Consider the following 144,179-nt stretch of genomic DNA (forward strand, 5'->3'; position numbering starts at 1 on the left):
ATTCACAAACTCATATACATAGGCATAGTAATGGTAGAGTTTATTTGTAATATGTCAACAAACAGCATGAAAGACGAGCTCATGCCTGTAATTGCACTAATTTGCACAACAGGGAAAAACAGCTGAAAGTAATGATGAGACAGCTGTTTGGGAGACATGGGTGAAGTTTTTATTTTCTAATAAGTTTTTGTCTACTTCTTCCCAATGTCTTTCACTCCTCTTGCGCTCTCCATTTCATTGGCTGTTGTTTACTGCCGATCTTGCTTGTTGACATGAGTGCGCACACCTGACGTCTTGTCAGACATATTTCAAGCAGGTGATACTTATACTAGCAGAGTAAACAGATGGACCAGCGCATACCAGATGCTTGATAGCAGGGTTGCTGCAGAGTTTTTAAAATCAAATTTAAAACTTTAAGACCTTTTTCAAGTCCTGAACAAATACAGTTGATACTGTATCCCCATCCCAAAACAAACCCACACAATCTCAAAATAAATCATGTATCACAGACTCTTACTTAAACAGGCAGGGGCACACATTCAACATGGCCTTAACATTGCTTATCAGTAAAACAGGGTAGGCTGAATGCAAGTTTAAAATACTCAAGACATGTTTTCCTCATTTATATCACATTAAAATTGGTTTATGTACCATTATATAAATAAATACTAATTAGAGGTGGACAAAATATTTTTCTAATACGATAACGTGTTGAAAGGCAATTAATCTGCAAATCGTTTTTAAAATTAGTAGCCTATATAAAATGTTCTTCGTCTTTCCTTCCTGTGATGAGGAGGGCCATAGAGGCTACAAGAGTCCAAATTGAATTAAATTACAGAAGCATTTTATGGTGCAACCAAAATACCAATAACTAGGGATAAAAAATAAATAAAGATTTGATTTATAGTGCAGAACTTTTCACTTTAAAGGCTGAAATACACCGGGACTTATTTTGAAATGTTTGCACTTCACTGCTTCCAGCTGCTCATTCAAACAGATAAGGGAAATAAAATGTGCACTCCTCAAATGAGCTACAGCATATTACAATATAAACAATTAAAAGTAAACATTGTTATATTTCATCAACATTATATCATCATCAACAGTTGATCATTAGTGATCGCTTGTCATAAATTTCCGATATGGCCTAATGATTGCGAACTGCTCTGCAACAGCTGGAAACACTCACAAGCCCCCGCATGCTTGGAGAAATACAACAGAGCCGTGTTGAAGGATGCAGCGAATGCTCTTATATAACAAATCATATTCTTTTGAAGTTTGATACTCACATAAGGTCATATCACGATTCCAGTCTTTCCGCCTCCAAATTTAAGACCTCTTTAAATGATGATTAAGACTTTTGTTGTATCTATTTAAGAGTTTTTCTGACCTTAAATTTGGGAAAACTTCATTTAAGACATTTTAAGACTTTTTAAGGATCGGCAGGAACCATGGATAGATCTTTTACATTTACATTTATTCATTTGGCAGACGCTTTTATCCAAAGTGACTTACAAAAGTGGAAAACATAAGCGAATCATCTTAAGGAGACAGTGGTACGAAAAAGTGCCATATTACAAAGTTTCACTAGCATCAGAATAGTATTCAAAACAGATTAAAGTGCAACAAGAATTTATTTTTTTATTTTTTATTAGTGACTGGTTAAGTGCTCATGGAAAAGATGTGTTTTTAGTCATTTTTTGAAGACAGAAAGTGAGTCAGCTTCACGGATGGAGTTGGGAAGGTCATTCCACCGACGTGGTATGATGAAGCCAAAAATTCGGGAAAGTGTTTTGGTGCCTCTTTGTGTTGGTACAACAAGGCGATGTTCCTTAGCTGACCGCAGATCTGCAGAAATGATTTTAGGTGTGCTGGAGCAGATCCAGTGTTCTGTATGCCAGCATAAGAGCCTTGAATTTTGATTCGTGCATTAACCGGCAGCCAGTGGAGTGAGACAAGGAGTGGTGTAACATGCGCTCTCTTTGGTTGATTAAAGACTAGACGTGCTTCTGCATTCTGGGTCATTTGCAGGGGTCTAACTGCACATGCAGGGAGGCCTTTAATGAGAGTGTTACAGTAGTCCAGTCTAGTTATGACAAGTGACTGAACAAGAAATTGTGTGGCATGTTCAGAGAGGAAGGGTCTTATCTTCTTGAAATTGTAGAGTGTAAATCTACATGATCTTGCAGTCTTTGAGATGTGGTCTGTGAAATTTAGTTTGTTATCGATGGTTACCCCTAGATTTCTGACCGTTTTGGAAGGCATTACTCTAGTTGCACCCAGCTGCACGGTGATGTTGTGTTCAACAGCAGGGTTGGCTGGAAAGACAAGGAGTTCGGTCTTGGCTGGGTTGAGTTGCAGGTGGTGTTCCTTCATCCAGGCCGAGATGTCTGCCAGGCAGGCAGAGATTCAAGCAGTCACTGTGGTGTCATTGGGCTGGAAAGACAAGTAGAGCTGTGTGTCATCAGCGTAGCAGTGGTAAGAGAAACCGTGTGCCTGAATGATGGGTCCCAGTGATGTTGTGTATATAGAGAAGAGAAGTGGCCCAAGCACTGATCCCTGAGGTACCCCAGTAAGTAGCTGATGTGGCTTGGATACCTCACCTCTCCAGGATACTTTGAAGGACCTACCTGAGAGATAGGAATTAAACCAGTCAAGTACAGTTCCTGTGATGCCCAGCGAAGAAAGGGTGGAGAGTAAGATCTGATGGTTGACTGTGTCAAAGGCTGTATAAAGGTCCAACAGAATCAGGACAGATGATCTGGATTCAGCTTTTGCCTGTCTCAGCGACTCAGTGACAGACAGCAGGGCAGTCTCGGTGGAGTGTCCACTTTTGAAGCCTGACTGATTGTCATCCAGCAACTTGTTCTGTGAGAGATAGGCAGAGATTTGATTGAAAACTGCCCTTTCAAATGTTTTTGCCATGAATGGGATGAGAGAGACTGGTCTGTATTGTTCTATTTGTATGGGGTTAAGTATGGGTTTCTTCAGCAGCGGGGTTACTCGAGCCTGCTTAAATGTAGTGGGAAAAGTGCCTGTAAGTAGAGTTGTGTTAATTATGTGTGTGAGTGCAGGTTGGATATATGGAGAGATGGCCTGGAGACCTCAGTGTCAGTTCGAGACTAATAATCCTGCTATTTGTGCCGCTTTACTATCACCTGTGGTGAAGATAGGAGATGCTGCCCTGATAGCACGTATACCACCCAGACATTTATTTGATGTGTGTGTTTACATCTGGAAGACATATTTTTAGGTTGTTTGCTCATCAACAATACATCTATAAGATGCATGTCAATAAGTGTGTCTCGGATGTCAATAAGACATTAAGCAGATGTCTTTGAGACATTTATGATTTAGAATGTTTGTAAATCTGATCTTTTTAAGATGTTTAGCAGATGTTAATTAGATTGTGATTGTGGAGGCGGGGGTGTGATCGAGCGCCGATCTGTGGAGAGTGAGGTCCAGGAAAGCTGAGTGGTTAAGGATTTACACCTGTGCTAACACCTGTTTGTATTCCCAGTGAGCTGTGACATGGAGATAAAAGGGGAGGAGATGGCGGCAGACGAGAGAGAGAGCCGAGCCTCAAGCAGTGTGTGTGTGCATTTGGGAGTGTTCCGCTGGACTGTATTATTGTAACTAAGTACGCCGTCTCCCGCTTTCTCATTCCCTGGTACTATGGGATTTGCTACAGTGGTGCCGAAACCCAGGAACGAGGAAGATCGCCATCATGGAGTCCTCGCCGCTGGCCGAGATAGTCAAACCCCTCGCTGGCATCCACCAGATGCAACATCAGGCCCTCCTGGAGCTGCGGTTGGAACAGGAACAACGGTTCCATGCCCTGATGCAAGACTAGGTGGAGGACTGACAGGTGATCTGGAGCTTGCTGCCACAAGGGGGTACTCCAGCGGCGACCCTGACCATGCCTGCTGTGCCTCAGATCACACTGACGAAAATGGGATCACAGGATGACCCCGAAGCCTTCATAGAACTGTGAGCATACCGCGGAGGGGGTCGGGGTGGTCCCGCTCACAGTGGGCGGTCCGTCTGTTGCCGCTGTTGTCAGGGGAGACTCAGCTTACAACACATCTTCTACCTGTCGTGAGCCTGCTGGAGTACTCAGACCTGAAACGAGCCATCCTGCAACGGGTTGGCAGTAACCCTGAACAGCACTGTCATCGCTTCCGGGAACTGACATTCTGTGAGTTCAGCCACCTGTTTGCCTTCGCCCAACAGCTCCGTGATGCCTGTCAGGTTGGTTAATCTGGGGCTGCAGGTGTGGAGGTACAGTCTGGGCCGGTGTGCTGGCGCTGTGGAGAACACCAATGGGGTACATACCAAGCCTTGGTGGATTTGAGTTGTAATCAGACTTTGATTCACCAAAGCTTGGTTCAAGGTGAGGCTTTGGGTACAGCACGCCAGGTGAAGGTGTGGTGTGTGTATGGAGATATACACAAATACCATTTAGTGCCTGTTACTGTTCAATTCCAGGGACAAAAACATAGAGGCAGCGGTTAGACCCTGCCTCACCCATCTGCTGATTTTACGTACGAATTGGCCAGTGACTTAGACTTTATTAAGGGGAATGTGTGTGGATGGATTCTTCAAGATTGTAATTCAGTGTGGGATTTGTGCAGCGCTGGCTGGGGAGGCGTTCCCAGAGCTGTCAACGTAAGCTCCACGTCAAGGAAACCCGGAGGAAAGTGAGGGCTCCACCCCTCCAGTTCTCTGGGAAAACCCCATGGGGGATTTCCCTCTGGAGCAGACAAGAGACGAGTCTCACAGGCACACCTTGAGAGTAATTGATGGTCAAAAGCTTCAGCCTGGTGTTGCGCTCTCCTATCCCCATTTTTAATTATTAAAAATAGGTTGTATCGAGTGACGCAGGACGCTCGATCAAAAGCAGATACAACCCAGTTGTTAATTCCGAAAAGCCACCAGGAAATGGTCTTCCAGGGGGCTCATTATAATCCGATGGCGGGACATTTAGTGCAAGTTAAGACACTGAACAGTCTCGTGGCCCGTTTTTAGTGTCCGGGCATTCGCGAGGATGTATGCAAGTAGTGTGCTGCATGTTGCAATTGTCAGTTGGTGAATCCACCAGCCACTCCAAAAGCGCCATTGTGCTCTATTCTGTTGATCGAGGTCCCCTTCGAAAGAATTGGCATGGACCTCGTCGGGCCACTAGAATGGACCCATCACCAAGGTTGAAGGGTCTGGGGCTCAATGAAAATTGAGTGTCCAATACGTCACACATAAATCTCTGAACCCTCAACCAAAATTCTTGGATCTTAACACATCCCCAAAAAACATGGATTGTGTCCCCATCTTCTGATTGGCACCGCCAGCAGGTGGGTGTGTCTGTAAGACCAAGCCTATACAATCTAGAGGGGGTCCAGTAGAATCTATGCAAAATCTTAAATTGCATCAGATGCACCCTTGAATCTCTAGATGTAGACTTGACATTTTTTAGAATCCTAGCCCACACTCCCTCCTCCAATACTAAGTTTAAATCTTTCTCCCATAATCTCTTGAGAGAAGTTGAAGCTCCATCCCCCAGACTCTGAATTAGCAGGGAGTAATACACTGATGCCTCATGACCTTATACAAAAGCAGTAATCACCACTAACAGAGTATCTGCCGCTTTAGGGAGTGTATGCTACTCCCAAAAATAGTACAGAGCAGGTGGCTCAGCTGTAAATACCTAAAAAACTGAGATCTGGGAATCCTGAAATGTTGAAACACATTTTCAAAAGATTTCAACACTCCACTCTCATATAGGTCACCGAGCTTATTAACCTCCCCCACAATCCACTCTGACCAGCAGAAAGGGGACTTATTAATACGTAACTTTGGGTTCAGCCATATGCTCGAGGCAACATTTAAATAAATGTACAAATTAAACAATCTGGACACTTTTGTCCATACTGCGTGCATATGCGGTGTGACATCATCTCCAGTTAATTTAATAGAAAGGCTTTGCAATGGCAAAGTAGGGGCAAGAACTTCTGGTTCAATACAAAACTAGGGAGGGGCTCCCTCAGGTGGAAGCGACCAATGAACCAAATGTCAGACCAAATGCATAATAATAAAACAAAAACTTGGGTAGGCCTAGCCCACCTTTGTCAATCAGCCTATGTAACTTGAAATGTAATCTGGTACGCTTACCATTCCAAATGAAGGACTTTGCTATGCTATCAAAATGCTTGAGAGACTGTAGCATGTAATTGAATTTTGGAATACAATTCATTTTAATAACATTAACCTTCCCAATCATAGATAAATGTAAAGAAGCCCACCTGCCTACATCGCTCGAAAACCTTTTTATTAAGGGGTCAAATTTAACTAACTAAATCAGACAAATTTGCTGGGAGTAAAAAGCCCAAATATATAATGCCCTGTTTGGGCCACTGGAAAGCACCTGGCTGAAAAGCCATTACTGGGCAGTATGCTGTCAGAGCCAAAGCTTCGGATTTAGGCCAATTGACTCTGTATCCTGAGAACTTCATCTTCCTTTCTTATCGCGGCTGCTAATGGTTCCAGGGCAAGACAGAACAATAATGGGGAAAGAGGGCAACCCTGCCGGGTGCCGCTGCCCAGAGTAAAATAATCTGAAATTAATCAATTTGTTTGTACCGCCGCTACCGGGTGTCTATAAATTAACTTAATCCATCCAATAAAAGTATTCCCAAACACATATACAGTTGTGCTCAAAAGTTTGCATACCCTTGGAGAATTGGTAATATATGTACCATTTTTAAAGAAAACATGAGTGAGCAGGCAAAACACATTTCTTTTTTTTCTTATGGGATTCATATTCAACTGTAGATTATAACAGAATGGCATAATCACAAAACAAAACATGGCAACAAAGAAAAAAATGAAATGACCCCTGTTCAAAGGTCTGCATACCCTTAGTTCTTAATACTGTGTATTGCCCCCTTTAGCATCAATGACAGCATGCAGTCTTTTATAATAGTTGTCTATGAGGCCCCAAATTCTTGCAGGTGGTATGGCTGCCCATTTGTCTTGGCAAAATGCCTCCGGGTCACGCAAAGTCTTTGGTCGTCTTGCATGAACCACACATTTGAGATCTCCCCAGAGTGGCTCAATGATATTAAGGTCAGGAGAATGTGATGGTCACTCCAGAACCTTCACCTTTTTCTGCTGTAACCACTGGAGAGTCAACTTGGCCTTGTGCTTAGGGTCATTGTCGTGCTGGAAAGTCCAAGAGCGTCCCATGCACAGCTTTCGTGCAGAAGAATGCAAATTGTCTGCCAGTATTTTCTGATAACATGCTGCATTCATCTTGCCATCAATTTTCACAAGATTCCCCATGCCTTTAGAGCTCACACACCCCCAAAACATCAGTGAGCCACCACCATGCTTCACAGTGGGGATGGTATTCTTTTCACTATAGGCCTTGTTGACCCCTCTCCAAACATAGCGCTTATGGTTGTGACCATAAAGCTCTATTTTGGTCTCGTCACTCCAAATTACAGTGTGCCAGAAGCTGCAAGGCGTGTCAAGGTGTTGTCGGGCATATTGTAACCGGGCTTTTTTGTGGCACTGGTGCAGTAAAGGCTTCTTTCTGGCAACTCGACCATGCAGCTCATATTTGTTCAAGTATCGTCATATTGTGCTCCTTGAAACAACCACACCATCTTTTTCCAGAGCAGCCTGTATTTATCCTGAGGTTACCTGTGGGTTTTTCTTTGTATCCCGAATAATTCTTCTGGCAGTGGTGGCTGAAATCTTTCTTGGTCTACCTGACCTTGGCTTGGTATCAAGAAATCCCCGAATTTTCCACTTCTTAATAAGTGATTGAACAGTACTGACTGGCATTTTCAAGGCTTTGGATATCTTTTTATATTCTTTTCCATCTTTATAAAGTTCCATTACCTTGTTACGCAGGTCTTTTGACAGTTCTTTTCTGCTCCCCATGGCTCAGTATCTAGCTTGCTCAGTGCATCCATGTGAGAGCTAACAAACTTATTGACTATTTATATACAGACACTAATTGTAATTTAAAAAGCCACAGGTGTGGGAAATTAAACTTTAATTGCCATTTAAACCTGTGTGTGTCTGTTACAAGGCCAAACATTCAAGGGTATGTAAACTTTTGATCAGGGCCATTTGGGTGATTTCTGTTACCATTATGATTTAAAAAGGAGCCAAACAACTATGTGATAATAAATGGCTTCATATGATCACAATCCTTAAATAAAAGACAGTTTTTTTGCATGATCAGTCATATTTTCAAAATCAATGCCAAAATTTCGCAATTTCTGCCAGGGTATGCAAACTTTTGAGCACAACTGTATTTCCAAAATCTTAAAAAGATAATCCCATTGCGGTACGTGATGCCATGCAAGAAGCAGACGTGTGAACGACGAGCTCTGCGCACTTTGCTAAATTTTTTATTATTCTCATGTTATAATTTGGTGAAATTCGATACACCCAGTTACACATTTGCTCTTTGAGGTAAAACATGGCAAAGAAGTCAAAATCATCGGGCTCTGGAGACATTAAAAGACACTTACGTGTTCAGGATGAAAGCCCTGACAGACCTACAGACCGGGGACTCGATTTTGATGGCGCGGTGGGAGAGGAGATCCAGCATCAGTTGTCCAACATGTCGGTGATGTTGACGAAGGTTCTTGCGGACTTGGAGGATCTTGCTGTAATACGTTGATCGATTACGGCGATGGAAATTAAATTCTCCGAGTTAGTCACAAGAGTGTCAGATGCTGAGAAACCTAATCCGCCCGCGACCAAAGTTGATCTGGAACGTATTCTTGAAAAGCTTGAAGATCTTGAGAATAGAAACCGCAGGAATAACGTCAGAATTGTTGGAATTCCTGAGCATGAGGAGGGCAGAGATATGGTGAAATTCCTAGATGAGCTCTTCCCGAGTCTGCTCGACATAACAGGCCACAAGCTGAAATCAAGCGAGCTCACAGAGTCCCAGCACACATATCTGCTGAGGGAGACAGGCCCTGATCGATTCTGGCCAAATTTCTGAGGTTATCCGATAAAGATCTCGTGTTGCGCCAGGCGAGGAGCAAAGGGAAGCTTTCTTGGAGGAACCATAATATTTTCTTGTTCCCGGAATTTGCGAGTTCAATAAGAGAGAAATGCGATCAGTTCAAGGAATGCAAGAAACACTTACATCGGCGAAAGATCTCGTTTGCTCTAATGTTTCTGGCCAAAACTGAGAACAGAAACGAAGAACGGTCGCAAAGTATTTACATGCCCCAATCAGGCAATGTCTTCACTCAATGGGTGAGTAAACCATTGGATGTTTCTCATGTGAGTGGGTCGACTCGCTGCACTTACTCTGGCTTTTGAGGAAGCTGGGCGTCATTTTTGTTTCTTATTACGTTGGCTCCGCCGAGCGGCTGGAGCTTGTTTTGTGAATAACACTTTCCTTAAAGAAGATTTTGCATTGATGAAAGATTACTTTTGCATTGAAGTTCCCGGCCAGTTTGAGAGTGGACACTACGGATGACCGCAAAATATCTACATGCTCACACAAAGGATGTCTTTTATATAGTTGACGGATTGAGTAAGTCATGGTATATACTTTTATGCGGCCTCCGAGTGAACTGACTTGACCATTCGGGGAACCGGGATGTCGGTTTTGTTTCTTTTTGTGTTGGCTCCACCTAGCGGCTGTAACTTGTACCGTTTACAGGACACTGGAATGATTACGTCATCCGCTGAACTCAACAGCTGGCTCACTGAACATTTGTTTTTGTAATTAACATTTTTTATTGATTCAAAAAGAAAGCACAACAGAGAAAAACACAACATATACACACCGAATCAACATTTAACTTTTAAAACTCATTAACATCCCTCCCCAAACACCAACCCCACCTTACCCCAAAGAACACCCCTGTGGTCACATAAAAGACCAATTAACTTTGTATCCTGAGAACTTGGAAAAGGAATTAATAATTCTGTGAAGGCAAGGCATAGATCTAGTAGGTTCAGAGACAAATAATAAAATGCCATCTGCGTAAAGCAGAAGCTTATGCGCCACACCTCCTGCAATCACCCCTGGAAAATCATCCTCCTTTCTTATCGCAGCTGCTAATGGTTCCAGGGCAAGACAGAACAATAATGGGGAAAGAGGGCAGCCCTGCCGAGTTCCCCTATCCAGAGTAAAATAATCTGAAATTAATCCATTTGTTTGTACCGCTGCTACAGGGTGTTTATAAAGTAACTTAATCCAACCAATAAACGTATTCCTGAACCCCTACATTTCCAAAATCTTAAAAAGATAATCCCATTCTACCATATCAAACGCCTTTTCGGCGTCAAGTGAGATGGCAGCGACCGGAGACTGATCATTCGCCACTGACCACATAATATTGATGAGACACCTGATGTTATCTGAAGAGCTACGGCCCTGAATAAACCCCACCTGATTTATATGTATAAGAGGTGTCATAACTTTACTTAATCGGTTAGCCAAAATTTTGGACAATATTTTTACATCTAGTTGGATCAGGGAGATTGGACGGAAACTTTTACACTCACTTGGATCTTTGTCCTTTTTAAGAATCAGATTGATCCGGGCTTGTGTCATGGTTGGAGGAAGCTTTCCATTCTTTAATGATTCAGTATAAACTTCTAACAAAAGTGGAGCCAGTTCTGTAGCATAGGATCTAAAAAATTCTGCGGCAAAACCATCTGGCCCCGGAGCCTTGCCAGTAGGTAGGGACTTAATTACCTCGTCAAGCTCCTCCAAGGTTATCTCAGAATCAAGAGAGTTTTTTTGCTGAATCGTCAGTTTAGGAAGTTCTAATGTTTCTAATATCTTCATCAGTAGACGAAGACGTGGAATTATAAAGATCAAGATAGAAATCTTTAAAGGCATTATTAATATCAATGGCTGAGGTAAAAATTTCACCACCAGCAGATTTCACTGAGGGAATGATAGAAAGAGACTCTCTCTGCTTTATATATCTAGCCAAAAGCTTCCCTGCTTTGTCACCTGACTCAAAGTATGACTGTCTTGCCCTGAATAACCAAAACTCCACTTTCTGTGACAAAATAGTATTATATCTATATTTCAGTTGGTTCAATCAGCTGACATACGGTGCTTCAGCTCTGCCTCTGCACTTTTAATATTCTCTTCGAACTCCACAAGTTCTCGTGTATTGGATTTTTTGATGAACGAGGCATACTGTATGATCCGACCCCTAAGAACCGCCTTAAGTGCCTCCCAAGCCACGCCCACAGAGGATACCGAGGACCAGTTGGTCTCCATATAAACATTGATTTCAGTCTTTAACATTTGTTGGAAATCAGGATTTTGCAAAAGGGACACATTAAGGCGCCAACTATATGATTTCTTTTTCTCTATATGTGGCATCACCTCTAAACTCACCAGGGCGTGATCTGAGACTAAAATGTTTCCAATTGAGCAATCAACAACAGATGAAATGAGGGATTTGGATATTTTAAAAAAAATCTATTCTAGAATAAATCTTATGGACTGATGAAAAAAATGTCAATTCACTCGGAGGCCGCATAAACGAATATACCATGACTTACACAATCCGTCAACTTTATAAAAGACATCCTTTGTGTGAGCATGTAGATATTTTGCGGTCATCCGTAGTGTCCACTCTCAATCTGTCCGGGAACTTCAATGCAAAAGTAATCTTTCATCAATGCAAAATCTTCTTTAAGGAAAGTGTTATTCACAAAACAAGCTCCAGCCGCTCGGCGGAGCCAACGCAATAAGAAACAAAAATGACGCCCAGCTTCCTCAAAAGCCAGAGTAAGTACAGCGAGTCGACCCACTCACATGAGAAACATCCTATGGTTTACTCACCCACTGAGTGAAGACATTGCCTGATTGGGGCATGTAAATACTTTGCGACCGTTCTTCGTTTCTATTTTCAGTTTGGCCAGAAACATTAGAGCAAACGAGATCTTTCGCCGATGTAAGTGTTTCTTGCATTCCTTGAACTGATCGCATTTCTCTCGTCGAACTCGCAAAGTCTGGGAACAAGAAAATATTATGGTTCCTCCAAGAAAGCTTCCCTTTGCTCCTCGCCTGGCGCAACACCAGATCTTTATCAGATGATCTCAGAAATCCAGAATCGGTCGGGGCCTGTCTCCCTTAGCAGATCTGCGAGCCGGGACTCTGTGAGCTCGCTCGATTTCCAGCTTGTGGCCTGTTATGTCAAGCAGACTCGGGAAAAACTCGTCTAGGAATTTCACCATATCTCTGCCCTCCTCATGCTCAGGAATTCCAACTATTCGAACGTTATTCCTGTGGCTTCTCTTCTCAAGATCTTCAAGCTTTTCAAGGAGATGTTCCAAATCATCTTTGGTCGCGGGCGGATTAGCGGTTAATTCCCTCTCCGAAGATTCCAGAAAATCGATTCATTTTTCAACATCAGACACTCTTGTACCTAAGTCAGAGAATTTTATTTCCATCGCCGTAATTGATCGACTTACTACAGCGAGATCCTCCAAGTCAGCAAGAATCTTCGTCAACATCACTGACATGTTGGATAACTGACGCTGGATCTCCTCTCCCGCCGCGCCATCCAAATCGAGTCCCCGGTCTGTAGGCCTGTCGGGGCTTTCATCCTGAACACGTAAGTGTCTTTTAATGTCTTCAGAGCCCGATGATTTTGACTTTTTTGCCATGTTTTGCAACAAAGGACAAATGTGTAACTGGGTGTTTCAAATTTCACCAGATTATAACATGAAAATAATCCAAAATTCAGCAAAGTGCGCAGAGCTCGTCGCTCACACGTCTGCTCCTTGCATGATGTCACGTGACCTCCTCACTGAACATTTGTTTGTCTATCTGTGAAACTGAACGGTTTTATATCAGCTGAAATTTGTTTTGTGGAAGACCACACCTTTAAAACAATTCTGTGAATTAATCTACATGTTCTGTGTTCATTCTTCCTTTTGGCTGGGGGTTATTTTACAAAGTATTTTCTGTTATGTAATTTTGTTTCACAAATTTGTGAGGCAAAATTGAGCAATCCGATGGCAAAGTTGTCGCTGGGGCTCTCGTAGGCGTTCATGGACCTTTTGAGTTTAGAGGGTTTGTCGCCAGTTGGCGCTCTCGTGCGCAGGGTTAATGCGCACGTTTTTCTTTTTTCTGTATGTTTTGTTCGGGGGGAAGCTCGGGGTTTGATTGTTTCACTAATGGGGAATGTGGTCTGTATAATTTTGTTTTTGACACAGTTTTTTTTTTTTATTATATCAATATGTCAGTTGTTAATATGAGTGGATTGTCTCTCTCCACATGGAAGGTAAATGGGTTGGGGCACCCCATAAAAAGAAGGAAGGTTATTACTTTTCTTAAACGTAAGAAATATGATATAGTGTTTCTTCAAGAAATGCATCTTTCCCCGCAGGAAGCTGAAAAATTTGGGAAGATATGGGGTGGACATGTTTTCTTTAGTGTTGGTTCAAGTAAGAGCAAGGGAGTCATTATATTGGTAAATAAACATTTACAATTCAAATTTCTCAAATTAAAGATAATTTAGGAAGAGTCATTATTGTTTTAGCTGAAATTCAAGGGCAAAGGTTGATTTTGGCTAATATTTACACACCTAACGCTGATGATCAGGGCTTTTTTATAGATCTTGAAGGGATGTTGCACACCGCTGGCACCCCTCATGATATAATATTGGGAGGAGACTTTAATCTTTTGATGGATTCAGTCCTTGATCACAGTGAAGCAAAAGTGCGTAAGCCCCCTAGAGCAACTTTGACACTTCACAGGATGTGTAAAAATCTTGGTCTTACAGATATTTGGAGACTTTTGAACCCATCTGGTAGGGACTATAAATTTTTTTCATCAGCCCATAAAATGTATTCTAGAATAGATTTTTTTTTATATCCAAGTCCCACATTTCATCTGTTGTTGATTGCTCAATTGGAAACATCTTAGTCTCAGATCACGCCCTGGTGAGTTTAGAGGTGGTGCCACATACGGAGAAAAAGAAATCATATAGTTGGCGCCTCAATGTGTCCCTTTTGCAAAATCCTGATTTCCAACAAATGCTAAAGGCAGAAATCAGTGTTTATATGGAGACCAATTGGTCCTCAGTATCCACTGTGGGCGTGGCTTGGGAGGCACTTAAGGCGGTTCTTAGGGGTCGGATCATACAGTATGCCTCATTCATCAAAAAATTCAAAGCACGAGAACTCGTGGAGCTGGAAGGAAATATTAAAAATGGCGAAGCAGAGCTGAAGCACCGTTTGTCATCCGATGGCCTCAGAGAATTGACTCGATTGAAATACTGATATAATACTATTTGTCGCGGAAAGTGGAGTTTTGGTTATTCAGGGCAAGACAGTCATACTTTGAGTCGGGGGACAAAGCAGGAAAACTTTTGGCTAGATATATAAAGCAGAGAGCGTCTTTTTCTACCATTCCCTCAGTGAATTCTGCTGGTGGTGAAATATTTACCTCGGCCATTTATATTAATAATGTTTTTAAAGAATTCTACTTTGATCTTTTGAAGATATTAGAAACTTTGTGGAACCATTAGATCTCCCTAAACTGACGACTGAGCATGATTCTGAGATAAAATTGTAGGAGTTTGGCGAGGTTATTAAGGCCTTACCTACAGGCTAGGCTCCGGGGCCTGATGAACTACAGAAGTGGCTCTACTTTTGTCAGAAGTTTATACTGAATCATTAAAGAATGGAAAGCTTCTGCCAACCATGACACAAGCCCGGATCAGTCTGATTCTTAAAAAGGACAAAGATCCAAGCGAGTGTAAAAATTACCATCCAATTTCCCTGATCCAGTTAGATGTAAAAATTTTGTCAAAAATTCTGGCTAATCGATTAATGAAAGTTATGACATCACTTATACATATAGATCAGGTGGGGTTTATTCGGGGCTGTAGCTCTTCTGATAACATTAGGCGTCTCATCAATATCATGTGGTCAGTAGCGAATAAGCAATCTCCAGTCGCTGCCATCTCACTTGATGCTGAAAAGGCATTTGATATGGTAGAATGGGATTATCTTTTTAAGGTTTTGGAAATATATGGGTTCGGGCGTACATTTATTGGATGGATTAAGTTACTTTATAGACACCCAGTAGCGGCGGTACAAACAAATTGACTAATTTCAAATTATTTTACTTTGGATAGGGGCACCTGGCAGGGTTGCCCTCTTTCCCCATTATTGTTCTGTCTTGCCCTGGAACCATTGGTAACCGCGATAAGACAGGAGGATGATTTTCCAGGGGTGGTTGTGGGAGGTATGGCGCATAAACTCTTGCTTTACGCAGATGATATTTTATTATTTGTCTCTGACCCCAGTATATCTATGCCTTGCCTCCACAGAATTATTCATTCCTTTTCAAAGTTTTCAGGATATAGAGTCAATTGGTCTAAATCTGAAGCTTTGGCTCTGACAGCGTACTGCCCAGCGTACTGCACTGGTGATTTCCAGTGGCCCAAACAGGGCATTAAGTATTTGCGTATTTTATTTCCAGCAAATTTGTGTGATTTAGTTAGAGTTAATTTTGACCCCTTAATAAAATGGTTTTCGAGCGATGTGGGCAGGTGTGCTTCATTACATTTATCTATGAATTTAGAATGGTAGAAAAAAAATCTCTCTGCTTTATATATCTAGCCAAAAGCTTCCTTGCTTTGTCCCCTGACTCAAAATATGACTGTCCTGCCCTGAATAGCCAAAACTCCACCTAAACTTACCAGGGTGTGATCTGAGACTAAAATGTTTCCAATTGAACAATCAACAACAGATGAAATGAGGGACTTATAAATAATAATAAAGAAAATCTATTCTAGAATAAATCTTATGGACTGATGAAAAAAATTTATAGTCTCTACCGGATGGGTTCAAAAGTCTCCAAATATCTGTAAGACCAAGATTTGTACACATCCTGTGAAGCGTCAATGTTGCTCTAGGGGGCTTACACACTTTTGCTTCACTATGATCAAGGACTGAGTCCATCAAAAGATTAAAGTCTCCTCCCAATATTATACCATGAGAGGTGCCAGTGGCTTGCAACATCCCTTCAAGATCTATAAAAAAGCCCTGATCATCAGCGTTAGATGCGTAAATATTAGCCAAAATCAACCTTTGCCCTTGAATTTCAACTAACACAATAATGACTCTTCCTAATTTATCTTTATTCTGTTTGAGACATTTGAATTGTAGATGTTTATTTACCAATATAATAACTCCCTTGCTCTTACTTGAGCCAGCACTAAAGTAAACATGTCCACCCCATATCTTCCCAAATTTTTCAGCTTACTGCAGGTAAAGATGTGTTTCTTGAAGAAACACTATATCATATTTCTTACGTTTAAAAAAATAAATAACCTTCCTTCTTTTTATGGGGTGCCCCAACCCATTGACATTCCACGTGGAGAGTGACAATCCACTCATATTAACATTTGACATTTTGACATATTAGAAAAAATAGACTGTGTATCAAAAATAAAATTATAGTGACCACATTCCAAAATTAGTGCAACAATCAAACCCCAAACGTCCCCTGAACAAAAAACAGAAAAAAGAAAAACATGCGCATTAACCCCGCACATGACAGCGCCAACCAGCGTCCATCCCTCTAAACTCAAACAGTCCATGTATGCCTATGAGAGCCCCCGCAACAACTTTGCCATCGGATTGCTCAAGTCCAGTGCTTCTATATGAATTTTGAGAGACAGAATTACACAACAGAAAATAATCTATAAAACAAACTCCAGCCAATAGGAGGCATAAGCACAAAGAATGTGTAGATTCATCCACATAACTGCTCTGAAGGCATGTTCCTCCACAAAAAAACTCCAGCCGCTAGGCAGTACCAACACAAATGAAACAAAAAAATTTCCCAGTTTCCTCGGACAGTCAAGTGAATGTTCAGTGAGTCAGGCCCACTCGGCTGTTACGTGAGTGCATCAGATGCCCTAATCACTCCAATGTTTTGCAAGAAATATTCCATAGAACGAACTCCAACCAACAGGAGGTGTAAGCACAAAGAACATGCAGATTCATCCACAAACTGTCCCGAAGGAATGCTATCCCACATAACAAACTCCAGATGCTAGGCGGAACCAGCACAAAAAAAACAAAGTAGGCGCTCAGTTTTCTGAATGTTCAGTGAGTCAGTCCCACTCGGCAGCATAGAAAGTATCACACAATGACCTACTTACTCCATTGACTTTATGAAGGACATCGCTTGCTGTGGGTATGTAAATATTTCGCGGCCATCCTTAATATCTATTCTCAATTTGGCCAGGAACATCAGTGTTAAAGCGACCTTCCGTTGATTTAAGAGTTTCTTGCATTCCTTGAATCAATCACGTTTCTCTCATCGAATTCGCAAAGTCTGGGAACAAGAAAATGTTGTGGTTCTTCCAAGAAAGCCTTCCTTTTACTCCTCGCCTCACGTAACATGAGATCTTTATCGGATGACCTCAGAAATTTGGCCAGAATTGATCAGGGCCTGTTTCCCTCAGCGGATCTCCGAGCCGGAACTCTGTGTGCTCGCTCGATTTCCAGCTTAAATTTCCCATCCAGAAATTTCACCATATCTCGACTTTATCGTCTTCAGGAATTCCAACAATTCGGACGTTGTTTCGCCGGCTACAATTCTCTAAGTCTTCCAATTTTTCCCCGACACGCTCCAAGTCTATCTTGGTCGCAAACAGATTAGCAGCTAATTCCCTCTCTGATGACTCCAGATAATCAACCCATTTCTCAACCAACACACTTGTAACCATCTCAGTGAATTTCGTCTCCATGGCAGTGATCAATCGACATATTACAGCAAGATCCTCCAAGTCAGCAATGACCTTCGCCAGCACTGCCGACATGCTCAACAGTTGACGCTGAATCTCTTTCACCGCACTGTCCAAATTGAGTCCCGGGCTTGCGGCCTCCTCAGGGGCTTCAGCTTGAGCATGTGTCTTTTAATGTATCCAGAGCCCGAGGATTTTGTACTCTTTGACATATTTTCTTCATAGAACAGTCAAGAATCTGAGTGTATCGAATCTCACAAGATCTTTATGACATAAAAAATATAAAAACTAGCAGAGTGCGCAGAGCTCACCGTTCACACGTCCGACCCTCGCATGGCGCCACATGACTCCCTCGCGGAGGCACCCTTTAAAATTTTCTCCCAAGATGGGGTCCCAAAAGAGATCCTAACTGATCAGGGCACCTCGTTTATGTCATGTACACTCCATGAACTTTACAAACTACTGGGGATTTATTCAATCCACACCCATGTTTACCATCCTCAGACGGATGGGCTGGTCAAGCAATTTAATCGGACCCTTAAAAATATGGTTCGGAAGTTCGTACACGAAGTGCGCGAAATTGGGATAAGTGGGTAAAACCCCTGTTATTTGCAGTATGAGAGGTCCCACAAGCCTCCATGGGGTTTTCCCCCTTTTAATTACTTTACGGCTGCAAGCCTCGGGGCATCCTAGATGGGAGGAGGGGCCTTCAGAGAGTAAGAACAAAATTCAATGAATTCTGGACCTGAGAGCAAAACTCCACGCATCGGGGCAACAAACAGGAGAATTTGCTCCAAACCCAGAAATGGTAGTCCCAGCTGTATAAAAGGGGCACTCAGCTATGGGAATTTTCACAAGGAGATAAGGTCCTCATGTTATTACCCACATCGAGCTCTAAATTGTTAACCAAGTGGCAAGGTCCTTTTGAGGTCACACAGTGAGTTGGGGAAGTTGACTATGAGGTAAACTGAACAGATAGAGGCAGTGCACGGCAAATTTACCACATGAATCTCCTAAAGCCGTGGAGAGAGGTGGTACCCGTGGCTTTGGCGACAGTCGTCCCAGAGAGGGTGGAGTTTTGTCCGGAGGTGGAATCAAAAACCGGCCGTCAAACCACCCCATTTCCCTGTGGAGACCACCTCTCACCATCCCAATTCAATGAGGTTGTCAGGTTGCAAAAAACGTTTTCCGACATGTTTTCATATCTACCTCATAGAACACCACACTGAGACAACTCCAGGAGTGGTGGTACGTTCCCACTCCTATCGGTTACTGGAACACAAGAAAAAAGTGGTCTGGGAGGAACTCACAGCCATGCTCAATATGTGTGTGATCGAGGAGTCCCTCAGTGACTGGGCCGGTGGTTTTGGTACCGAAGTCTGACGGGATGGTCCAGTTTTGTGTGGGCTATAGAAAAGTTCACGTGGTGTCTAAACTCAACGCGTACCCAATGCCTCGCTTTGACGAACTGCTCGATCGGTTAGGTGCGGCTCGCTTTTATTTGACACTGGATTTAACGAAGGGATATTGGCAGATCCCCTTGATTCCCATGTCCCAAGAAAAACTGCTTTTTCCACTCCGTTTGGCTCACACCAATTTGTTACCCTTCCGTTCTGTTTGTTTGGGACCCTGGTGACATTTCAGCGACTCACGGACAAAATTCTTCACCCGCACCCTGCATATGCTGCTACCTAACAGGATGGTTCCCTGGCCTGAGTCGGGCTGTGGAGGTATGTGGAGGTGGGGGTGTGATTGAGCACTGATCTGTGGAGAGTGAGGTCCAGGAAAGCTGAGTAGTTAAGGATTTACACCTGTGCTAACACCTGTTTGTATTCCCAGTGAGCTGACACGGAGATAAAAGGGGAGGAGACGGCGGCAGACGAGAGAGAGAGTCAAGCTTCAAGCAGTGTGTGTGTGTGTGTGTGTGCATGTTTGGGAGTGTTCCGTTGGAAAAAGAAGATTTGTGTTGAATAAAGATTGTATTATTGTAATGAAGTACGCTGTCTCCCGCTTCCTCATTCCCTGGAACTAAGGGATTTGCTACAGTGATGCTTTCCAGATGAAAATATCTAAAACAGACATCTCTGAGATGTACGTGTGCTATCTGGGTGACATCTGCACTCTCAAAGAAGCAGATATCTCGTGGATCAGCAACTTTAGTTACAGTTAAAATAAACTGAAAAGGCAGATAGATTTATTCTAATTAATAATGTAATACTATTAAAATAAAATGATTAAAAATGCTTTAAACATATAAAAATAATTCAATATTATCAGGTGAATTATTTAATTTAATAGTATTGAGTGTTTTGATAGAGAACTAATGCTTATTTTCTGTCATTTATTTTATTGTGCTTTAAAGAGGTCAGTGTTTAGCACTTTTTATGATGACAATACTGCCATACTGGGTCCCACAGTAATATTTTAGTATTATGCAATGTTCTACTGGGTTCCAAAAATTAAGTCGTGAACCTTGTTCATTGGCAAAAAATGTTTAATAAAAATATATGAAGGTAAATAATGCCTTTTATTAGGCTACTATGTATCATTGTACATAAAACATAAACATAAATGTGCATAGAAGTGAAAATGATTCAATCTCTTAGGGCCTATAAAGGTCTTAGATCACATCTAATAATCACAACATGTGCTTTGAGGAGTTTGTTGTCTAGTGATTTATTTATTAATATAATTTTTTTTTAAAGAATCTTTTTTCAATGTTTTGTCCACAAAATGATCCAAAATACTTTAAACAACAGCACAACTCATTGAAGAAAATGTTAGTTTGTCCCTCACACTCTCATTTTCATCCCATCAAAAACCAAATATGGCACTACTGTGAGTAAGGTCCATGTGTTCTTAGCCCCCAATGATTGTCACTATATTATATAATATTATGACCATCTTGCAATGAAATGCCTTTATGATCAAACATCGAAGATTTCAAGTAGAAATATCCACATCCATGTTGCATTAAACACAACATAATGACCAGACTTTCATTCTGATAACAGTTACATCATGGGAACCAAAAAATAAAATTCTTGCATTCTTGCAATCTCTAAAACATCACATTCTGTGACAATACCAGTCTGTTATCATGACATACAGGGAGCTTTGTACAACAGTACTTGCCTATTGTTAACCAGTTGTTAATTTTTGCATTTCATGTGCATTTAAAGGCCCTAAGCGGCTTGATCCCTGATAATTGCTGCTTGCAGCTATATTTATTATTATTCTGCTCCCCTAAAACTGATCATGCAGACTGGGCTGTAAGGCCTAGAGCCATGAAACTTTGGGGAATGGTAGTACTCATATAACATAGACATACGCAAGTTCTCACCCCGATCGGCCTAAAGGTGGCGCTATAACAAAGGCAAATGTGTTTTGGGCCATAACTACACAACCGTAAGGGCTAGAATCAAAATTCTCAAATTCCTCTGAATCTTTGAGTCAAATCCTATAAAACATCTCTGATTGCATTTCAGTCTATAATTTTTTCCACCATTTTGAATTTTTTGAAAAACCTACTTTTCCAAACTCCTCCTAGACCGTTAGTCCAATCGGCACAAAATTGGTTATACATCATCTACAGACACCTCTGACAAAAATGTATCAAAATAATTTCGATACATTAAATTGTTCCGAAGATATTAACGATCCAATTCCTTCGGTTTAACATGATTTGTGTAATTGATCAATATCTACTCAATGCAAACTCCAAATGTAACCAAACCTGGTATACATAGTCAACAGGACGTTTAGAATATGTCAGCAAAGTTCAGTACAATTCTGCCCCTACGGGGTGCAATAACTACAAAACTGTCATAACTTCACAGCCGTATGAGTGACAAAACTCAAATTAAATATACATCTTCATTCAAACACATTCTTAAAAAATAAATTTGACAAATTAACAAAAATGGTCGCCAACGACCAATCAAATTTCAGCACCTTACAACTCGTATTGGGAATGGCCGTGAATCCATTTCTGTGAATCCATCAGTGCCTTCAAATCATTTGGTTACATGAATTTCCATTTCCACAAAAAACTTAAAATTTTGATTTAACTGAAAAACCTACTTTTTCAAACTCATCCTAAGCTGTTCGCCCGATTTACATGAAACTTCATACACATTATCTAGACATTCCTGACAAAATCTATCAAAAGAATTCTGATATGTCAAATCGTTCAGAAGATATTAGCCGATAGGTTTTTGCATGTGGCCTGTTATGACTAATTGACCCACATCTTGTGAACTTAATATTCATGCACAAAAGAACATTTTGAGGTAACATGCAAAATTTAATCAATTTGGCAGTGCTATAAAAGAAGAAATAGCTATTTTTACAACTGCATTTTTAAGCAGTTAGAAATATGGAGATAGTTTTACTGTTTGTCCACCAGAGGGAGCCACAAGACAAAATATTGTAAATGTCTGATTTCACAGAAATTCTAACATACTGTATTTTGCCACAGCCCCTGTAAATCAGAAAATCTTTTGAAGTCCATTATGCACCGCTGTCAGACTGTCATTAAATTGTTGCAGGGATTGCATAAAGGTTAAATATTCCATGCACCTTAATTCAGCTCATTTGTAACATGCTCAGTCAATTAACACTTATTTAACATTTAAATCTCAGTTATGGTTTAACTTAAAACTTGCAGCTGAGGTCACATAAATATTAATTTGACCTACAATTAAACATGAATAACTTTGTAAGAGAACAGTGAATATGCCGTCAGTCCTCTGAGAAACATTTATCATATTATTTATATTTTTATGCCCCGAAATATTTGGCCATCAGCCGCAATGTATGCTTTCAAATCCAGGGTGCGAGTGCGATGGCTCATCTTGGTTTCGTCATGATTACCGCTTCCCTGTATGCGGGGACACGGGACAAAGACGGTTCTCTCGAAAAGAAATTAGAAAACCGCGTTAATTCGGCACTTAATGAGAGCAGGTGATTGTTGCTTGTAATAGCTCTTAAGTATGTTTCTTAACTAAGTCTCACGTACCACAAGTGCACATACTTATCTCTGTTCATTTCAAGTTAGACATCTTAGGAAAGGAATGATAACATGAATTATTATTTTTTTTTTTTTTAAGACAGAGTCAGACCATGTTGAAGACCACTCTGTGGATTCAGTTAAGAAATTTGCTAGAATGACTTTCTGAACAGTCCATTAAATGAACTGAATATTAATACATTTGTAAACCGTACTGATGTGTTTATCATTGCGAGCACAGCAGTTGCGGATTGCACCAACGGAGTGGGTGAGTAAATGATGAGTGAATTTTCATTGTTGGGTGAACTATTCTTTTAAAAGGCTCCAATACCATAAACATAAGGTACAATGTTTCTAACTCCCTGAACCCCCATAATGTATATTTTTTTGTTTTGTCACCAGGCCTGCTATGCCCCTTAGGTATCTAAAAACATTCAAACACAAATACTGGACTACTGTCATTCAGCTTCAAAACAGTTGATTTTTATCTTTTAATATTCAAATCAAAGTGCACACGGTCGATTAACTTATTGAAATATTGTAATCTTTTGGTAGAATATTTCCCAAACCCCTCTACTTTGGCTTTGACTCTGGGGCCACAATGTCATAATCCTTGCCTAATTTTGAAGAGACTGTTTTGATTTTTATTCTTTACAAAGTAATATTACTGCCAACTTGTACATTTATAATAACTATTTCATAAAATTGATTAAGCATTTCTTACATCATTTCATAGCTACAGTATGCTGACACCATTTAAGTTATTGTCCTGACCTTTTTTGGGATGGAAATGTAGAGAACGGACCTCTTGGAACCCCTGTGAAAAGCTCCTGGCTCCGCCCCCGATTGAATACCCCTGGTTTATATCAAATATTGGTTAATATTTATTACACCAATAGATGAAATATCGTGTGCATGCTAAAAGATCCATGTTTAAAAAGAGCACGGTCATAGAATGACAAACAATCTTTTAGTAGTGTGTATAGGCGGTTATACACAGGATGTAGTATTCAGAGGCACCTCTGCTAGACATGCTCGTTCACGACAACTATTCTGCATATTGCATTGTCATGCAGGACTGTTTGTGGAACACAACGCAAGAGTTAAAATATTTTATATTTTCACGTATGTCATTGGCTAAGTTCTGTTCATGGTTAAATTGTTTTATGGAGAAATAATGGTCATACAAAAGCAACATTACACACTCAATGGATTTCCCATTTATTTATCATCAAAGGTGTTTCTTGTCTTCTCAAGTTTATTATTTGTTTTAGATCTGCATAGGAAAAGGTTAATTAGTGTTTGACAAAGAAGCACTTGGTGCAGATGTAACCTGACACTTGCTCACACTGCAAAGCGTAATGCACAGATCCTATCAGATCATGTCCATTTTTTTTTTGCCCCACCTATTTTCACATAAGACATATTTGACTGTTTACACACTTTTTAGAGTTTAAAAAAAAAAACTGCCCTGTAATTAACTTTATTTTTATTCATGCATACCAAACTATCATAAATATCATAATAATAGATCATTAATAAAAATAAAATAATTCCACCTTCCTACTAGGAAAAGTGCAATGGCACACCACATGATGTTAGACTTCCAACTTGGACATTTTTATAAAATATTACGCTCCACTTTTGCCAAGATGCAGAGGCCTGTCGTCACACAAACATTCCAAAACCAGAAAGAGGCACAAACTTGGTGCTACACCTTGACTTTTATTAAAAAAATATCACTCAGTGAGGCAAAGGTTCTGCATTACATGATGATAACACTTGTTTAACAAACATTTGCAAAGGCACGTGTTCTAATCATGCTACATTGTACTCTTTCTATAAGTACCTGTAATGCAAATGAGAGCATTGCAGCATCATTTATAATACGGTTGCTCTGACATCTCTAGTAACAGTCTAGCACCTGCTAGGCTAACAGAATTGTTCCAATTTTGTTTTCTTATAAATAATATTATGATAATCATGCAATGAAATGTCATTTTGATCAAACATCAAAGATATCAAGAAGAAATATCCCACATCCAAGTTTCATGCAACACAACATAATGACTAGACTTTCATTCTGATAACGGTTACATCATGGCAACCAAAAAAAAATAAAAAATAAAATAAATAAATAAATAAATAAAAAAACACCCTGCATTCAGCCCTAAAACATCAAATTGTGACAATACCAGTCAGTTATCATGACATACAGGGAACTTTGTACAACAGTACTTATCTATTGTTAACCAGCTGTTAATTTTTGCATTTCATGATTATTCGTATGCACTTAAAAGCCCTAAGCGGTTGCTGCTTGCAGCTATATTTATTGATTTTAATTGTATATTTCATACACAGAATATCCAGGGTTCGGAGGGTTACTTTTGAAATGTATTCCACTACAGATTACAGAATACATGCTGTAAAATGTAATTTGTAACGTATTCCGTTAGATTACTCAAGGTCAGTAATGTATTCTAAATAATTTGGATTACTTCAGCAGTGGTAGATTTTTTCACTTGTTTTTACAATAAAAACTCTGCCAGTACAGTAAGACAAAATACACGTTAAAAATACATTCTCTGAAAAATCTAAATATCTTATGCAGTGTTGTTTCTAAAACGAGATAAATCAAACTGATCTTGTTTTAAGGATTTAGATATTTTTACAGGAAAATACAAAAATTATCAAGAATAAACTTTTTGCCCAAATATCAAAGGTCTTGCTAGAAAAAAAGAAATGATCTAACGTGAATTTTCTTGATAAAAAAATATGATCGTGCCTGGTAACATGCATGTAAAATAGCTAGAAACAGCATTTTAGCTTAGCATAAAGCTGACAATTTACACAAGGTTTCTTTCTATTTCTTCTGCTCCAAACTTCTCTGTCTGCTCGTACGAATGAAACACATCAGAAAGTGTTTCACCGCTGTTCAAATGCACTTTGGATCGCATAATTTATATGTATAAATGTTTTCCATCTGAAAGGACTAAACATAATGAAACAAATGACAATAAAATGCAAAGTAATCTCTTCAGTAATAAAAATAATTTGAATGTAATTGTATTTTAAATACCAATGATTTGGAGTGGAATACAGTTACTTACATTTTGTATTTTAAATACGTAATCCCGTTACATGTATTTTGTTACTCCCCAACCCTGAGAATATCCATACATACCTCCAAGTGCTTAAACGATTAGATGTGGAGTCTTTTTTAACGGATAGGGAACACCGGGGCTAAAGGCACACCTTAAGAAAAATGTGCTTTTTTCTGGTCACAAAGTTTAAAGATTGAAAAAAATACTTTTTTTTTTAATTATAAACAGAGCAACAAAATTTGATTAAAAACAAAAAATAACGGATGCTTCACTGTGGGTATGGTGGTGTTTGGGTCTTTTTTTTTTTGACCAAACATACATTCTAAATTTATGGCAAAAAAGTTATATTTTGGTTTCATCGGACCAAAAAACATTTTGCCATATGGTTTGGTTGATTGGATATGTTTTTGGCAAAAATTTAGATGGACTTGGATTTTTTTTTTTTTTTTTGTAATGTTTACCGTCATGCCACCCTTCCCATATCCCAGACAAACGAAGAATACAGGATATTGCTGTCACATGCAGCGAGTTACCAATACTTGTCAGATATTCTTGCAGCTTCTTTAATGTTGCTGTAGGCCTCTTGACAGCCTCCCCGATAAGTGTTTCTTCTTGTTTTTTCATAAATTCTTCTTTGTGATGCGCCATTTTCTCCACTTGTTGATGATGGCCTTCAGTGTTCCATGGCACATCTAATGTCATGGAAATTATTTTGTACCCCTCTCCTGATTGGTACCTCTCACAATGAGAACCCACACTTTGCAAGCTCTTTGCAGACCATGGCTTCAGCAGTAAGATGCAACCAAAAAGAAGCCAAGAAAATCCTACAGAAACAGCTGATTTTTATTCAGTGTTAGTCAACATCACTTAATTGATGACCTGAAGATTATAATTTTTTTGGAAAGTGATACCACTGTTCCTTGTGTGTATTTCTGTTGTCACTAACTTAATGTATCCCAGCTCTCTTCCATCTGACTTATAATATGAGGTTATCTATAACATAAATATGACCTCAATTTCAATGATCAGCATAGTGTAACAAAGTACACTAGAGATATACTGAGTATACTGAATATATTATATCATACTGAATATAATATAGTATACTGTATATATTTATACATAGTATACTGTGTATAAAATAATATATTTTCAACAAAATCTTTAATATTTAAACATTAAAAATATGCATAAACAGGCCATTTAATTTATACTTAAAACTGGGCAACTGGCTAACATAGATTAATAAACCATGCATGTACACACTGATGACGCATCATTTGGGTAGTTGAGAAGCTGGGACAGACTGATTGAATGTAGGCGAATACTGGAGAAACATTAAAAATCATTAACAATGACATCTTAAAGCAGGGGTGTCAAACTCATTTTATGCATGCCAGAACAATCTACCTGAAACTGAGCATCATCATAAAAAATAGCCTATTTGGTAAACTGATCATTTTAATTACTTTTCTTCTTCCGCTATTGAAGTCTATGGCTGCCCACAGAACCGTTGGCAGGAAAGTTATGAAGAGGACAGACTGAATTTATACCACAGCAAATTTTGGGTGTCTATCTTAAACCTAGCGCTAGCAACAGTTTAAAGTTTCACTTTTGTATAATGCTTATAACTTTTAAATTGTAAAGCCTACAAACAGTTTCCCCTCTGATTCCTTACCTCATGCTAAGTCAAATGGACACCATGGTTACAATTTCCACCCAACTAGATTTTCTGCCATTTTGAATTTTCTGAAAAACTACTACTAGGCCATACGCCCGATTCTCATAAAATTTGGCATGTATCACCTAGGGACACTTATGACAAAAGTTATAAAAAGCTTTTTGATAGACCAAACCGCTCTTTGACGAAGATTATTGCGAAGTCGTGAAGCTAAATCTTGGCAACATTTGCCATTTTGAACGCAACTTATGTCATAGCTATCATGCCCTGAGGGTACCTCAGCAGTGTCTGCACAGCACCACCTAATGGTCAAAAAATAAGAAATTGTTATTTTGTTTAAAAATTCTGAAAAGTTTGGCCTAAAATCATAAGACTTTAGATGTCTTGAGTGATGCAGAGTACAAGGATACCAATTTTGCCATGGTCGGTCATACTTTGTTCAACATTTTAAATTTCCTTGAAAACTTACTTTTTCGAACCCCTCCTACAGCTTTTATCAGATCTTCCCCAAATTGATGACACATGGTCCGGTTCTAGTCTGCTTGGGAGCAAAGTGTTCCGGATCCAGTACTTAAAAAAAAATACAGAGGCTAAGAATGGTAGAAACCAACCCAACAAACAAGCTGCCATTTTTTTAAATTTGTTTTTATCAAAAGTGCCGTAATGCAGTTACAGACCGTTCCGGACCAATTTTAGCCCTGATTTGGACACTCTTCCTCAAAAGTATAATTTTTTGTGTCTGTCTAAACATATCCACTGTTTGGGTTTAGAAATAACTCCCCTCAAGGTAAATCAAGGTGTTGACATCTGTATAAAATTTAGGGTGGTCATCCTTTCACAAGGGCTTGTAGCACTCCCTGCACAATCATCTGTACATCCTCTTTTCTGCATGTGAGAGTTGAATGAAATTAGAGTACATTATTGGAGTTTTTTTTTTTTTTTTTTATAAGAGAAGTGCAGTTAGTTTTTGTAGTTGCCTGCCAGGATGGCTATAAAACAGGTTTGATCTTGCAATTGAATACCATTGTTAATGCAATTCCTTCATGTATCAAGGTCCACACCACTCCTACAGTCTGGCATAGTACAGCCAGTGTCCTAAATGTTTTTATTAGATTCCAAACTATGCAATTCATCAATGAAGGAAACAAAAGAAAGATGACATAAGCTACTAAAGAAATGGGGTATATTTAATGTAAACAGCATTGAAATAACATAACCATAGCATTACAGCGATTAAAGCATACTGCAAGATAAGCCTAAAAAAACCCTTTAATATTAAAAAGTACAAAAAGGGTCAGATCCATTTTTATACATTGCCAAACCGCTCGGCACGTTTACGCTTCTTTGCCTGAAAGAGAAAGAGTGGGGGAAAACAAACAGAAGGGTTGCGCAATGAAAAACAAGAAGGTAACAGGCTGATGCAGCCCCAGAGTGACATGAATGAACCTTATCATGGCAAATTCTTAGTGCATTTTTTATAGACTGTCCATGGCCTGTCTTTCTGCACTAAAAGCAATCAAAAATCATCCATATAAACCTGCAAGCCACATCAATAATAAAGAAAGCCTACGAGACCAAAACTGGAGCTGAATGATGAAAAGAAATCTAGTCTAAAGGCCTATTCAAGCCTGTATTTTCTACCAAGCCTGTATTTTCTGTACAAATGTTCATTGCAAATGAGCTGTCAAATAGGAACAATGGATTCCAATGGTGCTATTCAGACTGGGTCAGACAAATCATCCGTCGACAATGTTAAGTTTTTTGTTTGTTTTTTTTTTTTGTTTTTGTTTTTGTTTTACAGAGGGGAGTCACATTTTTTTCTTCAGAGTGCGAAGAAAACTGACTGACCAATGAGACATGAGCTTTTTGTAAATTTTTCCCAGAGTCTCTACTGCTCTACAATACAGCGCATTGGTGGCACTGATCAACTAGCAAACACTTGCATTGGATATGCGGCTGATATGCACCACTGAAAATTATATAGGCCTTCTATTCTCACGCACAAAAACACTGAACTCAATGCAAATATGCAGTAAAGTATTAATATAGAAGCCGTAAACACATTATTTTAATAATATTTATGTAATGTGCTGATACCTCATATTTTATAATAGTAATAAGTATATCACTGTGCCTGTTATATAAAAAAGCAGTGAGGTTCAGCAATTTGTTAGCAAAAAATATTACATATAAATTCTTGTGATATTTTACTACGAGCTTAGTGCCAGGATAAGCATTCATGTAAAAGTGCTTTTGCTCATTACGCACAAGAAACCCAGAATGCAATACAAATATGCAATAATTAAAGACCCTGTGAATTCGTGTTTTCTTTTATATTATTTTGTAATGTTCTGATGCATCATATTTGATAATATATCCGTTTTTACTTAATGTTATGACACGTGTATTTATATAATTGTATCTTGTGTTGTATTATCCAGGCATTAAATGAAAGAGAAGCTGGATTCAGGAGTTTGTTTGGAATATACTATACATGTATAGTACATGTATAGCAAAACGCATGCATAAAAATAAAAGACAAGTGTCGTATGCAACAGCGCTCTTTACTCATCTCACTTGCACAAACCCCCCCACAGAACTTTTCTGTAACCTTGATTTCATTCTCTAAATGGATGAAGTACGACATTGGTAAGCAGTGAGTTTTCAAAGAGAATAGCACTTCAGTTTAAAAAATCTGAAAAATTCCATAGAAACTCACAAATATAAACAATGTCTGAAGAGTCTGAAGTTATACCTCTGAATCATCCACTCCAGCAGAGGCTGCACTTGTGAGAATGCCAAATCTCTCCTTTCTCTTCTTCAGCTTTTCATCATCCTCAAACTAAAAAAAAATTTGCCAACAAAACAGCAAAAGCAAGAGCACAGTTTAACAAGGCAATGGTTTAATGCATGTCCTTGTATCCATTTCAGATGTACAATGCAAATCAACAGTAAAATGGCTGTGGAAGAGAAAGATTATTTGGCTTAGGGGTGGTTAAATATATATATGAAGTGGAAATCTCTCAACCCGTAGAAATTTGAATATTGTTTCCATCCAGATTCTGCAAAATGCCACCGCATGGTAGGGAATGCACATTCCAATCAAAGGTTGTTCTACAAATAATAACTGTATTATTTTTATGTGCCGTCTTGTATTTTCAGTTTTTTTTATTTTTATTCAAAGGTGCCTTTTCTCAGGGTCTTGGAATCTCCCTCGTGAGAGAATAAACAAACAAATATGGTTAAAAAGAAAACTGATGGGCTAGTTTTATTTCATGCCTCCTAAATTGTTTTCTTAGTTTTTTTAATCTGTCAAAATGACAGATGAGGATAAATTACCTCAGAGATTCTCAAATAACGTTTGATTGAGGGGTTTGCTTCAAACGCTTACATATTATTCAACTAAAAGGAGAGAAGCTTTTTTTTTTTTTGCTTAAAAAAAAGGATAAAATATTTTTAGTGCTGTCAGTCTATTAAAATATTGAATCGTAATTAATCACATGATTTTAATTAGATAATAGCGATTAAGAGATTTTGAAAGTGCTGAAATTTCATTCTATATATACACTTCCTGTCAAAATGAATTTATTTCCATTTTAGGAAAACAAAATAAAACCATATGTAACAATAATGCTTAATTAACATTTTTCAAAAGAGACTTCCAAATGCAAAAAAAAAAAAAAAAAAAGCACCAATTCACATGACATTACAAGTTTCCCCAAAGTCTACGTGGTGACAAATTGAAAGAATGTGTCCCGAAAGGTTGCATATTCATTTCAATGTGCAATAAATCTCCGAAACCTCATCCTCCACAATATTAATCAGCTGGCAGGCTGTGGCCATCCACTTTGAATGTGGAATTCACATGATTCGTGTCAGGGCGTCAAGTGCCACTTTGAACTCCACATGAAAAGCACTGCAGAGAACGTCAGAGTTTGTAATGGCATAGTAACCATACTCTTACTGCTTCTGACATATCTATGTATGGCAGAAATAGTAAGAGTATTATGGTAGTATGCCATTCCGAACACAACCAACGTCTTGTTCTGCTCTTTGTGCTAGCACTGCCCACCTAAGGATACCTCCATCTGAATCCGGTAATCATTAGCTGATGCTTCAAAAGGTCAGTGGCAACTGGTTCAAAGTAGAAATTATTGGAACTCTGAGGTGCGTCGGCAGACATTCAAGCTGTGCAGCTGTCTCTCATCATTGCCATGTCATGTGTTAAGATTTAGGTGACAGAACTTGTTTTTTGTCACAAGTCCCATCTGGGTAAGTTTTATAAGACTTGATCACTGACACAGAATCGCAGTTGTGAGTGTTTGTGGTGTGTATGTCTGTGTAACTGACTCCAAATTGCAAAGGTTCCACCCTATTTCAACCAGTGTTTAGAACTCACATGGAGCTAAATAAAATGTGTTTTGTGAAAATTGGTAAATGCGTTAATCCCATTAAAGAAAAATGATCATGTTAAACATTTTCAATTAATTGCACACAGGCTGTGAAAAAGTATTTGCCCCCATCCTGATTTCTTCTGTTTTGGTGTATATCTCATATTAAATTGTCTCAAAATTCATACAAAATCTAACAAAGCAAAATGCAATCTGAGTAAACAAAACACAGTTTTTAAATGATAATGTTATTTACTGAAGCAAAAATGTATTGTAACGGGGTAAAATGGAAAGGAGGTGGCGAGAACCGGAAGAAGAATCAAAGTAATATTTAATTAAACAAAAACACACACATACAGGGCAGCTGCCTGTAGCTTTCTCTCTCCCGAACCTCCGCCTCCAGCGGCCTTTGTCCCGCTCGTCAGCTCGATTAGCCTGATTAGGGTCCGGGTGTGCGTCAACACGGCCCGGCCCTCCTCCTTGCCACAGTTATCCAATACCAACTGGGCCTGTGTGAAAAAGTATTTGCCCATCCCCAAATCTATGAAACTGCATTCATAGATCCATCTAAGAGCGAAAACCACTAACCCAGAAGAACATTAATGCTCATAACGCAGAATGTTCTGTGGACTGATGAGTCGAAAGTGGAACTGTTTGGAAGACAGGGGTTCCGTTAAATCTGGCGAAAATCAAACACAGAATTCCACAAAAAGATCATCATACCTATGGTCAAGCATGATGTGGTAATGTGATGGTGTGAGGATGCTTTGCTACTTCAGGGCCAGGGCGACTTGCAATAATTGAGGGCAACATGAATTCTGCTCTCTACCTGAAAATCCTAAAGGAGAACGACCGGTCATCTGTCCGTGAGTTGAAGCTCAAGCACAACTGGATTATGCAGCATGACAATGATCCAAAGCATAGGAGTAAGTCCACCTCTGAATGGCTCAAAAGAAGCAAAAAAAAAAGCTTGAGTGGCCTAGTCAAAGTCCTGACTTGAACCCGATTGAGATGCTGTGGCAGGACCTTAAACGGGCAGTTCATACTCGAAAACCCTCCAATGTGGCTTTACTAAAGCAGTTCTGCAAAGAAGAGCGGGCAAAAATTCCACCACGTTGTGAAAGACTGATCTCCAGTTATTGGAAGTGTTAGGTTCCAGTTGTTGCTGCTAAAGGGGGCACAACCAGCTATTAAGTTTAAAGGAGCAGTTCGTTTTTCACATGGGTGATATACACTGGCAGCCAAAAGACTGGAATAATGTAGAGATTTTAATGTTTCAGAAGGAAATTGGTACTATAATTCACCAAAGTGGCATTCAACTGATCACATAGTCAGGACATTACTGATGTAAAAAACCATCACTATTTGAAAAAAGTCATTTTTGATCAAATCTAGACAGGCCCCATTTCCAGCAGCCATCACTCCAACACCTTATCCTTGAGTAATCATGCTAAATTGCTAATTTGGTACTAGAAATACACTTGCCATTATATCAAACACAGTTGAAAGCTATTTGGATTGTTACATGGAGTTTAACATCGTCTTTGTGTTTGTTTTTGAGTTGCCACATTATGCAATAGACTGGCAGGTCTTAAGGTCAATATTAGGTCAAAAATGTCAAAAAAGAAACAGCTTTCTCTAGAAACTCAGTCAATCATTGTTTTGAGGAATGAAGGCTATACAACGCTTGAAATTGCCAAAAACTGAAGATTTCATACAAAAGGTGTACACTACAGTCTTCAAAGACAAAAAGGACAACTGGCTCTAACAAGGACAGAGAGAGATGTGGAAGGCCCAGATACAACTATACAAGAGGGTAAGTACATCAGAGTCTCTAGTTTGAGAAGTAGATGCCTCATGTCCTCAGCTGACAGCTTCTTTGAATTCTACCCGCTCAACACCAGTTTCAAATACAACAATAAAGAGAAGACTCAGGGGTGCAGGCCTAATGGGAAGAATTGCAATGAAAAAGCCACTTTTGAAACAGAAAAAAAAAAACAAGAAAAAGGTTAGAGAGGGTAAAGAAACAGACATTGGACAACAGATAATGGGAAGAGTGTGTTATGGATTTTAACCCCATTGTGCTTTTGTGGGATCAGCTAGACATGTGAAGTGCCCGACAAGACCGCCACATCTATGGCAAGTGCTACAGGAAGCGTGGGGGGGAAATGTCACCTGAGTATCTGGACAAACTGAATGCCAAGGATCTGCAAAGCTGTCATTGCTGCACATGGAGGATTGTTTTGATGAGAACTCTTTGAAGTAGTTTTTTTCAAATTGTAATAGTAATTTTTCACGTTATTAATGTCTTGACTATACGCTGATCAGTTGAATGCCACTTTGGTGAATAAAAGTATCAATTTCTTACCATAAGAGCAAAATCTGTACATTACTCCAAACTTTTGGCCACCAGTGTAGGTGTTGGCTAACTTTGCTTCAATTAAAATAAATAAATTTGAAAACTGTATTTTGTGTTTACTCAGGTTGCCTTTATTTTATGTTACATCTCATTTGAAGATGTAAAACAATTTTTTTAACTTTTGTTATGAAAGTGAAATGCGCAAATCTTAAATTACTTTTGAGCGCATATTTCATTAATCAACCAAAAATTTCTACATAAATATTTTCTTACATCACCCACCCCAATTGGGCCTTTGAATGAAACACGAGCAGAACAGATTTTTTTTGGTCACTGGCGCTTTCTCCGAAGCAAGGGAGGCAGTGCCTCCTCAAATTCGGATGAGAAAAACAATTGACTGTACATAAAACAATTTTTTTTTTTTTTTTTTTACTAAATGTGAGATTAAATACTGTGTTGAGCACTCATATTTCCCAAGTAACACTGTCCAACAGTGAGACCAGTGGATACAGTTTCTTAAGAAAGCATCAACTCTTTCACATCCCTCAATCTCATTGCGTTCTCATTTAAATCCTAAAGCAGTGGTTCCCAACCCTGTTCATGGAGGCTCCCTAACACTGCACATTTTGTATATCTCCCTTTTCTGACACACCCAATGCAGGTCTTGGAGACTCCACTAACGAGCTGATGAATTGAATCAGGTGTTTAATGGAGATTTGGAGATATCCAAAAGTGTAGTGTAGGGTGGTCCTCCATGAACAGGGTTGGGAACCTATGTCTAAAAGAGTGCCGTGAATGTGAGGGGGGAATCCATGAAATACGTGCAAAAAGTCACGAGGCTGTAACTGGTTTATTACCCTTTCAGTTTTTCAATGCGATAATGCCCATCTGTCATGATTACATTTCCACAGATGGCCATAAATGCATAAAAATGGTGGAAGTGGGCTGACTAATTATAGTGTGGTTCACAACCCTGTTCCTGGAGGCCCCCAACACTGCACATTTTGTACATCTCCCTTATCTGACACACCAAATTCAGGTCGTGGAGTCTCTACTAACGAGTTAATGAGTTGAATCGGGTGTGTTTGATTAGGGAGATATACAAAAGTGTAGTGTTGGGGAGCCTCCAGGAACAGGGTTGGGAACCACTGGAGAAAACAATGAATCAAAATGAACTTGAAAAGGACTTTCATGAAACATGAAATGGTCTGTGAGTGAGGTCATTTTTAGTGAGCACTCATGTTACATTAAAAGGTACAACTGTGCAATCATTTCACCTGAAGTGTTTACCTAGGAGCAACAGCTGGTAGTACATGACATATGTTTATTGCTATATTTTTGTAGTCATGTTTGAAGCAATGTAAAAAAAAAAATAAAAATAACCTTGATGAATCTTTGATTTGTCTTGGTTTATTTAAAGAGCACCTATTATGGTTTTTAAACGTGCCTAATTTTGTTTAGAAAAACACTTTAATTTGCTCATAATTTAAATTGCAGCATTACCTTTTTTTTCCCCAGTGTCAAAATGACTCGTTCAAAAAGACAACTCCTTTCAGAGAGCCTACTCTGCTCTGGTCAGATGTCCCAGTCTGTTGTGATTGGTCTACCGCTTAGTGTTTGAGGGCAGGTCAAAGCTATTCGCGAGGCCATTTTTTTTATTATTTTGAAATGCATGTTGCATACATGTACAAGTTAGGGATATATGACGAGGCGGTGGCGGCCGTGGCCGGGCCATGATGGTGCACGGCCAGAGTTGAATCAGCTGATCAGCGGGAGAGCGAGATAAAGGGGAGCTGGAGGCACCAGTTAGAGAGAGAGACGGACGTGGCCGCGCTGCATGCGTGTACTTATGTTTTATGTTGTTTTAAGTTTTGACATTAACCCTCAGGGTTCGACAGACGTGCCAGCGCATCCTGCTGGATAATTTCCTCACAACAGCGGAAACAACTTAAAATACTCCGTTATTTTTGGGCATACAGATAAGTGTAAGACATCATTAGAGACTATAAAGGGTCTACTTTTATTTGTGTACACTCACAATAACAAAACCTTGTGCTTTTGTAAAATAAAGAAAATAAACAGGGTGCGCCGAAACATCACAAAAATGAACTGAAACTCTGTGAATACTTATCATACAAACATGAAACATATGTCTAAAGAAAGCTTAAAATGTCTACTTTTAAATAAAACTATTCAAATTTAAAACAAGTATTCTCCTGCAATGTAATCTGTATGAAACAAAGCGATGTACAGTTTCTCCTGGCTCAGCTAATTATCGCTAATGTGATCCCACCCACCAGCAGAGCACGCTATTCATACAGTAATGTGCTGAGGCGATCAATGCAAATGGTAAACGCCCCCAACTGTGCCTTAAAAAACATCAAGTTCATCATCAGATTCATTCACTTTCCTGCGTGTTTGGAAGATGGCTCACTACACAGGTGAGGAAGCTCTAAAGATGGTCCTGGATAGTGACGAAGAGTTCACATTTTCCTCAGAAGAAGAGCGGGACTCTGACGATGAACGTTTGAAGAGCGACTTGATCCAGCCGAAGATACAATTTCGGAAGAGTATGTCTTTACGTTATTTTATATAAACATGTACATATTTTACTAGTTGGACTATATCCAGACTTGCCAGCCAGTATTCAAAGTATTGAAATTTGAAATATGTCCTAATAAGCAAGTTTTTGTTACATTTAGATGTTGTTTCGGCTAAAGCAGGTATTTAAATTGTATGTTGTATGATATAAATATGATATGTAATATGATATAAAAATAATATGAATGTTTAGATTATATTTTAACTAGTGTTTATGCTGCCTCATTATCATCAACGAAGCTTGTGCTTGCAAATATCTGTTCGGGTGTAAATGTGTAAAATGTGCTGTAAATATGCCCATATTAGAAAATCAGCATATTAAAATGATTTCTAAAGGATCATGTGACACTGAAGACTGCAGTAATGCTGAAAATTCAGCTTTGATCACAGGAATAAATTGCAATTTACAATATATTCAAATAGAAAAGTTATTTTAAATTGTAAAAATAATTCACAATATCACTGTTTTTGCTGTATTTTGGATCAAATAAATGCAGCCTTGGTGAGCAAAAGAGACTTATTTTAAAAACATTAAAAAATCTTACCAATCTAAAACTTTTAAACGGTAGTGTAGGTCTAAAGTTTTTAAGTCTTTATGTAAAGAAAATGTATAGTCAGATTACTACTTTTAACTTAAACTTGATTTTGTGAATAAGCTACAAACAATACATTCAATCATTAAGTCTCCTCACATTCACTCTCTCTCAGGGGAGGGGTCTTTGTCTCCTCAGGTGTGAATCACATCGATATTCATGATCATCCACGCCTCCTCACATATGGCTTTTCTAACACAAAGTGTCTTACAAAAGTTAAATGACTATATTGTTTTGTATGAATGAGTGATCAGGATGGTTTTCACATCATTTTGCAGCAAAAACTCTAGGCTACAAGATCCAGTTCTCAAAAGTCTTGTGAACAAATGTTTAGTATGTGTTATATGGCCTTATTTCAGTGACTTAATTTGTTTTGTTTTTTCAAAAACCATGCATAAACATTATTTTCTCAAAAATACAAACATGTACATACATGTTGCTCACATATTATTGTAGCCCTGTTTGTGCTGAATAGTGTTACCCGACTTTAGCCATTAATATGTTTTTAAGCAACTGAAAAAAAGCACAAGGCATGTCAAAACTTCTCCAAGGCCCAAAACACCCTCAGACCCCAGAGGGTTAAACTTACGTTGACTGCTCAGCCGGTTCCTGCCTCCACCTTGCCTGTCCATATACTGTTACAGGGTGCTTGATATATCAGCGGTATTATTGGCCGATACCAGGGAAAATAAAAATATAATTAATTATCGCACTGATAGTGGAGTTACTACTGATATTTTGTTACGGTTTATTTTCTTGAAGCAGAGAATCTCTGTCTGCTAGTGGCTTTTCTCCTTCAGGCAGGCAGTCAAGTCAGCGCACATGTGCACAGGGTATGTGACCAGGAAAGATAGTGTTTAAAGTCAAGTTAGCATCTCACTTTGCTCTGAGGATAATTTCAACATCCATGCACCATGTTACATTGTTTTGGGGCTCATTTTAATCTGGATCCTGCTTCAAGTAACAATATACAGTTTTCCATATTCTGTTTATGATTAAGTAATAAGCAAAAATGTGACAAACATTTGTTACTTAGGGGCAATTTTTGCCACGTTTTTGCTTATTACTTCATGAAACCAACGGAATACAGAAAATGGCATCTCATTACATACAGCAGCTTGACACACAAAACACAAACCACCACTGCACACTGTTGGTTGCCATCATAAATATTACACCATGTACACAGAGATTTGTGGTTGCATCATGTTTGTATTGTTTTTTGCTTCATGTTACACACGGTTAAACTGATCAATTTAGCGTTTTATCAGGATTACCATAAATACTCTTTTAAATGTGCACAATACAAGGATTACCATAAATACATTCAAGTATAATGGCATTTATTTCTCATTCAAATCAGCATACATCTGTAATATAGTCATACTTTAATTCACCAAAGCTTTAATAGCAGCAGTTAAGAGTTCAGATTGTGAAGTCTTATTTGATAATTTTAGTAGTTTTAAATTAATTAGGTGTCAGCTCCAGTTAAAAATATTAAAACTAGTGCTGTCAAATTAAGGTGTTAATTGCATGCTATTAATTAAAAAAAAAAATATAAAGCATTAATTTTTCGTAATCGCGATTAACGCACAGCACTTCCCTTTCAGTGATAAAATGAAGAAAAGGACCTCTTAGCCCTATTATTTGATGTACAAAACAAGCCCAGATGGGACTTGTGATAGAAATCAAGTATTTTCAGCCTATGTAAGGCACATTTTAATTACCATAGAAGCACATCATGTCTTAACCATCACTCCGCTGTTCTCCTGGAGTTCAAAGGGACGTTTGACACTGGGGTTGTCGTCCTGACGTAAATCATGAGTGCAGCGGATAGCCACGGACTACTGGCAGATTAATATTGTGGAGAATAAGAGTTTAAGAGATTTAATGCCCATTGCAATGAATACTAAACCTATGGGGACTAAAGCCATCTTTAAACAATAAAGGCAGCACAGAAGCTGCATCTGTGGCAATTAAGTACATTTTCACAGAGTGAGAATAAATGCATTTACACAGCAGTTGCAAATACATTAATATTGTTATGAGATGAATATTTTTAATGTAAAAGGATGAGATATAAAGAGAATATAAAAATATAAAATGAATCAATATGAATGAATAAATCAACCTATTGGGATAAATAATTCTACCTCCCAATCCGACTTTGGAAAAAGTTTAAATTTAGATGTATTGGCGCTATTTTAGTGAATTCCTCTGTTAATACTGTGGAAGGCTTTGTTTGGAAAATAATAATGCATTATATTGTTACATATTGTTTTGTTTTCTTTGCTATGATGGAAATAAATCAATTGACATGAAAATAAGTATATGTGTGTCAAAGTTCACTATTTTCAAAATCTGTGATTAATCGTGATTAAACATTTTAATCGACTGACAGTCCTAGTCAAAACACAGGATGTAAACGAAAATGAAATTTGAATATTGTTAAAAAAAAACAAAAAAAAAAACCTGATGACACTGTCTCCTCATTTCAAAAGTCCACCTCAAACCACTGATTTCTGTGTTAAGCATTCTTAAAATCATTCTTACATAAATTCATGCATTCAAAATACAAACTCTTTTTGCTCATTTTATGAAAAAAGGCCCAAAGTTTTAAGAAAATCCAAGTCAAGGCCATAACCAACAGCATGAGCTAGTCTTATTTTGATTTGCACAAACAGAAATATTCATTCACACTCCCACAATATATATTGAGGAATATCCAGGGTGAAATTGTACAGAACAGTGCAAGAAAACATAATAGAACACAAATATATTTTAGCATCGTATGGCACTTACTCTTCCTGTAATTTATAGCCTAGTCTGTTTTGAAATATAAACAAAAGCATACCTTTTTTGAAACTGAGGAGACATTCATGCCAAACCGTTCTGCTCTCTTCTTTAACACCTCAACGTCCACCTGTCAGTGTGTGATTTTTAACAGCTGAGATTTGATAGCAAGAGTTGACATTAAGAAAGCAAAGTTGTCCAAAATGTGCAACCAGATTACTTACACTCACTTTGGGAATGGCTGAAGTTCCTAAATTCACAAACAAACAAACAATCATCAGTAGGATGGGCATTTTTGATTAAAAGACATTTGAAGTACTTTACTGGTTATGGCTAGAGATGCACCGATACTATTCGGTAGTACTCGTATCGGGCCGATACTGGGGGGTAAATACTCGTACTCTGTATCAATGTCATCATTTCATATTTCTAAGTATGAGTACATTAATATAATAACGTGGTTGCATACATGTGCATAGTGCTATTAATACCAGTTTGAAAACATGAAACATTTTAATGTGTTTCAACCATATAAATCTAGTACATCAGTTTTTTTTTATTTTATCCATCTTTACCTGATAAATGTGGATTCTCTCACATGCATGCACCTTCTCTCCATCACTCCCTCTCCCTCCCTTGTGTGTAGTGCGAAAGCTCGCATTTAAGCTCTTGCCAGTCATCCAGGAATGTTTTAATGGATAATTTCAAATGCAATTTTGACAGATAAGACAGCAAGAAAGTTAAGAAATTGTTTGAAACTAATGCGTGAGTTTTCATTCCATCGGCCTTCTTTCTCTCTCCGCACATTTGTGTTTGAGAAAAAAAAAAAAGAAAAAACGCGCTATGATCAGACTCGCGCCAGAGATCTTCTATTATAGAGATAACCTTCGCAGTTCTATCATAGAAGAGAGCGTAACGGCTAGCTAACTAGCATGCATTGACAGTAAGTCACCGTTTACAGATACCATACAAATTAATGGGGAGAGCCGTAATATGACACCTACAATTCGTATAATATCTTAAATCACAATTTTATCATATGAAACTCAAAGCTTACACCAAACAGATTATTTAGTGTCAATCATGTTTAAGATAAGTGGACAGGCAGTCAATTTCTTAAGCAATTAACTGTTTCCTCACAAAAAGCAGTTCATTCAACGTCATGAAGTATCTTCTCCATAGATATCCATTCAAAAAGAACGGCCTCTTGTCTCCTCGCCAGCAGGGGCGGACTGGCCATAGGGAGAACCGGGACTTTTCCAGGTGGGTCAGCCGTGAAACGGGGCCGAATGGATAAAATAACAACGATGAAGCATTAATAACGTGTTAGCTGGGATAGTTTTAAAAGGTGAGCAGTCCTGAATTGTCATTTTTAATTACTGAAACGCTAATATTGGCAATATTAAGATATTAAATGCATATAGAATGGTATACGTTTACGAACACAAAACTACTCATATCGGTACTCTGTATCGGCCGATACCCAAAACTAGGTGCTTGGTACTTGTATCGGCCTTCAAAAATTTATATCGGTGCACCTCAATTGTGGCTGAACCTAATTCCCAGGGGACAACTCACCTTTGGAAGATTCAGGTACTGGTAACCCAAACCTAATAAAACAAGATGCAAAAATATATATAAATATTTATATACAATAATCCATTGCATAAGCATCACAGCAATGACGATACTAAAATACATGTTACTGAGGAATGCAATAAGCCAATCAAAATTTTCAAATACAAAATATTGTTACAATGAGAAAAAAAAAAAAGGAATAGTTCTCCCAAAAATATGGATACTCAACATATACCACCCCTTATGCGGTCTTAACCAGAAGTGTTTAATCCATGTCTGCGCATATACAAATGCTCTGCAAATGTCAAGCACGAGGAAGGGTAATCGAGCTTCTCTCATGAATGCGCCAAGAGATGTCAAGATTTATATTGAATAAGTAGTAACATTTTGGTCCTTTTCTCACCCAAAACAGATTGCATCGCTTAGGGATGTGCCCAAACCCGAATACCTTATTCAGAAAGGCACAAATCTTAACACAGAATAACGAATTCTTACACTAATGAGCACGGGAATAGAGCATTGAAGTGCCCTGAAGAACTCAGTGCTATTTGGTGTTCTGACGCATTTCCTCCTGAAACAAGTAGTGGGGACGGGACATGTTGAAAGGCTTGTCCCTTTTTAAAAAAAATTGTCAATAGGCTTTCGTTTACAGTCACACACACACACACACCCTTTTCACAGTGTTGCTCACGTCAGAGCCGGTTATTGGGAAACTGAGAACCAATCTCAATACTGGCCCACTTTTCCACTGACTTGAGAACAGGACGATGATCTTACTGACAACATTAATACATAACCAGCCCACAAACACACAGCACATCACGGTCTTTGCTTACAACGAGGCTGGAACCTGTGTGCAAGTCCAATTTAGATGAATGAGAAACAAGCGAGAAAAAGGTTTCAATATTTAAACGTTTTGAATCATAATACACTAAATATAAAGAATAAGGAACACTTACTCGTGCCTACATCAAAAGATACCTCCAAAAAATACCTGCATAAAAATTGTTCAGGGGCAGGGGGTTTAATCTGAATAATTGCTTGCATTTTTTATGTTGTGCTTGAATGTTTTTATTTTTGGAATCAATAAAATTGTTAAAACAAAAAACAAAACAAAAAAATGGAATAGTTACATTTAAAATCGAAGACATGGATTACACCACTTGAGTCATATGGATTATCTTTATGCTGCCATTATGTCCTTTTTGTAGCTTGAAAGTTTTGGACCCCATTGATTGGCATTGTATGGACAAAAACACATATCCTTCCAAAAATATTTATGTTCCACAGAAGAAAGTCATAGGAGTTTGAGAAGGCACAAGGGTGAGTAAATGATGCGAAATATAATTTTTGGGTAAACTATTCCTTCAAGCGAGAAATAAAAGCCACACCACCTCAGTGATTATAAAAAAAAAAAAAAAAAAAAAAAAAAAAAAACTCAATTGAAGACTAGAAGTAGGAGCTCTGCTTTAAAACAGACCTTAACAGTTTTATGAAGTAAACTACTTGAAACTCTTAGGCTTGGCTGGTAAGAAGGTTAAGGTGCCAACACAATGGTGTGTCAATAAGACGACAGGGAAGAAAATTCTCAATCTTAATTTTTAAACAGGGCAAGCAATAAACCAAAAGAGGTTCTAGATCAGCCTGCTAATTAAAAGGCTGACGCTGGTGTGAACATTTCAGGACTGCTGAAACTAGATGGTTATCTAGTGAACTGGTTATCAACTAGATGACCATTCATCCACGACTGAGGCCATGTGTTCACCTGGTATTAAGTTTTTTTTTTTTTTTTCACATTTTGTGACACCTGGTCGTTGAGTCTTTGATTTCATGAGGACATACATCAATTATTAGGTCTGTGTTTTACTGAAAGATAATAAAAGTGAAAAAAGACAAAGCGCTAAAAACTGGAGCACAGTTTCTCTGAATATTCCCAAACATGACGTTTAGAGCAGAATTGTATAGATATTTTAGTGCAGTACCTGTAACTGAGCTTCTAGTGTGTGCTGCTCATATCTGTGTCCCTATTGTACATGTATATGCATTCGCTTTTTTAACATTTACGATCATACACTTATTCCATTGAAATACGCCTGGAGCTGGCAAAAAACCAGCCTGTCGCAGGAGTGTGCACACAACAAGACCTTTCGTCGTGAGATCTGAGACTTCTCGTCGCAGGCCAGTCACCGACTCTAAACATCAAAGGAGACAAGCTTGAGTCATGTAGTGCCCACTAGGCATAAGGCCTGTGGTGATGAAGTGGGCAGTGGGTTGCAACGAGAGACCCATGTGAGCATAGAGAGGAATGCCTTTCCAACATTCTGATGTCTCTCACCTCTTCGAGGCAACTAAGAAAACTTTTGTTGGGCTTGAACAGAATGTGATGCACCATTGTGGTAGACAGCAATTTTGCACCGATTCCTGGGATTTTCGGTGTCCATTGTGAAGGATCTTTCCAGCTTGAAGGACCAAGTAAAATATTTAAACCTCTCTACCAGTAAAGCCTAAGAGTTTCAAGTGCCAATACAATGGTGTGTCAATCAGAACACAGGGAAGATAATTCTCAATTAATTTAAAATAAAGATGGCAAGCAAACTTAGAATAAACTAATTTTGGTTTTCACATAATCCATGACCACAATGGCAAACAGCAAATAGATTGAAATGTTACAGCTTGTTAAAATTGCCTTACAATGGTGTCATGTTCTAGTGCACCAAACATGGCATTTCATTTACGCTAAAATCACACCTCTGTGCAAGTCAGTGGAACTTGCAGAAAACTGTCAACACAAGCTCATGCACTGCCTGCATCCCTGCTGTCAATTTTGGATTAACAAAGACTACTAATCATTATCCATATACTTTAATCATTTACATTTCCTTATTAACATACTGAAAAATTCCACAGTTTAACCTAGTCAATGAACACATGACTTATATAGCTAAACATACTATTACATATAATATATAGCTAAATAATATTGGCATACCTGTATGTACATTTATTGTAATGCCAGCCTAGTTTGGTTCCTCAATATTGTCTCCACTAACTGAACATTGTGTGATTTTTTTTTTTTTTTGCTACAGTCACCGTTTGCTTGCTCACTGGGGGCTTGAATAAATTATAGCATGATTTCATATAAAGCTGTTAACTGGGGGCTTTAAGACATTTAAGACAAAGTCAAGATTTTCTGTAAAGCTGCTTTGAAACTGTGTATTATGAAAAGTGCTATATGAATTAAAATGACTTGAATGTAGACAAACTCATGTTTGATGTCTCAAGAAAAACATGAAAATTGTGAGAGTTCATGTCAGTTTTACAATCTGTTTAGAAATGCAGTGCTGTTGTTAAAGTTAATTTATTACAGAGCTCAGCTTTTTATTGTCAATGTCAGATGCTGCTGTGTCAATTAAGATTTAAAATACATTTAATTTATGCTGAATCCTTCAGTAAGTTTAAGTGGAACAATTGTGGGCACTTTTTTTTATCGAGTCGTATCATATCGTGAGGCAACTGTATATATTGAGAAATCTGTGTATCACTTAATGCCTGTCTCTGAAATAGTCAAACCTTGCTGCACGTGCAGCCTTTTTGCTGTCCACATTTGGTGGCATATTGAAGCGCTCTGCTCTCTTTTGAAGTCTCTGGAATCACAATAAAATTCATCATTTAAACAACAGCACAACCAACATATAACAAACTTACATTATGGCAGTAGTCTTTCATCAACCAAATTAAGTATGCCATGACTAAAAAGAGCCTTAAGATCCTGCATTCAAAAGTAAATGAAACAGTTCGATATGGTCATTACCTCATCAGTCGCAGTAGGTGAGTCAATCTTCACCACTTTCTTCTCCGTCACCCTGAAATTATTAGCACAAATCAACACAAAAGCACTAAATAGCTAAACAATGTTCAAAAGGTCATATGAAGGACACAGAATATCAAACATTATAATGTACATTACAAGACAAAAATCCAGAACTTTTTAGGGCATACTGGTACTAAAACTTCTGTTTATTATCCATGTATCCAAATTTCTAAAGGCTTTAGCATCCGTTAAACAACAGTTCCGGTCCTCTAATCTGTTTGTAAAAGCAGCATTCTAGGAATACATAATAACAGCACTGGGAGGGCTTCACTGTTTGTAACACTCTGTGGCATTCCACATAGGCTGTCAGACTGTGTGTTCCTTGGTGACACAGCAGTAGATCCTGCTATGACTTGGTTTGGAACAGTTCTTGTTAGTAGAACAAAACAAAAAACAATATAGGCCATATTGTGTCTTAAATGTAAGTTACTCGATATTAACTTGCTCTTGTGATATTGCCAACAGGGGTAGTTTGCCAAAAAATAAAAATTCTGGTTTGGAAAAACATGAGAATGAGAAAATGACAACAGAATTGTAATTTTTTGGGTGAAGTTTACCTTTAATAAATGTGGTCCACTAAACTGTTCGGGTGTGTGTGTGTGTGTGTGTGTATATATATATATATATATATATATATATATATATATATATATATATATATATATATATATATATATATATATATATATAAAAAGTTTGTCACAGTAGGCTTATAGTCCTATTGAACAGAGGTTTTAAACCCTGTTGGGACCCATGGCTTTTTGGATTTTGTCCTTATTTAAAACACCTGACTCACACCATCAGCCTCTTAGTAGGCTCCTTGACCTGAACTGGGTGTGTCAGATAAGGGAGACTTACAAAATGTGCATTGCTATGGTTAGTGAAGGGAGAAACGAAGCTTTCAGAAACGTCAAAGCAATTGATTCACAAAATTTGAAGCACTTGAAACACTACATGCTTAAGATGTCTGCTGGCCCCATGCATGTAAATGCATTGGGAAGACTTGGGACAAATGAAACAACAGCTACAATGACAATACTTGAAATTATTTACTACCATATTTTTGTAATGTAAAAGACAATCCACAACATTCTGGAAAACATGGATCTGAATCTTTTCAGAATCTTAATTTATAAGTTGGCCATTTTATGATTGTTTAAACTGATTTTAAATAAAGTTTGTCTTCATGCTAAACCAATACTTTTTTATGTGTATAATCTAATAAAATATATATTTGTCTATATCTTATTGTTGGCAAGCCATACACATACTCTACAGATGAGTCACTGGTTTAGTTTTTCCTCAGAGGGAATCTCGTAATCAAGGCAGGCGGGGGATGATGGAAACTGCTAGGAACTTCCATCTCAAGGTAGAAAATGCAAGGAACATTCAGAGCAAAGACAGTACTTGTCTTGCAATCTATAAAAGATTAATCATAGAATCTAGGAAACTGTGTTGTGTGCTGTTTGTTCTCTGTGCTCAATAAAGACAATGTGCCATGGTAGCTCAAACTTGAGTCTTTATTTCCTACTACACATTTCGGTTTGTGCAATAAATATTTATAAGATGAGAAGTTCCTGTGAAAATTAGCACACCGTCAGCATGGGTCTTAATCTTAAGTACAGTTAACAGGGTTTTTCCTGCATCGAAAATTTGTGAAGCAAATGTTATGATATTCATAAAAGTTATAAAATTGCTTCTCATCTGAAACATGCATTTGTGCGGCATGAATGAAGCCTGGTTTTTGCATGAGTTTGGACAACACAGAACCACTCGAGCAAGGGATTCCCTCAAATGAGTAGTTTTTCCAAATTACACATCACCCTTACTAAAATTTATCACGATTTTACAGCAGTAAAAGCAACTTAAAACCCAATCAGCAAATTATGTTTAAATCAGTATGATTTTATAAACCTAGTTACTGCTTAACTGATTTAAGATCAGTTACATGGCATACATTTAACACTGCTTTAGATGTTGATGTTTTCTGTGGAACCAAATGCCTCTAGCATCAAACTCTCAAAAAATCTCAAAACAATATGCCGTAACAAAGCCTGGTTTCCTAAAATTACGTGACTTGGCCAGTTTGATAGAGCTCCAAAGCACTGATTCAAAACAAAAGATTCATAAAGGTTTTGAGTCTTCATGAAGCAGTGTTTCAAACAGGAACATCATTAGCTGTGGGATTCCAGGAACAGGATTAAAAGGCCTCTACAATATATTATAAGACAAAGCTAAATAGTGCCCTCCTAACAAGCATTGGACGTGCAGCTGAAACATGCGAAAATTATATACTTAAATAGTTGCAGTACATGAACGCTTTGTACTGCAAAAGTCTGCTTATGATGTTTTGTCTTAATGTGCATTATTTAATATGTATATCACTGTGCCTGTTATATTCTCATGGCATTAAAAATAGTAGCGAGGTTCAGCAATTCCTTTGGACTAAGCTCGTAGAAAAATCCCATAAAAAGATTTGTTACATGCAATGTTTTAGACAAACAAATTGCAGAACCACACTGCTATTTTTACTGCATGAATAATATAAAGCATTGCAATAATTTAAATAAAGAAAATGCAGTGAGCCAGTATTTTTTGTTATTTTTAATATATGCATCCTATTTTATACTAAACTGTTATTCTTAATGTACATTAGTCCACATTTATATCACTGTAACTTGTGTTATTTTATCCAGGAATTATTTAAAAAAAAAAAAGGAGAGAATTTGGTTTCTGGAGTCCGTTTGGAAGATATTTGTAGATAAATACATGTGCAAATACAAATAGGACATATATGTATGCAACAGGGCTCTTTACTCATTTCACTTGTATAATAAAAAAAACAGATTATATACACTCCTCAAAATGCAACACCATGGAAAGAACATAATGAAACGGTTATGCCGAATTAGGTAAATAAATGCTTTAACAGCGTTCAATATATTAATCTCTAATAGCTGAAGGGTTCAGACAGGGGACTGGTATAACAACAGTATCGCAACAGTGCCGCCTACTGTACAGGGTTAAAATAATTTGCCATTTCATGTTTTTTTACGGACTGTGTAAATAGACCTGCTGTCACAGGTTCGTCTTGCAAAATCGTCATGGATTTGGTATTAACAGGCCTACACACACACATTAAAACCACCTGCCTAATATTGTGTAGGTCCCCCTCGTGCCACCGAAACAGCGCCAACCTGCACCTCAGAATAGCATTCTAAGATGATATTCTTCTCACCACAATTGTACAGTGTGGTTATCTGATTTACCATGGACTCTGTCAGTTCTAACCAGTCTGGCCATTATCTGCTGACCTCTCTCATCAACAAGGCATTTCAGTCCACAGAACTCACTGGATGTTTTTTTTTGTTTTTGGCATCATTCTGAGTAAACTTTAGAGACTGTTGTGCTTGAAAATTCCAGGAGATCAGCAGTTACAGAAATACTCAAACCAGCCCACCTAGCATCAACAATCATGCCATGCTCAATCACTGAGATCACATTTTTCCCCATTCTGATGGTTGATGTGAGCATTAACTGAAGCTCCTGACCCGTATCTGCATGATTTTATGCACTGCAGCCACACGATTGGCTGATTAAATAATCGCATGGATGATTGTTGGTGCCAGAAGGGCTGGTTTGAGTATTTTTGTAACTACTGATCTCCTGGGATTTTCACGCACAACAGTATCTAGAATTTACTCAAAATGGTGTCAAAAACATCCAGTGAGCAGCAGTTCTGCGGATGGAAATGCCTTGTTGATGAGAGAGGTCAACAGAGAATGGCCAGACTGGTTCGAACTTACAAAGTCTACAGTAACTCAGATAATATATAAATCAGCAAAACCAACACAACAAAATGATGAAAGACTTACGTTTCAGGAACAGTACACACTTGGTTCTGGGCTGCGCTCTCTTCTTTGGCAAAGGCTTCCTGAAATGTTGACATGTGTAAAATGTTTAATGATGAGCCAATCAAACATTATGCCTGTGTTGTGCCTTCTGCAGTCTGACATTAGAAACACTAGACCCCGCATACACCTGGTAGTAAAATTAGTCTCGGGTGATTTGATCACAAGTCATCAGTGCTAAATAAAGATGTTAACCAATCCAAACGTTTTGGGAGTGGATCACACATTCTACATTTAGAGGTAGTCAGAGATGAATTTGACCACATTACATTTGTAGTATATATGCTATTGCATCCCTGGATTTAAAGAGTTTTAAACTTTGCTACTGCGTGTTAGCGGTTGTAAGACTACAGATTTTTTAATTATTAACTATTCAAGCCCATTAGTCAAGTCGAAGCTTCACAAAATGTCCTCAGTATGTCTCGTATCAACATGCAGTGAAGATCATGTAATGACAGATATATGTACAGATGACGCCGCAGTCAACGAGAGAATTAATCATTAGCAGCTCTAAACCGTTAAGGGACGCTATAACCATAGGTGAGAGCTGAACATCTCAAAGCTCTTTGTCCCAGTGTCACAAACATTCAATTGGTGGCAGTAATGAAAGTTTAATTTTGTTTTGACAACCACAATAAAATAGAACAAGACAAAGAAAAGAACCAGAACACAATTGCTGTAAATGTTACAGTAATATTTACAAACTAGATAAGTGTGTCAAGCTAAACTTTGATGTTGGCTTGAGAAAGCTTAGCCTGAAAGACTGAAGTAGTTGTAAAAGCTTGAAGTTGTTACAAGTTTAAATAGTAGTTTTAAAAGTTCAAAGTTGAAAGATTATAAGACCATTCAGTCAGATAGATAGATGATAGATAGATAGATAGATAATCTCATTTGGTTGCTAGGCAGTTACCTTGAGTCAAATGAACGAAACTGGAAGTCTCTACGATGTTCTGGTGCAGAGATATGGGATTTGTTACTTGGTTGCTAGGCTAACCCCGTCTGGTTGCTAGGCAGTTACCAGGGTGGTACTTAACATAGCTACTTGCCATCCTGAGTGAAATAAATCAACACGGAATCTCTATGATTTTCTGGTGGAGAGATATGTGATGTTACTTGGTTGCTAGGGTAACCCCATCTGGTTGCTATGCAGTTACCAAGGTGATACCAAGAAGGCTGCTTGCTGTTCTTAGTCATACAAGCCAACAATGACGTCTCTACGACATTCTGATCCTGAGATACCCATCTAAGCGATTTTAAATGGAAGTCAATGGGTTTTGGTTGCTAGGGTGCACTAAATGGTTGCTAGGTTGTATGCAGTTGCTAGGGTGTTAAAATGATGGAGTGAAAGAAAAAAGAAAAAGAGTGATGGAAAGATAGAAAAGAGAGTGATGGAGTTATAGATAGAAAGTGTGAGTGGTGGAGTGATAGGAAGTAGATTGAATCATCTAAAGGAGTTATTACAGGGAAAAGTTCACACCTTGAATGGGAGTCAATTTAAAATCAGTCCTGTTCGGAAGTCCGATACAGGAATACCGGAAGTCCAATCAGTTAGAAAAGAGAGAGCAACCCAAGTCAGAACAGTCTGAAGTTCTGTGGCGAGTTTGGTGTTTTTAGCTTGAAAGCTCTAGGAGGAGATACTCTTGGAAATTTTTGGGTCCCAGAATAACAACAACAACTAGGTAAAAAAGTTTGTCAAGACAAAATTTGATGTTGGCTTGAGAAAGCAAAGCCTGAAAGTTTGAAGTAGTTAGAAGTTTAAGTAGTAGTTTTAAAAGTTCAAAGTTTAAAGATAAGGCCATTCAGTCTATCAGATAGATAGATCATTTGGTTGCTAGGCAGTTACCAAGGTGATACTCAATAGGCTCCTTGCTACCCTGAGTCAAATTAATGAAACAGGAAGTGTCTACGTTGTTCTGGTGCAGAGATATGTGATTTGTTACTTGGTTGCTAGGGTAACCCCATGGTGTTAAAATTATGGAGTGAAAGAATAAAAAGAGTGGAGTGATGGAAAGATAGAAAAGAGAGTGATGGAGTGATAGATAGAAAGTATGAGCGGTGGAGTGATAGGAAGTAGATTGAATCCTCTAAAGGAGTTATTATAGGGAGAAGTTTTCACACCCTGAATGGGAGTCAATTTAAAATCAGTCCTGTTCGGAAGTCCGATACAGGAATACCAGAAGTCCGAACAGTTAGAAAAGATATAGCAACCAAGTCAGTACAGTCTGAAGGTCTGACCCTTTGACAAGCCAACATAATAACTAGATAAAGTTCATCAAGACATACTTTGATGTTGGCTTGAGAAAGCTTAGCCTGAAAGTTTGAAGTAGTTGTAAAAGCTTGAAGGTTTTAAGTTTGTAGTAGTTACAAGTTTAAGTAGTAGTTTTAAAAGTTCACAGTTTAAAGATAAGACCATTCAGTCTATCAGATAGATAGATCGATAGATTAGATAGATAGCTCATTTGGTTGCTAGGCAGTTACCAAGGTGATACTCAAAATGCTCCATGCTACCCTGAGTCCAATGAACGAAACCAGAAGTCTTTCTGTTGTTCTGGTGCAGAGATATGTGATTTGATACTTGGTTGCTAGGGTAACTCCATCTGGTTGCTATGCAGTTATCACAGTGTTAGTCAAAAGGCTTCTTGCTACCCTGAGTCAAATGAACGAAACCAGAAGTCTCTACGATGTTCTGGTGCAGAGATATATCTGTGATTTGTTTATTGGTTGCTAGGGTAAGCCCATGTGGTTGCTAGGCAGTTGCCAGTGTGATACCAAGAAGGCTGCTTGCTGTTCGGAGTCATACAAGCCAACAAAGAAGTCTCTATGATATTCTGATCCTGTTATACCCATCTAAGCGATTTTAAATGGAAGTCAAAGGGGTTTGGTTGCTAGAGTGCTCTAAATGGTTGCTAGGGCGTGGCTAAGTAGTTTCCATGATGACACTTGAAGACTGATTGCTCACCCACTTCAAACAAGCTCACTCATGTCTGTAGGACATTCTGATCAGCAGATATCCATCTAAGCCATTTTGAATGGCAGTCAATGGGTTTTGGTTGCAAGGGTTCACTAAATGGTTGCTAGGTTGTATGCAGTTGCTAGGGTGTTAAAGTGATGGAGTGAAAAAAAGAAAGTGATGGAAAGATAGAAAAGAGAGTGATGGAGTTAAAGATAGAAAGTGTGAGTGGTGGAGTGATAGGAAGTAGATTGAATCCTCTAAAAGAGTTATTACAGGGAAAAGTTTTCATACCTTGAATGGGAGTCAACTTAAAATCTGTCCTGTTTGGAAGTCTGATACGGGAGTAACGGAAGTCCAATCAGTTAGAAAAGATAAAGCTATCAGAGTCAGACCAGTCTGAAGGTCTGTGCCGAGTTTGGTGCATGTAGCTTAAAAGCTCTAGGAGGAGTTAGAGTCAGAGACTTTAGTCTCTGAAGAATAATAAGTTTAAATAGAATATAAGTATGTTGACTTTCTCAAGCCAACATAATAAGCTTATGTAGTAGATCAGTATGTTGGCTTGAGAAAGCCTAGCCTGAAAGTTTGAAGTAGATACAAGTTTAAATACTAGTTATAGAGAGAGAGAGATACAGAGGGAGATAGCTCATTTGGTTGCTAGGCAGTTACCAAGGTGATACTCAAAAGGCTCCTTGGTGATGTGCCAGACTGCTCCAGTGTTTTCAATAAATCAAGTAAATATCTTGTAGACTTTTGTGAAATTCGACCCGGGAAATTAACACAGTTTTTCCTCAATTGAAGATAATATGATTCTTGAGTCTTTAAAGAAAATTCAACAAACGATGAGGTTCGTGCCATTCTGTCGAAGAGGAAACTTCTCTGGTCCTGTGCATTCTGCAACTCCTAAAGGCCCATTTGAAGTAAGTAGATGATATAGATGTTGATATAAGTAATATCATTTGATTTTTCATGTCTGTCTCACTGGTTTAATTGTTTGCTTTTGGTTAGTGCATTTTGATGTTTTTTCAGATTTAAAAGAATAGTTAGGTAAAATGATAATTCTCTAATCATTTACAGTACTCATCCTTATGCTGATTCAAACCTGTATGACTTTCTTCCTTGAAACACAAATACTTTGTTTTTTTGTTGTTGCTTAAAACAACATTGACTAAACCACTGGATTACAATGAATTGCTTTTTATGCTTTATTTCCTTTTTGGATCTTGAATATTTAGTCACTATTCTCTTGCATTGTATGGACAAACAGAAATCATATCACCATTAAAATATCTTAAGTGTTCTGCAGAGGAAAGCCATGCAAGTTTTAGACAACATTAGGGTAAATAGTGAGAATTATAATTGAAGTGAACTATTCCTTTAAGAAGAATTTTAAATTATGTTTATTTCTTAGGTGGCGGCACCAGCAGCAGATATGGAAAGAGAATCCATATGACCAGATTAACAGAGACTAATCATCCAAGGTCATTTGCTTTGTCTGTATCTTTCAGTGTAGCCATTACACACATTCTTAGATACTTTCTTGCTCTGTACATCCATAACTGAGTAATTTACATCTTTATGGATCTCTGTTCTTTCACTTTTACTATCTGTTTAAAACTATCCGTATGTTAATTTTTTTCTTCTGTGACTGCATTCTCTCAATTCAAAATTCTCCTCTCACTGCCATGTCACTGCCATAGTTCGCTCAATCTCTCAACCTTACTCTCACTTAACACTAATGAAAATCTTCAATATGACAATCATTCACTTCTCCAAATACGTTATAGGTGAATCCATGTCACCACAGGGGTGGATGTTGTCAGTGGAAGGGGAGGTTGTCCTGGGGCCATGTTCTGAGGCATTTGACAAGGGCATGTCAGGATGAAGCAGCATGCATGCTGGAATATATTCAGAAATCAAAAAGCAAAAAGGTAAACTAAAGCAATTTAATCATTTTGCTTCATTCCAGACTTGCACATTTTCTTGGCTTTTTCAATGCACAAATTTTCTTTAATGCATGTGTGGTGAGCAGAGCAGCGTCTGGGCAGAGCAAAGATAAGTGGCGAATGACTTCCACCTGAGTGCCAAACCGGCCTCATGTTCCAGCGAGGGGAGGCGGGAGTATTTAAGAAGAAGAGACAGCGGCAGACGGGAGAGAGTTGCAAGAAGCTTGTCAGCTCTTGTGTGTGTTTTAGGATTTGATGTAGCTGGCTGAAAAGCAGAGTGTGTTTTTGTTTCTTTACACACTGAAAAGTTTAATTAAATGTCTGTGTGTTTGTCAAGCCAGTCCCAGCTTCCTCCTTTTCCATCTTTAATTGTTACACTGGTGCCGAAACCCGGGAAGGAGGAAGGACGAGCCGTCAAGGAGACCTCGCCGCTGACTGAGGATCACAACACTGAGGGAGTGCTCGATCCGGTAGCACTGGAGCACTGCATCAACCAGCAACCAGAGGGGATGGCTGAGGGGTCCAGTGCCATCGCTCGGCCAAGTTAACAGTGCCTGTAAGCAGCTTGGAAAAATTCAGAAAATGATGTCAAGCCTTTAGACAATTAGCTTCTGATAGGAGGTGTACTGAATTGGAGGTGCACCTGTGGATGTATTTTAAGGCCTACCTTCAAACTCAGTGCCTCTTTGCTTGACATCATGGAAAAATCATAAGAAATCAGCCAAGACCTCAGGAAAAAAAAAAAAACTGCGGACCTCCACAAGTCTGGTACATCCTTGGGAGCAATTTCCAAATGCCTGAAGGTACCACGTTCTTCTGTACAAACAATAGTACGCAAGTATAAACACCATGGGACCATGCAGCCATCATGCCGTTCAGGAAGGAGATGCATTCAGTCTCCTAGATATAAACGTAATTTGGTGCGAAAAATGCAGATCAATCCCAGAACAGCAACAAAGGACCTTGTGGAGATGCTGGAGGTAACAGGTAGACAAGTATCTATATCCACAGTAAAATGAGTCCTATATCGACATAACCTGAAAGGCTGCTCAGCAAGGAAGAAGCCACTGCTCCAAAACCACCATAAAAAAGTCAGTTTGCAAGTGCACATGGGGACAAAGATCTTACTTTTTGGAGAAATGTCCTCTGGTCTGATGAAACAAAATTGCCATAATGACCATCGTTATGTTTGGAGGAAAAAGGGTGAGGCTTGCAAGCCGAAGAACACCATTCCAACAGTGAATCATGGGGGTAGCAGCATCAAGTTGTGGGGGTGCTTTGCTGCAGGAGATACTGATGCACTTCACAAAATAGATGGCATTATGAGGAAGGACAATTATGTGGATATATTGAAGTAACATCTCAAGAAATCAGCCAGGAAGTTAAAGCTCGGTCGCAAATGGGTCTTCCAAATGGACAATGACCCCAAGCATACCTCCAAATTTGAAGCAAAATGGCTTAAGGACAACAAAGTCATGGTACTGGAGTGGCCATCACAAAGCCCTGACCTCAATCCGATAGAAAATATGTGGGCAGAACTGAAAAAGTGTGTGCAAGCCAGGAGGCCTACAAACCTGACTCAGTTACACCAGTTCTGTCTGGAGGAATGGATCAAAATTCCAGCAACTTATTCCGAGAAGCTTGTGGAAGGCTACCCAACACATTACCATCAGATACAGGTCAGGAGCTTCAGTTAATTTTCACATCAACCATCAGAGAGAAAAAAAAAAAGAAAAAAAAAGAAAAAAAAAAAAGGGGATCTCAGGGATTTGGACCGTGGCATGATTGTTAGTGCCAGATGGGCTGGTTTGAGTATTTCTGTAAATGCTGATCTCCTGGGATTTTCACACACAACAGTCTCTAGAATTTACTCAATATGGTGACAAAAACAAAAAACATCCAGTGAGCGGCAATTCTGTGGACAGAAACGCCTTGTTGATGAGAGGTCAACAGAAAAGGCCAGACTGGTTCGAACTGACAAAGTCTACGGTAACCCAGATAACCACTCTGTACAATTGTGGTGAGAAGAATAACATCTCAGTATGCTATTCTGAGATGCAGGTTGGCGCTGTTTTGGTGGCACAAGTGGACCTACACAATATTAGGCAGTGGTTTTAATGTTGTGGCTAATTAATTAGTAGAAGAGAATCAAGCAACAATACTGACAGAAAAAGATAACCGCTCATTGCTCTGGGCTGGATAGCTTTAGCAAATCCTCTAAAATCGAACATTAACGCAAAGAAACTGTTTGTACTTTAAAATTACAAACCCGCTTAGTAAAAACAATAATTCTGGAAATAATAGAAAAGTTATTACCTCTAATATTTATCCTTATACGGGTCCATGTTGTCATTATTGCCATTAGAGACTTCACAGTGGGATGGGTTGTCATGGCACTGTTTTGAAGACGTGAGGGGCATTCACTAATGAATGTGATGCGCAATTTAAAAGAAATTCCACCAATGATGCAAATTATAACATCCATTTAAGACCATAAATTTAAATGTTTATCTGCCCTGCTGTAGCTTTAAAAGATCATATCGATGTAATAGGCTAAATCAACGTGAATGTTTTTAAGTATTTTTTCCCCCTCAAATCATCATGCGGTCCACACTGGAGTCCTTTGCGGGCCACATTAGGCCACATGTTTGACACCCCTGATGTAGATTATCCTGCATAATAATAGGCTACTTGACAAATAAATAAATACATGTACATGTTGATTTGCACTAACATAGTTTGAAAAGTCTCCAGAAACGGCAAATTTTCTCCTCTGGTTTGCGTCAGAGTTCAGTTGGTTTACTTTGTGAAATCATCCCACTTATTTTGACCACTTGCCAAATAAGTAAATGTACATGAAATATTGATTTGAGTTGAAATAATTTTATTAGTTTACTTGTAGAGATCACAAAGTAATAAGAAATAGGGAAGACCTCTCATAATACTGGGATGACCGGTCTGATATCACTTAATGTGCAGTTGTTATTCAGAAAAGCCAGACCACTCGATGGAATGACTTACCAATCAGAATAGAGTATTCCAGAGTGCTGTGTAATAAGCTTGTATATCTTAATAAATGAATAAAATGACACTTTTATTGTGAGAGACTAATTATTTTGTATTATATTGTTTCATGAGTGTATACCGTTTTATGATAATTGGATATTTTGGGTGTTTATTTTCACAGAAAAAATCATGGGTATTAATGGACTCAAACATTTGCTGCTGGAACGTGGGATAAGAATACGTGGAATAAACCCACATGTATGCACCCTGCTTAAAAAAATGTATGGACTTTGGGAATGTATTTGGGAATGCAAAGACAGACACACAGCTCTGACCAAAAATCTAAGTTCATGTTTCATGAACAAGTTTGTGATTGAAGCTCAGTCACACTCTGGCAAGGTGTCCCTTACCTCAAATTCCTTGTTCGACTGATAATTTGTTGCTGCTAGTGTAACGATTTGCAAGGCTTAAGCCCAATTTCATTTAATTTTTGCTAGTGAGCATTATGTTTTGCATGATGTTTTTCATATTTAATACATCAATATGACGTTTTTGTGCAATAAATAAATTGGTACTATGATGAAAATCATAGAGGTCAACCGATATATCGGTTTTGCAGATTAATCGGCACCGATAACAGATTTCTGGAACTATCGGTTATCTGCAGAAATCCACACCGATAGTTTTTCCCCGTTGCGTCTGGTGCTGGAGGGGTTGGGAAGGGTCTGCTGTTATTATATAGTATGAGAGCGGCCTCTAGAGGCTAAATAAAAACTATCACTTCACTGATGCCTTGTGGTGTTTGTTTTGACACGTTGTAGGGCTTTACTGGTTGTTTAGATCAGTGTTACTATCAGAAATAATTAATTATTTCTGTAGTTATTAATTAATATTTAAATCAATTGAATCTGACTCATTAAAACCTCATATGGGGCTCCAGTAAATGTAGTGTGCTACGTTTAGGAGCAAGTTTGGTTATTAGCAATAATTAAAGATAATTATTAAATATTAAAATCAATAGAAAATCGATGAGAATCAATGTTAGCTTTTTTAAATCCTTTAAATCAACAATTATCAAAGATAATCGTTAATTGTTAACATCGATGAAACATTAATTAAAATTAACACTAGCTTACTGATCATTCAAATTCAAAGATAATTATCAATTATCAAAAATCAATAGAATATTAATAAGGATTAACACTGACGGGGCACCACCCTGAAATCAGGGACTAATAACCAAATAGTAAAACAGTCTCAATATTAGATTGTTTTCTTAGGAAAATCGACATCCGAATAATATCGATTTTCGGGAAAAAAAACAATGAATGAAGGTTTGAATCCGAGCACTGACATCCCGTCAGCATGACACAGGCGTATGCAAAACAAACCAAAACACTTCTCTATGTAATATAAACAAAGTTTATTTATGCAGTATATCAATTAATAATTAATACAATGCAGTCAATAAACTTCCGACTTACAACTACAAACCAAACAGTGATATGATTAGATATGGAAATAAAATAATCCTATAACACATAAGATGTGTGTGTGTGTGTGTGTGTGTGTGTGTGTGTGTGGTTAGTACGAGAGAGAGAGAGAGAGCGATGATTAAGTGACAGCCCTAAAGCCGATTTCGCGATAGTGGGAGAGAAAGCAGCTGTGTTCATCACTCAGAGACACAGTGGACGGCTCGTAAAAGTCCCGCATTATTTTACTCTTTAATGGATGAACTCAGTTGCTGTCTCACCCGCGATGGCGAAATTGCACAACAGTCCAATTTGGTTGGACCACAATACAGCAAAACAAATTTGTGATAATTAATACCCCGAGTATTAATAATGAGCGGACATGGCGGTCCGTAAACTGTACAAGCAAAAACCTTGAAACACAAGAATAACACACTATAATATTCTATCTCTGCCCAGACGTAAACCTCTTACTTGAATCGCATGAGGACACAGGTAGAATGTGTGTTCATCCGTCCTTTAACTCTGACCCGGTTCCTTGAGGCTCGGGTGATGACGGGAGGCCGTTTCCTCGCTCTGTCGGCGGGCGGTATGGCTGCTGATTCTCGGCGGGCTGGCAGAGAACTCAGAAATGTCGACTTGATTGAAGATGGAAGAGAAATCTTTAATCTCTTCACTTCTGTAGGCAAACGGATGAAGATGCAGATTGCTCGGCGGTCTCTTTCGGATCCGTTAGTGTGTTCGGTTGAACACGGAGTAATCTCAACTCGTCCAGCGAGATGGAGATTGTATGGCCACAGTTTCAAGTCGGACGTTACTTCCTTGTGCCACGAGGTTGCACCTGAGAGCAGCAAAGAGCTGCATCTTCACACTGCAAACAAAGTCGCTAGAAGCAAATCTCGAAAAAATTTCAGAGGTATTTCAACTCCTGATGATGTCATGTTTGAGGGACATTCTGTTGTGTGCCTCATCCAATAAGAGTTGAGAGTTCGATCCTTTAGTGAGCAAGGCTTCATGGATTTGTAGTCTGTTTTGGACTCCCTTTGTTTGATTTTGGTGCGATTTTTATCAGTAAGATTTACGACTTGGAAGGTGGGGGCTTGAGTTATGTTTTTATGACTGTGTTAGGCCTGCCTTTGTCTTCTATCTGAATACATGAGGCCCAACAACGCGAGACCACACTTTGCATAGAGCAAAACACTTCAGATGCGGATTTAAAACATCAACAACGAAAAGGTATGTATAGAGTACACTACAGTATACTTTGTCATATCATTATAAAAGTAATTAATTTGTTGACTTGATGCTGCATTAGTAGACAACATCAGTATGTTTGCCGACAAGGCTGAGAGGACGCTAACATTAAAGCTAAACTCAAGCAGTTAGAACAATGTGACAAAAATACACGCAATTCCTACCCAAATGTTTAAATGTCACAACTGTTACCATCTATTACCATCTATTTGCATTAGTTTATATCCAGCTGGTCACGTTTATGCATTCGTTAGCCATCTAAGTTGCATATTTAAAGCTAGTGATGTGAGAAAGCAAATTAATATCTTCATGCAGCCGAGAGAAACATAAATCAAACAAACGCATCCGATTTCAATAAAAAAAAAATTATCCTCAATGTTCTTATTAATTAGACACATCTAAAAAAACAGCACTCCTGCACGAGACGCTGAATAAACAAAAACAAAGGGAAACAAAGACATTCGTCTAGCACGCGTTTACATACAAAAGCAAATGGATAGTTGCAAAAGCGTTCGGTGTGAACAGCCCCTTACTGTTCGTGGAGGTCTTTGGCCATTGCATCTTGTTCTGTTATAAGCGTTTCTCAGATTAAGCAATGAGTTGTTTAAGTGCTTTGTCAGAAAAGATGTTCAACTTGGAAAAGTGTGTCTCGAGATCCTCGGTGTCTGCTTGAACAGCCCCTGGCCTGGGCTCATAGTCTGAGCCACTTCACCACCAAGTTCAGCCGAATACCACAGCTATCTGTGAATATTTCTACTCCACATACAACTGTACTGAATAAAAACAGTGTGGTATATCACTGTTATTATGAAGCTTGAATCTGGGGTAGTACTCCAGTACTTTGCAAGTGCAACACCATGTGAACGGTCTATTGAAACATTTTCCCCCCATTGAAAATACGGACTGACTAAAATTATTTATTTTATGCGCATTAGTTGAAAATGAAATGTTCTTTTTTAACAACCAGGATGGGAATGTTCTATGCAATAATATAACGGTGCTGAATGGTTCAGGTATTTATTGCGCCCTCTTGTGGACTACGGAATCAAAGTCAACTTAAAAATCAGATGACTTTAAAATTAGAATATTAGTTCATATTATATATTTAAAAAAAATACATTTTCATGGTTCAGTCAGTACTGTTTATTTTTGTAATAAAGTTCAGCACTATTTAACTTTGTTATTTTTACAGTCAGTATCAATTTGAATAACTATCAGTTGATTAATCGGTTATCGGCAGGTACTGCCCAACTTAGTTATCGGTTTCTGTAAAATCCACTATTGGTCGACCTCTAGAAATTCATATTTCGTATTTTGTCGTTGCAAGTTTTATTGTTTGCGTGACATACTTCAAATGGACTTAAATCGAAGGACAAATGCAGTATGCGATTACTGAATTTACAGCCAAAGTAGGTTTAATACAAACATACTTCAATTGTAGTTATTTTAGTAAAGAGAAAGAAATTCACCGCAAATGCTCTAATTTACAATAAAATGTATGTACAGCAGTACTGTAGACTTACAGTGAAGCTTGTAATTTTGGTCTGAAATTTAGAGTTAATAAACATTACTTTCACTGTATTTTACAGTAATTCATCTTTAAAACATGTAATTTTACAGTACAATTTTAATAAATGATTTACAGTACCTTGTTGTATATTTAGTCTTACAAGATCACAACAACATTGCTAGTTGGACAATGCAATGGGGACGACACGTTAAACGCTTCACTGCAACATTGTGTTCATGAAGATGCCCACCCATCGGAGGCTTATTTGTTTGAATTTATTTATTTACATTTCTTTAGAGAGAATTATCATTGAGTATTTTTTATATACATGCACAGGCGTTGTGAGCGAGCATCATCAGGTACAACAGTGGTTCCCAAACTTTTTACAGTGGCATACCCCTCCAAACATTCAACATCCTTTCACGTACCCCCTCTCTAACGCATAGATAACATTCACACAAGGTATTTTGAAAATGTCTATTTAACACAATTATCTTTGTAAAACTACTCCCTTATATTAAACGTTATATTTTCATGTGTTGCATGTTATATTAATCATATACACACTGAATAAATGGCCTACTGATTGAGTTGGGTATGCTAGATATGATATAACTGCATAACTTAAACTCCCCCCTCATCGTGTTGCGGTACACAAGAATAGTGTTCAGTTCTGTCTGGAATTGCGCATCATTGCAGGTACGCTACTGCCGGCCAACTTCGAGCAGTGCGGGTAAGTATCTGTGCAATTGCGCAGTCAGCTTAAGGTCCTTTTGTCACATTTTACACTGTTAGCAAGGCTGAGCTCTTTTGCTGAAAAAAACATCATGCAATAATGTAAAAACAGGTCTCTAGTGTGCAAGCAAATGTGACTGAAAATTACTGTGTGTGAATGTGGAAAATTATTTGGCGGCACCGGATGTCTGACACCTGTCAAAGCTTATTAACTTATGCCATCAGAATCATAACACCCTACGCATCTAACCTTAAATACAAATTATGTTTGAAACTGTGAAAAAAACTAAAAACTATTTTTTTACATTAAATTAGTCAGGGGTGTTAAATTGTTAAAATAAAAATAAAGGTCTGACCATAACTTAATTCTTAAGATCTGGCAGAACAACAAACTTGACTTCACTATCTTAACTAACAAACAGGTATTGTTCAACTTTACTTTGAAAATAAAAACAATGATAATTTTAAAATATCAGTACTACTGTTAAACTATTAAAATTAATGAACATTTAGATCTGCTAAAGCCCATATGTTTGACAATATCCACTGGTATAAGACAATGGCCATCTAATATAGACTTATTTTGCATAAGAATACATTTAAAACTGTAAAGAGAAAAATGTCTATTCTTCCTTTTTCTCTATTATCCTTCCATTTAATGAGGAAAAAATGAGCCTTTCCTTGTCTTGCGAATTTTGTGCATTTGAACACAAGATCCAGTGCAGGAGCCAGATATTTGTGCAGATGGTAAATGGAGAACATATTACTAGTGGTCAACCGATATGCATTTTTAATGGCCGATGCCGATATCCAGAGAGCAGGGTGGCCGATATAGTCATACAATTTAATATAGTAAATAAACAAACATAAAATTACTAAAAAATAAACTCTTATTTAGCCCTATATTTACTCAATTTCACACAAAACTAAAAAAATATTGTATTTTAAATGGTAGATAGCAGTTTCTTCAGATTTCTGTTGTCAAATTTTAGTAATTTATTTGCACATGAAGAATTTGTTAATATATAAGAGGAAATAACAGTACACAGTAGTGCAGCAACCATGGATGGCATGTCCACATTAGCAAATCACATTTACTCAAAAAATACAGAATCAAACCAATTGTACATAGTGACTGTGAATAAGACATTTACTTATAGCACACGTGAAGCACTTTTACCTTGGGCTGCATCCAAAAACGTTGGCAGCTGACTTGCTACTGTACCTTGCTGCCTAATCAATTAATGGCTTAACTGACATCTGTTTTGAATAAATGGAAATCTTAAGGAAATTGAACAATTTGTAAAGCACCTCCGTATACAGCATTTTCCTGGTTTCAGACACAGCCTTGAAGCTGCACTCGCGTTCATACGCATCCAGCTCGAGCAACAATCTCCTGACAGTTTAAATGGCCTGGATCGCCTGTTTGGATTGTCACAGGTCAGACCATCATGATTTGTGAATGAGAGGAACTTTTGATTCTGATCCTGAAGTTTTGATTCTGGCAGATAGAATACACTCTTCAGTTGAGGAGTGACTGTTAGAATACGTGATTTAGGAGGTAAATAAATGAGCGATCCATAGGATGCTGGATCTACTGAATTTGTGTGAGCTTTATTACACCTGTTTTAATGAGATATGTGCATATGGTATTAGTTTTATAGATATTTTCTTTTTATCATTAGAAAAGACAGTTAAAAGTTACAGGGAACGGTTGAGGGGAGAGAGGGAGAATGAAACAGGCAAGCACTTTAACATTATGAGCTCAAACGCGTCTACTGTGGCTCTGATATGCGGACTGTTTAAATGGCACCGTGTTGCAAACCTGTCTATTATTGTTGTAACATGATGGCACGTAACAACAAAAACTGTGACTGGTTGTTTACATGTCTCAGTCGCTTCACATGCAAGCAGGCGATTTTCGGCACCCTAAAAAAAAAAAAAAAAACGGCCAAATGGGAAAACTTATCGGCCGATGCTGATATTTAAAAAAAGTCTGAATATGGGCCGATTTATCGGCCTCAGCAATATATCGGTCGACCACTACATATTACCGAATTACAAAGTGTTTTTATTTTATTTTTTTAGCCTAATGCTAAAACACGAAGACAAATACTGTACAACAGAGCAGAATATTAAAATTATTTTAAAATATACATTACCGGTCAAAAGTTTTGAAACACATTCTTTATTGTAATTTTTTTCTTCACATTTTAGAATAATAGTAAAGTCATCAAAACTATGGAATAACGTAAATGGAACTATGGGAATTATGTTGTGACTAAACAAAATCCAAAATAAATCAAAACTGTGTTATATTTTAGCATCTTCAAAGTAGTCACCCTTTGCCTAGAATTTGCAGACATGTACTCTTGACATTTTCTCAACCAACTTCTTGAGGTATCACCCTGGGATGCTTTTTAAACAGTACTGAAGGAGTTCCCATCTATGTTGGGCACTTATTGGCTGCTTTTCTTTATTATTTGGTCCAACTCATCAATTTAAAAAAAATATATATATTTTTTTTTTTATTACATTTTAGTTTTGTAATGGCACAATCATATTTTTGTCTACAAAACTAATTTCAAACATTTAAGGATATGCCTTCAGATCAAAAGATTTTTAAGATCATGAGAAACATTTCAGTCAAGTGTTTTTGATCTGAAGGTGTACGCTTAAATGTTTGAAATTAGTTTTGTAGACAAAAATATAATTGTCACAACATAATTCCCATAGTTCCATTTGTTATTCCATAGTTTTGATGACTTTACTATTATTCTAAAATGTGAAGAAAAAAATTATAATAAAGAATAAGTGTTTCAAAACTTTTGACCGGTAGTGTATATGTTTTAGTAAGTAAGCTACCAGTAATTTATACATTTCACTCCACATCCGGGTCACATAGGCACAGATCAGCGTGCATGAAAACAATGTTTGTGACATTGGGAGCTTGTAAAAGAAAAAAAAAAGAAAGTGGAATATAAAGCATTTGACCCCATTTTGTCAGAGCATCTTACGAAGTATGGACAAAAAGGTTGTGGAAATACAAGCTATCTGTCTTCTACATCGTGTGATGAGTTTATTGGTATCATGGCTGACAAATTCTACAAGTGATTTTGAGTGATAGAAGCACAAAGTACTTCTCCCTGATTGTAGATTCAACTACAGACATCACTCCCAATGACCAACTTGCTCTGATCCTTCGCTGTGTTCAACAAGGCAATGGTGAACCACTGGAACATTTTCTGCAATTCATTCCAATACACAACCATACTGCAGAACACATGGAAAACGTGCTCACTTTGGCCCTAAAAGAACATAATGAATTGATGGATTGTTGTGGCTAAAGTTACGACAATGCCAGTAACATGGCTGGCAAATATTCGGGACCTCGGGTCAGAATTAAAGACGTGAAACCACTTTGAGTACGTCCCGTGTTCTACCCATTCGCTAAATTTAGTGGGATCATTTGCTGCCGAGTGCTGCATTGAAGCGGAATTGTTTTTTGGATTCGTTCAAATGCTGTACAATTTATTTTTAGCATCAACAAAACTATGGGAAATTCTCATGTCATACTTTAAGTATAAAGGACGGACTCTTACTCTGAAAAGCTTATCTGCCACTAAATGGTAAGAGTATCAAGGATGACGCAAATTCAAAAACTACTCAAAATGAAGCAGGACAGCTTTCTGCATTTATGAATAACCTGGAAACTACAATTTTAACTGTTGTTGAGGACAAAGGGATTAAGAGGGTCAATGCAATGAGTAAAGCTCTGCAAAAGGTAGATCTAGACCTGTGCACGGTCTCGGTTTTGTACAATTGATTGGTAGATTTCATCTGTGAAGTCAGGGAAAAAATTGTATACTTATGAGATGGAAGCGAAATGACCGGCTGTGACAGACCACTACAAATCAGATTTTCAAAGAAAGAGGATGCTTGATGAGTCTTAAACACACGTTGAAGCCATGAGTCACATAGGGCAAAAGACATTTTTGGTAGAAACCCACTACAATACATGCGACAGCCTTGCTGCTGAGCTTCGTCGATGAAATGATGCTTACACGTTACTGGACAGGAAATTTAGATTTTTGTCAAAGATCCAGTCAGAGCAAAAATAACATTCACTTAGCTGCAGATAATTTGAGAAGGCACTACCCTCAAGTTCTGGATGAGAACTTCGGCCATTAATTCTGCCACTGCGCCACTCATGTCCAAAAACTTGAGTTAGGCCTAAAGCACACCTTCCCGAATGTGTACATTCGCCTACAACTGTAGTTGACCCTTCCTATTTCAAACTGCTCAGGAGAAAGGTCTTTCTCTATTCTCAAACGAGTGAAGAACTACCTTCGATCTTCTATGACTGAATGCAAGCTGAAAGATTTAGCATTTCTTGCGATAGAGAACACTGTAATGGTTTCCATGGATTAGGAGGGCATCATTGACAAGTTTGTGTCAAGGAAAACAAGGAAGAATCAATTTTAGTTAACCCTTACCAGCTGAAGCATTCAAATTTGGGAACAATTATTCCCATGGTTCCTGTCTCAGTATCTTTGCCGTCCAATCACCGATTTTATTTTTGAAAACTGCCAGATACCCATGACAATATAAGCTAAAAGCACATATGATTGGTTAAGGGGTTACTAGGCATGATTAATAAATGTATCGTCATCAGCGTCATCCTCCATTTGCCCGAGCGGAGCCAGAAAGGATACGCCGGGAGATTACCTCCAGTGTTGGACTTACTGCTTCAAATTGAAAACTGAGATGATCTTTCGAGGTAAGACAAGTTATTTAACATGTGTTGTCAATACTGTCTATTGAAAGTCAAAATGTTTTAGTCACGAAGCATTTATTTGTAGGAGTAACGCTAGTTATTTCTGGAAAAAAACGACACGACCGGCGGCGTTCATCGGACAGGCAGCTAGCCTCTATTTTTAAGCAAATTTCTGTGAAACTTGCTAAATAAACATTAGCTAACAATACAATGTACATTATTAGCTAAATATCAATAACATTTTTGGCCAATTTTGTCGCTTGTGGAAGACAGTCAAACCTTTTTAGTTACGAAGCATTTATTTGTAGGAGTAACGCTAGCTAGTTTTTTTTCTGGAAAAATTTACGTGACCCGTCATCGGCGAGCCTCTTTTTATATCAACCTTTTTTTGGCAGTGTCCGTGAAACTTGCTAAATAAACACTAGCTAGCAATACTATGTACATTTTTAACTAAATATCAATAACTTTTTTTGCCAATTTTGTCACTTGTGAAAAATCCGCCAGAAGTAATGTGAGGGAGAGAGCAGATGTTGTTCAGATCTTTTTTTTTTTTTTTTGAGCCTGCTAGTTAGATAAGTTATCTAGCTTGTTGATTTTCTCATGTAATAAAAAAAATGGTAGATATCTTTCTATAATTTAGCAGATAGCCTTACCCATCCATCACACAGACATGATTTTAGATTGTGTGTAACTTCCTGTTCACAAGGAAAGTGTGAGGGCTGTCTGCAGTTGGACATTCTGCTTAGTCTGCAAGCCTTTGGTGACTATTCAGTGTATGGATTTGTGAAGAACACACTGCTGGCTACAAATTGTAGTACTTTTTTTTTTTTTTTTTTCTGTTGTAGAAATGGATAGAGACTATGGCTCCCTGCTCAGCCCCTCAAGAGGAGGAGGCAGCTGACTGCTGATGAGCTTAGGTTCATAGCAGAGGAGGACATGGCTCATGAGGGCATGAACACACAGGAGGAAGATCTGCTGGACCAGGAACTACTGCAGAAAGACCCAGACCACGAGGAGATTGAGGATGAGATGGAACCTGATCCCCAGCCAAGACCATCGACTGGGTATGTGTGTACAGGTCCGAAGTCAGCTAGAAAGCTTAAACGCTTCCCCGAATCGGTTTCTTATCCCTCGTACTCTGACATCGATTTACTGGCACCAAAAACTCTCCCTTTTAAGCCTAGCTGTCCATTCGGTATTGACTTGGGTACCGTGCGTCAGGCTTTGCGGTCAACCTCCAATATGATGTTGCGAGAAATTGACTTTTTCATGCTGTTTTTTACTCAGGCTGTAGTTGCTGAGATATGCAGCTTTACAAACTGTCAGGGGTGGGAGCTTGTCCTAAACTGTCCGTCATATTCCAGCTACCAAGGAGCTTGGATGGAGGTGACCCCCGATGAATTTTACAAATTTCTTGGGTTGCTCATTTACATGGGGTTTTCAATTCTGCCTGATTCCCATCGTCATTGGGGAACCCAGTCACTTCAGGGCTCGTGGGCGAGGGGATTTATGTTGCGTGACCGCTACAAGGCTCTTTTAGCAGCTCTGCATGTTGTAGACCCTACCACAGAGGTTAATCAGGATCGCCTTAGGAAGTTGCGTTATCTTATGGACCACCTCAAACAAAAATGACAGCAGCTCTTTCAGCCTAACCAAAATCTTGCAATAGATGAACGTATGGTCAAGTCTAAAGCTCGGTCAGGATTTAAACAATACATGAAGAGCAAGCCTACTCGATGGGGTTTTGAATTATGGGTAATTGCAACATCAGACTCGGGTATACTCTCGACTTTAACGTTTACACAGGTAGTCATGATGGGCATGTCACTGACTTGGCCACCAATGTAGTTGAATCATTACTGCAGCCATTCAAAGATCAGGGCCACAATGTTTGGTTTGACAACTTCTACACGTCCCAATCTCTTATGGTTAAGTTGTTAGAAATGGGAACTAATGCCTATGGGACATACAGGGTGAATCGTAAACTGTTTCCTGCATAAAGATATCAAAAGATGGGAACGCAAGACAGCTCGTGGGGATACGAGGTGGTGTAGGATTGAGGGGAATATACTTGTAATTCAGTGGAAGGACACGCGTGCAGTTACATGTCTCTCCAATTTCCACAATGCGAATGGCTCAACCGAAATTACTAGGTTTGTAAAAAATTATGCCGACTGGACAAAAGTAGCAGCCCTCCAGCCCACTGTCATAAGCGATTATAACAAAAACATGGGCGGTGTTGATAGGTCAGACCAAATGATAAAATCTTACGACGTCCTACAAAAAACTCAGAAGTGGTGGAAGACTTTTTTTTTCACGTCATAGACATTGTCGTCGTCAATAGTTTCATATTGTTTAAGGAATGGCAACACATTCATGCGGCACCAAGGGATGAGCATAGACCGGTGAAATTAACCCAGATAGATTTCAGAGAAAACCTTGCTCGTCAACTGGGAGGTATCGATATTCACGTAAGTTTCCCTTTGCATACACTAAAGCCTGTAGTCCCTACTTCGTCATCACTCCACACAACCCATGTCCCTAAATTTGAAGAGTCCTCTAAGAGATGTTGGCTATGCTATCGGAAAAGTAGGACTAAAAATAAAACTAAATAGCTTGTTGCACGCCGGAATGTAATTACAAAATACTTTGCTTGGTTCGCGATAGGAACTGTTTTCAGTCTTGGCACTCAGCTGAGTGTGACCAGTTTCGCGAAGAGGCCTAGGTTGGGCTGTGTTTACTGGTGTTGTTGTCCTCCCCTCCCCTCTTTTCTCACTCTCTTCTCTCCACAGGTATTGCAGTTGAGTATTTATGAATTTATATATATATTCTGTTCCTGCACTCTTTATTAAAAATGTATTTACTGTAGATAGTTCAAAAGTTTGATTTTGTATGTTTTGCTGTGTAATTCATGTGTAATTCTAATGTTCAAATTAAATAAAGTGTGTGTTTTATTGAACATAAAATGTATATTTCAGTGTTTGTGTCCTTCAATTTCAGATGCAATCTCAATTTATTACTACAGGTGCACAAAAGGAGTATTTGAGGAGTGGTCATGTGAAATGTATCTGAACATTCTAAATGTTTGTTTTATTCTGTTTTCGCACTAATCACTAGAATGGTCATAACCTTTAAAAAAATAGATTATATTTCTAATCTGTCTGCTATTCTACATTGTCCACAAAATTATGTATTTCATACACTCTAAGTTTCCCTCTAGCTTGTAATTAAAATGGTTGAAAATGCAGTTGTCTGATGAAGTATGGTGGCCATATCTTATTGATAAAGGATGATTAGCCTTAAATAACCATACATATATCATTTGAAAGCCCTGGTTTCTCTCTTCAATATGGTATACACAGTTCAGGTGGGTGGCATATTATATGAATATGAATGCAATATGTCGGCTTCAGGACAATGAGACCAGTCATCGACGACTTTAAGTTTAATTGAAGAAAGGATTCCTCACCACTTAAAGACAAAAGACATAATTGATTTTAGAAAACATGCTCACACACATGAAATCACATCCATTAAAAGGTCAGACAGTGGAATGTGTACAATCCTACAAATATCTTGGGACAATTATAGACTCAAAACTAAACTTTGAAGCAAATTGTGAAGCCATATGTAAAAAGGGGCACCAGCTTTTGTTCTGCTTAAGGAAACTGTCCCATTTTCACATTAACAAAACTATGATGACCTTATTCTATCGTGCTTTTATTGAATCTATTTTATCCTTTTCTTTAGTGTCATGGTTCGGATGATTGGGGAGTCACAGCTTAACCCAGCATCCCTGTATACCACACAGTTACGGCAGTTGGCTGGCTCGATATTAAATGATGACTCCCATCCCTTGCACAGTGAATTTCAGCTTCTTCCTTCTGGACGAAGGTTTATAGCTCCAAAGTGCAGAACAAAGTGGTATAAAAACAGCTTTGTTCCGTCAGCCATTCCTCAGTTGAATAAGTCCTAGCAACATTGCTAATGATGATGATGATGTAGATGCAATTTCTATTTTATTTAACTATTTATATACTGTTTTTAAATGTTGATTGGAACGTGGAGCACTTTTTGTTGTTTTTTAATTTATGTCATACACTGTGTTGTTTTGTAAAAAAAAAAAAAAAAAAAAAAAGAAAATTGTCAAAACATATGAAACTCACCCACTGCAAACCAAATCTACCTACGGGTATAAATAAAGTAACCTGACCTGATAGGAACATGGATATGAATATCATATTCTGGCACAGAATGGAATTTTTGGAATTTTGGGCTCAGGCTTAAAAACTTAATTAAAACTTTTTAAATTGCTGTTTTTAGGTGGTAAGATAGGTCTAATACATCAGCTCAAATCAAACAATTGAAGTTGTATCAATAATACAAGTTATGCTAATTATAATAGGGCGTATTCATTGCGGAGTGTGGGGGCTGTTGAGATTAGCCCACAGGCCGCCAATTGAATAGCCTTGCTCTAGAGGTTATCCACATCTAACGTCTGCATTTGATTAAGTAAAAATGTCAAAATGTTCATTTTAGCCTCTAATCCACTCTTGAAGGCTACTTTAAAACACCCTTTTTTGTTCACTTTTAGCCAGTATGATGGTAAGATCAGATGTGGTGTGTGAGTAAATGTTCAGCTTTTATATTTAATTTACCTTTTTACGTTTACATTTATTTTTATACAAATAAAAACTACTAAGACCAGAATGCCCCACATCTTGTGTCTGTGTATTCATATTTGATCAAACATGATCGATTAGAGTAGCAACATTAAATTAAAAAAAATTACTGAATAAAAGTAAACACTTTATACTAAAATCACTTTAAAAGTAATATAATTTTATATAACAGTCGAAAACACAGTAATGAACAGCTGCAATAACCTAAATATTTTTTTTAAAAAAAGAAATAAGATGAAGTTGACTTTTATGCAGAGGCTCAAATGAATGTGATTTTTTTTATGTATTTAAACTGGTTGATTTATAGGAACTTTCCAAACAAAATCACCAGAAAACAAATGTTAAAATCGACTACTGTCCTTCGCATCCACGTTTGCGCTCAAGTGTGCTGGGGGAATCCTGGAGTAGAAGGTAAGAGAGAACCCCCACAATGTTGAGACAGGTGTGATAAAAAGTTAAGGAAACAAAAACAGCAGCAACTGTGGAGCATTTGGAAATAAAGCAGCAATAGAGAACAAAATCTTCCAAAGTTCCCCAGGCATCATGTTCATCATTTACACAAGCAACCACAGGGCTTATTGTCTCGGTTTGCTCGGCTGCAGGACGTGCAATACAATGTGACAAAACAATAGACCGTATTCGATTACGTCATCAAACATGCTCCCGTCGCCATGATGGATGGGGACACCAGTAAACAAAGCACTGATTCTCCAGTACCAACAACTAAGAATTCTGAAACATTATGACCGCAAAAAACATTTAAGTTGATATAGAAACACTGGAAGATGTTATAAGAAGATAAATATGAAGAAAATCTTAAAGGAATAGTTCACCCAAAAATGAAAATTTGCTGATAATTTACTCACCCTCAGGCCATCCAAGATGTATCTGAGTTTCTTTCATCATCAAAACAGAATTTAAGATTTTTAGGATTTCATTTCAGGCCTCCTCTAAACAATGCAAGTGAATCTCCACCATTTTTTGACAGTCCAAAATGCATATTTAGGGCGCATCAAAATAATCCACACGACTCCAGTCTTCTGAACGCAAACGATTGATTATTTTTAGAAACAAAACAATACTTGTATACTTTAACTACAAATGTTCGCTTCAGTACATCTGTGACCTGCGCTCATGAGAGGGATGACGTAAGCTCGTTGGTAAGGTCACGCGTCACGTGGAGGAGGAGCCAGGAAGCGCGTCATTGTTTACAAGAGAAACGTGTGCCGTTCACAAACCAAAACAATTTCAAAACAATATAAAATAAAAACCATTTCCAAATAATAAAAATAAAAAAAATAAAATAAAAAAGTAAACAATGACGCATTTCCTGACTCCTCCACGTGACTCGACCTTACCAACGAGCTTACGTCATCCCTCTCATGAGCGCACATAACAGAGATGTACAGAAGCGAACATTTGTAGTTAAAGTGTACAAGTATTGTTTTGTTTCTCAATTTTTTATAAAAAAAATAAAAAATAAAAAAATAAAAAATGGAGGACATTCACTTGCATTGTTTAGAGGAAGCGGCCTGAAATGAAAACCTAAAAGTCTTAAATTCTGTTTTGATGAAGAAAGAAACTCAGATACATCTTGGATGGCCTGAGGGTGAGTAAATTATCAGCAAATTTTCATTTTTGGGTGAACTATTCCTTTAAAGTCTCTAAAATGATTATGATTACATTATGTTGTATGTGGATGGTTGCTGGACATTAAATGTTTACATATTGGAAAGAACAATCAAGAGGATGACCGCATTATTGCCACCGCAAAGGTATGTTAACAACAGCAAAACATTGTAGCCTACACCAAATACAACTAAATGTTTCTTCTTAAAAGTTGTGTAACATTTTATATACCCAAATGGTTCTCTGTTCAGATAAAGACTTAAAAGGTGTTACTAGGTCTGGCCTATGTATTTGTTAACCTGAAGTCATTGAGTTCAAAATAATGGTATAATATTTCTCTAAAAGATTACTTTAATCTGTTTCACAGGTTCAACGCCTGCTGTGGGATTTCCCTCCATTATAAATGAGCTTTAAACTGTTTTATTATAGATTTTGTTCTGCTGTTCACTGTCTTAGCTTATTTCATTAACAGTGTTCAGAGAATGAGAAATAAAAAATAAGTTAAACAGGCTTCTTGTGTAATTATTACTTTTATATTTGTTATCATTTAATGCATTCATAGCACATCATATTTATAAATCAAGGAGAGTCTCTTTATTCATAGCTCTGTCTTCGCTGATACCTGCTGCGACAGACGGTTTACTCCGGACTTTAGAAACAAGACCAAGGCAAGTTATGTAGTATCTTGAATGTAACATTTTCTACTTGAAAATAAATGTAATAAATGAAACTCGTTCAAACAAATAATAACGGAGTATTTAATAAATAAGAGCCTGCATACAAGATAAGCAAGCTTGCATGCTGATGCTAACTGTCCAGAGTCCTGAATGCTTTATGTAAACAAAGTACAGTACGGTAATGTTGTACGCTCAAGATTCAATTTACTGTCATTCAGCATTTACACAGGTGAACAAGCGATTAAAATAATTTACTAAAAAGGGCCAAATCGGAACAGAAGAACACTTATAAACGGGACAAAAAGCCAGGTAAACTTAAGCGTGCTATTAGACTGTACAGTAGCCTTTAGCTGGCCATCAGTCTGTATCACTCTTGTAACAACGGGAGATATATCCTTACATTTCCTAGATTTATCTTAAAAGACGTGATCAGAATACACCAAGCTGTTTGCTTTTTCTTCTTCTATTAATCCTGGCAATGTACCCTTACTTTCTTACAAAGCAATCTGATTTCCACTCTTGTGTTTCTTTTGTCTTTGGCCAGATTACAGCACTATACTGCTGGTTATAATTTAAAAATCAAAACAACCAGTTTATAAAGCATTTAAACTTAATAGTTTAAACCAAACTTTAAATGCTACACTAAACTTTACAGGATATTTAGTAATACTCTTTCTCTCACTTGTCTCCAGACAAGATGGCGACGGCGCTTGTCGTGATGTCATCAAAATACTATCTATAGTGTTTTGTCATCTTACAAAACATGGTGTCTTAATGGTGTAAGATAACACACTAGGCTTGGGACTGATGGTTTTTTCACACATCGATAACCTATCATATATATATATAAATAAATAAGAGAGAGAGAGAGAGAGAGAGAGAGAGAGAGATGTGCTCAAAAGTTTGCATACCCTGGCAGAAATTGTGAAATTTTAGCATTGATTTTGAAAATGACTGATCATGCAAAAAAAAAAAAAAAAAAGTCTTTTATTTAAGGATAGAGATCATATGAAGCCATTTATCATCACATAGTTTGGCTTCTTTTTAAATGATAATGATAACAGAAATCACCCAAATGGCTCTGATCAAAAGTTTACATATGCTTGAATGTTTGGCCTTGTTACAGACACAAGGTGACACACACAGGTTTAAATGGCAATTAAAGGTTAATTTCCCACACCTGTGACTTTTTAAATTGCAATTAGTGTCTGTGTATAAATAGTCAATGAGTTTGTTGGCTCTCACGTGGATGCACTGAGCAGGCTAGATACTGAGCCATGGGGCGCAGAAAAGAACTGTCAAAAGACCTGCATAACAAGGTAATGGAACTTTATAAAGATGGAAAAGGATATAAAAAGATATCCAAAGCCTTGAAAAAGCCAGTCAGTACTGTTCAATCACTTATTATAAGTGGAAAATTTGGGGATCTCTTGATACCAATCCAAGGTCAGGTAGACCAAGAAAGATTTCAGCCACAACTGCCAGAAGAATTGTTCGGGATACAAAGAAAAACCCACAGGTAACCTCAGGAGAAATACAGGCTGCTCTGGAAAAAGACGGTGTGGTTGTTTCAAGGAGCACAATACGACGATACTTGAACAAATATGAGCTGCATGGTCGAGTTGCCAGAAAGAAGCCTTTACTGCGCCAATGCCACAAAAACAAAACAACAACAACAAAAAAAAACACCTTGACATGCCTCACAGCTTCTGGCACACTGTAATTTGGAGTGACGAGACCAAAATAGAGCTTTATGGTCACAACCATTAGTGCTATGTTTGGAGAGGGGTCAACAAGGCCTATTGTGAAAAGAATACCATCCCCACTGTGAAGCATGGTGGTGGCTCACTGATGTTTTGGGGGTGTGTGAGCTCTAAAGGCACGGGGAATCTTGTGAAAATTGATGGCAAGATGAATGCAGCATGTTATCAGAAAATACTGGCAGACAATTTGCATTCTTCTGCACGAAAGCTGCGCATGGGACACTCTTGGACTTTCCAGCACGACAATGACCCTAAGCACAAGGCCAAGTTGACCCTCCAGTGGTTACAGTAGAAAAAGGTGAAGGTTCTGGAGTGGCCATCACAGTCTCCTGACCTTAATATCATCGAGCCACTCTGGGGAGATCTCAAACATGCGGTTCATGCAAGACGACCAAAGACTTTGCATGACCTGGAGGCATTTTGCCAAGACGAATTGGCAGCTATACCACCTGCAAGAATTTGGGGCCTCATAGACAACTATTACAAAAGACTGCACGCTGTCATTGATGCTGAAGGGGGCAATACACAGTATTAAGAACTAAGGGTATGCAGACTTTTGAACAGGGTTCATTTCATTTTTTTCTTTGTTGCCATGTTTTGTTTTATGATTGTGCCATTCTGTTATAACCTACAGTTGAACATGAATCCCATAAGAAATAAAAGAAATGTGTTTTGCCTGCTCACTCATGTTTTCTTTAAAAATGGTACATATATTACCAATTCTCCAAGGGTATGCAAACTTTTGAGCACAACTGTGTGTGTGTGTGTAATATATATATTTTATATTACACACACACACACACACACACACATACATACACACAGTATATATTATATATATATATATAGGGATTTTTTTCAGATATAAATAGGGCTGCTCGTTGCACAATATAGTATTTGTCTCTTCAGACACATTTCTCTACACAACTTTAATAAAGTGTGAATGGCAGGGTAAATTCAGACGCGTCTGGTGGACGACATGGCACATTCTAAAATTAGAAACAATTATATATTTTCTACAGAGGTATGCACAGACCGCCAATGCTCGGCGTCAACAGTCTGAAGTGTCACGGAACACAACTCGCATTGTTTTCCATTAAATTCGACCCAAATCATTATCAAAGAACATAGATTATTTACTCTAGCCATCACTGGATGATATATTGTGAACATGCATCTTTCATAAAGCCTACACAATGTATCTTCAGTTACAAGTATGTCATTTTGTGGTTTGACAGCCTGAATGAATGAAAGACCTATTCAAGGCTACATACAGAGAAATAGCATAATAAATATCGCCATTTCTAATCATTCAGTTTGTGCAGTTACACCAGTTTCACTCGTCAATTTGTTCATTCTTGAAGTACCAAAACTTTGGACTACCATCTCCTGTGCCGCTTCAGCTCATCGAGTGTCTGTGTGTTTGTATGTGTGCATCACTATATGTTATATCGCCCTTCGGTGGTCTGACAATGCTATTATGCCAGACTTTTAAACAGAGGCCAACTGAGTGTTTTGGAAAGCACGCAAATTGGACTTCTAATTTAAATGTTGGCTAATTTTTATATATTGATGCCTCAAATATATCGATAAAATAACGTGCCGATCAATAATCAATATATCGATATTTTAGGACATCCCTAGTTATCATACATCTCACATTGCTTTTAAAAGACGCGATGTCAAGTTATAACTCTAAAAAAAGATCCCTCAGTGTGTTTCATTCGGCTGCACTGTCTTGATGTTGTGCTGTTTGGAAGGCGTCCTGGACCATTTTTGCAGCCATCTGTGCCATTTTTAATTGTTAACATCTTTGATCATTTTGATGCATTTCCAGCGATGTGTGTGTCCACAAGCTGGGGAAATGAGAGATGTGAAGACCAGCGTCTCTGCTTTGGCAGGTTGAACATCACCGTGTATTGTATTATGTTTGTTTATTCAGTGTGAATTGCTTGTGAAACAGTCACAATATGATTCAAGCTTTGCAATGGAACTAATATTGAAAGATGGGGCAGTTAAAATTGGACTATTGGACAAAAAAACTACGTATGAATATTTCATGTCATGATTAGGGATGTGCGAGACTAGTCGATTAGTCAGCAAAATGGTGCTAGTTGACACTGGAATTACTAGTCGGTCAATATTTTTCTCCATTAAGCTGATTAGCATATTTACACATTTATGTTTGGCTTCATATTATTACAAAGGCTGCGCTTAAAGAACTGTCATGTTAATGTTACACATTTTATTTATATTTAATAATACAAATATTATAAAAAACAAAACAAAAAATTAAAAAAAAAGGATATCTGGAGCAGATGTATACAAAGTTTCATTTCACACCAGGCTGCACGTGCTTCTTCCCTCTCTCACTCGCAGCGTGCACAGAAAAATTTCCTCTCACAAGACCAAAGTAGTTATGGAAATCACTTTGTTGGTGGTGTGGGAAGGGGATTTCCGAAATGTTAGCTTGTAAGTCGCTACGGTTGTTTTCACATGAGTCTTTAAATCTGTGTGTGCTTGCAAGTTATTTTCCTGCCGAGCAGGCTTTTACCAAACACAGGATAAATCGCTAGGTTCCGTCTTTCACAGGACAATGTTGACATGTTAATTTTGTTAATCAAAAATGTATGCTTTTGAATAAGCAGCCTAGAAAATGACTATTTTAGGCTAGGTATGCAATTTTTTTTTGCCCTGCTGATCAAGAAGGCCATTTTCAACGATGTGCTGACTGCTTAACTAGTTAAACCCTTTTATTCTGTGTGCACGTCATGTTTAGAAAAATACATTAGGTTTATTGTACAATGCTCACAGGCCTATTATTTCTTTATTTTTTTCACATCGTAACTTAACTGTTGGTTAACATTCTTAACCGAACAGGTGACATATTAGATCATAGGCTAATGCACTTTGTGAAATACGCACAACTTTTCAGCGCATTTTTCTCTCTCGTAGATTTAGCTTACCTGTGAATTATTTTCAACAATGTCCAGACTGTTTTAATATGTTGTTACTTTTACTTGGTTATTTCCATTTAGCACAGGCTATTAGGGTTGCTCTATTGGTCCTGCACTATTCATTCAATTGTTTTCAATAATTATGCCTGTATTTTCAAACATAAATTCATTAAATGCATGATGATAATGCAAGTCAAGAACATCACAGATTTGGCTGTAAGAATTTTTTTTAATGGGTCACATAAACAATGTTTTTTGACTGTTTTCTGAGGGTTTCTTTCATTTAAGACTAGTCAACTCCAAAATTTTCATTTAAACATCAGTGAAATTAGTCGTTACGCCCATCCCTAGTCATGACTGTTTGATAGTTTATACTGTGTTTGAGTGAACAGTTTGAAACATTCAGATGAAATGTGTTGGGTCTATGTTATGTGTTAACCCTGAAATGTTCTTTTATTGTTGTGTGGAGTTGGTTAGTTTTCTTTGGATTGCATTTCAAATATGCCTGTATTGGAAGGGCTGTATGATGTTAGCCAATCACAACAGTGGGCCTTTACACTGAAGACAGCTTAAAACCAAGCATTTCAGACAGAGGGCCAGAGACAGGGTGGATAATTACAATACTAAAGCATAATACGTGTTAACATGACTCTAGTGTGATACAAATCGCTTACTAACCTTGTCTATGTAAAGTTATCCAGTATTTTAACTCCATTGTCATGTAAACCAAGTAGGCCTAAATCTTTTTTTTGTTGAGCTCCAATGTAAACTATAGCCTATTGTCTATTTTTAAAAATGGACAATCCCTTCAATGTGTACCTCCCCAACTCCCTGTTTGAGATAGAAATACGTCAACACACTGAAAATATTGAGTTTGTCAAGGCAGTTAAGAAGGACTTTAAGTGTGTCTAGTATTTCAGAGTATACACTTTCTGATGCATTTTACGCCTATAAAATATCACCCCGCACAAGTGCTACAAATATTATTTTCACTGTGTCACTTCTTTAGCTTTTTTTCCTCAAACATTCAAGGGAATATATAAGTAACTTACCTCTCCATACACTCCCAGTACATCCTCTTCATTTACTTCTTCTAAAAAGAGAATAATTGTTAAATGTATGTCATTATCTGCTAAATAAAGGTGTATTATAATTACAAATTGTGCTACAAATAATCTTTTTCGGTCACTCTGACAACAGAGTTGTAAAATTTATGTCATGATCTATTTTTATCCATCATCCTTGTTTTAATTTCCCAGATGAGTAGTTTAAAGAATGAGTAGACATTTAATATTGTCTTGATATAGCCAACAGAAACGTTAGCCTGCTTTTAAAAGTATTATGTTAAATTATTCCATTATTGATAAAAGAAACTATGAAATCTAAAAAAGACCATGTGAAGATAGTTTAAATGAAAACTGATGTGCTAGGATTACATGATTTTCTTGTTGCAGAGAATGTATGATGACTGTAGAAAGCATGCACTTCAAAAGAAAACAAAGCCAAATTCTGATATTTAAAAAACTTAGAAGAGCATTTGGCCGGGATTTCTAAGATCCCCCCCCATATGGTCAGCCTATTAAGTTGTATTTAATAATTTGCAGATTTGAGGAACGTCACTGTGCTTTTTTCTCATGGTCCTAGGCAGAGCGCACTTTCTCTCACGCGCACACACACACACATTCAGACAGTGCATGCTCTGAAATAGAGAGAAGCCATTTAAAAGATGGTTAAACTTAACTGATGTGCTGGGTTTCAATTGTTTTTTTTTATCTGTAAAAATGAAAGGCGGCATTTTAAATGATCTGTCAATGTTTATATATATAAAAAAATAAAAAATAAATAAATAAAAAAGCATTTAACCTAACATTTGTGGTCCTGCCAGGAGATACTTAATGATTTACATTAACATTTACCATGAAACCAGTCTTTAACAGCTTTAAAAAAAATTAAACGTAAAATAATGACAGACGCAGTAGAATGTGTATCAGTGTCCATTAAGTTTCAGCTCTCTGGAATATTTAGGCTGTGCTTGATGGTTCTGGCTGCTTGTTAAGGACTAATGTGCTGTGAATAAAGTTGACAGAGCTACTTTTCTTGGATGCTTTTACTGTTTCTTGGTGATCTCTTGGTGTTTAGTGGCCTATTCTATACTTGCTCTTTGTTAAGAAGCAACAGTCAAGAACATGGGGGGGAGGGGGGTGTTAAAAATTCCATCTCGATATTGATTCTTAAATCCGAAGATCAATCTTTTAAGGCCGATTTATACTTCTGTGTCAAACCTATTGTGTAGGTTCTGCGTAGTGGCCAATGCGTTGGTTTGCATTATAGTTCTGCGTTGGTGTGTCTGCGTCGTGTTTTTGAGTACACAGCCAAAATGCTATTTTAATGTTTATTTATGAAAAGGCAATGAAATGGTATTCGTTGATTGAAAAGTATTTATTGAATTATCAGGGTTCCCACTCTTAACAAGGCACAATTTTCCAGGACATTTTATGTGCCCAACAACTGCAATATTTAAGCAAAAACACACCAGTCCATTTAAAGTCACGCTTTTATTTTGGCGTTTGTGTGTTTTTGATGGTTGTTTTTCACCTCCAGATAAGCAGTTCTCTACATGGCCCAGTGTGATTATTAATCCCTATAAAACTCAGATGTAAATAAATAAATGCATAGTCTGCATTTGCTGTGCACTTCAGAGTGCTCTGCTCTGTCATCTCACACACACAAGAGTGAATGTGATGGTCATGATAAGGTGTTTTCTGTGTACAAGTGGCCAGCTTTACACATTCATTTTGAAGCACACATCACTTGCAGATTACATATTTAAATTATAAAAAGACATTTTGCAGTTTAATTGTCATACTATGACATATCATAATTTTAGCTCAATTAATTGTGCATCTAAACACAAATTTTTGTAAAAATATGTCGTATTCCATGCCATTTTTATGACTAGATTCCATGTTCGAGTCCATGTTTTCCGCATACTACATGTGGTAACCGCGGTATAAGCAGACTCCGATCATTGAATTATTGAACATGTATTCACATCTCACGGTGTGAAGGCTGAATAACTATGCTACCAACTCCGGGTGTGAATTTTTATTTATTTTTTTAAATCAGTGGTCTGGCCGTTAAATGTTTTTGTGGTTAACATAACAGCAATGTTGGAAAGAAATCGTATGTACTATATTAATTCTTTAACTATTTCATCGGAGCAGAGCAGAGATGACAGCAGAAAAGCAGATAAAGTATGTGACAGGGATTCATTTATGACAGTTAACTGTTGACGTTGTTTTACAATGCGCTGCCGTTGGCAGTGACAAAATCATACGAATGCGTATTTGACTCCCATTCCGAGTTCTAATCGTTACACTGTTTTCGTACATGTAACAAAAACCTTGTTAGCAACACAGTCAAACAGTTCTGTTATACTAAAATATTTTCCAGGACAATTATGTATTTCTCAAATTGTCCATGACTTTTCCAGGACTGGAAAACTGCACTGCAAAATTCCATGTTTTCCAGGACGCGTCGGAACCCTGATTATTAAAGCATTAAAAACAAGTTCATTAAGTATGGGTTTAGGTACATATTATTTATTATATACTGTATGTTACATGCAATGCAGAGAGATAATAAATCAGACATGCACTGTATGATTGCTTCTGACTCGCTTAATAAAAGATAAATAAAAATAATAATAATAATGTGGCATATTTTGACGCTCTGTGCCGAAGGAAAAGAAAAAAAAAAAATCTAATCAATAACTGCTTGCTTGACCAAAAAATAATGGGTGTCGTTTTAAAGCTTAAACTCTTTACTATCCATTTAGGCAAAATAACCAACTCTTAGCAGGTGCTTTTTAATCTGCTAACAAACTAGACGTGTTCCGTTTTCATAATTTATGAAATATGAATTTTTAAATGTACACCATACTGTCAAACATACTGTCAGAACATCATACAGATCAGAAAGTTCTGGATTAGAATACAGAAAGTATTATTTCACTCACATACCTGTATATAGAGAGTAAAAGTCCCAAGAAAAGTTTATTAGATGTAAACAGATGTGACTGTCGCATTTACACTTGTTCATATAAAAAAAAAAAAATAAATAAATAAAAAGAATACAAAAACAGCAGATGCTCACAAAAAAACTAAACGTGTCAAAGCCGCTTTTCCACCATCGGGCTGAACGGTTCCGAGCATGGTACGGAACAGTTACAGTAGCATTTCCACTTGAGCACGGTTCAGCGCGGCACGATTATAAACCGTTTTCGGCCTGGAATTCTCTGCAGTTTGCTAACCATACTCAACCATGCTTGTTGAATGGCTTTAGTATGTGGTGACAAATTTGGAATTTGCCAATGCCAAAGTAACTTAGTGCTTTTAGTTGTTTCTAGTTTGCCAATTTTGCTAATATTTGGCTGAAGTTAATAACAAAAATAGTGCATGTTTAGTGTATCTTCATGATTTTATGATGGTTTAAACTAGGTTTAAACTAGATTTTTAACTTTCCTTTGGCAAGGAAGCAGATTACGAGCTCATTAAAACTCAAAATATATCAATATATTCTCATATGTTATTTTCATATAATACTTATAAAATATTTTGTTAATAAATATCCTTTTTAGCTAGTCTGGGAACTTTTATCTTTCTGCATTGGCCGTGTCTTTTCTGTTTATTAGCAAAGTAAAATCAAGGGAAAAAAGCAGTCCTAAAAACTGGAACATGTGATCATCCTCCATAGCGCACATGCTCCAATGTTTTTGCTTTCACGCCGTCGCCACAGACGGATCTGTAACGGACATTCTCATGACTTCACCACACCACAGTGGAAAAAGAAACTGTAACCCTGCCAACTGGCCCGGATCAGGACAGAACAGTATGGTTTGGTGATGAGAACTGTTCGGCCCGATGGTGGAAAAAAGGCTAATGCGATACGATCAGCAGTGGATACAGATGCATAGATAAAATTATCTGGGAGATAATGCACAGCTACCGGTCTTTTAGAGCTCCTTGGCTACCGCAGATATTTTCTTGGCATGTTGGGGGCAGTCACAGTAGACCAATCACAGCAGTTGTTATATGTCGACGTGACGCAGTTACATTTTTTGAAGAGGTGCATGTCAGGCTACGCATTAACACCTTAGCTACACATAACCTTTTTAACCGTTTGACGCAGAAGTATAAATCGGCCTTTATGCGCAACCCTGTACTACAATGAAAGGAAATCACTCGCATTTGCAACATACTGTATTTGGCAACTGGCAGAAAAATGTTTAGATTTCACTCACCAGTAATTGTGTAGTTGAGTGGTGAAGTATTCAGCAGTGAGATCCTTCTCCCATCTACTTGAGAGAGCGTTTTCGGAAAGCGCTGTTTTCACTGCCAAAACCGCAGTCTCAGTGTGGACGAAAGGCCAAAATGTGGGTTTTCAAACGGAAGTGAGCATCCCTATGCCCTACTCCCTCCGAAGGGCTGAGCCCTTGAAGTGGGAACTCTGGAGGGAGCAGGGCACTCGCATCTCATGTATGGCCGTTTGGAACACCCTTGATGAAGGGAGTAATGAAAGACGTCACTTTCACTTTATTTTCACCTGAAACGTTACCGTGACGATGCAGTGCAGCTGTAAATTGTTGTTGCATATAAATATACTTTTTGTAATATATATATTTTTTCAAATATTGAACTGTGTCTTATTTAAAATTGCTTACTGTTGCCATTTTAATAATAACAGTAATATCTGTACTACATAAATATATATAAAATACATGAATGAACATTTCCCACCGAAAGTTATTTGGTGCACGAGAGATCTTAATAATAAATAAATAATAAACCTCATGGTTTAGCCTAGCCTACAGGAAAAAAAATGGGCCCTGTTTTTGGAGTATCGCTCTGCTTATGGCTGTCTACTATCTTTTGAATGAGGACAAATGTAAACTGCGGAGGAGATGTATCTATTATAAAAGGGCTATAGCGCTTGCCCGAACGTTTGAACATGTAATATGTTCTGACAGACAACCTTGCTTTAAAATATATCCAGAGGACACGCCACCCAGGGTCACATGATCATAAACGGTAAAATTACATCCTTGAAGTGATCATCGCATGTACCCTCCGCTAACGACCTTGTGGAAGGGCCCTTCGTTAAGGGCTTGAGTTGCTCACTTTCGTTTGGAACACCGCTTCTTGTGGTGTCCCCTTCCCGCAGTGCCTTCAAGGGCGCAAAAACACCATTTGGAATTCGCCCGAAAATGTATTCGTGTGGACGTGGCCTTTGTGTTGAGATTAAAAGTTGTTCCGTGTAATGTTTGTCTAAAGGCGATATACACACAACCCATGTCATTGCATAATGTCTCTTAATACCCTGCCTGTTATTCCCTGTCAGTTGTTGATCAAAACAACAAAAAAGAAATATTTAAATCTAATCATGCATAGCACGGATGAGGTAAAGCTATTCAAGTCTCTCTCGTTAAAGGTACAGTTCACCCAAAAATGAAAACTCATCATTTACTCACCCTCATGCCATCCCAGGTGTATATGACTTTATTTCATCATCAGAACACATTTGAAGAAAAATATTTTAGCTTAGTAGGTCCTTAAAATGCAAGTGGATGGTGATCCAACCTTTGAAGCTCCAAAAAGAACAGACAGTCATTATAAACATCATCCATATGACTCCACTGATTAAAAGTGTCTTCTATGATATTTTGGACAGATTCCAGTCGGGATTTAGAGCTCATCACAGCACAGAGTCTGTGCTTTTGAAATCTTTTAATGATATTTTATTAGCCATCGACAGGTCTCTGCTACTTTATGTTAGACCTTAGCACTGCCTTCGACACTACTGACCATGCTATCCTCTTGGATCAGTTGAAGGGTGAGGCTGGCATTCAGGGGACTGCGCTAAAATGGTTTAAGTCTTATTTAGCATATAGAACATTTTCTGTTAAAATTGGAAATTCAACATCATCTTCAGCTCCTTTAAAATATGGTCTACCTCAAGGCTCTGTAATGGGCCCCATATTATTCTCATTATATGTGCGCCCTCTAGGATCTATCTGCCGACATCATGGAATTTAGTATAATTTGTATGCCGACGACACACAGCTTTACTTCCAACTAGAAACGGGAGACAGTCATTCTCTAACGTCACTCATGAATTGTTTGAAGAATGTTATGAGTTGGCTATCTAATAACTTTGGCTAAACGACAATAAATCAGAAGTTATTTTTGGCCCATCTAAATCCATCTAAAGAGGCATTAGCCCATACACTTGCACCACTAGCGATTAGTGTAAAGGACAATGTGAGCAATCTTGGTGTAATACTTGATTCAGCTCTTACTTTAAATAAGCAGATAAATTATATAGTTAAAAGCAGCTACTATCATCTTAGAGTTATTTCTAAAATAAAGCCTTTTCTTGGATTTCTCAAGGTGATCGATCCTTTTCTGTGGTTGCCCCCAAGTTATGGAATGATCTCCCTATTCAAATCCAGTCCTCCCCTTCAACTGAGATTTTAAAATCAAAGTTGAAGTTTTATTTTTTTTTAATTAGCTTTTAAGTCTGAGTAATGAATGAATATTTAAGTGAGAAGAAATTCTCAAGTGTGTTGTAAAGGTATGTCTCTGATGTCCTGTCATTTTCTTCCTTTTTACTGTTGTTCCACAAAAACTGTGAAGCACTTTGGATAACGTAAATGTTTAAAATTGCTATACAGGGGGCCTGGGTAGCTCAGTGAGTATTGATGCTGACTACCACACCTGGAGTCGCGAGTTCGAATTCAGAGCGCGCCAAGTGACTCCAGCCAGGTCTCCTAAGCAACCAAATTGGCCTGGTTGCTAGGGAGGGTAGAGTCACATGGAGTAACCTCCTCGTGGTCACAATTAGGGGTTCTCGCTCTCAGTGGGAAGCATGGTTTTCACAAGTGCTATATAAAATAGAGATGAGTTCTAAAGCCAAACGATAGGAAATGACGATTTATAGTTTAAAAAGTACTTAAAAATTGATCTTATTTGCAGCACAAGTGATCGTTTCACTTTAGAAGACATTAATTTAACCAGTTGAGTCGTATGACATTTATGCTGACTGTCTATTCTTTTTGGAGCTTCAACGGTTGGATCACCATCCACTTGCATTTTCAGGACCTACTGAGCTAAGATATTTTTCTTCAAATGTGTTCTGATGAAGAAAAAGTCATACACACCTGGGATGGCATGAGGGTGAGTATATAATGAGAGAATGTTAATTTTTGGGTGAACTAACCCTTTAACATGCGCTCATTTGCAGATGCTCGTGAAGTAACGGTTTTTGCACGCGTTCAAATCAATGTAAATACCTGTGAATAGCACATATTATGCAATTAAACAAACATGTAACAAAAATATATGCAATATAATATATCTATTGATTGAATACATGGATTTATTAATTTTTAAAAAGCTAAAATGTGACCAGAATGATAAAACAAATAAAATATTATTAATAAAATTTATATTTTCTTAATGTACCTAGTTAGAAGATCCCCTGTGTAATTAACAGTAGGGGTGTGAAAATGCATCGTTACATCAGTTATGGAATTTAAGAATGGATTATCATTACTACATTAATACCCAATGTGACCGTCTCATATTACACGAACCTTATCGAAACAGACACAGAGCATGCAAGATTGAAAGGAAAGAAAGCAAGCACACTTTGAAATAAAGAAAGTTTATGCTGCAGAGTTCACCCCGTGATCCTACATAACAAAACGGACAGATGGATGGATGGATGCTGCCGAGTTCGGCTTTGTGTCATTATTCAAAACTGTTTGCATCCATTTGACAAAAGTTCATTGTTGTTGCCTTCTTCCCAAATTACGACAAGCTATACTATGTTAGCCTAATATAATAGAACGAATAGAACATAGCTTAAAATAAATGTGATAGTTTGGCAGCATTGGCTGAGAACAATTCAGTCATTCTCTTTATAGTTTTTAGTGAATGCTACAGGGAATAAGGAGCGATTTCAGACTGTTCAGAAAGGAACCAGTTGATTAGTCACCTGTGATTGGTCAATGACACGTGAAAATTGCGAAAATATAAGCATTTTTATATTTTGCAGTGTGTGCCGCAAACAGTCCTGCATGAAAATCCGACTGGATTCTTGTAAAAGAGCTTGATAAACGGAGGCGCCTCCTTTTAGCCACCTTGCACCTCTCTCCCTATCCCAAAATGAATAAGGAATTTGGTTACCACATACCACAACCACATTTACACTAGGGGTGGTTAAAAATATACATTTTCCGATGCATCACGATCTTCATTTGAACATTCTCCATACTGATTCATAAATCCCAAGATTGATCTTTTACACTATGCGCAACCCTCCACTACAATGAGAGGACATTTCTCACATTTGCAACCAAATTTCGCAAAATATGCGACAAAAAATTTATATTTGGCAACTGGTTTATAAATGTTTAGATTTCACTTACCAGTGAATGAATTGTGTAAAATAGTGGTGGAGTACTCAGCAGCGAGATCCTTTCACTGTGTGTTGAGAGTAAAGGCCCAGGTATACTTCGTTTTGGCGCGTTCCAGATCGCCTCGCGCCCGGTCGAATGCGTCGCCTTTGAGCATACTTTACTGACCACGAACGAATAGGAACGCGTTCGAAATGTAGGTGGCGAGCGGTCAAGCCACGTGGCTGTGTTGATGATGTAATTTGCGTCACATATACTGTGCGCAGAGGGATCCGTAACGTGCACACCTGAAGTATACTTTGGCCTTAAAAGTTGTTCCGTTTAATGTGTGTCCAAAGACGAGATACACGCAAACCTTTTGTCACTGAATAATGTCTCTTTTAATACCCTTTCTGTTCTTTACAGTCAGCTGTTGATCATAAACAAAAAAGAAACATTTAATTCTAATCAGGCATAGCACAGATGAGATAAAGCCATTCGAGTCTCTCTCGTTAACATGCGCATAAAGACGCTGTTTACATAAACGCAGTATTCCCTTATAGAGACAGTGCCGGTTTTTAGCACATTTTCAACAAATCAATGTAAATACCTGTAAATAGTACAAATTATGCAATTAAACAAAAATTAAACAATATAATTTAATATAATATTATATTTATTGATTAAATACATTGATTTGTTCATTTTTAAAAAGCTAAAATGTGACAAATTATGAAAAACTTATAAAGTTAGTAAAAATTAATATTTTCATATTGTAACTAGTTAGAAGGTCCTCTGTATAATTCACAGAATTAGCTGGGAGAGAATTTATTTCATATGTAAGAAAAAGGGACATTATAACTGAAATCTACCCATATTAATCGATATCGAATCAGAATCGGGAAATCTTTATCGATTCTCAGCCCCACTTTACACTGTACTAATAGACAGTTTTTTAATTGATGATACTGCTTGATTTAAACATGTATCTTATCTGCCTGCACATGACATTTCATCCTTAATTATTGGTGCAATATCTTAACGTTATATGATATGCAAATCTATCATGCTTATTTAACAGTTTACCATCTGTTTGTGTGTGCGCATCAAGTCATTGTTGCATCAGACATTGTTATTCTTTATTACTATCGGATATCTATTGTGATTAAAATATTAAAAGAAAGCCTGATACCTCCAACCCACAGCAATACAGGTAGAAACATTAAATTTAAAAGACAGACACATACCATGCTCTTCCAGGTAAGCCTGCAGCCGGGCGATCAGGTCAGCTTTATTTCCTTTAGCATCAAGCCCTCGAGCAGCACATTCCTGCTTCAGCTCAGCCAACTGATGAGAACACATAATATGCATTAATGAGTTTAGAAACTGATCTCACTGTCTCTGTATAATGACAATACAGAGCCTGACTGTATAATGACAATACAGAGCCTGACTTAACATTTATCACAAATTTGTCAGTCTACGAAGTTAACAGAACATACATGTCTGTGACATTCCGCCTTTCTAACTAAAAACAGTTCTCCATTACTTCGTCTTAAGAAATTTCAGCATTAAACAACAAACTAAAACAAATAAGCATATGCAGATTGAGTAAACTCAACTATCATAATACATGAAAAAATAATAAATATAGCTGCAAGCAAAGGTGATGGGCCCCAAGCACCATGGGTCCATTTCCACCTGGTGGCTTTCGGAAAACAATGCCAGGTGGACACATACATTTGGCATTTGACAGTATTCTAAACAATTTAAGCAATTCATGTAAACACAAGAGGGCTATTTCAAAGTCTGTTAAAAGTGCCATACTTCCTGCTGCCAGTTGGCGCCGCTATGACTGTGACCCACTATAGCCGCATAAATGTGATCAGCCCCCATTACCAAACATACAGCTGAATTTTCATCAAAATCACACAACGCACACAGAAGATAAGGCACTTCCTGTTTTCCATTTTTCACCATAAATTCATTGCTTCGCCATGACGACACTGTTCAAAATATCAAAAATCTGTTTGCGATTTAGCATCTACAATGTCTTGGCATGATGTTGCATAAATTTGGTGCCAGTCATATGAATCCGCTAGGAGAAGTATTTAAAAGTACAGAGCCTGCGATTTTCAGAAAATTCAAAATGGCCGACATCCTGTTGGGCACAGCTAATGACCGAGTATGAAAGTTCAGCTTTATGAGAACTATACATGTACCAATTTTGATGACTGTAGGTGAAAATGATATGCCATTTTCAAGGGGGCACTACAGAACCCCCCGCAAACATGAGTTTTCACGCATGTTAATTACCCCAAAAGTACCAAAAACCTTGAAAATAATAATAATCCTTAGAAGAACATATGGGCCTCCGCATAATCCTAATAATCTAGTTAAAAATAAAGCTCATGATCAGATGTAGGCCATGTCTCAAAACCTAATGAGATGGTCTTGCTAGACATCATTTTGTGGAATTAGGTGCATTCCAAAAATGCTGCTGATTACAGCTATGATGGCAAAACGTACAGCTCACTAGATTTCGAGACTATGGTGGGCTAAAATGCTGTCTTGGCAGGCATTGGGTTGCCAACTTTCTACTAGCCAAATACGGGACTTTTTCCATTGGGTCTCTGGCGTGAGACACTGCGCAACGGTTACAGATGTCCACTTAGTCCTAGAGCTTGTTTACATAGGAAAACAACTGAAAAACAGCGGGGACAACGCGTTTGGTGTGAACGGCCCCTAAATACGCTCAAAATGAAAACCGCTTTAATACAACAACCAGGAAGAACCAAGTTTCTACAAAGTCTTTTTAGCTGGTTTCTATCAATCTTTACTTTTGGGGGGGGGGGCGGGCGGACGAAAGAACAAAGCTGCATGGAGAAAGTTAATATTTTTATGCTAAGAGTTTTCTTCCCAATAATTACGCTCAAGCCTTATGTTTTTAAAGCTCAGTGAACTGGCATTCCGTTTAAAATTTGGCTCATCAGTTTATAGACAGTATAAAATATGTTAAAAAATAATATATCACAAAAAATACTTTGGCCTTTCAGGATATTTAGAATTTTTGTGTGAGAGAAAAGGCTTAACATGAAAGAGTGTATTCCTCCTTGGATTACAGTGTCGTTGTTTGTCAGCAAATATTGTTTATCACAAGGGAAATATAAGAAAATCACTACGCGTTTTAACTAAACTTGTACTGTACTTTTGTAGGCTACTAAATGTGCTGTAATTTTTCTTCATTTAGCTGAGTCTCTCTTCCACAACGAGCTCTGATATGCAATGTAATATCATGTCATGAATTATTGGTGTTTAGTTTTTTTGTTTTTTTATCACAATGGTGAGAAACAATTATCGTTCAATCGAATGCTGTATGTGTGAGAAAATTAGCCTGCTTCTGACTGAAAACATCACAGAAAACGTGCGCTGATTGTCACCGATCTTTTCTCCGGCCATTTCTGTCGAGTCTTGCGTCAGTGTAACGTTTTACAAGCGATATCTCACGCGAAATGTGTTTCAGGTCCATTTCTCTCGGTTTGTGAAACATTCTCAGCAGTTTGGGTGTGAGACGCTGAAATGCGGGACGGACAAACGGCGTTCCGTATACTTTTTATAAGGAACGTAATGTTCCTTTAAATACTTGACGATTCCGAATTATACGGGACTGTTGGCAACCCCAGGCAGGCAGCTCATGATTTTTGAGACCATAATAGTAAAGAAATTATGTCTAAGTAGGCACTCACTAGGATATGATATACAGAAGTGCTGGATGAACATTTAAAAGGCGAATCCACTAATACTGGATCATCATAATACAACTGGACAACTCAGGACAGTTCCTTAATACTAACAGATACAAACACTAAATAAAAACTAAAACACTTTATTTTACTCTGTTTCTTACCTTCAGTTTCTGCAGCTCCACGACTTCCGCCATTTTCCTTAAGAGGTTAGTATTTAAACAAAAACTGCTTCCTTCCGGTTTAAGAGTCTCAGCCGCTGTGTGCGAAATCCCCCCCTATCCACTATAAAGTGCACTATTTTGGGTGTCGGCCATTTTGTAGTACATCTCGTTCCCTACATTTGAAGGATGCTTCTCAATCGGAAGGCTGCAGCCTCGTTAGGCTGAATATCTCGGCTGCCACGTCATCAAGCACCGTCGAAGGTTGTCTCAATTGTGAGGACACTTGAAATGAAGCCTCGTTTCGCAGCCTCCATATTTTGGAGGATGCATCGGGTGTATCCTTCGTGGCCTTTAATCACGCACCATCCTTTGCACATGTCTCAAATTTTAAAAAAGGGCGGAAAACGAGTCGAGTGACCGCGGAGGCGGAAACCTTTATGACGCAGCTTGCTTTTTCTCTCTCCTCAAGGTTTTTTTTCGCATTTGCAACAGTGACAATATGTTGAAAAAAATGCCAGTAGTTTAGACAGTACAACAAATTAGAAGATACAAAGCACAAAAAAATAACTAAATACAATTTATAAAACGGCAATTTCATGAATTTGAAAAGCTTTCAAAGTTTTTACTAAAAAGTCTAGGGTTCCATTTTTCGTATTTGAAAGGGTTTAAATATGAATTCTAATATCAGTGTTGTCTAATATCAGTCAAAATGTATTATATAAAGGCCTTTTTGACTGACTTTAGCTTTGTGAATAAAACATTTGGCTAAAATTATTAAAGGATTAAGGACATATTTTTAGTTTTCTGAGGTATATGGGTTTTCTAAACAAAGTAAAATATCACATGGTTCTAAGCTTATGGTTTGCCATGAGCACTAGACAGTCTCATTCTAGTGCTGAAAGCTGAGTCGTCGTCTAGCCTACAGCATCCAAAGGACTGGTCTAGGAAGGACAGCCTTACTAGCCTATAGGCTGCAGCCTTCTGTTTGAGAAGCACCCTTGGTCACTCATTCTTACCCACAATTCACTTTTCTTGCCCATAAATCAGCGCAGAGAGGACTGACATGCTGGGAGGGTCGTGTCTAGAAGGGATCCCTCTCTCAATTCTGTTATGATGATTTTGCCTGTGCTCTTTACGCTTGCATATCAGCGTATTAATGATGGAGAGCATTAAAAACTTGAATAATATCAATAATATAACATTGTTATTATTATTATTATTATTATTATCACGGAGTGACTATTTGTACTAGGTGTAAATGCCTGCCACACATTGCGGCTATTTGCACTGAAATAGTCTGGTGGAAACAAATAAATTAAAGACAAACTTTTCCTTCAGTGTTACTGCAATGGCTTATTGTGTTAAGACAGTGTGGATGTACTTTTTCCATGCGGAGGACCTGGATTCTAATTCACCTTTTGACCCAGTTTTCCCCGTCCTGTTTCCTGTCTCCACCCTTAATGTTTTTCCTTAATACTACTTATAATAATAAATAAAAATATAGCTGCAAGCAGCGATGACGGGCCCAAGCACTATGGGTCCATTTCCATCTGGTGGCTTTCGGAAAACAATGCAAGGTGGACACATGCATTTGGAATTTGACCTTATTCTAAACAATTTTGAAGCAATTTGGGTAAATATAAGATGACAATTATAAAGTCTGTTGTAAGAGCCACAATTCCGGCTGCCAGATGGTGGCGCTATGTCGGTGGCCCAAAATAGTCACATCCATGTGATTAGCCCTCAAGACTAGGCATATATCTCAATTTTGATCTAAAACACACATTGCACACAGAAAATGTGAGACACTTCCTGTTTCCCATTTTTCGATATTAATTTAATGCCTCGCCATGGCAACACCATTCAATATATCAAAAATCCATTCGCAATTTAGCATCTACAATGTCTTGGCATAATGTGGTGATAGTCTCATGAATCCCCAAGGAGGAGTAGAAAAAGCTTTCATATATCTGATCTTTTTGTATTATTGTTCTCAGTGCTTGAAGTGGAAGAAAAAAGTGCAGGTACTCTCCTTGAGGGGGTGGGGGGTGTATTTATCTTACCTAACACAAAAATTAAACTGTTAATATTATGCATTTATTTACATTAAAATAGTATGTTATTACATTTTATTAACATTTGAGTCTATAAATTCCTTCTTAAGATCTGGCTGAAGAACAAACATCACACCCTCAACTAACAAATAGGTTTTGATTAACTTTGAAAATAAAAACATACAATGTAGGGTTATTGCTTATGAAATCTGAGGAAGAATATTTAGACCTGCTTAAGTCTATCTTTGACCATATCAACCCATATAAGAGAACAATGGCAATCTAATGTAGAACTCTCTTTTTTCACAAAATAATGTAGCCTAAAACTGAAAAAAGATCATGTCCGTTTTTCCTTTTTTTATTATTATTTTTATTATCCTCCCATTCAATGAGGGGACAATTAGCCTTTTCTTGAACTACACACATGAATTTGCACACAATAGCCATATACTTGTGCAGATAATAAATAATCATAAGAAACGATGAACAAATTGATTTGATGATGTTTAGGATTGTGAATGCTGACACACCTGTATACAATTAAACACTGTCAGGACGTATGCATAGGCAAGTTCAGTGACACTTCACATAGTCTTTTTACGAGCACTGCAGAAAAGAATTGAGAATAAAATGCAAATATTCTTGTGTATTTTCTTTGAAGCTTCGGTTTTCATCATCGATATATCTTTTGTGAAAAAAGGTTGTGCATATGAGCTGACATCACTCCTGTAACAGCTTTGACATTTTTTAAGTCTGTAGTTTTGACTGCACTCAGCAGAAAAAACAATTTGCATAAATGCATTTGATTGAATAAGACCAGATAAAATGCGCTCACCTAAAAGTTGCTGCTTCATGTTTTGGAAAAGAGTGTAACTGAACTATACAAGCTTAAACATGCGTGCTCCGGTCCGGAACTGGACCATGGTTAGCTTGATGACCGCTGATGCTGTTTTTGCACGTGTTGAGTGTTGTTAAACTCACCGCTGAGTTTTGCGCAGAGAGGGCTCGGATGTTTACCACAACGATTTTATCAAAATCATTTGGAAGATCAGATAAAAGTGATTGGCTGGCCTCATCGAATCACTGACTTACATTAAATAACTTAATTACATCGTACTGGGAAACTCTGAGAAGTGGTGGTACGCCGGGGTTCTGACAGTCTGTGCTTCCTGCTCAGGATATGCTACCAGCAGTAAAAACAGTGATATGCAAAGCCTAAACTTGGGCAGCACATGTTGAGACACAGGAGAAACTGTCCGTATATATTACAACAGCATTCAAGGTGTTAAAATCCTAGGTAGCACATCTTGTCAGCCAGATAATACCTATCACGATGTGCTACCAGCATAACTATCTTATAGTGTGATATAGTGTAATGACCGTTTCACATCACAAGCGTGATCGCTGCGTGAGCTGAGCATATTTTTTTCGTCGTCCATAATAACAGATTAGAGCATTCACATAGGAAGTGTCAGCACGACATGCGTCAGAGCGTAGTGTGAGCTGCAGTGCAGCGGGGGTTTCGGCTCCGAGTCTATTTTGCTGTGCCGCTGGCACTCAGTTGAAGTGTCCGTGCACTGTTGGTGGATAAAATTTATGTGATTTGACACAAAAAAGTACACAATGCACAGAATATGTATATATTAGTAGTATGTCTTTATTCTGTATGAATTAGAGCACATCTGAAAAACAAATGAAAAGAAAAAAAGAAATTCCAGGAGATTTAACAATTTAAACCAATTTAAAATATGTTAATTATAGATCTTAATCAGAAGTATGGTTTATCATTTAAAACTACAGTAAACTACAACTTATGAGCCTGAAAATATGAGACATGTACTATTAAACACAGAACAGGTCCGTAGATGAAATTACTCTGATGACAAACCGCAGGAAACTGCGCTTCTGGGTTCTTTAGACCAGCAGATTTCAATGGTGGAAATAGGCAGCGCTGCAGTTTTAATAATCTTTTAAGCTTCACAGAATGTAATAATGTCTTTTAATGTTAATAAAAGTTATTATAAATGGTTTATCTATGGTTTACAGAGAAGAAATTATGTGGGTTCTTTTCTGAAATTTCAGCAAAACAAGTTTTATGATTATGTCGCACATGTAACAGGTTGGTGAATACACATCCTCACATGTTTAACACGCTTCTAAAGCCTAAGAAATGTGATATATAAAAATAAATACTACCACTAGAAATGCAATATGTATCTTTACTGCTTAAATTATTAACCCACATACAATAAATAATAATATTCTTACTTCAGTATGATCTAAATAAAAACTTAATAACAGCTGTTTTCGATTGAACAATATTATTTACTGCATTCAAAATAAATGCAAAGACATAATTTTCGCTATATGACATTATTTTTATTCACTTATCCTTTCACAAACAGTAGTCCATGCACTGTCCTCCCTTCTTTCGTATATGATGATCTTGATCAGATAAGATCATTGTTAGATCATATTTGATCTCATATCTGTCAAAGTGACAGCACGTTGGAAATTAAAAACAGACGTTTGCAATCAGAGTTTACGTAATTTCTTCGTAAAAAAAGTTGCCATCAACCAACAGCTGCTGCGGGTCAATTGTGTCTAACAGAGCAGACGCAATAACAATGACGGTAATCCATGAAATATTATCATTTATGTAAAATGTTGTATTTTTCCTGATGCAACGATCTGTTGGAAATTTAAAGAAGCACCACTCTCTAATAATCTGTGGAAAACAGGGTGTTCCAATCCCACAAATAGCACTTTTTGGGCAGTTTCAGCGCAATTTGAGTGAAGCGCCCATAGACAGCAGTTCTTTTCTGGGCAACAAAAGAACCCAGAAGGCGCGGGGTGGAGCGTTTGTTTGTAAACAGTAACATAATCTTGGCTTCAGCAATACCCAATCACAGCCAAGTTTTCTTTCACTTTTCAAAAAAAAAAAACAACAAAAAAACAAAAAAAAAAAAAAAAAGAAGAAGAAGGAAAAAAAAGACAGCATTTCAAAGTTTTACTTTGCAACTAATAAACTAATACTAATACTTAGCAACTAATAAACACATGCACGTGACAGACCGTGATGTCAGTACATTCAGAACTTATTTCATTCGTGTTCAACAATGGATGATACAGACTGATTGTGGAGGTGGATAAGAACAAAGTGCTCAGTTGTTTACCTTTTAGATGCAAATGTGGTCCTCCTCCTCAAGTAAATAAGATTTCATGAATATCAAGTTTGTAATACTTATCAATGACCCACTACTGATAACCATTTTATAAGTTATGGTCTTCATTAAAATAAATACTCACCTTAGTAACATAGAAATTACAGTATATTTCTGTATTGAGCTGCTGCTGTGACGCTATAAAAATGCTTCCCGAGTGAAAGCCCTGTCGAGCCCCCCCGCAGCTGTGGTAATTTGCTTTTTAAAACTAATTCCAGGGTAAAATAACAATAAGTACGATGTTATAAATTTACGCTCAATATTAAAAAATGTATAATATAAAATAGAATTGCGAGATTTACGCTGATAAATAAGGTGGAAACGTGGCATCAAAAAAGGTCTATTGTGCAGATGTGGCGCTTTGGGAATCATTCATCAATGGCGCTCGGCTGTCCTCTATTGGACATTTCTGGTACTGCATCTGAAATTTCCCACTAAAAGGTCATTTTTATATATTGACCTAAAATTTAGAACAGAACTAGATTAGACATGCTGCTTTGATTTAAAAAAAAAAAAAAAAAAAAAAAAATTATATTTCAGTTGATATTTTTAGTATGTTTTATTTATATAAAAAAATTAAAAGTTTGTGCAGTACATTTTCATTACAATAAATTTACATTTCTATAACTTTTTCATTTACTGTAAAAACTGTTTTCACTTGCACAATGAACTGCCAAGTGTATTCTTTAAAAAGCTTTTATGAGTTACAACCATTTAAGTTTACACCCAAATATAGGAAGAAAGGAATAATAACAATTAATGTGTTGCCATTGCAACACTATTTAAGATATCAAATATCCCTTTACAATTTTACACCAGCAGTGTCTTGACATTATTCTAAATAATTTTGAAGAAATTCATGTAAACACAAGAGGGCTAATTCAAAGACTGATAAAATTGCCTTACTTCCTGGTTCCAGCTGGTGGGGCTATGACTGTGACCCATAATAGCCACATAAATGTGATCAGCCCCCATAACAAAACATACAGCTGAATTTTCATCAAAATCATACAATGAACATAGAAGTTATAAGGAATTTCCTTTTTCACATTTTTGCCCTTAATTTATTGTCTCGCCATGGTAACACTGTTCAAAAAATTTAAAAATCTGTTCACAGCATCGTCTTGGCACAATATTGCCTAAGTTTGGTGCCAGTCACATTAATCCCCTAGGAGGAGTATTCAAAAGTTCAGGGCCTGCAATTTTCAAAAAATGCACATACAATCCTAAATAGCTGATTTCCTGTTGAGTAGAGCTAATGACTGTAGTTCTGAAAGTTGTCCGGCTTGATGAGAACAATATATGTAGCAAGTTTGGTGAGCATAGAAGAAACTGACCCCACCACTTTTGTCAAAAGGTGGCACTACAGAGCTCCCCAGCCACGCTCTTGTGTTAACTTTTGCCCAGGCCTAATGGCTGACAACTCTGAAGTGTGTGCAAAATATAATGAAAATTCAAGCATGCCAAGTACCTCAAAAACATGTGAATATACATAAAAAGGAATAATGACATTTAATGCATTGCCATGGCAACAATGAGTAAGCTATCAAAAATCCCTTCAGAATTTTAAATATGACATTGTCTTTACATTATTCTAAAAAAATTGAAGCAATTCAGGTAAAACAAAGAGTGATATTTCAAAGTCTGTTAAACGTGTCACACGTCCTTCCTCCAGTTGGTGGCACTATGACCGTGGCCAACAATAGCTACATCAATGTGATGTAAATCACAGGATGCATGCAGAAGATATGAGACACTTCCTTTTTCCCATTTTTTTATGTTTATTTATTGTGTCGCTATGGCAACACTGTTCGATACATAAAAAATCAGTTCATAATTTAGCATCATCAATGTCTTGGCATGATGTCGCCCACATTTGGTACCTGTAACATGAAATCCCTAGGAGGAGTATTTCAAAATCCAGAGCATGCATTTTTCAAACAATACAAAACATCCTGTTGGGCGGAGCTTATGACTGTCAGCGCATAAGTTGTACAAAGTTTGGTGATGGTAGCTCTAAAGGGATGTGCTACAGAGCCCCCCCCAAACATGCCTATCTTCTAGGTAGCACTACAGAGCCCCCCTGCATGCCCAAGCAACTTTGCCAAGCCCTAATGGCCGACGACTCTGATGTGTGTGCAAACTTTCAAGAGTTTTCACGCATGTTAAATACCCCAAACGTACAGAAAATCTTGAAATGAATAATAACGAGGGGTCCCACTGTCACAGGGGGACATAGGGCCCTCGCAAATTGTAGCTAGGGCAAACTGGCAAACATATGTCTCGGTTTTAAATTGTGGTACTAATATTGATTGTGTAGACAGATGAGTATATACAGTAGTGTGAAAAAGTGTTTGCCCCCTTCCTGATTTCTTATTTTATTGCATGTTTGTCACACTTAAATGTTTCAGATCATCAAACAAGTTTAAATATTAGTCAAAGATAACACAAGTAAACACAAAATGCAATTTTTAAATGAAGGTTGTTATTATTAAGGGAAAACAAAATCCAAACCTACATGGCCCTGTGTGAAAAAGTGTGTGCCCCACCTGTTAAAACATAACTGTGGTTTATCACACCTGAGTTCAATTTCTCTAGCCACACCCAGGCCTGATTACTGCCACACCTGTTCTCAATCAAGAAATCACTTAAATAGGACCTGCCTGACAAAGTGAAGTAGACCAAAAGATCTTCAAAAGCTAGACATCATGCCGAGATCCAAAGAAATTCAGGAACAAATGAGAAAGAAAGTAATTGAGATCTATCAGTCTGGAAAAGGTTATAAAGACATTTCTAAAGCTTTGGGACTCCAGAGAACCACAGTGAGTGCCATTATCCACAAATGGTGAAAACATGGAACAGTGGTAAACCTTCCCAGGAGTGGCCGGCCGACCAAAATTACCCCAAGAGCGCAGCGACGACTCATCCAAGAGGTCACAAAAGACCCCACAACAACATCCAAAGAACTGCAGGCCTCACTTGCCTCAGTTAAGGTCAGTGTTCATGACTCCACCATAAGAAAGAGACTGGGCAAAAATGGCCTGCATGGCAGAGTTCCAAGACGAAAACCACTGCTGAGTAAAATGAACATTAAGGCTCGTCTCATTTTTGCCAGAAAACATCTTGATGATCCCCATGACTTTTGGGAAAATACTCTGTGGACTGATGAGACAAAAGTTGAACTTTTTGGAAGGTGTGTGTCCCATTACATCTGGCGTAAAAGTAACACCGCATTTCAGAAAAAGAACATCATACCAACAGTAAAATATGGTGGTGGTAATGTGATGGTCTGGAGCTGTTTTGCTGCTTCAGGACCTGGAAGACTTGTTGTGATAAATAGAACCATGAATTCTGCTGTCTACCAAAAAATCCTGAAGGAGAATGTCCAGCCATCTGTTTGTGACTTCAAGCTGAAGCGAACTTGGGTTCTGCAGCAGAACAATGATCCAAAACACACCAGCAAGTCCACCTCTGAATGGCTGAAGAAAAACAAAATGAAGACTTTGGAGTGGCCTAGTCAAAGTCCTGACCTGAATCCTATTGAGATGCTGTGGCATGACCTTAAAAAGGCAGTTCATGCTCAAAAACCCTCCAATGTGGCTGAATTACAACAATTCTGCAAAGATGAGTGGGCCAAAATTCCTCCACAGGGCTGTAAAAGACTCATTGCAAGTTATCGCAAACGCTTGATTGCAGTTGTTGCTGCTAAGGGTGGCCCAACCAGTTATTAGGTTTAGGGGGCAATCACTTTTTCACACAGGGCCACGTAGGTTTGGATTTTGTTTTCCCTTAATAATAACAACCTTCATTTAAAAACTGCATTTTGTGTTTACTTGTGTTATCTTTGACTAATATTTAAACTTGTTTGATGATCTGAAACATTTAAGTGTGACAAACATGCAAAAAAAATAAGAAATCAGGAAGGGGGCAAACACTTTTTCACACCACTGTATATACTAGGGTTCTGTATTTCAAACTACAGTAAAATTTATGTAAAACTTACAACAATTTACCACATACTGTATAATGATTTACAGTATATTGTTACTGTAAAATAAATTATGATATTTAATTGCATACAGAATATTAAAATACACTATATTTACTCTACAGCAATTATATAATTACTAATTATAATAATTACAGTAGTTGATTGTGCCATACATTTTAATTGTTTTTGCCGTATATTTTAAATTTCAGCTCAGACATTATATTAAAATTGCAGTATATATGTAAAGTACTGTAGAACTAATCACTGTAGATGTGTACATTTAACAGTTAAAGTGTGTTTACAGCTATAGAGTTAAATCACTTTAATACTCAATATTTAGTAGGTACTAACTATTTCAGCATAACTTTTTCAATATAGGTGGCGCATTAAAGGTTAAAGAAATGTACACTTTTTTCATGAAAACAATTTATTGAACATTTAATTCATTCAAATTTATTTTATGTTCACAACTCAGCATTTAAATCACTTGCACCGTATCAGTTATTTCTTAATGTATTAATGAAGCTAGAGAAAATAAATGACCAAATGAAATGTCAATCATTTTATAACTGTACCTCATTGAAATCACTGTGTGTGACCAGGAATGGCTTCAACATACAAGTTTGTGGACCATTTCTCAAAGCATGTATGTCGTGGAAATCCAGTTTAACAGATCAAGTATGCCTTTACAAAATAGTAGACTATTTGGCATTTGTGTAGGCAACTTTAAAGCAAATCGGACAAAACTTCTACTAGTGGATCAAAGTGCAGAACACCTTTTCCAATATAGGTGACGCTATAAGCATTTTTTCATGAAAGCCAAATGGGTGTAATCAGGAGTGGCTATTGAGTAACTGCTTAAAGTTTGAGACCCATCATCCTAATAAGCACATAGTTATTACCACTTCCTATTTGGCATGCCATCATTCATTGCCATAGCAACCTCTTAATGACATATCAACAGGCCGTATTCAGATTAATATTGCACCTTAATTTGTAGGGTTTGGTGACTTTTCAGACAAATTACATAAACTCTCTGGTACCCCAGATAGACCCTAAAGACATATCCATATAAACTCTACTTCAAAGTGCAGCATAACTATTTCAATATAGGTGGCGCTATAACTATGACTCTTAATTGCCATGTTGGTGTAATCAGGAATGGCCCATTGGTAACCATGCACAATTTGAAGCTGATCAGACCAAGCATGACCAAGATATACCCACTTCCTGGCCTAATTCCTGTTGGGCGGAGCTTAAGACTGTCAGCGCGAAGTTGTTCGGCTTGATGAGATCTATAAATGTATAGAGTTTGGAGACTGTAGCTGAAAAAAGGTGTGCTACAGATCATCCCCAAAATGCATATTTTAAGGGGGCAAAACAGAGCCCCCCATGACCCCCTATGTGAACTTTTGCCCAGCCCTAATGGTTAACAACTCTGATGTGTGTGCCAAATGTCATGTAAATTTAAGCATTCCAAGTGCCTCAAAACACACCTAATATATAAAGAAAGGAATAATAACATTCAATGTGTTGCCATGGCAACATTACAAAAAATATAAATAAATCCTTACCATTTTCACATCAGCATTGTCCTGACATTATTCTAAAAAAGTTTGAAGCAATTCAGGTAAAAATGAGAGTGCTATTCCAAAGTCTGTAAAAAGTGCCACACTTCCTGCTGCCAGTTGGTGGCACTATGACCATGCCCCACAATAGTCACATCCATGTGATCAGCCCCCAATATCAAATACAAATCTCAATTTTGATCTAAATCACACAATGCATGCCGAAGATATGAGCACTTCCTTTTTCTCATTCTTCATCATAAATGTATCACCTCGCCATGGCAACATCATTCAATACAGGTGCATCTCAATAAATTAGAATGTCGTGGAAAAGTTCATTTATTTCAGTAATTCAACTCAAATTGTGAAACTCGTGTATTAAATAAATTCAATGCACACAGACTGAAGTAGTTTAAGTCTTTGGTTCTTTTAATTGTGATGATTTTGGCTCACATTTAACAAAAACCCACCAATTCACTATCTCAACAAATTAGAATATGGTGACATGCCAATCAGCTAATCAACTCAAAACACCTGCAAAGTTTTCCTGAGCCTTCAAAATGGTCTCTCAGTTTGGTTCACTAGGCTACACAATCATGGGGAAGACTGCTGATCTGACAGTTGTCCAGAAGACAATCATTGACACCCTTCACAAGGAGGGTAAGCCACAAACATTCATTGCCAAAGAAGCTGGCTGTTCACAGAGTGCTGTACCCAAGCATGTTAACAGAAAGTTGAGTGGAAGGAAAAAGTGTGGAAGAAAAAGATGCACAACCAACCGAGAGAACCGCAGCCTTATGATTGTCCAGCAAAATCGATTCAAGAATTTGGGTGAACTTCACAAGGAATGGACTGAGGCTGGGGTCAAGGCATCAAGAGCCACCACACACAGACGTGTCAAGGAATTTGGCTACAGTTGTCGTATTCCTCTTGTTAAGCCACTCCTGAACCACAGACAACGTCAGAGGCATCTTACCTGGGCTAAGGAGAAGAAGAACTGGACTGTTGCCCAGTGGTCCAAAGTCCTCTTTTCAGATGAGAGCAAGTTTTGTATTTCATTTGGAAACCAAGGTCCTAGAGTCTGGAGGAAGGGTGGAGAAGCTCATAGCCCAAGTTGCTTGAAGTCCAGTGTTAAGTTTCCACAGTCTGTGATGATTTGGGGTGCAATGTCATCTGCTGGTGTTGGTCCATTGTGTTTTTTTGAAAAGCAAAGTCACTGCACCCGTTTACCAAGAAATTTTGGAGCACTTCATGCTTCCTTCTGATGACCAGCTTTTTAAAGATGCTGATTTCATTTTCCAGCAGGATTTGGCACCTGCCCACACTGCCAAAAGCACCAAAAGTTGGTTAAATGACCATGGTGTTGGTGTGCTTGACTGGCCAGCAAACTCACCAGACCTGAACCCCATAGAGAATCTATGGGGTATTGTCAAGAGGAAAATGAGAAACAAGAGACCAAAAAATGCAGATGAGCTGAAGGCCACTGTCAAAGAAACCTGGGCTTCCATACCACCTCAGCAGTGCCACAAACTGATCACCTACATGCCACGCCGAATTGAGGCAGTAATTAAAGCAAAAGGAGCCCCTACCAAGTATTGAGTACATATACAGTAAATGAACATACTTTCCAGAAGGCCAACAATTCACTAAAAATGTTTTTTTTATTGGTCTTATGATGTATTCTAATTTTTTGAGATAGTGAATTGGTGTGATTTTGTGAGCCAAAATCATCACAATTAAAAGAACCAAAGACTTAAACTACTTCAGTCTGTGTGCATTGCATTTATTTAATACACGAGTTTCACAATTTGAGTTGAATTACTGAAATAAATGAACTTTTCCATGACATTCTAATTTATTGAGATGCACCTGTATATCAAAAATCTGTTCGCAATTTAGCATCTTCAGTGTCTTGGTATGATGTTGGCCACGTTTGGTCACATAAATCCCCTAGGAGGAGTATTTCAAATTCCAGAGCATGCATTTTTTCAAACAAACCAAAATGGCTGACTTTCTGTTGGTCGGAGCTAATACAAACCAATGGGAAATATGTCTGCCATGGTGAGAACAATGTCCCCATCAAAACTTGTAAATATCAGACAAACTCTGTGGCAACCACAGCGACAAACTCATTCGGAAATGTTAGGGGGCGCTATGGATTCCACTGGCCACACCCAAGACCACTGACAAAAGAATTATAAAATATTGCCAAACTTTGATGGGTGTGCCATGTTTCAAAGGTTTTTGAGTATTCCAAAGGCATGAAATATGCATTTACGAACTAGTGGGTGCTGTGGAACCGATGAGGCACGTCTATGCTGAATTGCAATATCAAATCAAAAGATGTCCTAAGACAAATGTATGTGTACACTTTCATAAGTTTTCAGCCATCGTAAGCCCCTCAAAACACTGTGGGAAAATGTGAAAATCCCACATTCCATCCAACATGGCTGACTTCCTGTTGGGTGGAGTCAAATAAAACCAAGTGAACTTTGTCTAACATGATGAGAGCAGTAACCATACCAAATCTTGTGTACATCTGAGCAACTTCATCCCAACCACTGCCTGCGTTTAGAGGCTCCGTAGAGCTTCTCGACCACACCAAAGCCTAAACACTACATACATTTTTGATTTTACGCAGGTCTGATGTGTGTGCCAAGTTTCTTGAGTTTTCAAGCATGATGAATGCCTTATAAATGGGTGAATGTGATAAAAAATAAAAAATAAAAATAACAAGGGGTCCCCCTGTCACAGGGGGACGTAGGGCCCTCGCAAAATGTAGCCAGAGCAATCTGGCAAACATTTGAGCTGTGTCCTGAACAGGAGTCAGAGCGCTTGGAATGTCAACAGGAAATTAGAGATTCATCAAAAGAACTTGATGAGCATGTTGATATAATTCCTGATCTATCCATTAAAAATTAAAGAAGCAATCGATTTGAATCTAGTTTGAATGTCTTGTGTAGATCAGATGCTTTCAATCTACTTAGGTCTCTAAACTCCAAACAAAAATATATTTTCTATCAAGTAAGACAGTGGTGCTTAGAGAAAGTTAGAGGTAAAAAGCCAGAGCCTTTCCATGTATTTGTTACTGGAGATGCAGGAACAGGAAAGTCACATTTAATCAGAGCTATTCATTATGAAGCGACCAGATTATTATACCAAATTGCAACTGCACCAGACAAAGTTTCTGTTCTGTTGACAGCACCAACTGGAATTGCTGCTTTCAACTTGGGTGCCAAGACCATCCATAGTACATTTTCAATCGGCACAGATGTAAAATTGCCTTACACACCTTTAGGAGAAGAAAAATAAATACAATGCGTGTGGTATTTAGTGACTTGCATATACTGATTATAGATGAAATTTCTATGGTAAACCACAGACTACTAGCCTATGTCCATAGTAGGCTTAGACAAATAAAGCAGACAGGTGACTACTCTCCATTTGGTAAAGTTAGTATAATTGCTGTGGGAGATTTTTTCCAATTGCCACCTGTGAGAGGAAAACCATTGTATTTGCAAAATGCTCCATTGGATTTGTGGAACAGCACATTTGCACTGTCAGATTTAACAATCACTGTTAGACAAAAAGACTCAGCTTTTGCTGAAATATTGATTAGATTGCGTACACGTAGCAAGAGTTCCCCACTATCACTTAATGACTTAAATATGCTCAAAAGTAGGGAAACTGGGCAAACCTCTTTCGCTTTACACATTTTCCCAACAAATACGCAAGTGGAAGAGCATAACATCAAACAGATAATTGCATATTGCCCAGACCACATTTGTATAGAGGCTCAGGATTTTGAGAAAAATCAACAAACTGGACAAATGCAACTTAAAAAGGGACACTTTTTCAAAGTATTAAATTCCTGTTTACCGAAAACGTTTCTATTAGGTAAAGTCATGTTAATTAAGAATATTGACGTCGCTGATGGGCTTGTAAATGGTGTCTGTGGTACTGTAACAGACATGGCCCTTAAAACAAACAACACAATTGTGAATGTAGTATTTGTTCAGTTTGATGATGATAAAATTGGGAATACCACTAGAAAGTGTATACCACCACAGAAACATCATGAATTCTACTCCAATTACTTTACAGGAAGAGCGAATTAACATCACGGGTGGGTAGCGTAAGCAGTTCCCATTAAAGTTGGCATGTGCTTGCACTGTACACAAAGTGCAAGGATTAATATTATTAACTAATAATGATTACAATATTTTGGACATTCCCAATGTTAACAGAGAGTGCATAATATGTCAACTCAACAAACTCGATATAATCATAGTTGTTATTTACAGGCCACCACAATATTGCTTATCTTTGTTTCAATATATATTACCAAACTCTGCAATACATTAAACAATATGTCAGATAATATCTTTTTAATTGGTGATTGGAACCACGATGAATTGAAAACACATGCAATGTCTACATTGATGGCAAACCTAGGCTATGTTCAGTGTGTCAAAGAACCTACCACTGAAAATGGAACATTGATTGATCATGTGTACAAGAAAATGTCATCTAAATATACTACTATTGCACAAGTTATAAATGATTTCAATGTAAACGTGTGCTAGATAGACGTCTTTGACGGCTTGTTCATGTTTTTAGATGCCATGTCAAGTTAAAAAGAACCTAAACTGTTAATCATCTCGAGTCAAGACACATATGTTTTTGCTCTTTTGTGGTGCTGCGTGTAATTTTATTGCAACAACAAATGCATTCAAGCATGTGAATGGCATGTAACATGATTTCAAACATTGTGCTGAAATTTCAAACAAATATTTTGAATATTAGCTAATATATAGGACTATGTAATTACACAAACACCGTCAACACAAGTCGTGCCAGCTTCTAGCAGAATTAAAACTAATAAACATATTCAGAGCTGAATACTCTATTTGTTCACTTGCGAAAAAACTTGGAATAATTTCACGGCTCCCAAAAGGTCCGTGTACTTTTGCGTCCATTCTTTTTACTTTTTAAACCCAAAAATGAAAAATGCGGTTTCTTTTTGATTGATTTTAACACTGATGAATAGAATAAGCAGATACAAATTCATTTTCTGTAGATTATTTCATCAGATTCGTAGCCTACTGTATTAATAGCACTTCAAATTCTAATCACATTTTATTACACAACTAAAGGGGATTTTAAGTGAATGTTAGGGATTCTTTGTATAAATGCGGGTTTTGTGTCTCATTCTCAGCACGCAGGGTGAAGATTAAACACTATGTATGTGTGCTGTCTGCGGTCTGTGAAAGTTTAGATGGATTTTGATAGTGACCGCACAATGTGGAGGAGACGCTACACTGTTACTGTGGATATGATACAAACACCATAACATATTCCTTTCTTTGTATTTAACAAGTATTTAAACCGCATGTCAATCACTCTCACCTGTCTTCATCATTTGTGCTCGCTTCCTGTTTGTGCCATGTTTGGTATCGTTGAAGCATTAATCTTTGGCAAAGATTTAATCTTTCACCACATCAAACTCAAACACATCTATACCTGAAGTTGATTGAGATAATGAACTGTGTGCAGAGCTGGAATAGATGAAAGGCTACACTGAAGAAGTTCAAATAGAAGATGTTTCTGATTTTATTTGTTTTGGTCACTGCATAATTTCCATACTTTTGTGTTACTTCTTAATTTTGATGATGTTATACTCTAAAATCTAAAATGTGCAGTAACAAATAATAAAGAATAGACAAGTGTGATAAAACTTTTCTACAGAGTTCTAGTCTTACACTGAGGGGCTGTTCACACTGAGTGCGTTTATTTGTCCGTCTGCGCTAATTTATAAATGATTTCAATGTAAACGTGCGCTAGATAGACGTCTTTGACGGCTTGTTCCTGTTTTTAGACGGCATGTCAAATTATCGTCTCGAGTTGAGACACATACATTTTGCTCTTTTGTGGCGCTGCGTGTAATTTTAGTGCAAAAACAAACACATTCAAGCATGTGAACAGCACGTAACATGATTTCAAACACTGTGCTGAAATTTCAAACAAATATTTTGAATATTAGCTAATATTTAGGACTATGCCATTACACAAACACCGTCAATACAAGTCGTGCCAGCTTCTAGCAGAATTAAAACTAATAAACGTATTCAGAGGTGAATAGCCAGCTACACAACTGAATAAAACAGGCTGCATGACACTGATAAATGATTACTGCCAGAGTAAAATTCGCATACAGGTATGAGGGACGTCAGAATTTCACAAATAACACAAATAACAAACATATTCCTCTCACTTGGTTTTGCTTGCGTATCCCCTCCATGTGCGAATGATGCCAAGATCTATTGGGATTTTACTAAAGTTCATCACTGAAAAGGTTTGCTCGCAGACTTGGCACTAAACAGCACATGCAGCCTCACGAATGGACATGGAGTGGCTGCATCACACTTTTCTTTGAGCATAATATTGCACTATTGAGGGCTAAGTATTTTATTTTTATTTTTTTCGAAGAGGAGAGAGAGTGCCCACTCGCATGCAAGGTTGCCAGATTGCACAAATTAAGTATGACAAAAGGTGAAATATTTCCTATTTGTGCAAGTATAAATCTCTGCTTGGGGTGTTTTGCACTATTATCTGGCAACCCTGAGCATATTACAAGCTTGTGGATGCGTGATAGGTCCCAAAGTCAGATAAATGAAAGATCTAATAAAAATGTTCATGATAATTCGACCCGCGGGCAGTAGTTTGCCCTGGTCTGCAATTGAGGGTGCTGTGAGTAAGTAAAGCTTTATTTAGCACCCTCAAGAACCCCTGTAGAACCAGGCCTGAAACAAGAGTGAGTCACTCTTTGGGAATCATTCAACAATGGAGCTTGGCTGACCTCTAATGGACATTTCTTGTAATTGCCACTCAGAGCTGAGCAGAGACAAATGGCAGTATTTTCTAGTATTTTTACATTTCATTTGATATTTTTATTATATTTTATTTATATAAAAGATAATAAATATGTTTATTAACAATAAACTTGAAAATTAAAGCATGGCAAATACCTCAAAAATGTGAATATACACAAAAATGAATGATGACATTTAATGCATTGCCATGGCAACAGTATTTAAGATATCAAGAATCCCTTCAGAATTTTAAATCTGCACTGTCTTGACATTATTCTAATTATTTTTAAGCAATTCAGGTAAAAAATAAGAGAGATATTTCAAAGTCTGTTAAAAGTGACACACTTCCTTCCGCCAGTTGGTGGCGCTTTGACCGTGACCCACAATAGCCACATCCATGTGATTAAACCCCCCCCCCCCCCCCCAAAAAAAACATACAACTCTATTTTGATCTAAATCACACAATGCTTTGATCTAAATCGCACAATATTCAGAGAATCTATCTATCTATCTATCTATCTATCTATCTATCTATCTATCTATCTATCTATATCTATTTTTAATTGTAATTGTAAATGTTTTTGCTAACTGATTAATTTTACATTTTTGCTATAATTTAATATAATTATTTACTGAAAAAAATATGTAGTTCTAAAGTTTATATTGTAATGATTTCATTTACATTTTTATTTATCCTTAAAATGGCTTTAAATTAAATTAACATATGTAATTCAAAGCATTAGGTGTTAAGATAGTCTAAGCAGATTTTAATATGAGCACAGAAGTAATTTAGGCTTGAAATTTATTTGTAATTCTGTAGCAATAGTTTTCAAATTATTTTACTGTTGCATTTTTCTCTGTTCATTGTCAAAATAAATGAAGTACATTAAATTTGAGGCTGCATTCATTATTCATACGCACAACTGTTTAAAAAGCCTCTAAATTAATGTAGGACAAATGAGGACATAAATTAGGTTAGGATATTGCATGTTCACCAATAGAATAATTATTTAAAGTATAAAATAGCAACTGGTTACCAACAAACAACATGGTTCCGGCATTTGTGCTGGCTCAAACTGTTGTTTGTTTTTCTCTCTCCCTCGTGTCTCACAGGTGGAGCCGGCACGCGATCAGCATTTCCATGGGAACAGTGATCGATCTCGGGGAGATGCTGATCACAGCAATGATTTACTAGCCGTTACCATCTGCTTCACTCTGATTGCACTCCCTACCTATTCCTTGTGTGTCACCTCGTTGTTTGCCCGTTTATTGTTAACTGTCATGTTAACTGTGCTCTCTTGTGTAGTTGGAGCATGCTCGTGTGTCTGTTGGTTGCCCCTCTGTAGAGGTGCAGTTACCTTCCTGTTTGCCGTCACCCTTGCCAGTTCTGTGCCCAGTTCATGTGAAGGAGGATTCCTCGGTCTGTGCCCGCGTCTCGGGGAATATATCATCTGGGCTTTGCTTCGCACCACACCAGCTTCAACCGTCTCTCTTCAGATTGTTCCTGACTTCCACAAAGCACACTTATCATATGAACACACCCTTCACTAGCCCATTGCGGCTTGCTGGATTTCAGCCTTCTGCAGCCGGCACCAGGTGCGCCTTATCTTGACATTGAGAACTTTGTTAATAAAACCATTGAACCGTCATCTCTGCTTTTGTGTCCTCTGTCCCCTCCGTGACACTATTGAACCATAACCTTGCCACAACATCGTCATGATGGACTGGCACCGCTCCAAAGTTACGTTGTGGCAACAAATACAGAAATTTCACTTTTCCGGTTGTCACAACGTAATCAGTTACATTGCCACAACTAAAGTTTGGTCATCAAATTACGGTATAGTTAGGAAATGGCCATGTAATTTGGCTAGCTGGAATTACAAAATGGCTGAATTTGCTGCTGCTTTTCTCAAATTTTGCAATGCAATTTTCTGCATTTCTTGGGGTTGTTTTGCAGTGAAAACTCACAAATCATCATTATATACCTATGTAACTGTGTTAATTACATTTTAAATGCAATTACATGTAAATATTTTAGTGCATAATAACTGAATATGCAGTTAGCAACCAAAAAAACAAAAACAAAAAAAATGCACACAAAAATAACATACATTTAAGTGAAAGCTGTGGGTAATGAAATACCCTTTATTATTTTTGTATTGCAATTTTCTCCTCAGAGAATGCAATAAAACTTGTCTAGGCCTTCAGTGCGATTCATGCCATTAAGAAAACACAGATTCACAATGAAACAAGACGCCGTATGCCCATCATATATTACGTGGCAGTCAACTAATAATACCAATTGACATTTTAAAAACACGTCCATGCGCGAAAGCCAGAACCAAGGAGGTCTAATACAAAGAAAAAGCTCTCTAATAATATTTGTGATTTCAATTTTGTTTGCAATAAATTTTGCTTCATCAGGGTACACGGTTACTTTTCAAAACTTGATCTGACACTGAATGCTCAAGCAGCCTAATTTACACTTAGAAAACTCCTGATGTTGCTATAACAATGCAAAAAGCACTTACCAATTCACTTGAAGTGAAAATGTGCAGTAACAAATAATAAAGAATAGGCCAGTGTGATCAAACTTTTCTACAGAGTCCTAGTCTTACACTGAGGGGCTGTTCATATTGAGCATTATGTGTCCGTCTGCACTGTTTTAAAAATGATTTCAATGTAAATGTGTGTGTAGTTACACATACTTCATATACATACGGTACGAAACAGGGATCCCTTCTATACATGACACCAAATATCTTCTGTTATATTGGGAATCATTCATGGAGCTTGGATGCCCTCTATTGGACATTTCTTGTAATTGCCACTCATTACATATACACATTATGACAGTTTTCTATTATTTTTACATTTCAGTTGATATTTTTTATTATATTTTACTTATATAAAAATTAAGACATGTTTATTAACAATAAACTTTAAAAACCAAGCTTGCTAAATACCTCAAAACATGTGAATATGCACAAAAAGGAATGATGAGATTGAAAGCATTGCCATGACAACAGCATTTAAGATATCAAGAATCCCTTGAATCCCAAGAATTTTAAATCTAACATTTAAGTCTTGACATTATTCAAAAATCTTTTGAAGCAATTCAGGTTAACATAATAGGAATATTTCAAAGTCTGTTAAAAGTGACACACTTCTTTCCGCCAGTTGGTGGTGCTATGGCCGTGACCCACAATAGTGATCAGCCTGCAAGGACAAACATTTGGCTCAATTTTGATGTTTTTAATTTTCTGCACGCAGAAGATATGAGACATTTCCTTATTCCATTTTTTGACATTATTTTATCACTTCGCCATGGCAACACCGTTCGATATATCAAAAATCCCTTCACAATTTGGCATCGTCAATGTCTTGGCATGATGTTACCCACATTTGGTACCTGTAACATAAAATCCCTGGGAGGAGTGTATCAAATTCCTGAGCATGTATTTTTCAAACAATCCAAAATGGCCAACTTCCTTTTGGGCAGAGCTTATAACTGTCAGTGCGAAAGTTGTCCGGCTTGATGAGATCTACATGTGTTCAAACTTTGGTGACTGTAGCTCAAAAGGGATGTGCTACAGAGCCCCCACAACAGGCCCACGTTCTAGGTGGTGCCGCACAGCCCCCCCTACATGACACCCCCTGCAAGTTTCCCAAGCCCTAATGGCCAGTGACTCTGATGTGTGTGCAAACTTTCAAGAGTTTTCACGCATGTTATGTACCCCAAAAGTACTGAAAACCTTGAAAATAATAATAATAATAATAATAATAAAAATAAAAATAATAATAATCCTTAGAAGAACAATAGGGCCTCCGCACTTTCAGTGCTTGGGCCCTAATAATAATAATCCTTAGAAGAACAATAGGGCTCCGCACTTTCAGTGCTTGGGCCATAAATATAGCTGCAAGCAGCGATGACGGGCCCAAGCACCATGGGTCCATTTCCATTCGGTGGCTTTCGGAAAACAAAGCATGATGGACACAGCAACAACTCAACATTAATCTAAACTTGGACCCTAAACATACAATGTGTATTAGATATATGCCACCATTCCAGTTTGACTACAACTTCATGTAATCTAATCCATTGCCATGACAACACTATTAAAGCTATCAAGCATCCCTTCAGATTTTCCATCAGCATTGCCTAAACAATTTAAGCAATTTGGGTAAATGTAAGAGAACTTTTTCAAAGTCTGTTGTAAGTGCCACACTTCCTGCTGCCGCTATGTGGCGCTATGACCGTGACCCACAATAGCCACGTCCATGTGATTAGCTCCCAAGGAAAAACATACAGCTCAATTTTGATCTAAATCACACAATGCACACAGAAGATATGAGACACTTCCTGTTTGCCTATTTTTGCCATTAATTTAGTGAATCGCCATGGCAACACTGTTCGATATTTAAAAATCTGTTCGCAATTTAGCATCTTCGATGTCTTGGCATAACGTTGTCTAAATGTTGTGACAGTCTCATGAATTACCATTCAGAGAATCTATCTATCTATCTATATCAATATTTAATTGTAATTTTAAATTTTTTGCTAACTGATTAATTTAACATTTTTACTATAATTGAATATAATTATTTATTGAAAAAACATGTAGATCTAAAGATTATATTGCAATGAAATTATTTACCATTTTTATTTATCCATAAACTGGCTTTAAATTAAATTAACAAATGTAATTCATGGCATTAGGTGTTAAGCTAGTCTAAGTAGATTTTAATATGAGCACTGAAGTCATTTATGTTTGTAATTTCATTGCAATTCTGTTGTTGCATTTTTTTTTCTCTATGCACTGTCAAAATACATTTAAAGTATATTTGAATCTGCATTCGTTATTCATATGCACAACTGTTTAAATAGCCTCTAAATTAATGTAGGGCAAATGAGGACATAAATTAGTTTAGAATACTGCATGTTCACACTGACCACACCCACAAGAACAAATAAATCAATCTGACTGGCTGATGAATCTGACAAACTGACTTTAGATGCCTATTCACGTGCACTGTTGAGGGATTCTGAAGGCATGATGGTAGAGATGGACGATACCACTTATTTACTTTTCCGTCCGATACCAAATACTTTTAGGCCAATATCGCCGATATCGATACCAAAACCGATACCTCTATTAAATTGAATTTTTACGAATTCTTTGGATAAAATTAGCTACTTTATTATTACTTAATTTTTTTATATATATTTATGGGCCTAAACAGAAAATTATTAGGCTGCTTTGTTAACCCTTAAAAAATTAGTTAGTATAAGCCACATATAAAACCTCAAAATGAACCATAGATATTATTATATGGTTACTATTACTGAAACCAAGTTACCATATGGATACTACAGTAATGCTGTAGTAAAACCATGGTTAATTGTATCAAAGCCTTGGTTATGGAATAAAAAAATAAAAATAAAAAAAACATGGTTACTACAGTCGTGGTTACTAATACAATATTACGACAGTAAGATGGCACAGCTCACAAACCCTCATGGCACAACAGAGCCATGAAACACTCGATCTATATAGGAAGAAAACACACTGCATGCTGGCGCTGCACATTAACAATCAGATCACCTGGTTACCCCACACCTGAGAGCGATTAAGAGAGAGAGAGAGAAAGAGAGAGAGATAAAGACAAAACACACGCTCTACACACACAATCAATACGGCCGAGAAGGCAATCACAATGGGAGACATATTTCGCTCTTCTATTTCCTAGAAAAAAGTGCGAGCTGCAGAAAAAAACTGCTGACACTAAACGACATTGATAACAGCCAGAACAAACATTTATCATAAATTCAAAATAACACATTCCAGCGCCGGATCGGCAATCAAAACATACACAGATCAAATGAATCAAACTCCATCTCAAGAACTGGAGATGTTTAACACATGAAATGAGAAATATAATTAACCAAAGAACGTAGTTACACATACTTCATATACATATGCTCTCTCTCTTAATCGCTCTCAGGTGTGGGGTAACCAGGTGATCTGATTGTTAATGTGCAGCGCCAGCATGCAGTGTGTTTTCTGCAAGTTTGCCACGCCCTAATGGCCAGCGACTCTGATGTGTGTGCAAACTTTCAAGAGTTTTCACGCATGTTATGTACCCCAAAAGTACTGAAAACCTTGAAAATAATAATACAAATAATAATCCTTAGAAGAACAATAGGGCCTCTGCACTTTCAGTGCTTGGGCCCTAATAATAATCCTTAGAAGAACAATAGGGCCTCCGCTCTTTCAGTGCTTGGGCCCTAAATATACACTACCGGTCAAAAGTTTTGAAACATTTACTCATTCTTTATTATAATTTTTCTTTATTCACATTTTAGAATAATAGTAAAGTCATCAAAACTATGGAATAACATAAATGGAACTATGGGAATTATGTTGTGACTAAACAAAATCCAAAATAAATCAAAACTGTGTTATATTTTAGCATTTTCAAAGTAGTCACCCTTTGCCTAGATTTTGCAGAAATGTACTCTTGACATTTTCTCAACCAACTACTTGAGGTATCACCCTGGGATGCTTTTTAAACAGTATTCAAATCAAATCAAATCAAATCAAATCACTTTTATTGTCACACAACCATATACACAAGTGCAATAGTGTGTGAAATTCTTGGGTGCAGTTCCGAGCAACATAGTAGTCGTGACAGTGATGAGACATATACCAATTTACAATAAACATCAGATTAACACAACACAATTTAAAGTCTAATATACACTACACTACACACAACACAATATACAAATAATAACATACACTGTACAGTATACAATACACACAATATAGAATACACATTATACAATAAAAAAGTATATATAGTATATATAGAATGTACAGTAGGTTGTATTGTACTATATTGACATTCAGGATGTCGGTTGATAGTAAGTTGTTAAGAGAGAATATAATATAATAATAATATAATTTATGACAGTCTGGTGTGAGATATAAGTGTAAGAGTAATAAAATGCAGTGCTGATGTATTTTGATCGTGGAAGATCAAGAGTTCAAAAGTCTGACTGCTTGGGGGAAGAAGCTATCATGAAGTCGGCTGGTGCGGGTCCTGATGCTGCGATATCGCCTACCTGATGGTAGTAGTGAGAACAGCCCATGGCTCGGGTGGCTGGAGTCTCTGGTGATCCTCCAAGCTTTTTTCACACATCGCCTGGTATATATGTCCTGGAGGGAGGGAAGCTCACCTCCGATGATGTGTCTGGCAGTTCGCACCTCCCTTTGCAGTGATTTGCAGTTGTGGGCAGTGCTATTGCCGTACCAGGCGGAGATGCAGCCAGTCAGGATGCTCTCTACAGTGCAGGTGTAGAACTGTGTGAGGATGTGGCGGTTCATTCCAAACTTCCTCAGCCGTCTCAGGAAGAAGAGGCGCTGATGAGTCTTCTACACAACGGCTTCAGTGTGGATGGTCCATGTGAGTTCCTCAGTGATGTGGACACCCAGGAACTTGAAGCTGCTGACTCACTCCACTGGTGCTCCATTGATGGTGATGGGACTGTGTTCTCTATCTCTTCTCCTGAAGTCCACCACAAGCTCCTTTGTCTTACTGACATTGAGGGAGAGGTTGTGCTCCTAACACCAGTGTGTCAGAGTGTGCACCTCCTCTCTGTAGGCTGTTTCATCATTGTCAGTGATCAGACCTACCACCGTTGTATCATCAGCAAACTTAATGATGGCATTGGAGCTATGTGTTGCCACACAGTCATGTGTGTACAGAGAATACAAGAGTGGGCTGAGAACACAGCCCTGCGGGGCTCCAGTGTTGAGGGTCAGTGATGAGGAGATGTTGCTGCCTATTCTAACCACCTGGCGTCTGCTTGACAGGAAGTCCAGGATCCAGCTGCACGGCGAGCTGTTTAAGCCCACAGCCCGGAGTTTCTCATCAAGCTTGGAGGGCACTATGGTGTTGAATGCTGAGCTGTAGTCTACAAACAGCATTCTCACATAAGTGTTCTTTTTTTCCAGGTGGGAGAGAGCAGTGTGTATTGTAGATGCAATGGCATCATCAGTGGAGCGGTTGTTGCGGTAAGCAAATTGCAATGGGTCTAGTGAAGGAGGCAGCACAGAGCAGATGTAATCTCTGATTAGTCTCTCAAAGCATTTGCTGATGATGGGGGTCAGAGCAACAGGATGCCAGTCATTTAAGCAAGTTATTTTTGATTGCTTTGGAACAGGCACAATGGTGGACGTTTTAAAGCATGTGGGGACTACAGACAAAGAGAAGGAAAGGTTGAAAATGTCCGTGAAAACACCAGCCAGTTGGTTTGCGCACGCTCTGATGATGTGGCCCAGAATGCCGTCTGGACCCGCGGCTTTGCGGATATTCAACCGTCGGAAGGATCGGGTCACATCCGCTACAGAGACGGAGAGTGAACTAACCTCTGTAGCTTAGGCCACGAGAGCTCTCTCCGCGAGGGCGGTGTTATTTCCCTCGAAACGAGCATAAAAAGTATTTAGCTCAGCCGGGAGAGAGGCAGCGGTGTTCACAGCGGAGTTTTTATTCCCTTTAAAGTCCGAGATGATGTTAATTCCCTGCCACATGCTTCTAGAGTTGGTGGTGTTAAACTGCCCTTCAATCTTGTTCCTCTACTGACGTTTTGCTGTTCTAATAGTTTTTCGGAGGGCATAACTGGCTTGTTTATACTCCTCCGCATTCCCGGAATTAAAAGTGGAGGTCCGCGCATCAAGTGCCACGCAAACATCGCTAATAATTGTAGGGCTTTACTGGTTGTTTAGATCAGTGTTACTATCAGAAATAATTAATAATTATTTCTGTAGTTATTAATTTATATTTAAATTAATTAATTGAATCTAACTCATTAAAACCTCATATGAGGCTCCAGTAAATGTAGTGTGCTACGTTTAGGAGCAAGTTTGGTTATTAGCAATAATTAATAATTATCAAAGATAATTATTAATTATTAAAATCAATAGAACATTGATAAGAATCAATGTTAGCTTTTTTTTTTAATCCTTTAAAATCAACAATTATCAAAGATAATCGTTAATTGTTAACATCGATGAAATATTAATTAAAATTAACACTAGCTTATTGATCATTCAAATTCAACAACCATTAAAGATAATTATCAATTATCAAAAATCAATAGAATATTAATAAGGATTAACATTGACGGGGCACCACCCTGGAATCAGGGACTAATAACCAAATAGTAAAACAGTCTCAATATTAGATTGTTTTCTTAGGAAAATCGACATCCGAAGAATATCGATTTTCAGGAAAAAAAACAATGAATGAAGGTTTGAATCCGAGCACTGACATCCCGTCAGCATGACACAGGCGTATGCAAAACAAACCAAAACACTTCTCTTTGTAATATAAACAAAGTTTATTTATGCAGTAATATCAATTAATAATTAATACAATGCAGTCAATAAACTTCCGACTTACAACTACAAACTAAACAGTGATATGATTAGATATGGAAATAAAATAATCCTATAACACATAAGGTGTGTGTGTGACAGTGTGTGTGTGTCAGTGTGGTTAGTACGAGAGAGAGAGAAAGAGAGAGAGAAGTGACAGCCCTAAAGCCGATTTTGCGATAGTGGGAGAGAAAGCAGCTCTCAGTTTATCACTCAGAGACACGGTTTTAAGAGCGGGGCTCGTAAAAGTCCCGCGTTATTTGACTCTTTAATGGATGAACTCAGTTGCTGTCTCACCCGCAATGGCGAAATTGCACAATCCAATTTGGTTGGACCACAATACAGCAAAACAAATTTGTGATAATTAATACCCTGAGTATTAATAATGAGCGGACATGGCGGTCCGTAAACTGTACAAGCAAAAACCTTGAAACACAAGAATAACACACTATAATATTCTATCTCTGCCCAGACGTAAACCTCTTACTTGAATCGCATGAGGACACAGGTAGAATGTGTTTTCTTCCATCCTTTAACTCTGACCCGGTTCCTTGAGGCTCGGGTGATGACGGGAGGCCGTTTCCTCGCTCTGTCGGCGGGTGGTACGGCTGTTGATTCTCGGCGGGCTGGCGGAGAACTCAGAAATGTCGACTTGATTGAAGATGGGAGAGAAATCTTTAATCTCTTCACTTCTGTAGGCAAATGGATGAAGATGCGAATTGCTCGGCGGTCTCCTTCGGATCCGTTAGAGTGTTCGGTTGAACACAGAGTAATCTCAACTCGTCCAGTGAGATGGAGATTGTATGGCTACAGTTTCAAGTCGGATGTTACTTCCTTGTGCCACAAGGTTGCACCGGAGAGCAGCAAAGAGCTGCGTCCACACGCTGCAAACAAAGTCGCTGGAAGCGAATTCTGGAAGCATTTCAGAGGTATTTCAACTCCTGATGATGTCATGTTTGAGGGACATTCTGTTGTTTGCCTCATCCAATAGGAGTTGAGAGTTCGATCCTTTAGTGAGCAAGGCTTCATGGATTTGTAGTCTGTTTTGGACTCCCTTTGTTTGATTTTGGCACGATTTTTATCAGTAAGATTTACGACATGGAATGTGGGGGCTGAGTTAGGTTTTACGACTTGTGTTAGGCCTGCCTTTGTCTTCTATCTGAATACATGAGGCCCAACATAATCCAAGGTTTCTGGTTCGGATAGATCCATATTGTTCTGGTCGGAACAACGTACTCTACGCACTTTCTGATGAAACACGTTACGCTATCATCGTAAAGCTCGATGTCATCATCAGAGGTGGACCGGAACATCTCCCAGTCCGTGTGATCAAAACAGTCTTGTAACGTGGAATCTGATTGGTCTGACCAGCACTGGATCATTCTGAGGGTTTCATTTTCTGCCTGTAAGCGGGCAGAAGCAGAATGGAAGAGTGGTCCAATTTGCCAAATGGTGGGTGGGGGAGGGGTTTGTAGCCGTCCCGGAAGGGAGAATAGCAATGGTCCAAAACCATTTTGCCAAATGGTGGGCGGGGGAGGGATTTGTAGCCGTCCCGGAAGGGAGAGTAGCACCTGGTCCCCTCGTGTGTTGAAACTGATGTGTTGGTGGTATTTTGGTGCGATTGATTTGAAACTGGCTTTATTAAAGTCCCCGGTCACAATGAACACGGCCTCAGGGTGCGCGGTTTCCTGCTTGCTTATAATCCCATACAGTTCCTTGAGTGCCCGGTCTGTGTCGGCTTGTGGCGGGATGTACACAGCAGTGATAATGACCGCTGTGAATTCCCTCGGTAGCCAGAATGGTCGACACAGAAGCATGAGAATTTCCAGATCAGGAGAGCAGAAAGACTTGATAGAATGTACATTCCTCTGATCACACCAGGATTTGTTGATCATAAAACATACACCACCACCTCTGCTTTTACCTGAGAGGTCTTTCGCTCTGTCCACTCGGTGCACAGAGATCCCCGCGGGTTCGATAGCTGAATCTGGAATCTCCGCAGACATCCAAGTTTCTGTTAGGCAGATAATGCAGCAGTCCCTCGTCTCTCGTTGGAAAGAGATCCACGCTTTCAGCTTGCAGAGCTTGTTATCCAGAGACTGAACATTTGCCAGTAGAATACTGGGTAGCGGGGGTCGATTTGCGTGATGTCTTACTCTGATGAGAACGCCGGCTCTGTTTCCTCTTTTCCTTCTGCGTTTCCGCGGCCGGGCAGCCCAGACAAAGGGCTCCGCTGGCGTGTTTGTAAACAGCGAGTCGGCATTGAGGAATTTGAAGTCCGGTTTACGGTGTGTAATTGCTGAACCAATGTCCAAAAGTGTTTGTCTGTCGTAGACAATAAGGCAGACAACATCCAAGACCAAAAACATAAGAATTGTAAACAAAACAAACAAAACACTACCATGTTGTGTCGGAGCTCGCAACGCAGCAGCCATACTCGGCGCCGTCTTGAGTTCAGATTGAAGGAGTTCCCATCTATTTTGGGCACTTATTGGCTGCTTTACTTTATTATTTGGTCCAAGTCATCAATTTCAAAAACATTTTTTTTTTTTTATTAAATTTTAATTTTATTATTAAATAAATTTATATGGTGGCACAATTATATTTTTGTCTACAAAACTAATTTCAAACTTTTAAGCATAGGCCTTCATTTAAAAAGATTTTTAAGATCATGAGAAACATTTCAGTCAAGTGTTTCAAAACTTTTGACCGGTAGTGTAGCTGCAAGTAGCAATGACAGGCCCAAGCACCATGGGTCCATTTCCAATTGGTGGCTTTTGGAAGACAAAGCATGATGGACACAGCAACAACTCAACATTAATGTAAATTGGACCCTAATCATACAGTGAGTAATAGATATATGCCACCATTCCAGTTTGACTACAATTTTCCATCATCCGTGTCTAAACAATTTAAGCAATTTGGGTAAATTTAAGATAACTTTTTCTAAGTCTGTTGTAAGTGCCACACTTCCTGCTGCCAGTTGGTGGCACTATGACCGTGACCCACAATAGCCACATCCATGTGATTAGCTCCCAAGAAAAAACATACAACTCAATTTTAATCTAAATCACACAATGCATACAGAAGATATGAGAAACTTCCCGTTTCCCTATTTTTGCCATTAATTTAGTGAATTGCCATGGCAACACCATTCGATATTTAAAAATCTGTTTGCAATTTAGCATCTTCGATGTCTTGGCATAATGTTGTCTAAATGTGGTGACAGTCTCATGAATCACCATTCAGAGATCCATCTATCTATCTATCTATCTATATTTAATTTTAATTTTACATTTTTTGCTAACTGATTAATTTGACATTTTTGCTATAATTTAATATAATTATTTATTGAAAAAAATATGTAGATCTAAAGATTATTTTGTAATGAAGTTATTTACCATTTTTATTTATCCATAAACAGGCTTTAAATTAAATTAACAAAGTAATTCATGGCATTAGGTGTTAAGATTAATTTAAATAGCCTCTAAATAAATGTAGGGCAAATGAGGACATAAATTAGTTTAGAATACTGCATGTTTGCCCATAGAATAATTATTCAAACTATAAATTACCAACTGGTTACCAACAAACAACTATTTGTCATGGTTCCGGCATTTGTGCCAGCTCATACTGATGTTTGTTTTTCTCTCTCCCTCGTGTCTCACAGGTGGAGCTGGCATGCGATCAGCGTTTCCACTGGAACGGTGATCGATCTCGGGGAGATGTTGATCACAGCAATGATTTACTCGCCCGTTACCATTTGCTTCAATCTGACTGCACTCCCTACTTATTCCTTGTGTGTCACCACGTTATTTGCCCGTTTATTGTTCAGTCATGTTAACTGTGCTCTCTTGTGTAGTTGGAGCATGCTCGTGTGTCTGTTGGTTGCCCCTCTGTAGACCTTCCTGTTTGCCGTCACCCTCACCAGTTCTGTGCCTAGTTCATGTGGAGGAGGATTCCTCGGTCTCTGCCCACGTTTCGGGGACTATATCATCTGGGATTTGCTTTGCAACACACCAGCTTCAATGGACTCTCTTCGGATAGTTCCTGACTTCCACAAAGCACACACTTCTCATACAAACACACCCTTCACGGCTCGCTGGATTTCAGCCTTCTTCAGCCGGCGCCAGGTGCGCCTTATCTTGACATTGTGAACTTCGTTAATAAAACCATTGAACCATCATCTCTGCTTTTGGGTCCTTTGTCTATATTAATAACACTTCAAATTCTAAACACATTTTATTACACAACTTATGGGCATTTTAAGTGAATGTTAGGGATTCTTTGTATAAATGCAGGTTTTTGTGTCTCATTCTCAGCATGCAGGGTGAAGATTAAATGATAGCTGTGATGTATATGTGCAGTGTGTTGTCTGTGGTCCCTCAAAAGTTTAGAAGGATTTTGAAAGTGAACGCACAACATGGAGGTGATACTACACTTGTTACTATGGAGATGATACAAACATCAGCTGTGCATTTGGATATGTTGTGACTGCTTCAGGCTTTTCAAGCATTTGTTTGGCCGCTGTCAAACATGAAGGAATGTGATAGGAATCCCTCAGATTTTAGTTTTTTGCAGAAAATTGTGGGAATTATAAAAAATGGCAAGCTACCACAAATAAAGCGGAGATTGGTTGAATTTGCAAGATCGCAAAATTGGTCATGTCTAGAAGGGATCCCTCTTTCGTCAACTTCTTGCACATGTGCAGTCTGTTATGTATGTCTAAGTATGCGTACCTACATTCTTCAGTTAACTATGTTTATCAAAAGAACGACATATAAAGTTAAATGTCACTAGCAAAATAACAATGGCACCCTCATGAAACAGCGTTTGAAGTCACACAGCAATGATGAGCACTAGTAAAAGATTATTTTAAATGGTCTGCTTTGATAAAAAGTCATTCTTGATGATCAATTCAAGCTCTAAAATAAATATTTAACATAATAAATTTGATAACTTCATCTTTATGTGTGCTATTGTCGGTAGGCCTGTTTGTCTCTTGGCCCAAGAAGTCTGTGCAAAATTTGAAAAAAAAACTGGGCACTTGGAGGCACTATCACATTTTACAGCATGTAAATCATTGTATATACACCGCTGTGTTTCACAAAGAAACACGTTATTCATACCATATTGTAGATCTCCTCATTCTGAACAACTTTGCCTAAGGACTATTGGTGTGAAACAAAACGTTCAATAAATACTTGAGATTATTTTAAAAGATTACTTTTTTAAACTAGTCCTAGGCCATTTGCCCGATCAGAACCAAACCAGTGCAGAAAGATTATCTGGAGTCCCAAAATGAAAAGTTATTAAAGGAATTTTGACATTTTGATTTATTGTCAACGGTACACCAAAACGTTCGTAATGGGCATGGCCACTTTTACATAAATGGTTATAACTCTTGAACAGAATCAGATATTGTCACCAAATTTGGTACACATATTTATGGAGTCATTCTAAGGACATACAAAAACAATTGTGCATCTCCACCTCTTGGTTGTGCTATAAAAGGAAAAAACATTAAAATGGAACTTACTATGGAACGGCAGGACCAATCGACTTGAAATTTTGCATACAGTGTCTTTGTCTAAGGTGCCATCAAGGTCTATGAGTACAGTTGCTTAACTTGAAAAACATCAACAAAAACATCTTTCAGCCGCTATTTGAACTAGACCTAGTCCATTCACCCGATCGTAATCAAACCAGTACAAAAAGATTCTCTGGAGTCCTATTATTAATAATTATCAAAAAAGTTTTAACCTTCGATTCAATGTCGCAAAGCTACACCAAAACATAAGCTGTAGCCATTGCCACTTTTACTTATAATTCTTGAATGGAATAAGATATTTTCACAAAATTTGAGACACTTATGTATGGGGTCATTCGGAGGACACTTGAAAAAAAATTGCATACCTTTGCCTCTTGGTGGCGCTATAACAGTAAGGAATGTAACAAATGCCATATCTGTGAGATACCTCACCTAATGTTTCTTAAAATTAAGGCACTTTAACATTGTTTTAGTTGTTTTCAGGCTAATTAACACTTAATATCTTTTGCATGTGCACTTAAAGGACCTTAAAGGCTTGAACCCCGTTAATCGCTGCTTGCAGCTATATTTCGCAAGTGCTGGAAGTGTCATGAAGTGCTGGAACCCTATTGTTTTTGTAGGATTGGTCAGGCGTCTTCCATTTTTTACAAATTTGCCTATATCTACAAGGCCAAACTTAATGAAACTTGATACACATGGACAACAGGACATTCTGAGACTGCATGCAAAGTTGCATCAAATTTCGCCCATAGGGGGCATTACAACTTAAAAAACATTCCTAACTCTGCAACTGTATGATCAATGAAGTTGAAAATTGGTATGCATCTTGTTTTTCACAAATGCTAACATATACTTCAATATCACTTTGACAAATAAAAAACATGGCAGACAGCAGCCAATCAAGTTTCAGCAGTTAATAACATCAACTGTTACGGAAATGAAGATATTCGTACATAGTGTCAAAACGTGGCTGTGTACAAAATTTGGAGAATCAGCCACAAGGTGGCGCTATAATAAGCAAATTTACGTTTGTGTTAATAACTCCGCATCCGCACGGACTAAAATCAAAATTCTTGTTCCATCTGAATCCATGCGTCAGGCCCTATGAAATGTATATCTCCATTTTATTTACGTCTCTAAATTGTTTCCATCATTCAAATTTTCTGAAAAACCTACATTTTCTAACTCCTCCTGAGGCGTTCATCGGATCTTAACCAAATTTTGCGCACATCAGCGCTAGACCATGCTGGCAAAAAGTTATCAAAAGAATATTGATTGATAAATGTGTTTTGAAGATATAAGCCAATGAAATGCCTGGGCCTTGCTCATTTGGACTAATTGGCCTATATCTGCAAAACGCTAAGCACAAACTTAACGAATGCATTTTGAGGATGCATGCAAAGTTTTGACTAATTTCACCTATAGTGGGCGCTACAACTAAAACTGCATTATAACAGTTACGACTATGTTTCCTGGTCTCCTTACATTTGTTGGGATATGCCAAGTGCAACAATACCATATTTCCAATGGTTTCCCCTATGGCCAGTTGCCATTTTGGATTTGGCGTGAAAACTTCTATGATTTTATTACATTTCATACATTTCATGTCTCTTAGAATATGTATTTGGTGTTTAATGCACACCAGAAAGCAGTATCATTTGAGTTAGCAATGTACAAAAACACAAAAGCTGTGTACCCAGTTTAGCTGATAATTTAGATATTAAATTGTTTATTTGATTGTAGTCTCAGTTCTATAAAAACGTTGCACATTAGAGGTTAAACACAGTTCACAAAATGACATAGTTAGAGGGCCACATGTGTTTTTTATAGAAATACATATTTGTCTAAAAAAAGTGCTTAAGATAAATATTTGTGGACTTACAAAGTTTTGAACTGCAAATTGTGTCTACACATTGGTTACTGAAGGCTCATACACAGTGTATGCACAGCATGCACAGTATCTATTTTTTCAAATTTGACTGATTTGGTTCCCAAATCTGCATGGACCCCGATAATTGCCGCTTGCAGCTATATTTATTATTATTATTCTGTATATGGTTCCTATGGCAGCCCATAGAACCGTTTGTGGGAAAGTTATTACATTTTGCACACAGGTAGAGGACAGTCTGAAGTGCTACCATAGCAAATTTAGATTCTTTATCTCAAACCCTCTAGCGCCACCAACAATTCAAATTTTCACTCATGTTTATGCTAATAACTTTTTATCTGTAAGTCCTAGAGACAACATTTTTTTTCCCCCTGATTCCTGAGCTCATGCCAGAGTCAAAAGCATACCATGGTTTCAGGTGTGGAAGAGGTGTGGAATTTGAGGCTGTATCTCCACAACGCTTTGACGGATTGTGCAGAAACTTGGTATGTGTAATAGCCATCATGCCCTGAGGTGACCTGCAGCGTTCCGGCGCAGTGGCCCCTATGGGTCAGGAGATATAACAAACTGCTATTTTTGCTTATAACTTCTGAATGGTTTGCCCTACAATCACGAAACTGGACTCTTATGATTTTGTGGGGCATACCATGTCGAGTGATACCAATTTTGCCTATGTCAGCCATTTTGGGCATCGGCCATTTTGAATTTTGTTATAAAATGCTGTATTTTACAAACACATTGGTGTATCGTTACAAAAATCAGTTTGTGTCATGCAGGATGCCCTGAAGGTGCTCAACAAGTTTCAGGACAGCTTCAAACTTCCTTGTGGTAAAACAATATAAAAAAATATATAAAATGCTAATAACTTTTGATAATTTTAGCCTATTGTTATGACTCTGGTCTTGATAGATTCCTTGGGTCAAGCCAAGTTTAATGATACCACATTTGTCATGGTCAGCCAAACTTCCTGTCAGCCATTATCAATTTAATTGAAAACCTACTTTTTCGAACTCCTACACGATTGTTCCGATTTTCACCAAATTTGGCCCAGATCATCTTTAGACCATGCTGACAAAAAGATGTTCAAACGTTTTTGAAAGACCAAACCATTCTCGAATAACTCGCAAAGAAATTTGACATTGAGCACTCCAAATAAATTGTTAGCCTATATCTCCGCAACGCTTTATCGTATTCAGACCAAACTTGGTGTGTGTTATGACAACCATGACCTGAGGGTAATTGAGCAGTTTTGTCACAGCGCCATCTACTGGTTACAATATACAAAACATAAATGGCTATTTTTACTTATAACTTCTGAACAGTTTGTCCTAAAATCACGAAATAGGACTCTTTAGATTCTGTGGGGCATACCATGCCGAACGATAGCAATTTTGCCTATGTTGGCCAATTTGGTTGTTGGCCATTTTGAATTTTGTTGTAAAATGCTGTATTTTACAAACACTTTGGTGTATCGTTACGAAGCTCTGTATGTGTCATCGGCACAATGCCCTGAAGGCGTTCAACATGTTTCGGGACAGTGCTAGCTTGTGGTCAAAAAATATAACAAAAATATATAAAAATGCTAATAACTTTTTATAATTTTAGCCTATTGGTATGACACTGGTCTTGATTGATTCCTTGGGTCAAGCCAAGTTTAACAATACCACATTTGTCATGGTCAGCCAAACTTCATGTCAGCCACTATTAATTTAATTGAAAACCTACTTTTTTGAACTCCTCCCACAGCAATAATCAAATTTTCACCAAATTTTGCTCAGATCATCTTCAGACCATGCTAATCAAAAGTTTTTGTGAGCTTGCAGTCTAAACTGTATGTAACAACACCAAAAAAAAAAAAAAAAATTTAATTTTTTTTTAAAAAAAAACATGTACCACAAAATAATACCAAAAAACACTTCTTTCTTGTTGTCATTTTCACTCATTCCACTAAATGTACTCAAAAGATTACTCTATAGCATAGCCATAATTCACTCTTACTCACAAACTTGCATGTTGATTCAGTCTGATAAATCATTCAACTAAATGAATGGAATCAATCAGGGCTGTGTTAACCAAAAGCATAGTTAGCCCAAGTTGCTCTTAAAGACCATTGGTGCCTATAGTACCTACAGTCAACTTACACTAATGATGCTTTTGGGAAACACAGCCAAGAACAGTTAATAAATGAAAATATGACTCACTGCACTGCATTTCTTTACTCTCAGTCATCTCTGACTTCAAAATAACAAATGTTCGGTATACTATCCCCTTAACTGGCACTCCCCTTTTTTAGCATTTACCAGAAAATTACATTTTCAACTATACTATTGAATGCTTGGGACTAGAGACCTAATTTTGGTAAAGTAAAATAAGTTATAAAAAGGCAAATTTCTTAGAATTATTGTAGACGCAGAACCAAATGTGGCCACAAGATGACATCAAAGCTCCATTGTTCCAAGAGTGACATACTCGGATTTAAATACCTGGGTCTACAGACCTATTCATGGACTCTTTTTAAAGAAGACACTTGAGAGATTATTGTGCAAGTGAAATCAGTTGTTAATTAAAAAAAAAAAAAAGTTATAGAAGTTTAAGTTTATTGAAATGAAAAAGCAATGCACTTTTATTTTATTAAAGTGGCCACAGGATGAAATCAGTACTGCATTGGTGCAAGAGTGAAGAGTAATTTCAGAATTTTTTTGAAAAATTAATTTCAGAAACACCACTCAAACCACGTATTACCGTAGGTAAACAAACCGCAAACGATCAACGCAACAAAACTAAAACGATCCCGACTGTTATAATCAAGGTACAGACAGGGTATAAACTGATTTATTGTGTTGTTTAAACAGCTATATTTATTATTAGAGCATTTGTGAGTGCAGAACTCTGTGTCAGTGAGCTCGCGCTGAAATGCAGGGCTCAAACAGTGAACGACAGTTTCAGTCTTCAAATTATAAGTATGAATATCGTTGCGTTGCTCGATTTTTGTGTACAGTTTATTAAAAAAGAATAACAGTTGTATTTATATATTAAACAGCTATAAAGTGGCTTGTTGTGAATTCAGCTTGTTTTGGATGTTTTGGACCAGTGCTCGAATTGAATTAAGTCTTATGGGGGGGCCCCCCATTTTTTTATTTTTTTTTATTTTTTTTTATTTATTTTTTTTGGTGGTGTGCAATATGTATATCTCGCAATATACAATTTATACAAAATATACAATATATTTATTTGATCATAATATGCATAACTATATACTATTTATTAAAAACAGGCTTACATAAAAGAACAGGCTTTTGTGTTGATAAAGAATAAAAAAAAAAATTCAGTCCAATGTTATATAACAAAGAGAGATAAGCTACTATTCTTCTTTTAAATGGCTTACTCCAAGTAATACTGGATTTAGAGGGTGACAAAGCAGCAGACCTAAAAGGGCAACTATGGCAAATATACCAGGGGGCTACATATAAGGCACTTGAAGACCCATAAAAGCATGTGACTTCAAAATACATTGAAATGTCTCAAAAACAGTAGAAAATAATCAGATGCCTTCCAGACTCACTGGATGGTATCACTGTCGGATTCAGCAGTGGCACAGGAATAATTATTTAATAATGTCTCAGAAAGCAGTGATAAAGGAGCAGTCAGTAACTTCAAAATGACCTGTTTAAGGACCTTTTTTTATTACTTAAACAGTAGCAAAATGATGGCAAAATACTATCAGGCTGTAATGATACTATAGAGAGGAGATTAGGTATGAACCCAGGAGCGGGAGCTTTATTCAAAGAGTGCAGGACAACTGGGCAAACATTATAAATGTCTTTACTGTCACTTTTGATCAGTTTAATGCATCCTTGCTGAATAGAAGTATTAATTTCTTTAATTCCTTTCCCAAAAAACAAAAACAAAAAAAAATATTCTTACTAACCCCAAACTTTTGAACGGTAGTGTATAATGTTACAAAAGATTTCTATTTCAGGTAAACTTTGTTCTTTTGAACTTTCTATTCATCAAAGAATCCTGAAAAACAAATTGTACACAACTGTTTTCAACATTGATAATAATCAGAAATGTTTCTTGAGCATCAAATCAGCATGTCAGAATGATTTCTGAAGGATCATGTGACACTGAAGACTGAAGTAATGATGCTGAAAATGCAGCTTTGATCACAGGAATAAATTACATTTTACTATTGTATTATTATTATTATTTTAAATTGTAATTATATTTCACAACATTACTGTTTTTACTGTATTTTGGATCAAATCAATGCAGGCTTGGTGAGCAGAAGAGACTTTTGAACTTTTGAACAGTAGTGTACATCCAACAGAATAATTCTAGCATTATTTACCAATGTAGTATTTACTACCCTAAAAACAACTGGATGATTGATGTGACACATTGTGATAATAATGTTTGTTCCAAAAGACTTGTTTAAATACATGAAACTAGTTTTTTAGATATTAAAAATATAAATTGTGTTAGTGGGGATTTTTCAACGATTTCAATGCAGTTACATTGTTATGTCAGTAGGGGCGGCAAGGGACTGTTATGAGTGAGTGAGTCAGTCAGCAGACTCTTCAAACATTTCAGTCAAAAAGGCTGCTTTATTCAGGATCAAACAATGCTATGGTTATCAATTTGTCAGTCATTGCTATTTCAAGAGTGAATCCCTTATTTATATACGGATGTAATTCCCGAAACTTTGCAGCGTGTACGTGGCATGAAAAACAAGTTTTATACAAATTCTGAATGGATTATATATAGCATAGAAAGTGCACAATGAGCGCTCCCTTTATAATCACTAAAAAGCTGTCACTCATCTTCATTGCGATCTCTAGCACAACCGTAGAACCAGGCCTATTAATAATGAAAAATGAGTAAGCCTAAATGTTTCCAATTTATGCAAGGAATACAAAAGCCCCAACTTGGAGTGGATAGATATAGTAGAAAGATATATAGAGAGAGAAAATTACCCCTCAAAAATGATAGTAAGAAGCTTTCTCTTCCCGAATACGAGTGGAGGTTTATTATTCTCCATATTTTAGCTAAAGTTAGCTTCACCGGAGCGGCGCCAAGCAAGCAGTCATGTCAACGATGTCATGCGCTTAGCCGTCTTTAGATGTGGAGTGGGGCGCTTACATTTTAAAGAGACAAGACAACTAAACTATAAACAAACTTAATATAAATTATTGTAAATAATTAATTCACAAAATTTACCGTATCCACTGCATGAATTTAATCAGATTTGTCATTATTATTTTTACTAAAATATAAGTATCTTGGGGACCCCCCCCTAAGTCTATTTTTTTACTTTTTATGGGGGGTCCCTAATGCCTTATGGGGGTCCCGGATCCCCCCAGCCCCCCTCAATTTGAGCACTGGTTTTGGACATAGAAAAAGTTTTGAATGTCATATTTCACGCACCATCTTTGTTATCGCGTCTGTTCAAATAAATACCTATTTGACCCACAACTGCTGTTGGTAGATTGAAATTTTAATCTTACCTTCCAAAGTGCAACCACTGTGACAGATTTGAGGCCAATATGATTTAACGATGATCTTATGTGAACAAGATCACAATAAGGGATTTTAAATGCAGTAAGGATGTTCAATCTAAATCGGCTGTTCAGTTCGACTATTGAATATGTCAAATATTATAATTTACTGTATGAGGCCAATAATTTAAGCAGTAAAGACACATTTATGTCACATTTTCAGGCTTTGGAAGTGTGTTAAATGTGTGAGGATGTGTATACATCAACCTGTTACATGACACAGGCATATTGACTGAAATTAAATCTGGGTTTGTCAATAGTTCAAAAAGAACCTTCATATATTTCTTCACTTTAAACCAGGGGTCTTCAACCATTTTCAGGCCAAAAACCCCTTTGTGGGTAGAGAGACGGAGCCAGGACCCCCGTTACACATTGTATAAAATTGAGTGTTGCATTTTATGCCTATAAAAACGTGTATGCTGCACGGTACCATATTATTGTATGTACATACTTCATGATGTTTACATTACAAAGCCATTGAAATAATCATTAAATGATGCCCTGCTGAAAAGAGCAGCTAAAACCAACATAAGCTGGTTGGCTGGTTTTAGCTGGTCGCCCAGCCTGGTCATACAGTAGCTGGTCAGGCTGGTTTTAAAGGGGTTTTGAACACTCTTTTAGCTGGTCAGGCTGGTCTTAGCTCATCAGGCTGGTCATGCTGATCTTAGCTGGAGGGTGTGGTCTTAGTTGGTCAGGCCAGTCTTAGCTGGTCAGGGTGGTCTTGGCTGGTCAGCCTGGCTAAGCTGGTTTAGGCTGGGAGGCTAGCTGGTCTCCCAGCCTGACCAGCTAAAAAGTGTTCAAACCCCCTCTGAAACCAGCTAACTGACCAGCCTGGCTAGGCTGGGCGACCAGCTAAAACCAGCCAACCAGCTTAGGCTGGTTTTAGCTGGTCTTTTTAGCAGGGACAGCAGGGGTCTGCAACATTTTTGCATGAAGTGACATTTTTAATTTCCACTGTTAATCCCTGTGCCAAACCTCCTCCAAAAAAAGACAAACAGATAGATAGACAAACAGAAAGAAAGAAAAACAGACAGACCCTGTCCATGCAGAATAAGGTTACTAAAATGGAGTCTTCAAGCTCATGTGAGTGATCGATTTTATACATATATTTCAAAATTACTGTTCATTTAATTGAGTAAACATTTGTAATGAGGAAAACAATGAGTCACTGTCTTGTATGTGTGGAACATTAAGGACCATGTATGCCAGCTTGATAATCTCAGCGGTAACTATTTATTTACACCAGGCAAGTAAGCTATTGTTCTGAAAGCAAAAAGCAACTAATAATAATTAAAAAAAAACTTTAGGCTGTCATCTGCTCAATCGCACAGCGCGACCAATGCAAAGCAGACATGTTTTACTCACTCGACCCTCCACTGCAGCACTGCTGAGCCTGATGTGTGTCGTGCATTGAGCAGGTCGTGTGAAGGGTTTGTCCGGGCTGCGCACTTCTACTGACTAGCGCTGTTTAGTCACACTTTTTTTTCCTCCCCCTTTTCTCCCCAATTTGGAATGCCCAATGCGCTCTAAGTCCTCGTGGTGGCGTAGTGACTCAATCCGGGTGGCAGAGGACAAATCTCAGTTGCCTCTGTGTCTGAGACCGTCAACCTGCGCATCTAATCACTTGGCTTGTTGAGCGCGTTACTGTGGAGATATAGCGCATGCAGAGGCTTCACGCTATTCTCTGCGGCAACCACGCACAACTCACCACATGCCCCAATGAGAGCGAACCACATTATAGCAACCTCGAAGAGGTTACCCCATGTGACTCTACCCTCCCTAGCAACTGGGCCAATTTGATTGCTTAGGAGACCTGGCAGGAGTTACTCAGCACGCCCTGGATTTGAACTCATGACTCCAGGGGTGATAGTCAGCGTCTTTACTCACTGAGCTACCCAGGCCCCTGTTTAGTCACACTTTAAGATTTGTCATGCAGCTGCGAAGGACTTCAACATGTGGATAGACTAAAATTCATACTTCTCTCTCTTGCTGTCACTCACGTGCGAGTGAGTGATTATTACAAATGTCAATGGTGGATCAAGCAATAATTTGCGGACCCCTAGCGGTTCCACCCTGTTGAAGACCCTTGCTTTTTGTCCATGGTGCCTTTTTCTCGTGATATCAAATCATTTACATTTATATTTCTAAGTAGGAACACAATTTCACTATACATAGAAAACCACATAATAGTACACAAATAAAACAAATAACCATTCATTCTTATGTAGGCTATATGGTAATACAAGATAATGTGTTAACGTGAACATTACAACACTCATATTAGCTACAATGCTTAACAGTTTATTGCGTATTATGAATTAGTTTATTAGTTAGAGTAATAATAAAGTATTAACAATTTTCATAGTAGCCTAATAAAAGGAACATTAATGACACCTGTTAATTTAAATACATGTTTAACATCAAGTTACCATACCATGGTTCTTAGCAGTGTACTCTACACCATGCCAGCAAGAAACCTACCCTGATATATATTTTGTAAGTTTATGTAGGACTATAATTACAACAGTCATTTTTTTTTAATGGAATTTTTTTTTTTTTAATTCTTTTTTTTTTTTTTTTTACACTTTTTACATATGTACTGTATATAAATGTAAATGAATTTTAGAGATCGGGTGCAAGTGTTGTTTTTTATGGGGGAGTCTTTCATAAATTCACAGTATGCCCACCTCTTCAGACACTACTACACCACTTGTTCTGGAGTAAATTCACGCTAAAATAACAACATATCTAAAGGTGACATTTCTTATTTCTTATAATAGTGTGTAATTGTTGTTAATAAGGAATTAAAAAAATAGTTAACCATGGTTTTACTAAAGTAATATTGTAGTAACCATGTTTTTTTTTTTTGGGGCTGAAACCATGGTTATACTCCCAGCCATAATAAAAATAATGTTAATAAATATTGCTTAACTTTGCACTGCCTAACTTTTAAACAAACACGAAAATCAAAATTCTGTACCATAATTTCTGTGCGGCTCGGTCTGGAGATTATTTTGAGCCATTGTCTGGAAAAATGAGACCAACTTTAAAGGATATGAAAGGTTTAAACTGTAAACTTCATAATCCAAGATGGCGGCCACTGTAATGGCCAGAGTTTTAATGTATGGGATCCATTTGAATCATCAGGAGAGTAATCAGATGCAAAAATAATTTTGTTTCTTGACCAAAAAGTTCAAAAGACACGCACAAATGAAAAATGAATTTTTGACATGGTCGTGACACTACAGAGTATGTCCTAGAGACCACAAATTGGTATGGGGGCTTTCCATGATCAGTGTGTCATATTTCATCATTTTCCTATAAACGGTTCATAGGGCTGCCATAGACTGCCAGACAGAATAATAATAATATTAATAAATATTGCTTAAACTTGCGCTGCCGTAACTTTTAAACAAACGAGAAAATCTAAATTCTGTACCATAATTTCTGTGCGGCTCATTTCTGAGATTATTTTGAGCCATTGTTTGGACAAATCGGACAAAGTTTAAAGGACTTGAAACGTTCATTTGAATCATCAAGAGGAGAGCAATCAGACAAAAAATAATTTTGTTTCTAGGATAAACGGTTCAAAAGATACAAAAGAAAATTGAATTTTGGACTGGTGGTTGTGCTATGGAGGTTGTCCTAGAGGTCCCAAATTTGCAACGAGGACTACTCATGACCAGCCCTATCAGTGTGCCAAATTTAATAATTTTCCTACAAATGGTTCTATGGGTTGCCATAGACTCCCATTGGGAGGAAGAAGAAGAAGCGGAATAATAAATATACTAGCTGCAAGCAGCAACTACCAACCACTGCACAACACTAAGCACAACATAACCAGTCAACAAAGGGAAATACTAAGCTTAAAGGAATCACAGCCAAGCACAGATGTTACCATGATCAACTTTATATTCATGTAACTTTTCAAAAAAGATGCAAATCAACATTTTATTGGGGAAAAGCCCAGCCTCCATTCAGTAAGCACAATACAATAAAACCTCCAGAACTACTCACATTTCTAATGCCTGATATGCTGAGGTGGGGATCGACCTGTGAGCCTTCTGTTTGACATTTCACTGGTCCACTCAGCTGCTTGTTTTTTTTTGTGTGTGTTTTTTGTACAGCCAAGCACAACAGTGAGTATGATCAACTTTTTATTAATGTAACTTTTTAACAAGATCAAATTCAGAATTTTATTGTGGAACAGCCCAGCAACCATAAAAAAAAAAAAAAAAAAAAAAAAGTGATTGCCGTGATTCCCCGTGAATGCCCTTTTTTCTCTGCAGCATGCGCACATCCACAGGAGAAAAATATGCTATGAATTGTTGGGACGATGTGTGGTCTGGAGAGAGCATATAGTTTGATAGATGATTCTGCTGACGAATTACAGAAATTCCCAATTCATCCGCACTACACTGTTTCATTTTGCCTGTGGCCAGGGAACGCAGTTTTTTTCACTGGTGTAATTGAGGTAGAGGTAACTGCATCTCTAACTAAGTTTACAATAATAAAAACACCCTCGCGATTCAGGCGATACCCTTTTTAAAGGTCAATGTCAACATTATAATATTTATAATATTATATTATTAAAGTACATCGACTCAGTTGTGATCCAGGCGATACCTTTTTAAAGGGTCAATTTCATAATGATATTATAATATATTGTTTTTAATGTGGATTGACGATAGCAGCCTTCGGGTCGTTGTGAGTCACTCTTAGGGAGTAAGAAGTCCTGCTTATCTTTAGAAGTGTAGGTTATCTTTTGAAATATAGGTGGTGCTGTCTCCAAACAGCTGAAGTTGCATCAGGACATGATGTCAATGAGGCATACTAATTTTATTTTGAATCCAACAATTAAAGATATATATAATTTTTTAATCAATTTCAATATGGTGGAGAGTCAATATGGCAGATATGTGAAAAACTGATATTGTTGAAATCCACATGAGCCAAGCGAGGGAGTGGACTAAGGCTGGGCCGACCTTCGCTGTTCTGTTCCCCTTGTCTATGTCTCTGGTCAGAAGGTTTAGCTATCCACTAAGGACCTGCCCCTCAAGACCCCAGCCTGGAAACTTGCCAACCGTTTTGTGGGACCCTATATTATCATCAAAGTCTTTAGTCCAGAAGCTGTGTGGCTCAAGCTTCCTCCTTCCCTGGGAAGGGTTCATCCAGTTTTCCTTGTGTCCCGTATGAAGCCTGTGGTCAGTTCCCCTCTTAATCCTGCCCACCCTCCCTCCCCCTGCTCTCTCCTCGGCCTCTGTGGTTCACCCTGACATGGGGCCACCTACCATCCTTCCAGCTTTGCCTTCTGGGAACCACTGCTTCACCCCCTCAGCCCTTACCCACCGCAGCCTCCATTGGGTGCTCTGCTTGGCCATCCTTCCAGCCTGTTCTGCCTTATTGCTCTCCTCCTTCATTTCTGCTCATAAAGTTGATCAGTAAACAGACTATTGTGGTTACTCACCTGTTTGGCTTTTCTCTCCTATACCAGTGCCTGACAGTTTTATACCTTTTTTTTCAAAAGCAGAAAAATAGTTCAGTTTTGTTAATATCTGCTTTTCATTCGACTTTAAGCTTTTTGTTCTTTTTATTTACTTTAACCATGTAGAGGCCTAATGCTTTGACGCGCAGTACAAGGCAAGCGCAACGCGAAGCATGCCCGAGGTCGTGAGAGACAAACATAAAACAATTGACACGAGTGCATGCCGCAAGATGACATAAGATCAATGCACTCGTGCCAATAATCAACAAGACAAGAGAATGCATCACAATGCCAAAAGGGCAAGCCATGCATTTTCATATAGACTAGACAAGACACAAAACAAGGATGTCAGAACTCAGCTAAAAAGGGGATTGAGATGTAGTATTAAACACAAGGCTTTATTCTTGTTTACTAAAAGACTTAAAACTGATTTTGTTTTTCCCAAGAATCTCATTCTACTAATCAGGATGTAAAATTTTGGAGATCACAGTGGGGTAATAATGTCTGGAGTTCACATGGTTCAGAACATTCAGCAGGTGTCTGTACCTTTCAAAATAATTATCCTGGCTCTATCTTGCACCATGAATGTGATCCTACAGGACATTACCTTATTCTAGTAATTGAGTTTAATTCACAATGTTAAAAGATCATTCTGCTTAATTTTTATGGTTATAATTCAAAATGTGATAAAATGTTATTGGATCATGTGGAAAACCTGATAACATTTTGGCTGGATAAATATCCTGACACTTTAATAGTAATGGGAGGTGATTTCAACATTGTCCTTGACAGTTCATTTGATAGATGGCCTCCTCATCCCTCTACTCTAGGTAACAAGTCTTCTGTTGATATTCTAGTAACCCCTCTCACTGATCATAAAGCAATATGTATTTAATTGTTCCTTACTCAGGATTATTCCTGTAGAGCATCCTTTTGGAAAATGAATAATTCTCATCTGAAACATGAATGTGTCAGGCTTGGTCTAGAAACTTTAATTTCAAAGTATATGGATAAAGCTACAAAGGAGAATCATTTTGCCTTTATTGGGAATTGTTTAAATTTGAGGTGGGAACATTTTAAGAGAATATGGTAGTGATTTTGCCAAAAAGAAGAGATCAGAGAAAAATTGTTCTAAAAAATATTCTAAAATAAATTGTCTTTCTCAAAAACCCCTACAAACATTGTCTGGTCAGGAAAAAAAAAAAAATAGAACTTTCTATTTCGCAGAAGCTAGATGATATGTAAAGGACCAAAGCCGAATGGGCTTTTACCAGGACTAGGCAACATTGGTTGGAACATGGTGAACAAAATTAATCCTTTTTTTTTAGGCTTGAAAAAGTAATTCCAATTATAACACCATTCATAGATTACAGATAAATGGTAATATAACTTAAAATCCAAAAGAAATTGCTTCATTTTGTGCCAACTTTTATAAATCTCTATATGCAGAAATTCTTTGATTATGACTCAACTACACACTTTAATTTGATACCTAGTTGTACAGTTAGTGGGATGGACAGAGGTATGTGTGACCAGCCTCTTTTTTTGGAGGAGGTCACTGAAGCTATTAATCATCTTAAACTCTTGGGGCCTGGGTAGCTCAGTGAGTAAAGATGTTGACTACCACCCGTGGAGTTTGCGAGTTCAAATCCCATGGCGTGCTGAGTGACTCCAGCCAGGTCTCCTAAGCAACCAAATTGGCCTGGTTGCTTGCCGTGGGAGGCTCAAGGGGCAGAGCTGTGGAAGGCTTGATAAGAGCTGGCAGTGACTGGGGAACGACCCCTGTGGCCGTGAGTGCCGGCTCGTTGGCCATGGGCGCTGGCTTGTTGGCCATGGAAGGCTTGGGAGCAAGCCAAAGATGCAGGTTGTGGCCCAGGGTTCCTGCCATAATCCACTGTGAAAGGGAAACCACAAAGTTCCAGAGCCTTCGACATATTCACCAAGCATCCAGTGAGGATCAGCCAAAGGCATCAGTTCCTTCAGTGCACTATTCAGACTGGTCCAGAAGAAAACCACCAGAGAACAGTCTCTAAAGTGCACTAAATTCACTAGTTCTAAGAACTCACAGGTGTGATCCTCAACTGGATGGTCCCCTTGCTTGAGAAGCAGAATTCAGACAGTTGCTAGATCCATGTTGGGTCAGTTCTTCTGTAACAGATGGTTGCTGAGAGGAAACATAGGTTCTATGTGAAGGCTTTAATAAAAATTATGACAGTGAAACAAGAACTGACAAAGAAGGAACTAAACTATTGTTTGTATTTATACAAACAAAAGCTAATGAGCAAATGGAAAACAGGTTAGAACAATCAGGAACAGACGGCAGTAATGAGGGCAGTGCATGCTGGGTAATGTAGTCCAGGGGAAACACGAAGGAGATAGACTGTGACAGTCATACAGGCACACCGATGTTACGCTCCACGCCATTGGAGCGACACTCTCAATGCAAATTGTTGTGTATTTCTATACTGGGGTTACATCTGAGAGCAAATTGTCACTCCGAAAAATAATCACTCCAAAAAATAATCAATATTATCAAACTTTGGGGCAATATTGGTTAATAGCACATATTAACTACTAATAAAATACTGCAACAGGTAATGAATAACAAAGCTTGTAACCTACAGATTTGAACTGCATAGCGTTTCTGGTTATCACATGTGTAGCATAAAACTCTTAACGCATGTATTGAGACAAATATTATACAAATAATGTGGTCACAATACTTCCAGCTTAATTCATGTAATGGAAAATTGTGATTCTTTTTCAAATATTTTATAATATTTCATTTGATAAGTATTCTGTTCCCATAAATATTGATTCTGTTCACTTTTTCTTTAATTTTTATTGCCAGGAGAATTTAACATAATATGATATAATGGTATACATATAAATGAATTAATTCACATTTGATAATCCTGTTTAAAAATAGAAAAAACGGGCTACCCTATCGGCACATTAAAAGAAAGCACAGGTTTAGAGTCTTAACAGTTTTTGGAAGTCACAATTGTTTGAATATGCGGTCTAATGATGCTCGCTCATAACGTTTGTGCATATGTATAAAAATACTCACAAATGATAATTCTCTCTAATAAAATGTGAATTAATAATTGCGAACAAATAACTCTCCAGTATGTGCACGTCCTCGTGAAAGCTGAATGCTGCAGTAAAGTCTTTATCATGCGTCTCCATTGCAAATGTTTAGCCAGAAAATAAATGTTGTGGTGTTTTTAAGTTTGTTGTTCTTCTTCCTTCTCCTCTTTTTTTCTTTTATATGGTGGTTGGCAAAACAAGTTTCAAAACAAGTAACTTGCCCTTACCACCTCCAACTTGATGGTCGTTACATTGGGAGAAAGAGCTCTGTGTTCAGCTCTGGCCTGTAGAATTTCAATGGATATAGTGCCCCTTAGCGGTTTAGAGCTGCTAATGACTCATTCATGTGGCGATCGCAGCGGTAGAAAGCCTATTCTGAATGGATACCCACTGTATCTCTAAAGGGTAGAACTTGCTTGCTAAAGCAGAGTGACTCTCTCATCTAGTTTATTCTGCCACTTCAATTTATGTTGATGTTCGGACTTCTAAAGCTACTGACCAGCTTTTATTTACATTTGATGGAAAAATAAGAAACATATTAGAACGTCTGTAGTTATGAACTCATGAAAAAGGTGGTATTAACTTTCTCAGCTTTTCTACTCTTAATTATACATTCAAAATTAATTGGAGTAAACAACATTTAAGGAAACCCACCTCTTTGTGGTATTTCATACCAAATTACATTTTATCTAAATTAGGAGGTCTACATTTTTTGCTTTTACGCAATTACAACCCTGACAAAATTCCAGCCAAGCTATTATTTTCCATAAACAGTGTCTTCTAAACTGGACTTTAATTTACAAACATAATTTCTCCCCACACTGTTATATAATTTAGCACAACAGAGATATACTGTATAAAAATAAATAACTGTATTATGATAATTGGGTTAAGAACAATATTATTTTGGTTAGTCAGTTATTTAATGATAGAGGTGTCCCTTTTAAATATGAAGAATTTTTATCACATTACGGAATCCCAGTCACGGCAAGGAAATATGCTTTTGTTTTTGGTGCCATTCACTCAGGAATTATCATGATTATTTAGGGACATAGTTTTCTCAGAGTGCGCCACATCTCAATGTTTTTGAAACATTTGTGGGTCAATCATGCCTTTCCTCAGTTTCAAATAATAAGAGTGTCCACGTTCTCTTCCAACATGAAGCTGTCTCTCATCCTATTGCCATCTATTATTGAAGCAGATATTGTAGGTTACATCGACTAGAATAGAGTGTGAACTTTGCCTCAGAAATATTTAATTTATAGCAAAATTAAAGAAATGACTTATAGAATGATACATTGCTGCTATCCTACAAGAATGTTTTTGAAAAGAGTTATTTCAGATCAATTTGATATAAATTTTGTGATCTGTGATCTCCAAACTGAAGATTTGTATAATTTGTTTTGGTATTGTGAGTATTCTAAAAGTCTTTGGAAAAACATTTTTTACTTTTTGTATTGTATGATTCCTGATATTTCTTCGAATTTTGAGAATGTAATTTTTGGTTTTATACATTATAAGAGATAAGAGTCAGATGTTTTATTTAATCAGTCTTGTCTTGTTTTTGGCTAAATATTTTATACATAAGTGTAAATTTAGTAAGAGTAAGCCTTGTTTTAATATTTTCTTATGGACTTAAAATTTTACATACATTTGATCTTGAACTCTTCTAATAATAAAGCTGTAAAGACAGAAAACATTTTCAAAAGGTACAATCCTTTCTCCCTCCCTGCCATGTAACATGTTGTTGTCATTTTGTATTTTTTTATGCTGTTTAATAAAAAATAAAAATAAAAAGTTATACTGAGATTTAACAGCATAACACTTGTAGCTACCTTAAACTTAAACTTTGTTACACAGCCATAGCCTGTTCATTGAAATGTTACCATTTTGTTTTTGTAACACTTGATGAATCCTTTCTAACAATTAATTCCTATAAAAAAATAATAAAAATTCTTAACAGACAAGATTTATACATAAGCCTCTAAAATTACAACAAAATTTACCTGAATCTGTGATTGCATCATTCTCTGAAATCTTTGTCTTCTCAGGTGCAAAAATCACTAAACTGGTCGTTTTAACATTGTGATTCTTTATTTTATAATGCAAATCAGTCATTACTACAATTTGGTGGCATTTCAGCTTTGAAACTTTTGAAAATAAAATATAATTTTACAGTATCTTCATGTTTCATCATTACAGGGACATGTTAAAGATTGTATTATTCATATCAGTCAAGCTAAATGACAAAAAAAATTCAGATGTCCATCGAGTTAAATGGTCAGCATCAGGGTGGAAAATAATAGAGTGGATATTCAGTCGATAAATTAGCCACTACATGGACTGTGATTGATATCTAGCAAACATATTTGTAAACTTATATTGATAATTTTATTTCTGTTAACATAAATATATTGATATTGTAAAATTACATTAATTTCCCATATATATTCCCATAACAGTGTGGACATGTTATGCTTGACTACATATGATTAACACCACAAAATAAAGGAAAACATTATTAAAACAAAAGAGTTACAAACTTCAAATTACTCAAAAGAATTTTGCAGAATGGCTGATGTCCACTTCCAGTGTGTGTGTGATGTCATTTCCTAACATATACAGTATCTTCAGTGAAAGGTCATAGTATCATGACATAACTGGGTGGACAATAAATCAAGGGACACACATAAATGTTCACTATCAGTGTTAAAATTACACATTTACCACAAATGAATACATGTTAGTGAGAGAATGTGGTATTAAACTCTTAATTGTATGGGGAAAAAATTAGAAATTCAATGATTTAGCACTTATTTTTGTCAAAGATGTTTGACGAGCAGTTTTGGGGACATGAGGAAATTTCAATTATTTAAAATGTAACTTTTAAGCCCACAGAAGTGTGTAACGTTATAAACAGTCTTTATTCTTTTTAACAAGCCTATCAAACTTGTAATCGGGTGAAATGAAACAATATAAATACCATACACTTGTACTGGGGACTTAAAAGCCACCGAATTTTAGGAATGACCCAAATAGTTGAACACCTAGAAGAGTGAA

The 144,179-nt window shown here is 37.7% G+C and overlaps 1 protein-coding gene across 6 annotated transcripts; it reads right to left on the reverse strand.

Moving 5' to 3' along the window:
• Positions 1-2,768: 2,768 nt before the first annotated feature.
• Positions 2,769-92,707, reverse strand: LOC127425977 (SAP domain-containing ribonucleoprotein-like). 6 transcript variants are annotated; one of them, XM_051672374.1, is made up of 12 exons: positions 92,396-92,686; positions 89,736-89,835; positions 80,084-80,124; positions 49,638-49,696; positions 45,703-45,754; positions 45,462-45,535; positions 41,892-41,923; positions 40,538-40,563; positions 40,375-40,443; positions 30,332-30,418; positions 28,046-28,146; positions 2,769-2,868 (listed from the first exon to the last, which is right to left on the reverse strand). In XM_051672374.1, exons 1-12 carry the CDS (start codon positions 92,426-92,428, stop codon positions 2,784-2,786), a joined length of 759 nt encoding a protein of 252 aa, XP_051528334.1. In that variant the 5' UTR covers positions 92,429-92,686; the 3' UTR covers positions 2,769-2,783. The 6 variants fall into 6 exon arrangements, with proteins under 6 accessions (XP_051528334.1, XP_051528335.1, XP_051528333.1 ...); XM_051672375.1 differs by lacking the exon at positions 2,769-2,868 and adding an exon at positions 26,134-26,719 and having other exon boundaries at positions 40,544-40,563; positions 92,396-92,707; XM_051672373.1 differs by lacking the exon at positions 2,769-2,868 and adding an exon at positions 26,134-26,719 and having other exon boundaries at positions 92,396-92,685.
• Between the last annotated feature and the right edge of the window lie 51,472 nt (positions 92,708-144,179).

Source organism: Myxocyprinus asiaticus, chromosome 35 (assembly GCF_019703515.2).
Source record: "Myxocyprinus asiaticus isolate MX2 ecotype Aquarium Trade chromosome 35, UBuf_Myxa_2, whole genome shotgun sequence".
NCBI lineage: Eukaryota > Metazoa > Chordata > Actinopteri > Cypriniformes > Catostomidae > Myxocyprinus > Myxocyprinus asiaticus.

Excerpts from the sequence above, each read along its gene's own strand:
- LOC127425977 (XM_051672374.1), bottom strand. The coding sequence starts at position 92,428 with ATGGCGGAAGTCGTGGAGCTGCAGAAACTGAAG. Across the intron at positions 89,836-92,395 it reads TGGAGCTGCAGAAACTGAAG|TTGGCTGAGCTGAAGCAGGA; the intron begins GTAAGAAACAGA and ends TGTTCTCATCAG. Across the intron at positions 45,536-45,702 it reads CACCTACTGCGACTGATGAG|AGACTTCAAAAGAGAGCAGA; the intron begins GTAATGACCATA and ends TTGTGATTCCAG.